This window comes from Carlito syrichta, unplaced genomic scaffold (genome assembly GCF_000164805.1).
Source record: "Carlito syrichta isolate Samal-C Ts95f unplaced genomic scaffold, Tarsius_syrichta-2.0.1 Scaffold308235, whole genome shotgun sequence".
NCBI classification, from domain to species: domain Eukaryota; kingdom Metazoa; phylum Chordata; class Mammalia; order Primates; family Tarsiidae; genus Carlito; species Carlito syrichta.
This window is the reverse complement of record NW_007252331.1, coordinates 306,180-450,358: the sequence shown is the minus strand read 5'-3', so window position 1 is coordinate 450,358 and position 144,179 is coordinate 306,180.

Below are 144,179 nucleotides of genomic sequence, written 5' to 3'. Positions count from 1 at the left end.
AGGAAGTAGTACTTCTTCCTCACTTCTCATATCAACACGTGGAGGATCTCCAGCTAGACTAACACTTCTGACTTTTCTCTCCACACACCATCTCTGCAAGAGAAGGGGTATGTTGTCTGACTGACGAATTTGGGAGAAGGCATTTAACATGCTCGGCTTGGCCTATTCTTTTATCCTCTTTTGAATCTCCCAGCTAAAGATGATACATTATGATCTACTTTTTAGAATTCTTATAAAAGGTTCTTTGACTCTACTCAGTATTGAATTCTGGAGACACAACTTAGGTTTGCATAAATCCTTTAGAGTTAGGATTTGTCTGCTTCCTATGTTTGCTGTGACAATCTTAATTCTTTGGACTTCTTAATGTGTGAGAAATATAAGAAACTTGATGTTGGTGAACCAATGTAATTTATGTAGTCCTGAAAGAACAGTAAAATATAATAGCAGAAAATATAACAGAAAGTAATTATTTTCCTTGGGTACAGAAATGCCTTCAACTCAATTAATGTACTGTTTTGGCTCATTTCACAACCTTCTTGGGGAAAAATCCAAAACCCTCACCAGTTGAACAAAGAAGGCATACAAAATAGGATACTTGATTCTGTGGGAACATCCTGATGATAATGCAAGTAGAATCCATTGCTTAATTATAGACTTAATGTTTAAGATGAACAAATAAAAGAAAAGAAAGTTGGATAGTGACATGAAGGGACAATTATTGTATACTCTTTATGTTTCGCTTTTATTATTTTTTTAATCAATATTTTTAATTATGATATTGTGGGGTACAGTTAAAGGTTAGATATACAAATATGCTTCGTTCAGGCACCCTTGTTGATAAGAGGTGTCTCCCCATCCCCAGACAGATATTTACTACCATTAATCTCATCTCCCTTCCCCTCCTCCCCCATAGATTCCCACCACTGTCAGTTATTTTCTTATAGTATTATGTTGGATATTCAAGGTCCACTATATGAGTGAGAACATGTGATACTCAGATCTTTGTTTCTGTGAGAGGTCACTCAGTATTATAGACTCTAGTTCCATCCAGGTTGCTGTGAAATTCATGATTTTGTTCTTTATGACTGTGTAGTATTCCATTGTGTATATGTACTACATTTTTAAATCCAGTCTTCTTTTGATGGACAGCATGGTTGCTTCAAGGTTCTTGCTATTGTGAACAATGCTGCAATAAACATACATGTGCAAGTATCTTTTCTATAGAGTGATTTGACTTCTTTAGGGAATATTCCTAGTAGGGGGATTGCGGGGTCATATGGGAGGTCAATATTTAGAGCTTTTAGGAATCGCCTCACTGTTTTCCACAGAGATGGCACTAGTTTGTACTCCCACCAACAGTGTAGAAGTATTCCCTTTTGGCCACACCATCTCCAGCAACTGTTATTTTTTGAGTTATTGATAATTGCCATTCTGACTGGAGTTAGGTGGTATCTCAGTGTGGTTTTGATTTGGATCTCCCTGATGATTAGTGAGGTTGAACATTTCTTCATGTGTCTGTTGGCTGCTCGAATGTCTTCCTTTGAGAGGTGTCTGTTCATATCTTTTGCCCATTTTATAATGGGGTTGTTTGCTTTTTTCTTTTCAGCACATTTGAGTTCCTTGTAGATCCAAGATGTTAAGCCTTTGTCAGACCTGGAGTTGGCAAATACTTTTTCCCAATCTGTATGCTGTCTCCCTGCTCTCTTGATGGTTTCTTTGGCTTTGCAGAAGCTTGTCAGTTTAATGAGGTCCCACTTGTCTATCTTCTTTCTTATGGCCTGTGAGTTTCAGGCTTTATTCAGGAATTGGATGCCAGTTTGAATTTCCATGAGAGTATTTCCTTCATTTTCTAAGGTTCTTATGGTTTGAGGTTTTACATTTAGGTCTCTGATCCATTTAGAGTTAACTTTTGTGTATGGGGATAGATGGGGTCCTGTTTCAATCTTCTGTATGTGGTCAGCCAGTTTTCCCAGCACCATTTACTGAATAGGTTCTCTTCTCCCAGTGGTAGGTGGTGGGGGCTTTATCGAAGATGAGTTGGTTGAGAAATTGAGGTTTTGCTTCTGGAATCTCAATTCTATTTCATTGGTCTATATGCCTGTTCCTGTACCAATACCAAGCTGTTTTGTTTATGGTAAAGTCTGAAGTCTGGTAATGTGATACCACCTGCTTTGTTTTCTTTTGCTGAAGATTGTTCTGGCTATTCTTGGTCATTTGTGTTTCCATATGAATTCCTGTGTTGTTTTTTCTAGGTCTGAGAAGAATGTTGCTGATAATTTGATGGGTATTGCATTAAATCTGTAGATTGTCTTAGGTAAGATGTACATCTTCACAATGTTGATTCTTCCAATCCATGAGCATGGGATACTTTCCCACTTGTTTGTGTCATCTTTGATTTCTTTGAGCAGTGTTTTGTAGTTTTCATTGTAAAGGTCTTTCACATTTCTGGTTAGGAAGATGCCAAGGTATTTCATTTTTTTTGTGGCTATTGTGAATGGAATTGTGGTTTTTATTTGGGTTTCTGTTTATTACGGGTGTAAAGAAATGTGATTGTCTTTTGCACATTGATTTATATTCTGAGACTTTGCCAAAGTCCTTCATCAGTGTAAGGAGGTTTTTGACAGATTCTCTTGGGTTTTCAAGGTACACGATCATGTCATCTGCAAAGAGAGATAGTTTGACTTCCTCTTTTCCTATTTGGATACCCCTGATTGCCTTCTCTTCTCTGATTGCTCTAACCAGGACTTCCAATACTATGTTGAACAGGAAGGGTGAGAGTGGTCATCCTTGTCTTGTTCCAGTTTTCAGGGGAAATGGTTCCAGTTTTTGTCTGTTTAGGAGTATGCTGGCTGTGGGTTTCTCGTAGATGGCTTTTACTACTTTGAGGTATGTTCCCCTTATGCCTAGATGTACGAGGGTTTTTATCAAGAAGGGGTGCTGGATTTTATCAAAACCTTTTTCTGCATCTAATGATATAATCATGTGGCTTTTGTTTTGACATCTGTTGATATATTTAATTACATTTATGGTTTTACAAATGTTGAACCTGCCTTGCATCCCAGGGATGAAGCCTACTTGATCATGAGGGATGATTTTTGAGATGTGTTGTTGAATCTGGTTCGCTAGGATCTTGTTGAGAATTTTAGCATCTGTGTTCATCAAAGATATTGGCCTGCAGTTCTCTTTCTTTGTTGGATCTTTACCTGGCTTGGGTATCAATGTGATGTTAGCTTTGTAAAATGATTTGGGGAGTGTTCCATCTTTCTCAATTGCCTCGAATACCTTCAGTAGGATTGGTATAAGCTCCTCCTTAAATGTCTTGTAGAATTCTGCTGGAAAGTCATCTGGTCCAGGGCTTTTTTTTGTAGGTAGTTTTCTTATTATGTAGTCAATTTCCTTGATTGTTATTGGTCTATTTAGGGTCTCAATTTCTTTTTGTTTCAACCTAGGCAGGTTGTGTGATGACAGAGAGTCCTCCATTTCTGAAAGGTTTTCAAGTTTGTTTCCATAAAAGTGTGCATAGTAGTCTTTAATGGTCTTTTGTATTTCTTCAATATCCGATGTGACTTCATCTTTTGTGTTTCTGATTGTGTTTATTTGGGCTTTTTCTCTCGTTTTCTTGGTCAGTCTAGCTAGGGGATCATCGATCTTGTTTATCCTTTCAAAGAACCAGCTTTTTGTATCATAGATTTTTTTAAATTATATTTTTGTCTTCTCTGTCGTGGATTTGGGCTTTTATTTCAGTGATCTGGATTCTTCTGCTGAAATTCGGGTTTTTGTGGTCTTGCTTTTCCAGCTTTCTTACATGTCTTATTAGGCTGTAAATTTGTGATCCTTCCATTTTCTCATGTGCGTTTGTAGGGATACAAATTCCCCTCTTACTACAGCTTTCATGGTGTCCCAGAGATTTTGGTAAGATGTTTCTTCATTTTCATTTGTTTCAAGGTATCTTTTAATCTCTGTTTTGATTTCATCATTGACCCAGGAGTTGTTTAGCATCATGCTGTTTAGTGTCCATGTCTTTGTGGTTTTTGGGGGGACCTTGTTGGTGTTAATGTTTATTTTTAATCCACTGTGGTCTGAGAAGGTGCATGGTAAAATTTCAGTCCTTTTAAATGTGCTTATGCTTGATTTATGGTCAAATATGTGGTCAGTCTTAGAGTGTGTTCCATGCAGTGATGAGTAGAATGTGTATTCTGTGGTCTGTGGATGGAGGATTCTGCAGGTATCAATTAAGTCCATTTGATCAAGAGTCACATTGAGGTTTCAGATCTCATTGCTGATTTTTTCTTCCTGATGATCTGTCTAGGGTTGTGAGTGGGGTATTAAAGTTCTCAGTTATGATGGTATTGGAATCGATATCTTTTTTTAGTTTAACTAGGAGCTGCTTTATGAAAGTTGGTGCTCCTAAGTTCGGTGCATATATGTTTAGGGTGGATATTGCTTGTTGATGGATTGAATCTTTTATCATTATGTAGTGGCCTTCTGTATCTTTTTAATTTTTTTTTTTTGAGTTGGAGTCTCACTCTGTCGCCCAGACTGGAGTGCAGTGGTCACTCCTGGCCAACGCAGCCTCGACCTGCTGGGCTCCGGCGATCCTTCCACCTCAGCCTTCCAAGTAGCCGGAATTATAGGCTTGCGCTACCACGCCTGGCTGATCTTTTTGATTTATTGTAGAGATGAGGTCTTGCTGCCCAGGCGGGTCTCGAACCCGCGGGCTCAGGCAATCCACTCACCTCAGCCTCCGAAAGGCGCGGGATTACAGGCTGAGCCACCAAGCCCGGCTGCTTTATAAATTTTTGATAGCTTAAAGGGTAGTTTGTCTGGGATTAAGATTGTGACTCCTCCTTTCTTTTGTGTTCCATTCGCCTGAAAATTTGTTTCCCATCCTCTTACTTTGAGTCTGTGAGTGTCCTTTCTAGTGAGGTGAGTCTCTTGAAGGGAATAGATTGTTGCCTGGTGATATTTTATCCATTTTGCCATTCTATGTCTTTTCAGTGGTGCATTTAGTCCATTCCCATTCAAACTAATTATTGAAATGTGAGAGTTGACCCCTATCATATTATTCTTACAGAGTTGTTGTTTTTCCTGTTTGTATGTTGTCTTTCTTTTGGTTTTAGAGTTGGACCATCTTTGTTTTTAATCTTTTGCCTGTACACTTGTGAAGAACATTGTTGTTATTTTTTCCTTTTCTTCTGTGTTCAATACTTTCTTAAGTGTTTCTTGTAGAGGTGGTCTGGTGACAGTGTAGGTTCTTAGGAATTGGATATCTGGGAAAGATTTCAATTCTCCCTTACTGATGAAGCTTAGCTTGGCTGGGTAGGTGATTCTTGGTTGAAATTGTTTCTCTTTTAGAACTTTGAAGATAGGGCTCTAAGCTCTCCTAGTCTGGGGGGTTTCTGTAGATAAATCTGCTGCTATTGTAATTGGTCTTCCCTGGGATGTAGTCTGACCTTTTTCTCTTGCAGCCTTTAGGATTTTTTCTTTTATACCTACTTTGTTTAGGTGAATTATTATATGTCTGGGAGTTGGTCTTCTCATTTGTTGTCTTGCAGGGGTTCTCTGAATATCTTGTGTTTGAATTTTTTCATCCTTGATGAGATGAGGGAAGTTTTCTGAATGATTTCATGAAATGTTTGATCCAGTGTGATCTCTGTTTCTCTCTCTGCCTCAAGAAGGTCAATTACTCTTAGGTTTGGTCTCTTGAAGTGATCATTCATCTCTTGAAGGTTTTGTTCTGTCTTTTTGAGCTTCTTTTCTATGCTTTTGACAGTTAGGGTTAGTTCTGTGTTTTGGTCTTCAAGCTCTGAGATTCTTCTGCTTGGCTAATTCTGCTTTCCATGCTTATTAGTTTGTTTTTCATTTCCATCACAATATTATTTACTGCTGTTATTTCTGACATCAGCCTCTTCCTATTTTCCTCTTGTCTTTCCTCAATTTTTAAAATTCTCTCTATTAATGTCTTGATGTCTTGTTTTGTTGCATGTGACCAGCCATTCTGGGGGGGGTCTTCATTGTTTGTGTTCTGGAGTCTGTTTTCTCAGTGTCTGATCTCCCAGGGGTCTGTATGAGACTTATGTTCTTCTTTTGGTTTTTCTTCATTTGTGCAGTTTTTTTTATTCCCTACTTTTTCCTTCCCTCCACATCACCGTCTTCTTTAATTCTGTTATTCAGGGGTAGATGGATTGCTTTTACTTCTGTTTGTTCAATCTCCTATTCTTCTTGATGTATGCCCTCTTTGTTCAATTCTGGCGTTGCACTGTAGGTTGGCGGTGGTCCTTTTTGCAGTTTTGAGATTTACTTAAGGGAGGGAGCTGTGATCAAAATCTATCTGCAGATCCTGGTATCTGCTGACAGGAGTATGGATAATCTGAAACCCACTTCCCATGGCCTGAAATCTGTCCATGCAGTGGGGCTATAGGTTTACTCCCTGAAATAAATGAGGTTAGCAGAGGGAAGAGAATGGAGCAGACAGTGGGGGGAAGTGGGGAGTGGAGAGAGAGAGGAGTAAGGGGGGAAATAGACGAGTGTACCAACAAATGGAGAGAGAGACCTAAACTGAAACAGATAAAAACAATAGACCACGGCTACAAACTAAGCAACTCCCATACAGAAAAAATTAAAACATACAACGATGCTAACATACAAGCTAACCAACCACCTTATTGGTGTGCTGTTTCTCTATACAAAGATATGGTTTACAGAGAGGAGAAAAGAGAAGAAAAGGAAGGGGAAAAAAAGGAACAAAATAGTAGGAATAGAATCAAGTCATTAAACTCACAGTACCAATTGAGCACACTCTGAGACTTTTTGTTTATGTCCAATGTCCTTTCAGCTCTGATTTCTAGCTGTCTTTCAAGCTGGTACATTAGTTCACAGTTATGGTCAGTTGCCCTTGGCCTGCTGTGAAGGACAGGTCAGATCACCTTCAGTTCACCACTCAAATCTGGCCTGTGTCTGTTTTTCAAGCTTGTTTTTCCTGTTTTGGTGTTGTTACCTTTAATCGCCGGCAGGTGGTGCTATCTCAGCTGCTTGCTCCAGAGGAGGTGGAGCCGGACAGGAGTCACACAGAAGCCAGAGATGGGAGCCTGCCTCAGGACACACGGGAGGAGACTCACGGCCTGCAGGACATCACAGTGGCAGCAGAGATGGCAGCGATCCCAGCAAATCTTGCCTGCAGGGGCTTCAAGGACTGAAGTCATGTATTGCCTTAGGCATGGGTGGCACGATGTGCTATGGTTGCCACAAAGGCTGTGGCGGCGCTGGCGGCTGCTGTGTCTGTGGCTGCAGTGGCTGTCCAGACTGCTGCGATGTCCCACTGGTGGCGACGGCCAAGCTCTGTGTGAAGAGCAGGCTGTTGACGTTGGGATCTGCAGCCCCTGGGGAGAGAGCCAGAGACCCTCTGCGTTCTCCTTTGCAGAGGGTCTCATAGACCAGGTTACCCCATCACCATCTTGCCAGAAGACCCTCCATGTTTTGCTTTTATTAAACTCAAATTCCTGGCATTTATTTATTTATTTATTTTCCTAAATTGTTTGGTTGATGACTTTGGAAGAAGTAATTGAACATGCCCTACTATGGCTCATTTCTTTTCTTTCTTCTCTTTCATATTTGGTCCATCTGTAGAAGGAGTCAAATTTGGTTTGTAATAATCCATATGGTGAGGTGGTTATCCTCATGGTGGAGGGTGGAACATGTCCAGTTTTGCCAGTAAGGAATTAGTAAGACTGTTGAACATAAGGCAGTGAGTGTGATAAAGGTCTTTTATGGGAAGATTTAAAGCTACATTGTCTGACTGGTTTACCATAAAAGCAGCTAATATTTTCATTTGTATTTCTATGTCTTTTATGCTTTGCATTTGCTTTTAATCTTGGGGGATGAGGAAAAGGGCAATGTATACTAGCTCCTCAAGCCTCCAATCATCATCCAGGAGATGATTAGGAAAAAGTTAGGCAGTTGGCATTCCGTTTTAATCCACACTATATTGCCTATCTTAATGGTGAATATAAACAAATTAAGCGCCGGGCTTGGTGGCTCAACCTGTAATCCCGCGCCTTTGGGAGGCTGAGGTGAGTAGATTGCCTGAGCCTGCGGGTTTGAGACCTACCTGGGCAGCGAGACCTCACCTCTACAATAAATAAAAAAATCAGTCGGGCGTGGTTGCGCATGCCTGTAATTCCAGCTACTTGGAAGGCTGAGGCGGAAGGATCACCGGAGCCCAGTAAGTCGAGGCTGCGGTGGCCGGGAGCGGCCACTGCACTCCAGTCTGGGCGACAGAGTGAGACTCCAACTCAAAACAAAAAAAACCAAAAAAAAACAAATTAAGCTATCTACCATATGATCAAGAATTCTTGTCCCTTTGAAATAGTTGTAAGAAAAAAAAAAATCACTGTAATTAAACTCTGTATTGAACTTCCACTGAGACAATTTCATTTTTCTTTGATTGAAGTTAAGTTTGTCTAGAAATTTCTTCTGATATTGATTGTAGGTATTATAGGAAGTGATGGTATATATTATACTATTGTTATTCCCATGTGCTTTCTGCCATTCTCCATTAGACCTTTCATTGCAGGGCCTTTCATTGCAAGAGGACTATATACCACATCCCATTGATGTCTAGCTTGACCATGTGACTTACTTTGGCTAGAAAAATGCAAGCAGATGTGAAATCATTTACATTTGAGCAGTCCAAAGAGCCATTTCACAAGTCCACCATTGATTTTCTTCCTGTCTCATGAAAATGCTTGTTTTAGACTCAAGTAGGCTGTTTCTTCAGCCTGTATTCCAGACAATGAAGGTGAGAATTAGAGGTTGGTCTTCACCAGCCCTTGAGACAGGGAGTTGTCTGTTACCATGACATAGCCTAGTACAAAGTAATTAACACAGAATCAAAAGTGCGCATTCACACATATATTTCTTCTCTTTGATCATTTATACCTATGTCCTTTATTGTCATTTGTAAAAAGAATGATCCATTGTCTTCCCCACTCATCTTATTTCTTCTTTAAATTTCTGATTTGCAACTCATTTGGGCTTGTTTGTTTGTCCTTATCACCCCCACTTCTTTAAAAAAAAAAAAAACCTCTGCCAGGGATCTAGTTTCTTCCAGAGTTATACACACACACACAAACACATTTTCCTCAAATTGACTCATTGAGTGGAGTTTATATCCAACCTGTTTTATTTTTGAAAATGTTCCCGAGAAACAGTTGACATTGAGAATTTTTTAAAATCTTGCTTATAAACATTCTTTGGTCTCAGCATTGTCATACCACAGCAGAGAAGGAGGACGTGCATAAGATTTATATAGCTGACAGAGATTTCTATGTACTGTGTGAACTACATTTATATTTTCAGCTTAAATCATTGAGTGATTATTTTCTGAAAGAATTTTGTCTTTCTTGGGGGAGGTTGAAAATCATGTCTACTCGATGATTTATTAAGTGAATAAGTAAGTGAAAATGAACAGACTGGTACTGATTTTTACCATAGGCAGCAAATTATGAATAATGATTCTTCCATGCTTGAACTCCCTTGCAGTGATTCTGCAAATAATTCTAGTTTTCTCAGGTTGTTTCGGCCAAATGGATTTGCATAGACAGAAGAAGCTAAAAGACAGCAGGTTAGGCTTGAAGCACTACATCAGAGGGCATGTTGGGATTTTTATTAGAAATATGGTCTTGTGTGCCATTAGGTGCTCTGCGTTTATCATTGCTATATGCTTGTGGCTTCATAAGTGAGGGGAAGACTAGAAAATATTTAGTATCATGTAGCAAATAAATAAATGTATGAGTTCAAAGAATTTTTAAGTGCATTTTAAAATCTCCAAACTGAATAGGGTTAAGGAATCTGTGGGATCTATTATTCCCTACCTTTATGGATATTCTTGACATATATTCCTTAAGAACAGAATAGTATTCTCATTTGTTTCAAGTTAGACTTTTAAATATATTAAATAAAACTATATGATATTTCCTTTTTGATAGATCAAAAACAGCTGAAATTTAGCAGTTTCATATTGTTCAAGCAAGTAACTTAAAATTTTTAATTCAATTGTACTCTATGACAAATATATGCTTTCAAATTTGTCACCAGATTCAATAAGCAGAATATATGCTTATAGATTTATAATTATAATTGACAACTTAAATTTCTATTATTTCATAAATATTTTATAGGAAAAATATTTTTGCTGCTAAATATCAAAACCTTTATATTATGTTTTATTTGTTGATATGCCATAATGTATTACTATATCTTAATTTTGAACACAATTTACTTTCCCAATTTTGTTGTTGTTGTTGTTGATGGTTGTGGTGGACTGAGTTTTGTTTGTTTTTGATTTAACAGGTTAGAGTAAATTGTTTATCTTTATAGGTTGTAGTAGAATGTTTATCTTTATAGGTGATAGTAAAATGTTCCCCAATGTATACTATAAGCACATATTATGTACATTAAATAGTTTTCTTTTACAAATATCTCCATGACTTCTTTATATTATGTCATTTTGTTTTCCCAAAGTAATAATTTAAAGTGATATTGCAATTAGTTTATCAATTAATTATAAAATTATAAACTAAATTGTAATTGTGCTTGCATTAGAACAGTATATTATCTCTATCTTCATAAATTAATGCCTATATAACACTATCTCATTTGTTACAGTTTGAATTTATGACATTTCTAGTGAGATCTAATGCTTTTAAAGCAAATTATCTGTAAATAGCTTGGGATCATTTATTCTATTACAGTCTTTAATCTTTTTCCAGATCTTATGGGTTTTGGCACAGACACATGCAGATATGTTTCGCAAATGTGGGAAGGGTATGGTGGCAAGAAAGGCAACATGCGTGAACAAGCACAAGCACCCCAAAGAGAAGAACACTGGAAATGAGGAAGGAATTTGCTAGACTAGGTCAAGTGTAACAGTACCTCAGAGATGCAGAGATACAAATAAAGTAGAGGATGTGTCTAGTCTCTTCTTGTTCATAAAACTCTCATTCCCTGGCCGCACCACTTCCTGAATTTGTAATTTGTATCTTTGAAAGGAGAAGTCTATGAGAGAAAGGAAAACAATAGTTCCATTCTGCTCTATGACTGTCTACTTAAAGATCTTAAGATGAGAAGAGACAGACAGTTACCCAGAACAAAAGGGATATTATTAGACCTCTGAGAATGACAAACCCAAGATGGGAATGCAAGAAAACACATGCCCCGCCACCATGAGGTACTCTAGGGCTTAAGGGCAGATCTGAATCTCCATGTATGCATTTCTAGCTAAATAGGTTGGTCCTCAGATTGAAAGAAGCGATAAGCAGCAACACGGTCAGGGGTGTGTGATGGAAAGAAAACATGGTATGGAGAATTAGTAATGGTACAGAAAGAGATGTGGTGAGAGTAGGGAAAAAGCAAAATAAGGTAGAAAAAAGAGAGTGGTTACCATGGAGGCATGACATAAACCTCAGCAAGGTTTTTGGTTTTGTCTGGGAGTCTGAAAGACTCCCAGACAAAAAAGGATATGCTGAAGTTCTGGTCTTTCTAGAATATTCTTTGTAAAAGTTGCTCATATACAAACACACATACACACACACACACACACACACACACACACACATATATATATATATATATATATATATATAAATAAAATTCTTATGTAGTCGGATTCCAAAGGACGATTGCTTTCTGGCATTTAGAGTGATATAAAAATCTCAAAAATCTCTTACATTTTGCCTTCTCATTTTAAAAATTTAAGAGTTCTTTAATTTCTTTAAAATAGGACTTTAAAGTCAGAGTGTCCCTCACTGACTGCATACTGCTGTAGCTCTCCCCAGGTAAACCACTATTCTAGATTCTGTGTTCATCAGCCTCACACTTTTATTAAAGATAGTTTATCATCTCCTCATGCACACTTCAATAGAATATGGTATGAATTCTTTGATTTGTCTCTCTGCAGCAATATTATGCTTCAGTTATTTATTCATGTGGTTACAAGTCACTGTGTTGTTATAGAGTACTTCACACTTTTACTGTCCTAAGAATATACCAACATTTATTTTACAATTTGTGACTGATGGATATTTAGCTATTTCAATTTTTCGTCTTTGTGAAAAAGGCAGACATGAACATTCTTATGCACGTCTCACACTGCATGTGGCCAAGAGTTTCTCCAGCATGTGTTCCTAGCGGTGGAATGAATTGGTGTATATGTGGTCAATTTCATTCAGTAATGTCAAACCATTTTCCAAAATGGTTGGGCCAGTGTACAGTTGGACAGCAATAAGTAGATGAGTTTGTTTTGCTTCAGAATTTCTCCAACATCTGGTACTGTTAGAATTGTTAATGTTTACCAATCAGATGACTAGGAAATGATACCTAATCTTCTTTATCACTAGCCATGTTTTAAATTTAAATATTTCTTATAGTTAAGGAGTTACAAACTATTTTCACATATTTATGGTTAATTCTTATCTCCTCTCCTTTTCATGATTTTTATTCATGTTTCTACGGAAAGGTGTGGATTTTTGTATTACTTTGAGGCAATCTATTAAATATAAAAATTTAATGATTTGTTTATTATACATGTGTAAATATCTTTCCCAATGTAAAACTTGCCTTTTACTCACTGAATGATAATAGAATTTCATACATTTATGATATTTTTCTTTTTCTTTTTTTGTTTGAGTTGGAGTCTAGCTCTGTGGCCCGATTGGAGTGCAGGGCTGCTCCTGGCCACCGCAGCCTCTACCTGCTGGGTTCCGGCGATCCTTCTGCCTCAGCCTTCCAAGTAGCTGGAACTACAGGCACGCTCTACCACACCCAGTCAATTTTTGATTTATTGTGGAGATGAGGTCTCGCCAAGTTGCCCAGATGGGTCACGAACCTGCAGTCTCAGGCAATCAACTCACCTCGGCCTCCCAAAGCGCGGGATTACAGACTGAGCCACTGCCCGGCCTCATGCCAGAATCTTTAGATGACATAGTATTCACATAGGAAAAAATCAATTGCTCTGCTCATGCAAACATCTAACCACTCTGAATGGTCACTTCTCAGTTGATGTTTCATAATATTATTTACAGTTGAGATCTATGTTGAAATGCATTTGTTTGTTTTGTTTATTTGTTTGTTTTTGAGACAGGGTCTCACTCTGAAGTGAAGTGGCTTGATTACTGCTCACTGCAGCCTCAAAATCCTGGACTAAAGCTATTCTCCTGCTTCAGCTTTCCAAGTAACTGATACTACAGACGCACGCTACCGCGCTGGGCTAATTTTTTGATTTATTGTAGAATAAGGTCTCACCAAGTTGCCCAGGCGGGTCTCAAACCCGTGGGCTCAGGCAATCCACTCACCTCAGCTTCCCAAAGCGTGGGATTATAGGCTGAGCCTCCACGCCCAGCTACTTGTCTTTACTTCAAGTAACATATATTAATTTTTACTGTTTTTTGAACTTCATTGCTGAAATCACACTACAGTCTTTTTGCGTGTATCTGGCTTTTTTTGTTCAATAGTGATGATGATGATGATGACAATGTTGGTGATAATGATACGTTGCATTTGATGTTATTTCATTCTAGTAATGTATTTATATGAATGGACTTTTTATTTCTAAATTTTGGTTACTATGAAAAATGATACTACGTACACACCTATACAAAATTTCTGGTATATATATTATGCATTCCTGTTGAATATAAAGCTACAAGAGAAAGAATGATAGCATAAGCATATGTTTAGCATATATATATAATGCTATATATAGACTATATATATAGTATATAGATATAGTATATAGTATATATATATAGTATATAGTGTATATATATAGTATATATAGTATATATATATATATATATATATATATATATATATATATAGTCTATTTTTTAAAGTGGCTAAAAAATTTATCCTGCATTGTGATGTATGAGAGGCTTCTTCTTTTTGCTTCTTGCTTCTTTTTGCTTCTTGTTTCTTTTTGCTTCTTTTTGCTTCATTTGGTTCTAACTCTTTTTCTTAGTATGGGTAGAACTTATTATTTTCTTTCTTTTTTTTTGATGGGAGTGTAATTGTATCTTATTATAGTTTTAATTTGTATCTCCCTGATATTTATATGAATGAGCACCTTTTCATGTCCCTATTGGCTATGTAATATATTCGTTTTTAAAATGCTTGGTTAAGTCTTTTTATGTTTTCTCTTTCTTTTTTAAAAAACAAAAATTTGACTACCAGTCATTTTCTTATTGACATATGAGTTCTCTATTCAACACAATCTAAGTATTCTCTTCCACTTATTGATTTTCCTTTTCACATTATTATTCAAAAACAGAAGTTCTTAATTTTAATTTATTTTATTCACATACTTTTCCTATAGCACTGTCTTCTTATGGGAATTTCATCAGAACTTTATTATACCTCTTTATTCTACACATCGTTTTTTCATATTTTAGTTTTGCTGGGTGGCATTGTACATACTTTCATCAAATGTTTTTTCCATTTTACCAATTTTTCATTTAGCTAGGTCTAATCTATTTCTCAATGGTTGCACTAAACTTTTAATATCTAGGAATTTCATTTATGAAAGATTCATTACTCTTTTTCAAATCAATTTTATCCTTTTTATAATTTTTTTCTAGCTTATAAGTTCATTTATAAAAAGTAAAACATTTTTACAAAATATATTGTTTGATGAGTTTAATATCTGAAGTATGTGTTAGACTAATATGCATGGATATCTTTTTATCTTCTGTGTTTTTACCATCTCTCTTTTTCAAATTCTAGATAGTTAGTTGATTTTGTTTTAGAACTTTATTTGTGGAAATTTTTTGAGAATCAAATAGAAATTGTGTTCCTCCAGAGAAATTTACTTTTAGTTTTTCCAGTCACTTAGTGTTACTATCACCTGGAACTTTATAAATGAAGTTTTGCCCTTGAATGTTTTGGATTCAAAGTATTTTTTTATTTTAAACCTACTGTTTTTTTTTAACTTCTGTGTGAAGATGCTGCTTCCTACATCTAGCCCCAAAGTCTAGACATAACATTTCCTTGCTGTTCCCATATGTGTAGTAGATATAGATTTTGTTTATACTTGTACTGAGGGTATATATCAGAATTCAGGTTTATGTGAGGTTTTTCTGACAGAGCCTTTATTTTGGATGGCCTAGACTTTATTTTCCATTCTGGATATTTGTGTAACTAAAGATTTCCAGGAAATCTCATAAATACTCAGGAAAAGTTATTTGGAGGTACTACTTACCTACTAAGATTCTGGCTTTTGCAATTTGTTTTGAATAATTAATTTTACTGCTTTAATAAGTGTGTTTAGTATTTTTAATTGCAATAAGAAAGGTCATTTAAGGTATTTGGTTTATCATACAGTTAGAAATAGAAATCTAGTTATCTTATAACCAAAAAAAATGTGCACATCAAAGTAGTTTTTGGGGACAATTAATGGAATTCTTTGCTTTATCTTATCCCTTACTGACAGACAGGAATGGTTTTGGAGTTTGTTTACTTTTCTTGTATTCAACTAATTTGTCTTATGTTATAATTTTTAAAGATAGATTTATTTTAGATTTTTAGGAATAAAATTATGTATTCATAGTATTTTTTTCTAATTTTGCCACTTAGAAGATTATTTCTGGAACCCATAAATATATGCTGATGTTCTTTTAAAATAAAGCAAGTGACTCAACTAAGAGAGCTCACAATGACAAAATATGGAACAATTTGAGCAATACAATAAATAAAATAGTACTGAATGGTGACCCAAAATGTGAAATAAATATTCACCAGAACATGTTAATATAAACAAATGATTAAATAAATTAATACATGGAGAAAAAAGGAGATATATCTTCCACAGAAATGAATTCCAAATAAATTACTCAGGTATACAACCTGCTAAGAAGGGGATTATAACTTCCCTCCCCTTGACCTTGTACTTTGCATAGTAATGTCTACCATAGAGAACAGTATGGAAATGGGAAAAAAGAGAGTAACATTGCAGTGGATAAACTTGACAAACTCTACTTCAGCCAACAGGTAGTCAAGGTCAACATCAATAGTCATAAATCATGTTGATCGTATGTACCATTGATGTACCATTGATGTGATGAAAATAATATTTTATTTCAGTTATGTTCCTTCTCAAAACCCATAATCTCAGTCTAATCATGAAACAAATACCAATAAAAGGCAATTTACAATATACCTGACAATTACTCCTTAAAACTGTCAAAGTCATCAAAAACAATAAAACTCTGAAACACTGTCAAAAATATGGGTGTCCTAGAGAAATATGACAGCTAAATATAATGTAGTAACCTGGGAGGGAATCTTAGAACAGAAAAAGGACATTAGAAAAAGGAAAAAAACCTAAGAAAATCAGAATAAACTGTGGACTTCAACTAATAATAATTTGTCAGTATTGGCAAACTAAATATACTGTGGACTTTAGTTAGTAATATGTTAATATTGGTTTACTAGTGGTAACAAATGAAATAAACTTAGGTAGGATGTTAACTGTGGCAGTGGGATATATGGGAACTATCTCTACTAGCTACTCAATTTTTCTATAACTTGAAAACTATTCTAAAAACCAAAGTCTATTGATAAAATTGATAAATAGAGCAGATGAAATATGTACAGTTAATGTGTTTTTGAGTAATTTTCTGTCAATTCATTTCTGAATAACTCTTTATTTAGATGTATTACCTTTCGATGTGTTTTACACCCTAAACAAAGCAATACCAGTAAATTATCACTGAATATCTGAAAGTTACTCTGAAACTATAGCATCAAAAATGGGAGGGTACTGCTCAATTTATAGTATGAATGAACATCTTTTTAAAAAAAGGAGCAAGGTAATTGAAGTAATTAATATCCATCATCATTTATTATTGCCTGTTATGGGAGTTAGTTCCCCAACTTAGCAGAAATGTGAACTTTTATAAATATTGAATGATAATTAATCAAAATGAAATACTTTGCTCCAAGATATAAACTTTATTTCTTTGGAAAATTAATTAAATTTAAAGTAGTATTTTTGTAGGTTTGGGTAACTATTCATTAATACCAGGGGACATTTACAATTGCACAACTTTCAGAATATTTAATAGAAATGCAAATTCATAGAGCTGGAAGGAAGATCATCTGCTTCAAGTATCTCATTTTCTCGCTTAAGGAGAGAGATCAAATAACCTGTCCAAGATTGTTGGTGCTTGTCACAGAACTTAGAATGAATTTTAGTTTTCTACTGCAGCTTAGAATCTGAAACCAAGAAATTTGAACTTGGATCCTGAATGTGTCTCTCATGAACTGAGTGAGAATAAGTTGATTCTTTAACTTTTATTTTTCTAAGTACTCATTTTTTTCACTATGAAATCAAGATAAGAATGATGATATAATAATTCTCTAAATATTTTATAATGCCGTTTAAGGTTTCCATGACATTATATGTGCTGGAGGGACATTTTAAAACTCTAAATCAAACTTGTTAATATTGTTCCTATTTTATTAAATGTTATCTGCTATATTTCACCTCTGATTTTCTTGTTCTAGATAGATAAATTAGTAACTAAGTCACGAGGCTCAATCTTACAAGATTTCTAATATTTATTCTACACATAATCAGGTCGAGATAGATTTAATATATTTCATCAATTTCTGTGCCTGTTCATCTTTTTCTTTGCTTCTACTGCTTTCTGGGTATTTTAGTTTGACTCAATAACTTCTGTAGTACTGAGGGTAGAAGAGAGCATGACTCTGAAGTATTAGACTGTCCTGACACCTTTGCTTATTATAGTTATTCTCTTTGCCAGTGGCTTCTGTCATCACAATTTCTCTTGTTTTTTTCTCTACTTCTTTAAACAACTTTTCAATTTTTCCTTCCTCTATGCCTCAGACAATAATGCTACTCCAAGTCTTATGTCTAGTATCCTTAGCTTCTCAATGCACATATCCTTCTTGATAGCTGCGTTTAATTATTATGGTCCTAAGTTTATAGTTTACAATAATGAACTTCAAATTTGTGTCTCTAGACCAGGTCACTATCTTGATTTTCAGACTTACAAAGCTAATCACCTATATGTATTTCTCCCAGACTATCTAAAAGGCGTATTTAATTAAAAATATCAAACAATAAAGTCTCATATGTTCTACAATTAATTTTCATAACTTTTCTTCCAACTTCCAACTTATATTAATCTATTGTACAATCATAAATCTTAACGTTATCAGAATTATCTCCCTCTCTTTACATTCTTATTTCTAATTGTGAAACACATTTTATTGAGATTATTTCCTAAATAACTACTAAATCTGTCTCCTCTGTATCTTCACCTTCTCTGTTTAAGATAAATTTTCCATGATCTCTCTTTCATACGTTTACAATAGTCTCTCAAGTCAGATGACTCGGATTTCAGGTAATTCTTCCATATAATTCATTCTTTTCCCCATGTTTCTAAATTATATGCTATGCCACTCTTTTGACTTAAATGTTCAGTGTCTCCCTATTTATAACATACAAATTAAAAACTAAATTTTCTAGAAAGCAATCATGGTACTTCATTATCTGTCCTCTTCTTTCTCCAGTTCCCACCTTCCATTATTAACTTCTCAGCTAAAAAAAGGCCTTCTTCTAAATGTCTGTCTAGAATGTCTTATATGTATTCTAAAGTGCTCAAGATCCAATCAAAAATGTTACTGTTAATAACTCCTTCAGACAAAGCATAGCAGTCTAGCAGTCTTGTACTCTTCTAATAGTTTCTCTGTCATGGTAATACATTTTACGTATTTTTTATACGTGGAAAGTTGTATTTTTATTAATGTTAGATTGTGACCAATTGTCATTGCTTGTCAAAACAGAATTAAGTGAAAGATCAGTTGATATTTGGTGAGAATTCTTGACCCAAATTCCTTTCCAATAAAGGTTTTCTAAATCTGATAATACATAGAAACATTCTATTCTGAAACATTTATATAAGGGCATTTATAAATTTTAAAAATATTGTCTCCTCAGGAAAACTTCTGGTCACTAGTGTTATATCACAAGAAAGTTGTTGTTAAGGTTGGATCTGCTAATGAACTCTGTAAACACATTCAGCATCTGGCAGACATTCCAAGGTGAAAGCCAAGCAGATGGCTAATTTAATATAATCTAAGTGACTTTGGTTCAGATAAAGCAATTGAATTAACAGCACTTTAACTCCACATATATCAGTTCCCAGCCATTCCTACCATTTCATTCCAATAGGCACTTCTTCAGTATGAAAATCAATGCTAATTGAAAGCTCATATGGTGATGTTTATATCTGTAAAATGTGTGGTTAAATAGCATATTAAAAACATGTGGGCATGGATATTAGGATTGGGAAATGGGCTTAATATAGAATAAATCACAATGTCCTTAGAGTTGTTTTATGGATTTTAAATCACAAATTGCATTTCCATTGTGCCTACTATATTTATCTCAATTTCATTCAGATCCTTTCCATTAGATTCATGGGGGTTTATCATTGAAGCATAGTGACTTTCAACCTGCTATCCTGTGGGGTAGGGATAATATGTTTCATATATCTGTGGAGAGAGAGAAAGAGACACACACAGAAAGAGAGAGAGAGAGAGAGAGAGAGAGAGAGAGAGAGACTGGTTTTTATTTTGCTATTCAAGAGTTTTTTTTATGTTCTTAACATCTTGTACTTGGCAAAGCGGATTTTAATCTTATTTCAGAAGGTGAGATTCCAGTGCAGCAAGAAATTATAAATAATTGGTTTCAAGTAATTTAACCAATAAGTAGCAGGAATAATTCAGAATTTGTGACTTTTAGGTGTAATGAAAGAACTTGGATATTGTAGCTAGGAGGAGCTGGATTCAAATTCTGGTTCTACAACTTACTAATTATGTAACATTACATGGTGAGTTTAATTTTTCTAGGTTGGGTGACTGAAGTCAAACGAATATGAACTTTGAAGGTAACCTGTCAGGGTACATATTTCAACATCACCACTTGCCAATTCTGTACCCTTGGGTGAGGCAGTTAAATCCCATCTGCTTTAATCTCCTTCCATGTGTAAGATAGAAATAGTACTAGTATCGGCCTCATAGGATTGTTGCTTTAAGATATTAGTATATGTCAAAAGCTTTGAACAGTTCTTGGAATGGAGTAAGTATTATAGGAATGTTAGAGAAATATTAGAAATATGAGATATGAAATTGTAAAACGATTAGAAGAAAACATAGAGGAAAAGCTCTGTGATATTGGTCTAGGCAATAATTTCTTGAATAGGACCCCAAAAACACAGACAACAAAATCTAACATAGACAAATGGGATTACATCAAATCAAAAAGCTCTTGAAAAGGAAACAGCAGAATGAAGGGGAAAAAACCCCACAAAATGAGAGAAAATATTTGCAAGTCATGATTTGATAAGGTGTTAATATTCAAAAAAATAGGGAACTTAAACAACTTATTAGTAAGAAACTAAATAAACTTAGTCAAAAGTGTGCAAAAGGACCCTAATAGGCATTTCTAAAAAGAAAACATACAAATGACCAGAAGGCATAGGAGAAAATATTCAACATCACTAATCATCAGGGAAGTACAAATTAAAACCACAATCTCATCACACATCTGCTAGAAGAATAAGATGAAACAAGCATTGGTGAGAATGTAGAGAAAAGGGAACCCTTGTACACCTTTAGTGATAATGCAAATTAGTACAGTCATTATGGACAACAGCATGGAGGTTTCTCAATAAATTAAAAATAGAATTACTATATGATCTAGCAATCTCCTTCTTGGTATGTATTCAAAGGAATTTAAGTAGGTATGTCTAAGCTATATCTGCACTCCTATGTTCACTGCATCATTATTCACAATGGTCAATATGTGATAACAAACCAAGTGTCCAAAAAGAGATGAGGGAAAAATTAAATGTGATATTTATAGAGAAATATAAAATGAATTTCTATTCAGCCATAAAAGGAAGAAAATTCTGTTATTGTGACAACATGGATAAACCTGGTAGATATTATGTTAAGTGAAACAAGTAAGACAAAGAAAGTAAAAAGTTGCATTATCTCACTTAAATGTGGAATCAAAAACAGTCATACTCAATAGAAGTAGAGAGTAGAATGGTGGTTACTAGAAGTTGGTGGGTAGAAGAGCAGGGTGGACAGGGAAAGGATATGTTGATCAAAGAGTATGGCATGTAATTTAGACAGAAGGAATAAGATGCAGTGATCTATTGTATAGAATAATGACTATAGTTAATAGTCACGCAATATATATTTTAAAATATAAAAGAGTAGATTTGAAATGTTTTCACTACAAAGAAATTATTCATATGTGAGATGATAAAGATGCTAATTATCTTGATTTAATTATCCCACAATGTAAACAAGTACCTAACATACTGTATCCCATAAATATATACATATGTGTATTAACAATTAAAAATTCAACAGAATAAAGGATGTGGTGGCTCGTGCTTTTAATATCAGCACTTTGGGAGATTGAGGCAGGAGAATCAGTTGAAGTTAAGAGTTTGGGACTAGCCTGGCAACATAGTAAGACTTCATCTCTACCCGCCTCCCATGCCCACGAAAAAGGGCTGGGTGTGGTATTGTGTACCTGTAGTTCCAGCTACTCTGGAGGTCAAGGTGGGAGGATTGCTTGAGTCCAGGAGGTAGCGACTACAGTGTGCCTGATCATACCACTACATTCCAACTTGGGCAACAAGTAAAACGTTACCTCTTGAAAAAATAAGTGACTGGATGTGGTGGCTCATGTCTGTAATCCCAGCACTTTGGGAGGCCAAGACAAGAGAATTGCCTGAGCCCAGGGGTTCGAGAACAGCCTGCACAACATGGTTAGACCTTGACTCTACAGTAAACCAAAAAAATTAGTAGGGCATGGTGACGTGCGCCTGTGGTTCCAGCTACTTGGAAGGCTGGTGCGGAAGGATCACCTGAGCCTAGCAGGTCGAGGCTGCGGTGGCCATGAGAGTGCCCTGCACTCCAGCCTGAGCGACAGAGTGAGACTCTCACTCAAATAAAAAATATATAAAGAAGAGCCTAAGCTGCATGAGAAAGGATGTTTATTGTTGTCTGTTTTACTATTCTGTTTACTACTTTACAAAGTTATACGTGTTTGTTGAATAAATAAAATATAAAATCCCTTTCTTTAAGGAACACATAGTCTAGTAAAGAAGTCTGTAATTACACAGATCAAAATCAAAGTATCTTTTTAGTGGATGCTAAATGGAGCTATACTTACAGTTGGCCCCTGCCCTCTAAGAGGGAATTGTGAGAAGCAAGCAAACATTAATGCAATATGTGTGATGACTTTATAATTAATGATGGTGCTGGAGGCGCAGACCTTCTTTTGTCTTTGGATAATTCACTGAGCAAATAAACAAATCTGCCTTACAGAGACTCATGAAACCTAATTGACATTGTGATCCCTCTTGGTGCCATGGCATAAGTGAGGCCATTTTGCACTAAGTTCAATGAGTACAACAAACACACAAAGCACACCTCTGTCCACATTGCACAGATTTTCCAGCTCAGCATGTCTCCTCTCATCACTTAAATTTCACAGCAAAATTAACAAAAGAATATGCTATAAGGAGATAAAAGAAAAGAGAGCCTACAAATATGATCTCACTTTTCAATTTAAAGGTAATTTTATTTTGGAAGACTTTGATATCCAGTGATATGCTGTATTCACCTTCCTAGTATTATAAATTTTCCAAGATGCAGCATTACATTATTCTTGATAATATATTGACCACATATACATACATGCATACACATACACACACACCACATACACACACAAAATAAGTATGCTTCAAACATAGGGTGAGAGTCTAGTGTAATACAACTTGTCTGTCCTACAAACCCCACTAGCCTTTAAGTTCTGAGGAGAAATATTTTCTAGTTTTGCTAGAGCAGTAGATTGTACTTTCAGATGGCAGAGGTTTCTACCTCCTTTTCCTTTTGGCTCTCTTAGAATCTTCACAGAAACACATGATAGTTTTCCTCTTCATATCCTCTGAGCTCTGATCTGTGCCTGTCAGTCCTGCTCTGGCTGTTTTGTCCCACCTGCAGTTCTCTCTCGCTGTGGATGTCTGTCTGTTCCCAGGAGAATGTTGCACTCTCTGGGCCCTGTCAGGTCACCCTCGTGACTGTCCCACTCCCACTTCTAAGACCTCTTGATTTATCTGCTTTATTTTTCACTTTTCTGTCTAATCAGGAAATATCTTCCACAAATCTCTTTCTTTGAAGAATGGATCTCAAGGAAAGTGGATGGGCCTCTAGAAGATGCTTTACCACACCACTCTCTCTCTTCCAAACTTCAGGTAACAGTTCCCTCAGGCTCTTGCTGCCATGTTTAAAATTTGAATCTAGCCAATTGCTTTATCTTTTTCTATATTTTTCCAGATGCTAGTTGAAAGCAAGCTTTACTTTTTCCCTTCACAATAACTCTAGACCTCCTGAAAATCAGAGAATGTGACAACACACTTCTGTGAATGTCTCTGGCTAGTTCTAGCATAACTATTGACTGGGAGACAAAATAATTCCAAGGGGCCATCCTCTAACTAATTCTATAGAACAATACACAAAGACATGTTGCAATCACAAATAAAGGATGATGAGGCACATTACTGCATGCTACACTGACTAATGAAGAAACATCCTATCAAGAGAAAAAAGTTGGAAAGAACAATTGCAAGACAAGAGGTTTGAACCACCCATATTAAGATTGTGCCTTGAAGTTGAATGCACAGAATAGCTCACCACAACTCCATTTGAGCATTTCCTTTCATAAGCGTCCATAATATGAAAGAAGTGTCAATATTATGTATGGGCAAATGAGTAAGAGAGCAGTGGTGTGGGTGAATTATGTAATAGAATCTACAGTTTTAACTCCTATATAAATCAAGTCAACAATGTATCATTGTTTGTAGCTGGACATGTCTTAAAAGCCCCAGCATTGTCTGGTCCCTACTTCCTCTCCAAGCTAACCTCTCTCAGTTCTAATCATATGAGCTTTCATTCCTTTGTTTAAACATGCAATGCTTTCCCAGTCCCATAGGCTTAATGCATAGTACTGCTTTTCAGATCTTAGCTGGGCCATTTATTTCTCAGAAAAGTGTTCCTAGACCCATGGTTAAATCATTTCCCTTAGTCAAATGCTCTCACGGTATTGCGCATCTCAACAGTTGTACATTTTGCCACTTTACATTTTGTTTACTTGATTAATATTTCCATCCACCATAGATTGTAAGATTCCACAAAATAAGGGACTTATCCATTGTGTTCCCTATTTATAGTTTCTGCCTTGACTTGAGTATCTGGCACATAATAAATCTTCTTTAATGTTTGTTAAATGAATTACTGACTTAGATTTTTTTCTTCCTATTTTTTTCTTCTTAATTTTTAAATATTTTTGAGTTTTGGCTCTATGGCCAGATACTTTTATGTCTTAGCACATATATTTTCTCATGTCATTCTTTTACGCTGATATTGTTCTGTTAGTCAGTGTGTCGGTAGCCTGAGAAGCTATAATTTTGGAAACTCCCTATTTGGGGAATGGTAGGAAACATGAATGAACAAAGGAAAGAATCAGGGATTTTGAGTAGATTTATGATGATCAGGAATGAGAAATAGTTATGTTGTGAGCAAAAGGGAGGTGGTCAGAGAAGAAGTCAGAAAATGTGTCTTGCTGAGAGTTTGTTATCTAGGAGGAGTGGATGTAAGTATTTTGGATTGAATAAACTTGTTCTTGGCCCAAAACCTAAAGTACCTGTCACTGCAGCTGGCCATGATGAATTAAGTGGAACCTACTCTAAACAGGCCACCCTGCATATTAAACTTCTCAAATGCACTAACAAAGCACTTTTGAAAGAATTCTAACTAGGTCAGCAATACATTTGCCATATATCACATGAATAGTTCTAATGTAATTCATAAATATCTAGGCTTATGGAAATTGATGTTTTCTGTAAATATTGGAATGTGAACAACTCTCACTGCCAGTCAAAGCAGAATTAAATTTGAAGCTGGGACATATCAAGGGAAATAATAGAGATTCAGAGATTATAGGGTGAGAGGGGTCAAGTGGTATGTATTATCTGCCATAAACAGAAACTTCAAGACCTATAGTGTTGTTTCGTACAGTCGGAGACAATCTTCTTTTCCTTTGAACTGTGTTGCCGAAGGAAACTTGGTGAGATTTTTCTGGAGTAAACGATGCTATTGCCTGCTTGAGCTTATTTGGAAAGATTCATCCTATTGTGCCCTCTTAGCTTTTCTTTCAAATCACAGTTCATTGCCTTCCCCAGGCCCTCTTGACTGCCTTGATTAACTTTTCCAGGATTTTATCACCACAATCTCTCTTTAGGACCTTCAATAACTTTAATAGAAAATTATCCAAATAATTTAACTGAATTGTTAGCAATAGTTTTCTCAGGGTGGTAATATTGTGCATTCACATATACATATATATATATTTGTTGAAATTTCTACAGTTAGTAGGTATTGACTTTATAATCTATTCAGCTAATACTGATTGAATACCTTCTCTGTACCTTCATTTTTCTAAATGCTTGCTATGCAGAGAAAACAATGATTAAAACAATCAGCCAAGCTTTCAAGTGGGAAGGCATCAGTAAGATTCATGCAGAACTCCTACCATTACATTCTACGCAGTATCTTCCAGAACTGAAAGAGCAGAGTCTGTGACAAGAGCCTCTGGCCTGAGACTTGGGAAAACAAAGAAAAAAACTGAGAGAAGAGGAAACTCTCCTTTTTTTTGTCAATATAAAGTTCTGAGTTTTTATTTTAGAGTCAAGTTAAAATTACTTCCTGAAGGTGAACTAATTTTCTTTCCTACGTTTTTGGAGTTTCCCTTTGGGTGAGGCATATAGTGACCTAATTTTCAACAAGATTTTGTAATCTACAGGGACGAAAATTAAAAGAAGAGATGTGTGCTCAGAAAGAAAAAAAATAACAAGAAGAAAAGGACAGTGAATCACCAAAGACTTTTGCCTCAGAGAAACAAGAAATATCTGTTAACTTCTCAGTATGTTGATTTTGCATACAAATGTTTATTAGGAAGTCGCTGATAGAAAAGTAGGTTGATACACACATTTGAATTTACTGCCTGAAATTACCTGTATATCTAATAGAGCAAGCATGCTGTTTTGAAATACTTAATTTAATTAAATATTTAATAAGTGTCATCTGTGTGCTCATGGATAGACAAAATGTCTGCCCTGCCCACAGAAACAATTTATTTTTTAAAAATATGTGACAGGTAACGAGGGCCTAGCATATAGATGTCAGCTACCACTCCCATGGCTTGCCGTAGGCACCTGTCACTTCAACAAGCTTTGAGAAGAGACCTGGATTTCCAGCCCAGGGCATCAGAAGGAGCACATGGCAGGAAAAAGGCTGTCAGGGATGATTCTCTTGCTGACCCTACTCTTGATGGACAGTTCTGTGATTTGAGCTGTCTAACTTAGTAGGAGTTTCGCTGTGGCTTATGCCACAGACCCTACCTATGGCTTATTTTGGCTCATCCTGGTCTTTGGTACAACCCTTCTTCTCATTCACCTGCTTATATTCAGTTCTAGAACTCTCTAGAACTGGTCTCTTGGCTTTTGCCATCCAATGTATAGGGCTTTTGCCCGTATTATTTGATCTGCCTGGAAAGACGTCATCTTACCCACTGTCTAATTCATGTTTATGTCTCAGCTTGTGTATCATTCCCCATGAGAAACCTTTCCTTTTTCTAAAGTCACACTATGTCCTCATTGTCTACCTACCCATTCTCTTGGTACATCTTCCACAAAGCACACATTTTACACTAACTAACCTTGCTCAATGTCAATCTTTCTTTCTGGTTTATAAACTCAGTAGACAGAAACATTTTCTGTCTTTCTGCATATTTGACAAGAAATAATAACAGAATGAATGAATCAAAGGCCTTGAATAACCTTTTGCTCTTGAATATTCCTTCATAACTCTGAGAAGGAAAGCAAACACAGACATTTTTGATTTACATCCTACTCAACAGGCAGAAATTCTGATGGTTGACCTCAAACTTATATTTGCAGTCCAGATCAAATGGTGGAATTTTTAATACATCTGTGGTATTTCTTTTTTCTAAGTGGGTTCATCTCCAGTTATATCATAGGAGTCAGAAGAAAAGCATTGTTCAGGAAATGTAATTGTTCATATATTCTTCTCCAGAAAACTACTTTAAAAAACTTTAAAAAACACAAAATCCTCAGATTTCTGGAGTAGGATTTTTGAGGTAAGAAACAAACAAAAAAAGGGTGCAGATGTCCATAAGGCTAGTCTGAGGAAACTTAGCAATGCCCCTGCTTCACATAATATCCAGAGTGAAGGGAGGTCCTTGGGAGTTCATAGGAAATCTTGAAGATACTAGCTAACTCCAGTAAGACTGACCATCGTTAATAAAAAAAACAACAGACTCTGGTGAGGATATGGAGAAAGGGAATGTTTCTACACTGTTGGTGGGAGTGCAAGCTAGTTCAACCTCTATGGAAAATAGTATGGCAACTCCTAAAAGAACTAGAAATGGACCTTCCATATGACCCAGCAATCTGCCTTCTTGGAATATACCTGGAAGAATTCATATCATTCTACAAAAAAGATACCTGCACACACATGTATATTGCAACATTATTTACAATAGCAAAAACATGGAATCAACCGTGCTGCCCATTGAAACTGGACTGGATTTAAAAAATGAGGTACATATACAAGATGGAATATTATGCGGCCATAAGGAAGGAAACAACTATGGACTTCTCAGTAACTTGGATGGATTTGGAGTCTATCATACTCAGTGACTTATCACAGAAAAAAAGACCTGAGTACCACATGTTCTAACTCATAAGTGGACCCTGAACACCTATTATAATACTACAGTAAAGGGATTGGCAGGATATTGCCAGGGGTGGAAGGGGACACAAAATCAATAAAGGTGCTTGATCCCAATCCACTGAGGGCCAATGGGAGACCCAAACTTCACCTGTACCCGCATCACTATGTACTCAATCCTGACTTGTATTTCATATCTTTAAAATAAAAAAACTAAAAAAGAAAACTGGACCACGAATCTTTGATGAAGACCACTATTCATCAATATGATGAACTAAAGCAAAGACAAAAATTCATAGATACCTGCAAGAGGACCCAAGACCCTAGTCCGGTCCTCTTAGGAGACAAGGGCATTGATAAAAAACTTAATCGGTAATTTTCAGTTAAGCATCTCAAACTTCCCCAAATTTTCTCTATCTAAGCAATCAGGAGTTAATTGAAAAACAATGAAATGTTGAAAGCTTTTTGAAAAGAATATAAAACAAGATTAACTATTGATTATCCATTACAAAACTATAATAATACTACCCTTCATAATATCCTGTGTGTGTGTGTGTATGTGTGGGGAGACAGGGTCTTACTACGTGGTGCAAGCGAGTTTGAAGCTCCTGGGCTCAAGCAATCAATCCCCTTAACTCAGACTCCCAAACTGGTGGGATTGTAGGCGTGAGCCACCATTCTCAGTTGTTTCATAATGTCCTATAGAAAATTCTTTGAACTTTTTGGAAGCTCTTTAATAGTTTAGTACCCTATTGTTATTGTCTTCTACCTGTTTTTCAAATGGGAAGACAAAAGTAAAGAACAATTTATTCTTTGTATTGTGACATTAACATAATATATCATGACATAAAAAATAACAGTCCAATAATCACATATTTACATTATTTTTATATAGAACATAATACAACTATGATGGATATTTTTGCTGTGCATATCAAAGTGATATTGAACAACAGTGCAAGAGACAAAATCATATAAATCAGATACAGTAATTTAAAAATATAGCAGGCTAGGGTTATTTATTATAAGGAAAAATATGTCCTTTATGACTCACTGCTTTCTGGGTCATTGCTGAGTGACAGTCCAGCATGGTATTGTGTATTTTGCATAATGACCCAGAGTCGCCTAATCAGTTTAAGTTCTTTTTATATCCTCAGGTTAGGGAGTCAGAGAATTGTGTCAGTTTTTTTAAGATTTCAAGCTTGGGATTAGATTTAAAAGTTTATTATGAATACTTTGTGCATACAATAAACAGTATTTTTTCAGTGGTAAAAATCAGGTGGTTTGACTCAGAAGCCCTTATATTAGTTGCCATACCCCTGGGGACTCACAGAGCCCAGAAAATACTTGTCAGAGTCTACTTAAATTGGTTGTACATTTGTTTTCTCAATTAAGATCTCAGCTCCTGAGAAGAATACAATATTCTTCCATATAACACAGCACCTAGCACATAGCAGGCATTCTGGTAAGCATTTCTTGTAGGAAGGATAATCACTCAGAATAGTCCATAATATTCTGTTTTGGCTATCTGGCTAGTTAAAAGCTAAAAGGCTCTGAACTTTGAGATACTTTGCATTTAGTCGGGGAGGAAAACACCCCTCTTTTTGTACCAAATATGCACATGTTTATGGTCAGATCCTTATATAGGTGAAGAGTTGATAATTACTCAGAAATCAGAACAATTAAGAAAAAAGTATTCAAAAGATAGAAAGAGTTCTTGAGTCTTTTCAATATCGTTCTCGATTTTGACGCCTGGCCAAGGACTTACATACTTATCTTATATTGTATATTCCCTTGTTTGACTTACTATTAACTATTATTTACAACTTTGCAGGGGTACATGTTAACCTTCAGAAAATAGATAACAAGGTGATTTTCAACCAATAGCAATGGAAATGAATTTTGTGTGCATGATGCTAATAAATTTTGACCAAAGATTACAGTTTGATTGTCCATTATGGACGTTAACAAGTTTTGTACCTGAACTACAAATCTTGTTTATCTCATAGTCACTTTGCATATCTCCATATCTCCAAAACTTTTTGGACCAGACCTGGCATCCTGGTGGTTTCATCATTAATGAGCTAAAAAAAAAAAGTATTTGGCAAGAACTTTCTTTATATTTGCATACAATTTGCTGCTTTAAAATTTGGAAAATTATACTCTGACAAAGTAAAACTTATATATGTTTAGTTTGCATAATCATGCTTAAAAAGTACTGAAAAAGCACAAAATAATTTAGATCCCCCAGAATACATTTTCATATTATATTTTATTTTTAAATTTGATGTAAAAAACCCCAAATGTGTGTGTGTGTGGCTGGATCTGGAAGGTTAATCTAGTTAAGCGTACAGGTTGGATTTTGCATACAATTTTTTTAAGGAAATCCAAAATGGGGCAAGTGATGAAAATAAGATTTTGACATTGATGATGCCAGCGGGAAAGTGATGAATTTGTCAATATGGAGTACATGAAATGAAAATACCAGCAGGTCAGGAAACATGCTAGCAAGAGAGAAGTGGGCACACACTGAGGTGTTGGATGGGAAACTGACATTTTTGAGACATTCTGCTTCCAGTATTACTGGAATTTTTAAAAATAATAACAACAGTATACTTCTATAGGCATTTTTCTATAAAATATTAGGTTTAAGCTCTACCTCAATATGAGTTATTTAGGAGAATTCAGGGACTATTTCAAAAATAGAAATGCCAGTTAAGAGATGACACAATTAAATTTGATTCAATGCAAAAGTGTATTTATATATATTTTACTATGTGCCAAACATTTAAAAAGGACACATCAGATTTAAAAATAAATAAATAAATAAGACATGAGTGTTTCCTCAAAGATGTGACAGTTATTGGGAATGCATGCCGTAGCAATATAAAATAGAGAAAGAAAGTGAGATATTAGAGAAAGTAGTAATACCAGGGGTTCTAGAGAAAGCAAACTATGAGACATAATAGTTTCTTGGATAACAAAGAGAATTGTGGCTATTCCTAAAGCCTTCTTGGTATTTGCCTTTAATTTTAGATTAGAAATATTCTTGTAAACAGAGAAGATAACAAAATGAGTAGATTCATATTATTTCAAGTGAATCGAGGTCTTGATCTGCTCTACAAAGCTCCTCTGTTCTATGGCACTCTTAATCACACGCACACAGCTTAGCTCAGACCCACCTCTGAGTATCTCTTGCTTGTCTTGATGCCTTAGGTAGGAAGATAAGGGAGAAGCCCATTCTGCACCCAGTGTCTTCTCTTGTCGTTTTCTCAACGCTATGGAAGAATAAGAAGGCAGATTATACAAGACTGGCTTTTGCTGCCTGCTTTATATCTCTGAAGTTGCTACATTTTTATTTACTGCATAAATATCCTTAGGAAAAGAATTGGTTAAAGGGCATGACAAAAAGAAAGTATAATTCCTTTAAAACTCATTACTAGCAACTTTTAAAGTGCTCTTTAATTTTTTTCCATAAATTCTTCCCACGTTTATTAGTATGCAAGCATGATTTTATCTGTAGTGTAGGTATAATTTTTATGTTTACTCATTCAATGATCTCTCATGTATATTCTCCTCATGATTATATATTCATAATTATTTTATATTGCTGCATAAGATTTAGACTCAATGTACCTCACTTAGATATTTCTCTAATTTTGGCATTTATTTAAATATCAGTTTGCTATTTTAAATAATTTTGCCATAAATATCTTTTTGAATGTCACTCTGCTTTCATCATACAAATGACTATAAGCCCTTAATCCCGAAACAAATATTTTTAACTTATTAACTACTCTAAAATCAGGGTATGTTTTAAAATCTATGTGTATATTTAATGCGGTTGTTACACAATATTAACACTCTGTATTAAGTTGATAGCAGGTCTTGGAATCATTATTTAGTTCGAATACAGAAAGTTAAGTATTGCCTTAGTATAAATTCCTAAAATTGATGAGCATAATAGTATAAGAGAATAAAATGCAATTAAAAATTAATTGCTGTCAACCTTTAAGATTCTAATACCAAAGAACAAAAAAAAAGGAAAAAATAAACTCCTTCTCTTCAAATTACAGAAGTGTATACACACACATTTAACCAAAATAAAAGAGTGAATGGCAAAATGCATAAATAACAGACCAAATATTAGAGGATAGAGGAGGCCTGCAGGGGAATCCTTCCAGACCCTGCCTGCCTCTTTTGTCCTTAGGAGTCATCTGTGTTTTCTCATTACGTCAACACAATAAATCCCAGTCATGAGTACAAATGTGTGCTGAGTCCTATGAGATTTTCTAGTGAATCTGTGACATCATCTTCATTTTCTCATTTGGACAACTTTAATGAGAAAATTTTGGCAAGTACTAGCAAATATTCATATTCCTTGTCTTGGCAATTCCATTCAAATTTGTACTTGCAGTGGTGAAATTTTTGAGAAGACGGAGAAGGGGAAATTAAAAACGTACTACTCAGCAGTGGGGGTGGGTTGCCTTAAGTACATATGGTAATCCTACAACCATAAGTTCTGTAACCATGGAGTCATTAAAAAAAAAAAGACCCATTTGTAAGATGAGAAAACATGTCAGAAATTAATTCTGTATCATCCCTTGTGATCGTGTGTGTATGTATCTGTAAAAGGTCTAATAAGATAATATGTACATAAGGACCTATCCAAAGTAATTATATCTGGGTAGCTGGATAGCATGAATGGGTAATGTAGAAGCAAGGGAATGGAGTTTGGGGAATGGAGGGGGCTTTTAACCTCGTCACATTTTCTACTGATCCATCTTATAACTATATATGTGTATTTATCTTTGTATGCATCTATATCTATATCTGTATTGTTATAATAGGTATTTAGACTATTTTAACCAGCATTTTCACTTTAAAAATTTATTTTCAGGAGGCATAGACATAGATAAAGATTTATATATAAAGTTTTATTGGTTATTTATAATAACCAAAATTTAGATATAACAACAAAATTGAGCACTATTGGAATGATTAAATAGTGTAACACCTTTGTATGATAAAACTTGAAGATATATAATGGATTAGTACTTACAATCTGATGCTCTATGAATACAAGTTCGGCAAGAGAAAGTGAGGGAGGGAAGAAAAGGCCAGGGAAAAGAGAGAGTGAGAAAGAGGAAAAAGAACAGAAATGGAGAAATGGAAGCAAAACTTCGCGTTAGTGACAGATTGGCAGTGATGAATACCCCTTAGAGATGTGGTTAAAGATGATTTCTCTTAATTTCTTCACTTTTATTTTTATTCTCAATAGTTTATGATGCCTACATATTATTTGGCATATGGAAAACATTACAGTGTTTTAAAAATCCATATAGTTAATTGCTATATGCAGGTGTCATGTAACCATGATTCGTGATACATTGTGCCAAATTTGTCTTTCAGAAGGGTTGCTTCATAATGTACACAGACTTGTGTTCTCATGTTGGCTTTCTGCAACCTACTCCATTGATTTCCATCATGTGTGTTGCTGTTATAATAGGTTTATGATTTCTAACTTAAATTTATGCTTCTCTGCTGAGTTGAACATTTTTCTATTTGTCCAGTTTCATCTATTCTGAACTGCCTGGTTCTGTCCTATGTCCAAAAGATTTTCTTATTCATTTAGCAATGTAGTACATATATTTTTCTAAATGTGTTTTCTATTTGATTTTAACCATGATATTTTTGAATATAAGTGCTACTAAATGTAATATAAAATCTCTGAACATCTCTAAGACATATATGTGTATATATGCACATATGTGTGCATACACGGAGAGAGAAATTATATGCAAACATAGACATCATATATAAAGATAAATTATGTATTATATATTACATATATAACGTATATTTTTCTGCTGAACTTTTGACTACTATTTAGTTATTTATTAATTTAAATTTTGTTTACCTGAAGCAATTTGTGTTTTCTATGGACAGATCAGAAAATAAAGGTATTAAACACTATCCTTAATTTCACAAATCAAAGTTAATCATTAGTCACTCTTTTCTGTATGTTTTCTAGTGTACTTCCTATGTTAACATGTAATCATACTATGTTTAATGATTTTTATTCTATTGTTGTTTATTTTGCTTAATAATCAACCGTGACCTTATTTACACATTATTATTTTCCTATTACCTCACTTGCAATTGTTAAGTAAAATTCAACAAATATGATTTTACATGATTGTTTAACAAATTCTGTATTTTTAAAAAATGTTACTTTCAGTTTTTTGTTATCAATTGTGATCAAATGACTTATTGTAAATTAATATTTTCACACATTTTAACTGACTCTAAGATAAGTTCCTAACTGCAGAGTTCTTGGATTAAATATGAATGAATATGATAATGATCTTTAATACATATAATGAGGCTGGGTGTGGTGGCTTACGCTTGCAATCTCAGCACTTTGGGAAGCAGAGGCAAGAGGATTGCTTGAGTCCAGGGGTTCGAGACCAGCCAGGGCAACTTGGCGAGACCTCACCTCTGCAATAAATCAAAAACTTAGCAAAGCCTGGTGGTACACACCTACGGTTCCAGCTACTTGGAAGGCTGAGGCAGAAGAATTGCCTGAACCCAGCAGGTTGAGGCGCAGTGACTTTGAACGTCCCACTGCACTCCAGTCTGGGCAACAGAGGGAGACTCCAACAAAAACAAAAACAAAAACAAAAACAAAATACATATAATGATGTGGTTTCTCAGAAAGGTTCTACACATTTTAACTTCTCACCCAATGTACAGAGTATGAGGCCTGTCTATATATTTGTCAAGGCTAGGTATTGAAATTATATTCTGTCTCTTAGGGAAAATCACTATCTTCTCATTAATTAATATAGCTATTATGTGTAGACTTTTCATATGTGTAGACTTTTTACATTGAAATGTTGATGTCAGTTATGACAGTTGTTCCAAGAATGTTCTGCTTTAAAAAATAATCTTTTAAATTAGTGTAATTTTCTTTTAGATGCAAGTACATAAATCAGTAAGGGATAAAACAAATACCTACCTGGCTGATCAGATAAAATTAAAAATCAAATTCAATATTGTATGTGTATAATACAAGTGTAATAAAGTGAGATTATACCTTTAACTTTGCATTGTTGAAACTTAGTGATTCTTATTTTTATTACAGCTTCCATTTTTTTTTTAAAGTTGTGCTCTCTGTTTATTCTGTCCTGATGTTGTTTACTAGATGCAATATAGCCTATTGAAAAGAAACAGTTTTAAATTATTTGGGCTCAGATTTTTTAAAAAAAATTATTCATTTATTTGGTGCTGATTTTGCTTATTTAGACTATCTTTCTGATCTCTCAAGAAGCCACCTAAAAAACATCTTTTTTTCTAAGAACTTTTTATTTAGTAAGCTGAAATTTAGTTATGTATTGAGACCCCAAAGTCTCGTAGCCTTCACACAATAAGGGATTATTTATCACTTACACTGATGTCTACTGTGGGTCTGCTACAACTCTATTCTGTTGCCATCATTCAGGGTTGAGGCTGACAGAATAAAGTCTAAGATATCACCAGTCTCCTTGCAGATGAAGAAAAAAAAATTGCATGGCAAGTCATGCATTGGATTTTAAAGCTTCTTCCTGGAGGTGAAACACATTATTCAATTCACAGTTCATTGAATAAAGAAGTTATACGGCTAGACCTGATGCTAAAGGAGTCAGAAAATGTAATTCTCTCCCTAGAATGGTTCAGCAAATATTTTGAACAATAATGCTATCATCATATCTGTTCAAGAAGTTTGCTAATATTTGGTTTTAGAATTATAAAATCATGCAAGTGGAAAAGCCCCTTATGTATGTATTAGTTTAAGAAATTTGACCCCAGTGAAGAACTGAGTGATTTAAAGCAGGAGTCTGAAAACTTTTTCTGTAAAGAGCTGAATAGCAAATATTCCCATCTTTCGGGTCATACAGTCTGTTGCAACATTTGCAACTTCTCAAATCTGCTAATATAGCCAGAAAACGGCCCTAGTTATTTAGAAACAAATGGTCATGATGGTGTTTCAATAAAACTATTTTTTTAAAAAAGTCACAGGCTGGATTTGTCTTGATAACAATTTGCCCTGGAGATATGTTAACTCTTACGTGGTTAGAGTAGAAATTTAAAACAGTTTACTGAAATCTGGAGTTTTGTCTGTTCTTATTGAGAGAACAGATAGCAAAATTTTGTTTATGGTGAGTTCTACTCTAGTATAAGGCAAATCATGTTTATTTTATTAGTTGTTGATTCTTTGAAATATATTCTGTAATGCAGAGGCATAATTTGAAAGATCATTTTCAATATAATTGTTTTCTTAAAACAGGATATAGAAAGAAAGGTTCTCTGAAACCTACTTGACTGATTGGAACATGCAGACAACTGAGAAGACATTGTAAGTGGCATGGATTAAGAAAATAATGAGGAACTCTGTTTTAATTCTTATAATAGAATTAAAGGAGGCAATTACTTGGAAGTAGTACCTATCTCACCATTGTCCTGGGAGAGATAAGTTACTACATTACTACTTAACATCTAAATAGACATAATCATAATCTAGCCACATGCTTTACATAACAGGTGACCAGGTCTACGTCTTTAGAACCTTCACAGGAGTTTCTATATGTAACATAAAAATATAAATGTCTAATATAGTTTAAATTAAAATGAAATTATTCTACTGAATTGAAACTTTCTGAAAATATTTAATAAAATTATATTGCTCAATTTTGTTTTAAGAATGAAAACTTACATTTTTCTTGCTAAAAATAAGGTAGATACAAAATACTTTCAGATATCTTTCCCCCCAAAATGCAGACTTAAATGCAAAGAAGAAATGTTAATTGATTCATTGAACTTTTGAAGCATCTATTTAACATTTTCAATAAAAAGAAGCCTACCTCTAGTCCCAGGTGGCAACTGTACTAAAGACATATATTATAATTACGCTTCTGTTTTCATTTCCTCCTAATAATGGAGACCGGGAAAGCCTGATTTTTACATCTGGATTCCAAGCTATCATTCAGACAAAGCTTCATTAAACCCTACCAAACACTAAAGGTCACTGTGGTTTTCATATGTTTGTATTGTAGCAACAAAATGTTGCAAGAATTCTATCAACAGTCAGCCAAATTTAGAAACACCTGAAGATAGCAAGAGTAAGATAAGAGTATTAGGTGATAAGTTCATTCATTCAACAAATGGAAACATAGATCAATAGAATATAGTCCTTACCCTCAAGAAAATAATGCTTCATAGAAGGCTAATGCTTAAATTGGCAATTAGAATATTTTATGTAAATGTAAAGTTGATTTCCATTAAATAGCTGGACAGAACTAATACAGAAAATCTTCCTTCCCATTTCAAACATATAGAAATTCCATTTAAAATATTACAACTAAAAATGTAAATATATACCTGAGCTCAAAATATAAACAAGAAAAAATCTCCAAGTAAACAGGGAACTTAATTTTGAAGCACTGAATTTCCAGAGACTCACAGGCATTATTATTGGCTGGACCTTGGATTCTAACACTGTAAGAGAAAGAAACCCTTTGTGCTGAGAATTAGAAATGAGCTACTGTATAAAACTAAGATTCATAGGTCTGATCCATTCATAAAATAGAAACTACATAAACTCTTAAAAGCTGAGGAAAATGGCTCAAAATCTTGCAGCTTGCCTGAGGTTATGCACAGAAAGAGTGACTCAAATGCAATCGTAATCTAAGGTTTTTCCCCTTCTGTGAAGTCTGAATTTACAATACACATTCCCAAGTGGTTCAGGGAAAAATCTTATTAGAGGTGAATATTTTCGAAGTGGTATCCTTGCAACCCAGGAAAAACATCACTTTGCCTTAGCCCCTGATGAAGATGAACTTATATTTTAAAAATTATTAACCATGCATGAAATGAAATATTGAGAGTCAGTGAGCATATGAAATAGAAGAGACCAGGAGATCTTAAACCTATTTAAAAGTGAGTTTAAAATAAGTGGATTTTAAAACATTTGGATAGATCAAGGAAATAATAAATATCTAAGAACAGTACAATATGATACAGAAAGAGACACTGTTGAATAACCACCAAACACATATTTCAAAAACAAAAACAAAATTATTGAAACAAAAATAATAAACTCTCTTTGGCTAATTTATTAGGAGACTGGATATAGTTAAAGAATGAGTATATTAATTGGAAGACAGAGGGTAGGAAATCATCTGGGGGGTTATACACAATGGAAATGATGTGAAAAAGAGGTTTTAGAAGATATGGGGAACAAAATGAAGTCAGAAAGCCTCAAATGAAAGAAGAAAGAGAATAGGGGATGGGTAATATAGTACCCAGAAAATTTCCATATTGGTCAATGTCTGAGTTTTCAGATTAGCTGAACACTCGAAGTCTTAAAAAGGGTGAATATGAGCATTCACGCCTGGTTGAATTATAGTAAAATCACATAGTATTAAGGACAAAAATAATGTTTCCTGAATAAAAGTTAAGATTATTTGCAAAGCAATATTAAATGGACCTACAACAAAATTTCAGCAACAATGACAAATCCAAAACACTAGAAAATATGTGGAGGGAGGACTCAAAAAAACCAAGAATTATGTTTTAGAGGACAAGCTCCTTATAATACACTCAGAATTTGTTTCTCCAGATCAAATATTCAATCAAAGTTTGTATGTGGAAGTTCTGAGAAGGTTGTGTCATGATTTGCAGAAGGAATGTCCCAAGTTGTGGCGAACAGTTGACTGTTTCTTCCACCATGATACATACCTGCCCATACTGTGCTGATAGTTCATTTTACTTATTTTTATTTTAAAGATGTGGGGCAATCAGGATTAGGTAGATAAGAGGTCATCACACAGGTAAAGTTTGGGTCTTCCTCTAGACTCCACTTCGCCTGGTTTGAGATCAGGTACCCTTATTGATGCTCCTTCCCCTTCCCTGGCAGTGTTCCGCTACTGCCAAACCTTTTCTTATAGTATTATGGTAAACGTTCAGGGTCCACTTATGAGTGAGACCATGTGATACTCAGCTTTTTGTTTCTGTGATAGATCACTGAATACGATAGACTCTAAATCCATCCAAGTTGGTTCAGCAGTTTTTGACCCAAAACAGAGTGACCCACATGTCCCACCTTTCCTAATCACTTGATTAAGGGGTGAGAGCTGTTGTATTTGTTTTTCTCCTGTGCTCAGTGGGAATTCCTAATGTATTTTACTATTGGATATGACACTATGTGCTAATATGATATAAATGATTTTATTAAGCTAAGATAGGTTTTTCAATTCTCAGTTTATACAGCATTTTTTGTTATAAAAGTATGGAATTGTATTAACATCTGTCGTATCTGGTGAGATAGTCATATTTTTGCCCTACTTATAAGAATATTAACAGTTTCCTATTAACCATTTTTATTCAACTTAAATTCATATTGGTTATAATAATATATTTTTCATATTGATTATTTTGTTCAGTAATTTATTTTGGATAGTTTGGTTTATGTTTTCAGGTGAGATTATTATTCTGCAATTTTCTTGAAAACTGCATTTTAATCTTGAAAAAATTCACGGTCCTCTCCAATTGACCTAAAAAAGTTCAGTTAAGTTCAATTAAGACAGGAGCCAGGTATGGTTTAATTCTCATTTGCTTGACACTTATCATTTATGATTTTCTCAGTGCCAGGTACATAGCAGAAATTCAGTAAATATTTGTTGAATAAATACTGCAATCTGATTTTTGTCAATAGCATTCTACTTAAACAGAGTTTAAAAAAAACCTTTATTCTCTTCAGTCTTTGCTTTTCTAGATACTTCACTGGCAAGATAATTGTCAAAGACATCATTCTGAATACAATCGCACTAAACTCTTCATGAGGTATGGTTACAAAGTATCCCTAAAAGGGATAATCTTTTACTGATTTTTTAACATAACAATAAAAATTGAAGATAATATAATATATTAAATGATTCTGGTTATGTTTGTTTTTGGAGATGGAAGTAATTAAATATTTATCTAATCTGTTGAGTTAAATTTTATTTTAAAATTTTTATTTTGAATTTTATTTAAAAATTACATTTTGTTGAAGAGCAAAATTTTATGTCTCTTTGATTCTAAGAAGGACTAGTAGGTAGTAATTGTCTTAATTCTCTGCAAATGACAATATCCCTGAACCAGTATTATACTCGTCATAGGGAATAAACATAAATAAATTGCTTACCTTTTACAGATATTTAATTACATGGCACCCTGACCTGGTTGGGGTATGGGGGGTGTGGGTGAGGGACTTGCTCTGAGGCTGTCTGGCTAGCGTGCACTTCCAGAAACCCTGGCTACTCAGACTTACGAGATAATTTTGGTCTAAATTGTCTGTGGAGCTGCTTACTAGAGAATGTTTATCAGGACCCTGGCCAGCAATTATGCTTGTCTAACAATAGCAGGACTTTTTTTATGTTGTTGTTGTTGGAAGTGGAAGGAGTATGTTTTTTTTTGTTGTTGTTGTGTGTCAGCCATGGGTGAGCTGCACAGTTTTTTTTTTTTAATCGATATTTTTTATTTTGGTTTTGTGGGGTACAGTTAAGGGTTAGGTGTACAATTACGTTTCATTCAGGCACCCTGTTGATAGGAGGTGTTTCCCCATCCCCAGACAGATATTTGCTACTGTTAATCCCATCCCCCCCATAGTTTCCCAGTGCCGTCAGTCATTTTCTTATAGTATTATATTGGATGTTCAAGGTCCATTATATGAGTGAGAACATGTGATACTCGGATCTTTGTTTCTGTGAGAGACCACTCAGCATTATAGACTCTAGTTCCATCCAGGTTGCTGCGAAATTCATGATTTTGTTCTTTTTTATGGCTGCGTAGTATTCCGTTGTGCATATGTACCACATTTTTTTAATCCAGTCTTCTTTTGATGGGCAGCATGGTTGTTTCCAGGTTCTTGCTATTGTGAACAATGCTGTGATAAACATATGTTTGCAGGTATCTTTTTTATAGAGTGATTTGAGTTCTTCAGGGTATATTCCCAGTAGGGGAATTGTGGGGTCATATGGGAGGTTGATATTTAGAGCTTTTAGGAGTCATCACACTGCTTTCCACAGAGAAGATAGACAAGTGGGACCTTATTAAACTGACAAGCTTCTGCAAGGCCAAAGAAACCATCAAGAGAGCAGGAAGACAGCCTACAGACTGGGAAAAAATATCTGCCAATAGCAGGACTTTGGTTCTCTTCTTGTATTCCAGATGGCTTTGTCCCTTTCCTCTCCCTATTCCTTCTCATCATAGTGCTGCCTTTCTCTAACTCTTGCAGATGTTTTGCCATAAAGTGAATATTTTTTGAACTAGAAAATAAAATTTCTTTAACCCTTAAAATCTCCAGCTGAAAACTGGAAGTGAAAATACTGAACTGGAAAGGTTGATGTAGAATAGTGTTCATTGTTGCAAAAAAAAAAAAAAGTCCTGTGATGCCTAGCATAAAGTAGGGCCAAAAAAGAAACAAATGCATACTAATTTTGTTCAATTTCCTATGGTTGTATCTTGCTTGCTTTAAACATTCTTGTCTTTCCATTTTAAAATTATTTTGTAATAAGTAAAGCAAAATGCATAGTTTATGACTATAAGCATTCCAGAAAATTTTATAAATATAGAATAAAAAGTGACAGCTTCCTGATTACCTTTCCTCCTCTTACCAAAAGATAACTGTTGCTAAAGACTTAATATGTATAATACAACTCATTAATGAATTTCATTATTATGCTTATATATACATGTATATCAGTTGTGTCATAATATATCATATAATTTATATTGTGATGGTTTTATTTCACTGATATAGTTTTGAAGATATCTCTTTACTTTGGTATGGACATATTATAATCAAGTTTCCTCTGTCTTTGAGCAATGTTTAAATTTTTCTCTTTTAATATTGAATAATATAGGATTTTTTCCCTCAAATTTGTTATATAAGTTTACACTTTTGCCAGTCATTTATGTTGATGCCCATTTCACTGTATACTTCTACCATTAAATTACTGATCCTTCTGTTCATGCTGGTAGGCAATTTATACTTTTATGTTTACTAATGAGGTTTAAACACATTCAAAGGCCATTTCAATGCCATTTTCTCTGAATGAGCTATACATTTTATTTTCATTTTTCCTATTGATTTTTTCCTAATATGTAAGATCTCTTAAGTGACTCTTCATTGATTTGCTTGTCAATATAAATATGGTGCAAATACTTTGTCCTGCCTGTACTTTACCTCCTTTCTTTTCATACAAACTTTGTTATTTAAATATAGGGGGTTTTCTTGCATCTGTTTGCTCACTTTTTCTTTTTTAAAATTTTTATTTATTTATGTTTTCCCATATAACGTCACTATTTATTTTTTTTAATCAATATTTTTTATTATGATATTGTGGGGTACAGTTAAGGGTTAGGTATACAAATATGCTTCATTCAGGCACCCTTGTTGATAAGAGGTGTCTCCCCGTCCCCAGACAGATATTTACTACCGTTAATCCCATCTCCCTTCTCCCTCATAGTTTCCGCCACTGTCAGTCATTTTCTTATAGTATTACATTGGATGTTCAAGGTCCACTATTTGAGTGAGAACATGTGACACTCAGATCTTTGTTTCTGTGAGAGGTCATTCAGTATTATAGACTCTAGTTCCATCCAGGTTGCTGCAAAATTCATGATTTTGTTCTTTTTTTATGGCTGCGTCCATTTTTTAAATCCAGTCCTCTTTTGATGGACAGCATGATCGGTTCCAGGTTCTTGCTATTGTGAACAGTGCTGCGATAAACATTTGTGTGCAGGTATCTTTTTGATAGAGTGATTTGAGTTCTTCAGGTTATATTCCCAGTAGGGGGATTGCAGGGTCATATGGGAGGTTGATATTTAGAGCTTTTAGGAATCGCCACACTTCATTTGTTTCTTAGATGAAATCTCTCTTTGTCTCTTTGTCTTTCTGAATTTTGTATTTGGAAGTCCTTCCCCAGAATAAGGTAGAACTAATTGCCCCCTATTTTATGCTCATATTTCTGGAACTTCCCCCTTCTAAATTTAGCTTTCTAATCCATTTTAATAAAGATTTAATAAAGTTAAGAAAACCCTAAACTATTTATTCAACAGTTATTTACTAAGGACTGTTTTAGACCTGAAGATACAAGTGTGAACAACAGCAAGGTTCCTTTTTTCACAGAGCTTAAATTCTAGTGGGGGAGATCAGACAATAAGCACATGACTATATAATAAAATATGATATAATAATGAGATAGTAAAAAGTGGACACAAGAAGACTAAATCAGAGACAAGGGGGTGGCCATTTTATGTATAGTTTTCAGAAAAGTGCTGTCTGAGGAAGCACCTTTTGTCTACGGGTCAGAGTGCACTGAATGAATGAGACATTTCAAAATCTGGTAGAAAATGGGTGGAGCTAGAGATTATCATCCTAAGTAAAATGATTCGGAAATAGAATACCAAACACCACATGTTCTCACGCCTATGTAGGAGCTGAACTCACAAGGACGGAAATAATAGACATGGGGAACACTAAGAAGGGGGGGGTGAGGGGAGGGGTGCTAGGGCTCAGAAACTACCTAGAGGACACAATGTTCACTATCTGGGGAACAGGCCACCTGAGACCCAATCCCCACCACTACACGATATGTCCATGTAACGAATATGCAGGTGTACCCTCTGAATCTAAAATTAAAAATTAAAAAAATAATCTGGTGGAAAGACACTGCAAGCAGAGCACCCTCAGGAGTCGAGGGAAGCTGGAGTTGCATGAGGAAGAGGCAGAGTGGTTGGTGATGAGAAATGGTCTAGACCAGTATTGAGGGTACTAAGACATTGAAAGGCTGACAGAACCTAAGTACGACTTCAAATTTTATTCTATGTGTGGTAAAAAGCTATTAGAAGGTTTTGAGCAAGAAATCTAAATGGTAACATTTGCATTTTAAAAGAATGATCTGCTGTTATGTATAGAGTATCCTGGTAGAATAGTGGAAGCAGGAAGATAAGGTTTTTGCTTTCCTCACAGTGACCAATTATTTCCAAAACTCATTAAATTGTCTTTTTCTAACTAAGTTAAAGATGTAAAGTTCTGTTTACATCTGAACTTCATTCTCTTGATACGCATCTGTTTCTTTTGCAAGTTACTGTGTAGTTTGAATTGGGTCATGTTTTTCCTCATGATTCTTTGCTGTAAACTTCTTTATCAATGTTATTATTTCTCTTCTCTATCAACCATAGAATCAGCATGAAGAGATATATTTTAAAATGTATTGGGATTTATTTCCTTATAAATATGGTAGAAATTGACAGATTTACAATATTGTATCTTTCTAACAAGAAATCTTTATTTAAGTCCTTTATAAATGTCTCTATAAATTTTGGCAGAGATCTAGCTTGCTTCTTGTTAATGTTGTTCCTGGGAATTAATAGTTTTTTGTAGCATTTGTGAATGGATTTTAAAATCACATTCTTAAAATTATTATTGGTTTAACTGTACAAAAGTTTACATTAACTTTGTATTCAGATGCTTAATTTAATTGTCATATTAGTTCTAATAGTTTGTTAGTTGATTTTCTAGAATCTTTTTGAAAATATTTATATTGGCTTTAATTTGCATTTTGAATTTTCTATTTCAATATTTGTATCTCCCATTTATTTTCTTCTTTAATGCATTTTCTAGGACACCCAATAAAATGTTTAACAAAGATTGACATTAAGTTGCCTTTGTTATTAATTTAGTGGTAATCATGCATTACGATTACAGTTTTTAGCCATTATTTAGAGAATACTAACTTTTAAAAATATAATCTTTATAACAACCTAATGATGCTTTACTCTGAGTATACCTACTTTTCACATGAGAAAACTGAGTACAGAATAAATAAGCAACTTGCGTGCAACACCATTAATATAGTGTGGAATCAAGGATTTAAGGAGACTAGCTCCAAACTATATGTGCCTGTTGAAAAATCTTTTCGGATTAAGAAATTTTCTTCTTGCTATACTAAGGAATTTATCAAGAATGAAAGTTGAATTTTACCAGCACTCTATGGAGATAATCATATGGTTGTTCACCTTTAATCTTTTAATATACTGAATTACATTAATAGATTTTCTGATGCTAATCCATTCATGCATTGCACTCCTGGAATATATACTTGGTAATGACATCCTGGTGTATTTGATTTGCTATTATTTTATCTATGATATTCTATCTAGAGTTATATGAGAAATTAATATATATTTTTTCATTTTACTAGCCAAGATGAATATTAGGATTATGATAAGCTTTTAAAATGAAGTAGGAGGATTTCTATGTTTTCTAATAATAAAATAATATTAATCTAAAACACAGCTCAAATTTTGAGAATATACTAAAAGCTTCCCATGAATAACTTCACTGAGTTCTCATAAAAAGGCTCTATGTAACAATGATATAGTTATCTACTTATTAACAAATAACATCATAACTTGGAAAGTGTTGCACAATTAGGAAATGGCACAATTCCAGAATCTTCATTCTTAAGTGTAACAGTGTTTCTTTAGTAATTGAAATGAACTATTATCTAGAAATTAACTGGACCTAATATTATTCTATGGGTAAATCTACAATTACTTATGTAGTTGCTTCTATGATTTTTGATCTGTGAAACTCTTGTTACTGTTTTTGAGACAATTTTGCTTATTATAGTCCCTAAAGGAATAATAGCATTTATCTATTTCCAATTATATTTCTTCACTTAAAGTTTTAATGTCTGCAATGTCTAGTTCCTCCTCATGCTTCCAAGTTATAGTTTAACTGATAAAGAAATTTAAACCTGACGTTTTTTTCTTACCATATTATACCTTCCAATACTGGCATCTACTGTCCTGATGATGAGTTAGACTATTGTCAATCTGACTGTTGGTTTTGAAGAACTATTTTTTTCTCCCTAGTAGTTTCTAAATACTTCTGCTTATCAGTATTTTTTTTTAATTTCAAATAATAGACATATGTGTGTGGGTTGAGGTAGGTATTTGGGTGTTTATATTGGATTAGTTATATAATTTATTCACTCACTTGTTCATTCAACAGGTATTTGTTGATCAATTGCTATGTTACAGGTATTTTTGAGGGGGTTGAGGTATAAAATAGTGAATGAATCAGAGAAAACCCCACGTCCTCATGGTGTTTATAGTTTACTTTGGTGTGTAGGACAGATGACAAATGAGTAAGTTATATAGCAAGTTATATAGAGACAGTTCTATGAATAAAAGTAAAGCAGAAAGAATAAGGTTAAAAACTCACATTTGGATTGGAAATTTTCATAAACATAGTTGGGAAGTCTTCACTGGGAAGGTCATATTTCAGAGAGTGAGCAATGTATGTTTTTTTTTGTATATATATATATATATATATATATATATATATAATAGAGAGAGAGAGAGAGAGAGCCATATATATATATAATAGCCAAATATATATATAATACACATTTTAAAAAAGAAAAAAAAACTATATTAAAATTGTAATATCAGTATAACTGATAACAAAAGATGAATACAAGTCACATTTGACTTCTGTAATTACATGAGGTGCTCAGAGTGGTGACCATCAGCGTCCAGATACTTCTGATTACAGCGAATTACTGAGAACTTGTTGCTGTGTGAGAACTCCTGCATCTTCCCTGTGTACATCCAGTACCATGTGTCTCAAACTTATCATGAATGCATGCAATTATTAGAAACGTTAGAGCTTCTGTTGTATATTCATGCTTCCCTTGTTGTTGTACTTCCACAACATTCTCAAATTTCAAATACCAATTCATAATGGTCTTGCACTCCTTGAACAACAACAGTGCTTCCACCATTTTATTCAACTGTCCTGTCTGTTGCATGGTGACCCTGGCATTCATTTGATTAATGCCATCTTTTGAGTGAATGTCATACTACAAATTGCTACCATAATTCAATTCAACTTCAAAAAGTAATATAACATATCTTAAAATGTGTATACATTTTTGGCACACCTGGTATATGGAAGAAATTTTCATGTAGAGACCAGCAAATGCAAAAGCTGTGTTATAGGAGAATACCTGGCTTGTTGGAATAAAAGCAAGGAGGCTGCCATGGTTGTATAGGTGTGAACAAGTGGGATAGAGGCAGGAGAGACATTGTAGGCTTAATGGAGAGAACTTTCTAGGCTTTTAAAGGGCCCTAGATTACAGTCTATAAGAGATGGTCAACTACTGGGGTTTTTATTAGAAGAGTTTCTTGAATGGATTTATGTTTCACAAGATTATTCTCATTGTTCTATTGTAAATAATTAATAAAAGGTCAGCAGAAGAAACAGGAAGATCAGTTATAAAGCTACAGGATTATTTTAGATTAAAGAAGATAAAAGTATGAAACAGGTAGTGACAGCAGAGGTTATAAGAAGTAGTATGGCTCTTCATATATTTTGAGGTAGGGCTAAGTGAATTTGCAGATGGATTCAATGTAGGTTAAAAGAGGAAAGGAAGAATTAAGGAAAATTTTGGCTTCAGCAACTAGAATTACTGAGATGCCAGAACAGGTCTAAAAATATTTAGAATAGCAGGTTTGAGAGGAAATAACAGGAGCTTGAGTGCTGACCTGTTGCAGTGGAGTTGTTTATCAGATCTCCACATGGAATAGGCAGTTGGAAATTTGAGTCTAGATTTCAAGAGGTATTTCTGAACTAGAGGTGTAATTCTGAGACTCTCCAGCTTTCACCCAGTATTTAAAGCCAAGTAATTGAGGAACTGTTCAATAGAGACTGGGTGTGAACAGATATTCGAGGAGAGAGGAAGATTAAAAAAAAAAAAAAAAGTTCAAGGATTTGAGTCCTGTGACCCTACAATACAAAGATGTAAAGGTTTTCAGTTTCCTTCAGCAACAGATGAGTCAGTAAGGAATAAAATTAGAAGACTGTAGTACATTGTAAATTAATTGAAAGTATTTCAAAATAAAAATTCAAATGCTACTATTTTGGTAGAGTTGTGGGGAAGAAGGTATAGTTGGGATTGGTTTAAGAAAGAATGGAAAGGACAGGTTTTGGAAATGGTGAAATAGACATGTAGATGATTGTTTCGAGGATTTTAGTGGAAAGGGGAGAAAAAATGTGAACTAGTGACTAGAGGAAAAAATGAAGACAACATTTTTTTTTTTTTCCTTTTTAGAAAGTAGAAATAAAACGATAAACTCAATGTGCAGTCATAATAACCTTGTATTGGTTATACAAAGGAGATACTTGAGAATTACTGATATCATCTTCTTAATCATTTCTCAAGGGATTATGAGTTAGCACACAAACGGAGGATTGATTTTAGTTGGAAGCATGGAGTTCATCTGTGGTAATAATAGGAAAGAAAGTAGTGTATGTGAATGTAGATATTGGTGAGTACACACATGCAAACTTGTGAAAATTCTCTTCTAATTATTTCAGGTGTCCCACAAAATAGGGAGTAAGGGCACAGTAAAAATAAGCATAGTGGAGAAGGTGTTGCAGGTTTACAAATAATAATAATAATTAATAACTAAAATAGTCATCTCTGAGATTGGGAGAGTCAAAGAACTAGAGAAATGTATTAGAATTACTATTCACATTAAGAGTTCTTATAGGTGAAGAAGAGATGAATATGGCAATAAAACATATGAAATCGGACCTGCATCTATAATGCACACACAGTAAATAGATGGCTTATAATTAAATAAAATTATTTCTAACCTCAATCCTAATCTAAGAAAGTCAACATATTGGTTGATATAAATGGAGGCACATTTTTTCTAGAAAGCACTCTATAAAATATATCACTAATTTCCAAAATATGCCTGTTCTTTCACTTGTTTTAAGAAATTTCCCCCAATGAAATAATCGATTATTCTTGAAAACTTTTAATCATATATTGTTATTTCTACTATTTCTGAACATTGGAAAAAAGTAAATGCTGAGAAAAAGAAACTGCACAAGTAAATTGTTTTGTGAAAGGCAATTATATTATATCAACCAGTAAAAGTCCATTAATTTAGATAAATATTTAATTAAAAATTTATAATACCCATAAATAAATTTATGACGCTAATTAGGTAGTGTCTTCTTAAATATAAATATTTTATATATGCATTTATATTGTAAAATTTTTGCATCAGTTTAAGACAAGTCATTAGTTTTTACCCTGATAAAGATTTTCTTAACCTTTTGTTTCCATTTGTTCATTTATATGAGTTTTGGGCAGGGAGTGGTGATCATTTGTAAACTGGTAATTAGTGTCATCTTTCTGGGCAACTAAACTCATTGAATGTTTCTGCCTAGATCTGTGACCTGAACTGATTTTCATTTTAGAAAGATTATTCAAGTACCACAAGTGGTATGACTTGGATAGAGATAGATTGCACATGTGGAGACCAACTAGAGTCCTTTTAGTAATTTATGAGAGAGGTAGTGAACATCAGGGAAGTAAGCAATGGGTTAGAGAAGAGGGAAGAAAGTGGAGCTTCCAGATGAGGTATATGAAGCAAAGGACCCTGATATTCACATAGAAAACCACATACCAAGAGTAACTTGCAGAGAAACATACAAAGGCAGGCATGAGCATAAAATAGAACCAATTTCTTCCCTAGTAAAAAAGCCAAGCTCTGCTTATACAGCAGCTTTATTATTACAATTTAAAATTATAGGATTATTTTTGTTCTCAGTTACTGTCTGTGTTTAATTATACACCACTGTAATGATAGGAAAATAGCAGCTATTTTGAGGATGCTGTACCTTTTCAGGCTCTGTGTCCCCTCTCCATGTGATACTGGAGTTAAAAAGAGGAACACAAAACAGAAGAGGCACAGGTGGTTGTGTTTATGGCCTTCAGGGAGATATGATTACTTCACTCGGTTGATTGCTACCTGAAGGAAGTCAGATTACAATTAAGACTGTCAGGTAAAGCACACAATTAAAGTTCATTGCCAATGCTGTCAACAAACTGGTATTAGCTGGGAAATGTACTCTGGCAAACAGATGTATCCTAGAAAATAGAAAAGGAGTGTTTTCTTCTAGAACAAATCTACTATATCAAATCTGACAACTTTCACTTGAGCTCTGGGTCCTGCACTAGAAAGAACTTCTCAGTTGATTTAAGCATTTGGCACATAACATGCAGGCTGGAAATGAGTTGACTCATTAACTTATTTTGCTTAGTAGAGAGGGTAGAGGTGAGAGAAAACATGCTTAGCTCAACACATTTTGTTCTTTGCCTTCCAGATTTGTTTAATAGCTAGAAACGTTGCAGTCTACTCCATATACTAAGGAGTGGAATCATAGTCTAGAACTGGAAATTCTTATTATAAAGCATAGCAAGAAGTCATACCTCTGTTTTCAATTGTCTTTTAGTCAATCAGATAGAGTGGCTACACCCAACACATGCGTTATTAATCTCTTTAAGTATCTACTTACATTTATATGACACTAATAAGAAAGAGTACCTACAAACAGCATTTCTGCTGTTTGATTTTACTCTATAAGTAACTGTATATATCTTTACCTCTTAATAAATTGAAGTATTCCCTTGACTCCTACATATTACAGCCATTATTGCTAATGGAAATTACACGTGGTGAATGAGAAGAAAGTATAGCTCCTATTCCTAGCTGCCATCTTGTGGTTTTCTATACTAATGTTAGTTTCCGTCTGGTCAGAAATGGAGGCAGTTGAGGTATGGGATGGCTGTCACACAGACAGCCCAATCTCGAAAAAAGTGTATGCTTTTGCTCTGTCTATTAAAAAAAGCTTCTTCTGGATACCACTAGCATCTCCTGGAAATCACTCAAGTAAGAAAAATAGAAAATAGAGAAACAGAAAATATCCTGGTTTGGGATGAAGAAGTGTTTTATGCAAGGGTCATTCTCTCATTTGATTCCTCAAGGCACATTACTCACTTGGGAAAATTAACTTCTCTGAGCACATCTCATTGACTTCATTTGTTGCATAGAGTGAGGCTTAAATGAGGGTACACTTATGAGGGAGGACCAAAACAAACAAAAAAACAGGAATATATTTATTTTAAAAGTGTGTATTTATTCTTACATGTTTAAACTTCAGTCACCTTCAAAGTACTCTCCATTTGATGCAATACAGCTATCGAGAAGCTTTTTCCACTGCTCAAAACAGTTTTTGAACTCATCAATTCTGATGCCTTTTAGTGTTTCTGTCATTTTTTGTTTCACCTCTTCCACATAGGCAAACTGTTTCTCTTTGAGGGCTTTTTTCATCCAGGCAAACAACATAGTTTTGCATAGTGTCCAGCACATAGTCTTGTGAACAAATGGCTAAGGATGATCTTTGACTTTAGGCTAAAAATTAGACTTCCCACTAGAGTGGACTTTGCAGAGCATTGCATACAAGACCAGTTAAATTCTGATTTGCAATGTGATGCTAAACTAAGATTCGGTTAGATACAATTTTGTAAAATAGCCTGTGCTCACTTTTCCCTGCTACCAGTGCTCCTGCCCCTCCCTACAGACATACACATTCTGGCCTTCTAGAGGTAACTGACAATGATGGTTTTATTAGACCTCTTGCCTCACAGACTTGCCAGTTAAACCTAGATAAAGAAATTATGTTGCTGAGAAAACTGGGAATTTAAAGATTCCAGCAATATGTGCTTTACTCAAAAAAAAAAAAATGGTGGAGAAGAAAATTGTGGACATTCAAGCTTACCTCAATTTGAGATTTGCTCTAGGTTTGGGGCTCTGATTAGTTCATTCACAAGTGGAATACCTCACCCCTACCTATACCAGTGCTTTGGATTAAGGAAAACATCAATGTAAATCTTGGTTCTTCTGCTGGCTTGTCATAAACTCTCTTTGTGTTTCTTCTTCTTTCTCACTCTTTCTTTTTCCATTCATGAAACAAGGATAGGAGTATCTACCTAATAGTCTTGCTCTGAGGATTAATTGGAACAATGTATGTGTGGCCACTTAATATAGTGCTTACATAGAATGAAATACAGTAAATACAGTAGTTAATTTTGTTCCTGTGGGTATACCACAGTACTATTGTTCATTTATTTATCACATTGTCCATTCAACAAATGCTCAGGCACCTTGTCTCAGGCACCTTGCAAGAGGATATGGGTACAGATACAAATAATATGCTGTCTCTGCCCTTAGTGAGCTAGTGATCTGGCAGGAATCACAGATAAGTATATCCCGTAATTATAGTTCAATAATTTAAGTGTCCCATTGGAGGAAAGGTAGATACTTTAACTGTCATGTTCCCATCATTTTGCACTTGCTGCTGGGAGGAAGCATTTTCCTGCATTTAGCACCATGCAGGGAACAGAGGAAGGAGTTGCTTTTCCCTGTGCCTGATCAGTCCAAGATGCCATGGAACCACAGCAGTTAGAGGGCTGGCAATGTATCCTCCAAATGTCTTCTGTTAGGCACAGGGTCAGGTTCTTATCTCGAAATCTAGTTTTGGTTATTATTATTATTTTTTCTCTTTTCTCTATTCCTCAACCAGTTGTGAAGAAGCATCAACCTTTAGCGGAATTTTTATCAATACTCTGACATCTATTTTGGGGCCAAGGAGAAACTGAAAATCCGGAGTATTCTAGAAATGCACATAAAGTTTTTTTTATCTCTATTGTCATATTTGAGCTAGCTATAATCCTCTTCAGAAAGAGAGGCCCAGAGAGCAAAGTTATTTGCCTTAGATAAGATAGCTAGTTTGGGGCAAACAACTGGGAGATCCTGGGCCTCCTGACTCCTGGTGGACAGTTCTTCTCTTTGCTAAATCTGTCAGATCTGACAGAAAAACACTGTAGGCAGAGGCACCAGAATCAGTGCCATAACTAGTAGTTGGATACTGTAATAACAATATCTAACTACCAAGTGCCTAGCTGGTTATTAGGTGCTGTCCACAGGCTTCACGTAGTATTATTCATCTGAACATTTTAACAGTACCTAGAGACTTTTATTCTTATATTACAAAGATAATAATAGTGATACTTAGTAGTTATCCAATATCACACACTGTGATAGCTGGTAGCTGGCAGAAGAAGGATTCAAACAGCCTGTCTGTCTCTCTTAATGTCTCCTCATACAGTCCTCCCTCTGTATCATTCTCTGAATGACCACTCTATGGCCAAATGCCCAAACTTGTGCTGAGCACTTCAGGGTCAAAAGCAACTGTGACCCCTGATTGCAAGATCTAATCATCACCTTAAGAGTGGGAGGGAATTACTGGCAAAGTCAGAGCACAGATTCATAAAACTATAAGTGGTCAAAAACATAAACCCTTCTGTTAAAAATAAGGAAATTACCTGGGAGCCCTGATTGATGAGCTGGCTAGAAACTGATTGCTTTTATTCTTCCGTACATTCACTCATTTTATACTTGAGTGTGTCTTGTGAAACAGGAACTGCCCAATGTCCTGGGAAAAAGATTGAGAGAAACAGATATGTCCTGGGACTGTGAATAAAGAAAGCTTTTCAGAAAAGAATAAGGTCTTTTGCAAATATGCAGGTCCTCTTGATATCTGCATCTTGCTTTTACCATTTTTTTTCTTCCTAAAATGTCCTTCTTCTCTTTCCTGAAAAACTCTTATTTATCATTCAAGGCCCAAATAAGATGTTACTCTGTCACTATCAGCTTTTCCTACTCTTATGGAAAAAAAAAATGACTTGCCATCTTCTCTATGTTCCATAATACTTCCTGTATGCAGATCTTACAGCATTGTGCTATAAAGATGCATTTGCAAGTTCTCCCTAGATCCTTGGCAGAAACCATATGTGGTCATTGTCATATCTTCAATGTAAAGAATAAAGCGTGAATCATAATTGAGATTTAGTAGTGCTTGGTCTTTGTATATTTGTCCTACCATGAATTATTTCTCATTACTCCTTTATATCTTGAGTTCTGACTGTAGATACCTTGATGTCAGAGTTAATGGTTGCTTCTTTGCAGTCTTCCTCACTATAAGTGCTCAGAACAGTGTTGGCAACATGACCCACCTGCCCTGTCTACGAGATGGATAAGGATGATGCATCTTTTCAAATTTAACTTCTCAAAATCATGACTCTTTAGAAAGTGATAGTACTGGCATGCTCCAGCTTAGTTCACAGCTTGTATTAGCATAGATCCCAGTAGGGTCCTATAATGCAGAGAGGATTCTAAGATCTATTCTTAGAGACCATCTGTCTGTGCCAACTTGCATATTCCCAGATAGGGCTGTGCCCTTGGAGAGCTCCTGACAGCTGTTCCTATCGTACTATCTCTAGGTGAGCCATTCTTGAAACACCCAAGGTTTGGTAGGAATGCAATATTCACTCATTTTTTCCATTTATATAAGAGTGATTGATTTATTGGGTACCTACTAAGTGCCTGGAATTATCCTAGGTGCTTGTGATATATCAGTGAGCCAAAACAACCAAAAATTCCTACCCATGTAAAGTTTACATTGTAGTGAGGGGAGAAACAATAATTTACATGCATAATGAATAAAGATATGCTATAGAAATATATGTAGATATTTAGAAAAATAAAAGAGTAAAAAGAAAGAAAGAATTTAGGGAGAGCTAGTGGAATGGGAAAAATAGAAATTTTAAGTCTAGTGGTCAGAATAGAACCCCATGTGATTATGTTTTAGGCAAGTGGATTTCTGAGCAAGCATATCCTAGGAAGAGGAAATATACAGTGAAATGCTCTAAAATATGAATACACACACATAAACAGTTTTTTAAATGATGCAACACTGTATAACTGTGTTCCTGTCCCGATTTCTGTCTCTGAGATCTCTTCAACTCTTTAAAAGATGAGTTAAATTAACAGGTTTAAAGTGGTAGAGCCTGTCATGGTGATATTAAATACTACACAGATGGATACCACACCTGGGGCAGGAAAGAGGCTTAGTCTTAGTCCTCATGATGGTTAGAGACTTGAACACTCTAGAACTCAGAAGCTATCCCAGTTATTAAAACACTCCAGCCACAGGAAAAGAGTTTTCTATGCAAGGATCAGTCCTGCCTACCTCCATCTATCCTGGGCAAAAGGCCTTTAGACCCCATAGGCATAAGGGATCAGGGAAGGCACAGGGCAGGTGCTTGGGCTGCTGGGTCCCTGAGCCTGATTTATGTCTTTTCACAGCCCATCAGGGCGCCTAACCTTAGTCAGGGGGAATAAGTTTTATAGGGGGAAGAAATACTGCCAGAGTTTTCCAAGAGGATTCACTTACAGTCAAACATTTCCTGCCTGTGTCTACTCTGCATGCCAAGTTTCTGAGTCCTGGTTGTAGTATGCAATGAACAGGTACAATCTCTGCCCATAGTGAGCTCAAATGATACTAGGGAAATAAACATTCATAGAAAAACAATCAACAACTGAGTTTCCAATGAGTATTTCTGTAAGTCAACGGTGTAAGAACTCAGAAAAGGAGACATCTGCATGGATCTGAGGCACCAACGAGGGTTTCTTGGAGGATGTGAGGAGTTGAATAACAAATAGAAGATGTGAGGCTGGTAAAGGAAGATGCTCTCAAGACAGATCAATCGACTGGCAGGGGAAAGCATCTGGGTTAATATTAGGGACCTGCAAGGGTCCCTATGAGCTCTCTTTAAAAACCTTCAAAGTGCTGAATAGGTTTTCTGATGCCATTTCATTTCTGCTATGGTGTTTGGTTGTGACCATAATCCTTATCAACAAGAACAGTGAGGTGAGGTCTGGTGGAGAGAGATCAGAATACATGTTCAGAGGACCTAAGTATGTTATAATGCCATCAGTTTAACATCAATGAATGTTTAATCATGACCTGGGCTTCAGTTTCGTTGCCTGTAAAATTAGGACAATTTTGAGAATTTTGAGAATCAGTTTAAATAACTGTCATTGATGCTTTGTAAAGTAGAATACAAGAAACACACGCCTACTAGTTATCACTGGCATCATCTTGATAATACTACATGAGTAGTTGTTTCCCAGAAGCTTCTAATCTATATTTGAGACAGGTGATAATCTGTTAAGCAAGCAAATGAACAAACAAAAATGTATACAGGGACTAATATCATCTGCTAGAATGAAGCTAGACTGAAATGATAACAGCTTATCTTTTTCAAACCATGAGAAGGCTTTTCGCCCATGACAGAGTTTCTAGGGACTTTTTGTGTTTTGCATTTTGTGTAGTTATATGTCAATCTATCCTCATGACATTACTTGAGACTCTGCTAATAGGAAAGTGGGTATCAGCTCACCTCTGAAAGTTCTAAGCATGGTAGAGTTAGAATTTCCATATAATTAGACATCAAAACAGAGACATTTTTGAGAGTGAAAGGAGGTACTAGTGACCAGGATTTTTCCAGGAAAACTGGGTGTTTGATCACCTAAAAGACAATGATCATTTTTGTCACCCAAAGGGCAATGCTTTTGCTCTTATGGATACAGAAATCTCAGAAGTTTTAAGATGCAGAACAAAATTTCAGATGACTGTGGTTATAGGATTGATTTCATGGGTCGTATCTACCAATATTCTGACTTTGATGGGGCCACCTGTGGGCAGAGGTGGGGAAGGTATGTGGCATCTTCCAAGGTTAGGGCTGTAATTAAATATCTCTGTTCTTATTCTTCACGACTAGTTAAATACCCAAGGATTCTAAGATCACCCTTTGGGTGATTAATAGTTCAAGTCGTTACTATATCTGGGTGATGATAATTATATGTACTTGGTGCTGTGTAAAGACTCCTTTGTTGACATCTAAACTTTCCTTGAATCTTGTGAATGACCCCATGTGTATTTGCCTATACATTTCTTTATGGAATCTTTGTGCAAGGTAAAAAAGAAAGTTATACTAGTTTCCATTTTATAAGAGGAGAGTCTGGGGTTTCAAGTTCAAACAGAAGTTTAGACTCTTGTTAGCAGTTATGACTTTCAAATGCCATTTGCCTTGGAGACTTCCTAGTCTGCAACAAACAACTCAGTTTTTGTGAACCTATTACACATTGGGCATACCCAGCTTTTGATATTTAATTTTTTTTAAGTCATGAACTCTCCTGGACAATTGGCCTTCAAAAGTTATAGAGATTATCTATAAATGGTTCTCACTAACACACCCTGCCTACTCCTCCAGTTCTGCAAGTTTTAAAAAAATTAATATTATTTTAAATTGACAAATCATAAGTGTATACATTTACAGGATAGAATGTGATGTTTTGATATATGTAAACCATGTGGAATGGTTGAATCAAGCTAATTAACATACCCATCACTTTGCTTATCATTTTTTGTGGTGAGACATTTGAAATTTAGTTTCTTAATTATTCTGAAATATGCAATACATTATTACTGACTATAACACTCAGTTATGCAATATATTTCAAAGCTTATTCCTCAATTCTATTTGAGACTTTGTACCCTTTGACCCACAACTCCCCATTCCCTCCTTACCCCAACCTCCAGTCTCTGGTAGCCGTCATTCTACTCTCTATTTCTATGAGTTCAACTTTTTTGGATTCCACATACAAGTGAGATCACACAGTATTTGTCTTTTTGTGCCTGGCTTTTGTAGTTGCTGAATGAATGCATCTTGAGGTACCTATGGTAAAGATTGCTTTAGTCTCATCATTATGCCACTACTACAAGCTTCAAAGTCTCTTTGAAAAGAAGGTTCTGTATGGCTAAAAACCATCAAGACTTTTCTACAGAACAGAAGATATAGAAGTAGACAGGAAGAGTTGTCCATGTTTAAACTGTCACTGAATCACCAATTAGCTAAAATTCATAATGTATAGATTCTCATGTTAAAAGAAAATCCTGGTTCTCAGGAGGCACTTGATCAAGGTCTGTTGGATAACTTAATGAATAACCTCTGTGTCAAGAGAAGAGGAATGAAGTACTATGCAGTTTAACGCCATCTTTACTGCTCCTAACTAGCAGGGGTGAGCTCTCTCATTATTGGAAAATACTATACTAGCCAGGATGAAGAGTTATTAGAGATCATGGGAGAAGGTGAAACTAAGTAACATACGAGGCTTCCTCTGGACATGAAAATATGTAACTTATTTTTATTTTTTGGCTTTTAAAACTATTTATTCTAAATATAGCCAAAGTCACCTTAACCAAATATTTTATCTTTGCAAACATTTCTTAAGTCATCTAAATCATACATCTGCCTCCTCAACCTGAAAGGTAACCACTTAACAATAATAAAGGGGATAGGGTATGGAAGAAAAGGACATTTTTAGTGGTAGCAAGATAGATTTAACTTTCCACTCTCTTTCTCTCTCTTTTTTCTTTTTGAGATGTCTTTGTCTTTTGTCACAAAAATATTTTTGGAATTATAGGATAACATTTCAAATAGTCTATTGCAGATAAATTTACTTGTATGTTGATTAAAAACATAGAAAAACTAAATTAAATAGCAAAATTTAATATACAGGATGAGAGGAAAGATACATTAATCATCTCTATTTACCCTTATTAAAATCTATTGTGACTAACCCCAAAGTCTGAGGGCTTGTTTTTGTAAAAGAAAAATTCTGACACAATTACTAGAATGAGAATGGAGCATCATGATGTAACGTCTGGACTTTCAAAAACATTCTTCTTTAGGGACTCTAGAGCTAAGACTGGAGAAAATTAGTATGTATCAGCTTCTCTAAAAGTTTACAGACTTTCATACTTACTGTTGTACTTTCATATTATTGCTAACATTGTCACTTTAATTGCATACCAACATATAATCCAATGTTTTTCTTCCTGCTACACACTGGTCGATCACTGGACTCAAAGCCTCTTCCTTATTTGATAGAATTAAAGCTCATGTCAAAATGTACAAAAACGTGATCACATGAAAAGTAACATCTGAAGGCAATTTCTCTTATAAATAATTATTTTCACAGACTCAATCTGTCAAAAACTAGAACTTTGGGCTCATTGTCAAATTATAAACATGTCAGTGATTCAAAGCTCTGGGTACAATGGTGATACAGGGGCTTGGAGAAGGGAAGAAAGGTCAGGTAGTAGAACAGAATGGCATTTCCTTTTTATCAGGGCCAAGTCTGTGTCATTTCTTTCACCCAAACTGTCACCCATAATTCATAAAATTCTGTCCCAATACCAAAGGTAAAACTGGGCAGGACACTCATTCAGGAAAATATTCAATGGGATGATAGACCTAATATTACAGAAAACTCCAAGCGAATGCCTCTTACAAATAATTTCAGCAATATCATAACACAACGACTGTGAACTAAAACTCACGGGACAATTCCAAACTTTAGGATTAGGGCAAGAATTATGCAACAGTTTTTGTGATTATTTACTACAAATAGTATGTGTTAGTAAATGTAACAGAACTAACATAGTCCTTCATCTTATAAAATGACATGCTTTTTGCAGCTTCAGCATACCAGTTAAAGTCAAATTGTCTTTCTTAATAATTGCACTAAAGATATAGTCAGACAGATAATACCACTCGCTCCATTGGTGGGCTGCTCTAGTTGTTATGACCTTCCTAACAATGAGTACGAAGACCCTTTCCAATCTGGAAGAAGGACAAACTGTGTGCATTTTCGGTAATCTTCCTTTCTGCCTAATGTCCCTGAGATGTTCTATGATCATGGCTGTAATGAACTCTCTTAGTCAATTTCAGGATTAGTTCAGAAATCAGATACTCCAGAAGATTCAACGGCTTTCCCAATATGATATTGATCAGCGGTCATCAACCTTTTTGGCATCCAGGGGTCAGTTTTGTGGAAGACAATTTTTCCATCGACAGTGTTTGGGGGCGATCATCAAGCATTAGATTGTCATAAATCTAGATCCTTTGCACACTCAGAGCAGGAAATCTAGATCCCTCGCCTGCTCAGTTCACAATACAGTTCGCACTCCTATGAGAATCTAATGCAGCTGCTCATCTGACAGAAGGCAGAGCTCTTCTGGCCCACCACTCCCCTCCTGTTGCACAACTCTGTTTTTAACAGGCCACAGACCAGTACAGGTCCACAGCCCAGGATTTGGAGATCCCTGATATAGATGATTCTTTTCTCGGTTTCTGTCATACTTCCAGATTCCTTTTCTATGGGACTCACCAGCCTGGGTGCTAACCCTGATTTTATACTTCTGAACGTTCAATTAGACTGGAATGTCCTCAGGAATATGTATGACTGTGTCTAAAATATATACAATAAAGACTCAATGTAACCTTTTTAAAATAATCAAAAAGTATTTGATGAGGCAACCCAAACCCTTCCCTCTGATAATATGCACACTTGGGTTTAATTTTAGCAGAATCACATTTAAAAAATCTGAATTTATTTCCTGGCACCCAACATACTCTCTTCTGGTTCCATGATGGCAACATAGTGTGATAAGAAAGGACACAGATTTCTGGAGTTAGCTACTTAGATTATAACCTTCTATGTTGCTAAGTAGGAATCCATTTCTCCAGCTTTTTCCTATAATTTAAAAAATTGCAGAAAGTCTTGCATTTTTGCTCTCTGTATCTTCTTTTGATCATACATATCTTAAAATGTCTTTATTGTAACTCTAGTAGCCCTGGGGAGATTGAGAGATAAACAGAAGTGGTAAAATAAAAGTTGTTACTTAGGCTTATTAATTTTTAATATATTTTTCCTGGTGTAGATGCAAGAATTAACAAGTTAAAATATACAATATGGTGTTGGCAACTAGTAAATGCTCAAGATAACTTAGAGTTATCATCATCGTCATCATTATTATTATTGATATAGACCTTCTATCTTGTGTTCTCTGTGACTCTGCAGGTGGTAGTTCTATTGCATGATTATGCTTACTTCTAAATTGCAACTTACCCCTGAAACTTGTTTTTTGCATACCAACACAATCCAATGTGTTTTGGTTTTAGATTTTCTTAGTTTTAATTTTATTTTTTATTGATACATAAAGATTTACATATTTTTAAGACACATGGATAATTTTAAGTCAGGGTAACTGGGATATCCATCAATGTAAATATGTGTATTTTCTTTATGGCAGAAACATTTAAATTATTCTCTTCTAGCTATTTTGAAATTGACAATATATTATTGTAAAAGACAGTCATGATAGTGATCTATCAAACACTAGGTTTTATTTTTCAATTGGACTATATATTTAGACCCATCAATTGACCTCTCTTTATTTTTGAAACACTCTACAGACACCAGGAAAGTCTTGTCCCTCAATAACAACTCTCCAGACTCCTGGAACCAGTGTACTGTTACTTGTTTGTTTTGGAGTAGTTATCTCCCTCCCCAAGATAACAATGCAGTATAAAGGAAAGTAAAAGCAAATAAATAGCAATTAAGCTCACAATGCAAACGCTACACAAAACATGTACAAATGGCAGTAAAAATCCAGAGAAGATAGTGACTAACCATATGGAAAATTTATCCCAGGAGGGATAATAACTTCTTAAATTGTGGGAAATTGTCTTTCTACAAGATTCTTTTTTATTTTTCATATCACAGTCTAATCGTTTTCTAAGCACTCTCATTTCTTTTTCTGACATGCTACCTCTTACTGTCCTCTTCTCTCCACTGTCATTATCCTTTTCCTTTCTTTTTTTAAATCTTAAAGATGTGGGGTACAATTCAAGATTAGGTATACAAGTAGTCATCGTACAGGTAAAGTTTGGGCCTCCCAACGGTCCCCACTTCACCTGGTTTGAGATCAGGTACCCTCATTGATGTTGTGTCCCCTGGCACTATCCTGCTACTACCAATCCCTTTCTTATAGTATTATGGTACATGTTAAGGCTCTGCTTATGAGTGAGAACATGCAGTACTCAGTTCTTGTTTCTATGCTAGAGCACTGAGTATTATAGAATCTAAATCCATCCAAGTTGCTGGCAAGTCCATGTTTGTCCTTCTTTGTGGCTGTGTAATATTCCATCAAGTATAAGTACCACATTTTTTTATCCAGTCCACTTTTGATGAGTAGCATAGTTGATTCCATATTTTTCCTATGGTGGACAGAACTTCAATAAACATGTGTGTGTAGTTACCTTTTCGGTAGAATGATTTGAGTTCCTCTTGGTATATTCCCAGAAGGGGGATAACTGGGCTATATGGAAGGTCAATTTCTAATTCTTTTAGAAATCACCACACTGTTATCCACAAAGGGTGAATAGTTTGCGTTGCACTCAGCAATATAAAAGTGTTCCTTTTTCTCCATATCCTCGCAAGCATTTGTTGTTGTTTGTTTTATTAATGAGGGTCATTCTTACTGGAGTTAGGAGGTATCTCAGTGTGGTTTTGATTTGCATTTCTCTGATGATTATGAGACAGGAGATAGCTAGAGAAAGACTAGGCCAACAGACAGGTGGGTCCTCTGGTAACAACTCCCCACTAGGCCTCTCAGACTCAGCATTGGTAAACAAGCTTCCTGCCAGTCTCTCAAGCTAGAACTTAAGTACTCACTCTGGAATCGAAAAACAACAAATCAGCTCACTATTAGGACCCTACCTCCTGTTGATTGGTCCTTAGTAGTGACCAATCAGAACAGCTACAGCTCACAGCTAGTGCTAGCCAATTGACTTGGAATTAGGGCTATATAAGCACCAGGCTTTCGGCCCCAGACAGGCAGCCCGTTTGAGTTCCCTACCTCTGTGGGAATGTCTCTGTTCTCTCAATAAATTCTGCTTTCTCATTCTTCCTGGGCATGAGACAACAACCTCAACCCTGAAGAGCTGCGATATGAAGAGCTGCAGAAGATCATCGGAGTTGAAGAGCCATGCACCCACGGAGCCAGCTGAACCAGGAGAGCTGCTGAAAGAAGGCAAGACTTCGAAGTTGAGACACCTAAGGGTCTAGGCTTGCCAACCCACTGAACTAGCAATACTCTGTGCTTAGCTTGTCAACCCATTAGAGCCTACACTCCAGGGGCTAGGCTTGCCAGCCCACTGAATCGAAACACTTTCAGGGCTTGGCTTACCAGCCCATTAGAGCTGACACTTCCAGGGCTAGGCTTACCAGCCCCTTGGAGATGTTCTCTGGGGCTTGACTGACTGACCCCTTGAGTTGGCACTCTCCAAGCCCAGGCTGACCTGAAAAATCCACATCAATTAGTGAAGCTGAGCACTTTTTCATGTGTCTGCTGGCTGCCTGTATATCTTTCTTGAGAAGTGTCTATTCATGTCTTTTGTCCACTTTTTAATGGAGCTGTTTGTTTTTTTTTCCTTTCAGCACATTTGAGTTCCTTATAGATCCTGAATGTTAGGCCTTTGTCAGATATACAGTTGACAAATATTTTTTTGCCCATTCTATGGGCTGTTTCCTTTCTCTCTTGATGGTTTCTTTTGGTATGTGGAAACTTATCAGTTTAATAAAGTCTCACTTGTCTATCTTACCTCTTATGGCATGGACATCTGGTTTTGATCAGGAATTGAATGTCTATTCCGATGTATATAAGGATGCCCCCTGTGTTTTCTAAGGATGTCCCCTGTGTCTTCTAATATTCTTAACATTTGAGGCTTTACATTTAGGTATTTGATCCATTTGGAGTTGACTTTTGTGTATGGTAGTTAAAGGTGATAGGTAGGGGTACTGTTTCAATTTTCTGCATGTGGTCAGTCAGTTTTCCCAGCACCATTGACTAAATAGGTTCTCCTCTCCTAAGTGGTTATTTATGGACACTTGGTCAAAGATGAATTGGATGAGAAACTGTGGCTTTGTTTCTGGAATCTCTATCCTGTTTCATTGGTCTATATGCCTGTTCTTGTAACACCACTAGCCTGTTTTGATTATTGTAGCCTTATAGAAAATTTTAAAGTGTGGAAGTGTGATACTTCCTGCTTTGTTTTTTTTTTTGCTGAGGATTGTTTGAGCCCTTTGTGGTAATTTATGTTTCCAGATGAATTTCTGTATTGGCATTTCCAGGTCTGAGAAGAATGATATTGATAATTTAATGGGTATTGTGTTGAATCTGTAGATTGCCTTTGGTAAGGTGGACATCTTAATGATATTGGTTCTTCCTCTCTATGGGCATGGAATTTTTTCCACTGGTTTGTGTCTTCTTGGATTTGTTTGTGCAGTGTTTTGTAGTTTTTATTGTAAAGGACTTTCACATCTCTGTTTAGAAAGATGCTGAGGTTTTTTTTTTTTTTTTTGCTATTGTGAATGGGATTGTGCTTTTTATTTGATTCTCTGCCTGATTGTTGATGGTGTATAAGAAGGCAACTGTCTTTTGCACCTTTATTTTGTACCCCAAGACTTTTCCAAAGTCCTTTATCAGTACAAGTAGCTTTTTGACAGATTCACTAGAATTTTTGAACTATAGGATTATATTATTTGCAAAGAGGGATAAGTTAACTTCCTGTTTTCCTATTTGGAGATCCTTGATTTCCTTCTCTTGTTTAATTGCTTTAGCTAGAACTTCCAACACAATGTTGAACAAGAGGGATGAGAGTTGTCAGTCTTGTCTTGTTCCAGTTTTCGGGGGAAATGTTTCCAGTTTCAGTCCATTTAGCAATATGCTAGTTGTGGGTTTATTGTAGATGGAACTTACTATTTTGCGGTATATTCCTTCTATGCCTAGGTGTTCAAGGGTTTTTATCAAGAAGGGATGCTGGATTTTATCAAAAGTTTTTTCTGCATCTAGTGATATAATCATGAGGTTCTTGTTTTTACATCTGTTGATGTATTTAATAACATTTATGATCTTGCAGATATTGAACTAGTCCTGCATTCTGGGCATGAAGCCTACTTGGTCATTGTGGATGATTTTTAAGATGTGAGGTTGGATCCAATTTGCTAGAATCTTGCTGAGAATTTTTGCTTCTATGTTCATCAGGGATATTGGCCTGTAGTTCTTTTGTTGTTGTTGTTGGATCTTTACCTGGTTTGGGTATCAGTGTGATGTTAGCTTCATAAAATGATTTGAGGAGATTTCCATCTTTCTCAATTGCCTGGAATACTTTCAATGGGGTTGATCAGCTCCGTCTTGTATGTTTTGTAGAATTCTGTTGGAAAGTCGTCTGGTCCAGGGTTTTTTTTGTAGGTAGTTTGCTTATGACGGAGTCAATTTCCTGGGTTGTTATTGGTCTATTTAGTGTCTCAAAGTCTTCTTGTTTTAACCTTGGGAAGTTGTGTGATATCAGAAAGTTCTCCATTTCATTTAGGTTATCAAGTTTGTTTCCATAAAAGTGTGTGTGACAATCTCTGATAATCTTTTGTATTTCTTCACAATCAGTTGTGATTTGCCCTTTTACACTTCTGATTGGGATTATTTGGGCTTTTTCTTGGTCATTCTGGCTTGGGGGTCCAACAATCTTCTTTATTCTTTCAAAGAATCAGCTTTTTGTTTTGTTGATTTTTTTTGTGTGTGATACTTTTGTCTTCTATGTCCTATATTTGGGCTTTCACTTTGGTGATCTGGATTCTTTTGCTAAAGTTGGGGTTTTGCTGGTCTTGTCTTTCCCACTCCTTTAGGTGACTTCTTAAGCTGTTAACTTGTGATCTTTCCATTTTCTTGATGTGTGTTCATAGAGACATACATTCCCCTCTTAGAACTGATTTCATGGCATCACAGAGGTTTTTTAAAGATGTTTCTTCATTTTCATTTGTTTCCAGGAATCTTTTAATTTCTGTTTTGATTTCTGAGTTGATCCAGTAGTCATTCTACATCATGCTGTTTAGTGTCCATGTCTTTGTGAGTTTTGGGGCAATTTTGCTGGAGTTAACATTTATTTTATTCCACTGTCATCTGAAAAGGTGCATATCAGTATTTCAATCTTGTGAAATTTATTTATGTTTGATTTATGACCAAGGGTGTGATCAATCTTGGAATATTTTCCATGTGGTGATGAATAGAATGTACATGTTGTGGTTGTTAGGTGAGAGTTCTGTAGGTGTATCTGTTAAGTCCATTTGGTCATTTGTCAAGTTGAGGTTCCGAATCTTTTTGTTGAATTATTACCTTGGTGATCTATCTAGGGTTGTTAGTGGGGTATTTAAGTTCCCAGCTATAATAGTGTTAGAGTCCATTTTTTTTTAGTTTACTTAGTAGTTGCTTTATCAACGCTGATGCTACTGTGTTGGGTGCATATATGTTTAGGATGGATATTTCTTTTTGATGGATTGAATCTTTTATTATTATGTGGTGTCCTTCTGTATTATTTTAGTTTGTGATAGCTTAAAGGTTGTTTTGTCTGATAGTAAGATTTCAACCTCTGCCTTCTTTTGTGATCCATTCACCTGGAAATTTATTTTACTTCCACTAACTTTGAGTCTGTGTGCATCTCTTGTGGTGAGATGAGTTTCCTAGATGCAGCAAATGATTGGGTCTTAATTTTTTTAATCCATTTTTTTGACATTCTGTGTCTTCAGTGGTTTATTTAGTCCAGGCTGATTATTGTAATGTGATTGCTTTTTCCCATCATGAGCTTCTTACAAAGTTTTTTATTTACTTTCTTTCTTTTAATTATTGGGTTTATGTATGTGCATATTTTTCAGTTTGCAGTCACAATGTATTCTGTGTTCTCCTGTTCTCTTGTGTCTAATTCTATTTTAAGTGTCTCCTGTAGAGTTGGCCTGGAAGTTGCATAATCTCTTAGGGCTTGGATGTCTGAGAAGTATTTTACTTCTCTATCCCTGATGAAACTGAACTTGGCTGAGTAAAAAATTGTTGATTAAAATTGTTTATCTTTGAGGACTTTGAAAATTGGACTCCAGGCCATTGTCAGACCTTTGCTGCCATTGTCTTGCTAAGCTATGGAGTGGTCATGTGCTCATTGCGCTTTGGCCAGGTCATGTTTTCTTAAGCTTTGGATCCCCCTCCCCTACCTTGGGGAGGTGAATCATCTCTCTCTCTCTCTAATTTACTTTCTAAATAAATTGTATTTTCTAATCTAAAAAAAAGAAAGAAAGAAAATTGGACTCCAGTTTCTTTTAGCTTGTACTGTTTCTGCTGATAGGTCTGCTGCTATTCTGATCCATCTTCCCTGGTAGGCAGTCTGACCTTTCTCTCTTGCTGCCTTTAGGTGTTTTTTAATTTTACCTACTTTGTATAGGTGAATTACTATGTTGGTCTTTTCATTTGATGTCTTGCAAGAATTCTCTGTATCTTTTGGGTTTGGATGGTCATATCTCTAATAAGATGGAGAAAGTTTTCTAGAGTAGCCTCCTATAATACTTGCTCCAAGGTGCTCTTCATTTCCCTTCCTTATTCTGGGATACCAATCAGGTGTAGGTTTGGCCTCTTGATATAATCACACGTCTGTTGGAGGCTTTGTTTTTTTGTTTCTATGTTTTTTACAGATTAGATTAATTCCATGCTTTGGTCTTCAAGTTCTGAAATTCTTTCTTCTGCTTGGTTAATTCTGCTTTCCATGTCTGTCATCATGTTATTTGCTTCATGAAGGTTTTTTATGGCCAAATTCTCTGTTACAGATTCTTTTAGTGTTGCATCTTATATTTTTTGGGTCTTATGCACTTTTTCTAATCCATTCTCTAATCCCTGCTGTACTGGGGGGCCAGCTGTTGGTGACTTCCCTTGCTTGAGGTCTGATTTTTCAGATATTTTCTCTTTGGTACACTGGGGTTTACCTGTGTCCTTCCATTGATTTTTTCCTCATTTGTGACAGAGTTTTTTTTTTTCTTTTTATTTCCATTATTCAGTGGCAGTGGCAGGGGCTTTCACTTCTGATGTTTGCTTAACCCTCTATTATTCCCTGATCAGGGCTCTGGATTTGTTCTATTTTGAAACAGGGCTAAGAGTGGGAAACTTTGCTGCCTCTTGTAGTTTTGAGAGTTGAATAAGGTGGAGGATGGGGAGCTGGGATTCAGAAACTGCCTGCACATCTCATTGTTCATTGACTGGGGTATGGGTTCTCTGAGATTCACTCTCCACCTTTATATGATGATACCATGGGTATGTGTGTGTAACCTTGAATCCAAGATAAAGTAACAGCAATAAGGAGAACAGATAAATGTAGAATGAAATAGGACAGACAAAAAAAAAAAAAACCAGAAAATCAAAAGCTGAAACCAAAGCAAAAAACAATTAAACATATACACACACACTGAAAGATGAACACTCAATCATTCAATACACACATAAACAGAAAACAAAAAATGAAGTAAGAAACAAGGAAAACCAAGAATAAAATTTAAAAATAAATAAAAGGTGAGGGGAGTGCAAATCGAACTGTCACATACATCCTTGCAAACAAAAAAAGAAACAAAAAAAAAATTAAAGCAAAAACCTGCTCTCTTGTGGCAGGTTCTATAATTGTTCCTCTCAGTTGCTCACAAGTAAGCCCCTGTGTTGTTTCCTGTGGAGCTCCAGTCTCATTTGCAATCTCCCCAGTACCCTGTCCTGGGAAGGAGGATAGGCTGTGGGGGAAGGTGGGGCTTCAGTCCTCCCCTCCCACTCTCGTATGGTCAAGGGTATTCTCTCTGGTGGGGAGGTGCAGGATTGTAGTGGAAGGGTACACCCCAGTCCAACTTATCCTGGTAGAGTTCGCCTATCATGGCTGATGTCCAGGCTTCACCTGGGTTTGGCCCTTTCAGTCATGCCTCAGCCATGTGGGTCTGATATTCACAGCATTGCTGGGGAGGAAGGGGTTGGGTCAGCCCTGGACTCACTGCTGATCTCTTCAGGGGTCTTCTTCATTCTTTTCTGGTCATACCCTTTGTCCCATGGTTGAATCAGGGTCGGAAGTGGGACACCTGAGACTCAGCCCTCATCCTGTCCCTCCAAAGTTTGTCCTTTTTTGATATTCCCTCTGGGTCACAATCAGTCCCTGAGTAGTTAACCCACTGGTCACAGTGATCGAGTCTGTTGCACTGCAGTGAGCAAATGAGAGCACTTCTCTGTTCAGTTTTCAAGATGGTGTCAGGATGCCTGTTTTGTCTTTTCCAGTGGTGCTCTGCCTCTGGCTCCCTCACTGCACTCTCTCTGCAGTCCTTGTTGTTAGTGTCTGGCCAGGCAATGTGATGGTGAGGTAGAGTCTGGAGCTGGCAGTCACTCCTAGCAGCTTCTTTCTGGGAAGGGCTTTGCTGATTTTAAAAAATTGTACTCAGCTTCTGTATCCCAGAAAGAACTAGAGTCCAAGCAGAGCAGCTGTGACACCAGCCACTTCACCACAAAAGCCCTGACCACTTGCTCCTGAGTCCCCACTCAGTCAGCCACTCACATGCCCACTTACTCACAGACATGTATGCAAAATTGTCCATACACTCACTCATTCACATGGGGACTCACATAGTCCATCTGGCTCCACTACCATCTTCCTCCACCCCTTTCTTCGTTATTACTATCCATATCCTGGGACTCACCTTCATCATATTCCTAGAGCATGATGCTATTCTCAAAATAGAATTGCTTGTCATTATTATTCCCTATTCTAATATATCCCACATACCCCTGTGAGGTTAAGCAACCTTCAAAACTATTTTGATCATAACATTCTATGATCAGAGAGGTAGAATTTCTCTCTAGACGGTTAACATGAAAGTTAGAGACTTCTGGTGTGTTTCGAATATATTCCCATTTGAAATCCTCTCATTTGCTGCTAAATATCTATTTCTGTATTAATTTGTTAATTCATTTATTAAGTTAATTAGCAGCCACTTAGTCAATATCCATTTAATGGTTGGCATCTACTCATGGAACAAGCTTTCTAACAGGAACTTAGGCATTGGAATCCATGGCTCACTCTCTCTGTCTCTGTCTCTACTTCTCTCTCTTTTTGGTGGGTCTGCTTTTTTTTCCCATCCAGTTATGCACCATTCTAGACACATGACATCCGGACCTAGGTGTTCCCTGAGTCTCTTCTAGCTGGCACCAAAGCAGTAAGCAGGTGGGTGTGTGAAATATGAGGCGCCAAAAGATTCATTTCTTTATTTTCTCCTACCTGCTACAGCCTTTATAAAATCCAGTCCTATAGGTTATTGATTTTCACAAAAAGAAGAAAAACGAGTGGGAGTGGAGAATTATGATGTTATGTCCTAAATGAATTTTTCACAGAAAAAGAAGAAGAACAAAACAACAACTATTCTCCGTCTTGGGCAGTTGGTCAGAAATGAGGTTTGGGGCATGGAATGGGAAAGGCAGCAGTGCGTCTGTCCCCAGGGGAGAGCAAGCATTGATCTCTTGGGCGATTGCCCTGACTACCTCTGAAACTGAGAATTAGGTTCAATATGTTAGTGCTAACGTTTAAGTCCTTTGAAATCTCCAGGGGCAGACTCTGCTTTTTCTTCCTCTACTTCCTTCATGCTTAGGTGAAAACTGATTTAACTCTTTACTTTTCAGTCTTTCTCTTTTTTTATGTAGAAAACTAGGCCTCAGAAAATCTATGAAAGCTGTGATGAGATATTTTAACTATTATACACAAGCAATAGGTTGAAGAGGAAGAAAAGCTAATGTCAGATCTCTACCCCTGTAAGATTTTACTTTCTATTTAAGATAGCAATAATAGACTCATCTTTCTTTTTGCTCATCAGCTAGGAAGAGCACTCATCTGAGTAGCAAGGCATGGCTAAGGCAAGACATGAGTCAGAATCACTTAGCTTTTAAACATGTGCCTGTGCAGATGCAACTTTAGATCTGCAGTCAGACTGTCCATGAGTGAGCCCTGCGGTTCTGTATTTAAACAACAGCAAGAACAAGAACAACAAGAGATCCTTGTTATAGCTTACATTAGCTACTAGGTACAATATAAAAGAACATGGCAAACAAAGTAGGTGTGTGGCACGAAATACCAAGGAGCAAATGCCTACAGATTAAACATTTGGAGCTGATACACTACATTTCATGAATCTGGCCCTACAGGTATAACAATATACAATGTAAGATACAACTATAGACTTATAGCAAGTTTAGATTTTCCAAAAAAGCTTACCTGACACTCTGTTGATTACAGTTATGAGATCTAAGGTCAGGGGAAGGGTGAGGAAGAGGTGGAAAACAGTCCTGTGGAAAAACAGTTCAACAGTAGGGGAAGGAGGCTTAAGGAGGAAGCATGCCTACCAGCTATTTCTATCTTCCAAAACATAACCTGTTCGCTTAGAAGAAAATCTGGTGAAGAAGTTAGAGATTCTGTTAGTTGAAGAACTTTGACTTGCACTATACCAAGCTTTTGAATGCTGAAAACTGGGATAATATATGCCCATGAGGCAAAAGATAAATTAGAGCTGGCCTGAGGGTGTTTGAAACAGCAAGGTCATGTAGAGGCTGATGACTGTGCCGAATTGTTCCCCTTCAGCCTTCCGCACAGGAGGTACCAGAAATAGCCAGTATCTTTCAAGATGAGAAATAATTGGAAATAAGACAAGAGGAAACCTATAAATGAAAAACAGTAAGCCATATTTTGGTCAAGTCAATTGAGTCCAAAAGCAAAACAAAACAAAAAGGAAGAATCACAAGTCATTTACAAGGCAATGAGTAGAATAAGAATCTTAGATTATAAAGAACAAAGGGTCAAAGGACTAGATTCTTAGTCTCAATATCTTGAGAGTAGAAGAGGAATTGACTTAATCATCCATCATTTATTCAACTGCTATTAATTTAATACATATTATGTGCCAATCTCTGTTCTAGGATTTAAGAATACATTCATTCGCAATGGAAACAGGATCCCAACTCTCATGGATCTTAGATGCTAATAAAATAAAGAAGCAACATAAGAAATGAACAAAGAAAAAAATGTTATGGAGTCAGAATGACCTGGTTTCAAATCACAGCTGTGCCACTTACCTTCTCCCTTGTTTTTAATCTTACTTTATTTCATTCTTTGCAAAATTGAGACAGGAATGCTGACCTTGAAAGGTTTTGATGAGGATAAGAGGACATTTGTACTGTTGAATAGTATCTGGACTATAGTAAGTATTCTATAAAAATTTGTGGAATAAAAATTTGGCAATACAAAAAAAATCTGTTAAAAGGGAGAGAATAGAATTCAAAGCATAGAGGAAGCATTTATCCTTTAAGGAATAGAGGGATGATTGACATGCATGGAGACATATATACATAGATTCATATATATGTGTATATATACATGTATATATACACACATATATTGATTGATACATACACACCCATGTATGTATTAATATATCTAAATGTCACACAGAGAAGGAAGATAACAAGTAAATTGAATTGGAAAGTTTGGAGTAGAAGAGATGAGAGTCGTGTCAAATATTTTCAGTTTTTTTATATAACCTAGAAGACAACAGGGCAAAAGTCAAAACATTTGAGGAGAGTGGAAATATTTAAGAGGAAGGTGATAATGTAAAACAATTAAGTAGAGGATAACTAGTGTGGGCCTTCCTTATACAGTCTGAGAACTCTGATTTCATCATCACATGGAAACAGTTGTAACTTTCAGAGACATCAAAGTAAGAAGTTGTGGGTACTTATATCTAAACAAGGAACTTTGTATTATGTGATGAGTATTATGTGCACAAAGAGAAGTCAGAATTCATGTGGGCATGGCCAGGTTCTCTCTGTATGAAGGCATTGGAGGCCAGTTTACAATCACGGAGAAATCTGAGTAAGTTATAAGATCTCAGAAGATAGTGCTTGGCCACTTTAATGTGAAGAACAGTTTTTGTACTTCCAGAGATCTTTCCAGTGAGACTTGTGTATTCTTCTGTAGATACCACCAAGATAGACACAGCAGTGTTGGTTTCTCTAATTATTCTTTTACTAAGCTTTCATGGAGACCGGTACTTCTTTTAGCTTTATATTTTTTCCTAGATATGTTCATATATTCAATAACTTGTAGTAGAATACGACTGGAAGAAGTGGAGACCAAAGTGAGGCCCAAACTTTACACAATGACCATTTTGCATACATAACCCTGAATTGTACACCACAACTATAAAATGAAAAAGTAGCATTGTATATCTCTATTTCATTTATTACATATTGTTTGTTACTTAACTTATGACTAAATATTAGAAGAGCAAGTATTTCTTTTTTTTTTTTTTCCCAAAGTATTGAAATGGCATAATCTCATTTTCCTTGGAATCTAAGGAAAAAACAAATTTTTAAGAAGCCCCTTCAAAGGAAATTTCCAGGCCTAAAGAAGTTGCATTATTAGTAACTTAAAAAAAAAAAAGTGGTTATAAAATCTTCTAAATAGTTTGTAATGACCTCGTATCTTTGGAAGTCCCAAGGTTCTGACATAAGCAAAGGTAAAGCCAATGTTGAGTTAAGACTTCATTTATTTGTGCAACAAATATGACTGAGTATATAAGAAAATGCCAGAAACTTTGTGAAGTATTTGAGTGAAGCAGTGTACAAGAAAGCCCCTGCCCTCAAATAGCTCACAATCAAGTTGGAGCAAATAAGCAACGATATGAGCACAGTAAGTGTTGTAACAGAATGCAAGTCTCTCACCTGTAGGTGGGGATCTTCTGTTTTCAGAACCTGATATACTCTCTGAGGCAAAGTACTCATCCCTCAAACGAAGTAGAGTCCTTTATGATTTGTTCTCTAGTAATAATTCTAAGGTTTCCTGATAGCATCATTAATATTTTTCATTCAGGATTTGCGTGTAGGATTGTTGGTTACCCAGATGCACCAGTTTCTGAGTCAGTGCTATTTCTTTCACTTATAAAGCTTATTCTTCTTTTAATTTTCAGGTTATAATGTAATAGTTATCTGTGTGGGTATCACCAGTGAAGCTAAGGGTGTAATTGGAAGTAACTAGTGATATACGTGTTAACTGGATATGAAATTAATCTACAGAATTCTGGTTATCAGTAATTGTCCCATCACCCAACACAGCAATCCCCTTAGGCACTCCTATAACAGAACTCAATTCAGAGTAGCTTCTTCATTGCAACTTGAGGAAGTCCTCCTATGGGTCCTGGCTTCCTTAGAGAGTTGTGCTACAATTAAAAAAAAATTACCTTCAAATTCCAGGGAAGAGACTCTCTATTTGAAAACTTATGTCCCAGGAGGTGGCTAATAAGTATGCATATAATTAAAAGAGAACCAGTTTACAACCAGATTCTTCCCAGGCCTTAGCTCTTAATAACATATTCTGTTTGCATCATGATGACTCATACAATGGGATTTGTCTACAAAATGACATCCAGGACTATTTCTTTCTTTCTTTTCTTTCATTTTTTAAAATAAAATCTTCACATACAAGTCTGACTTTCCTGCTTTCCTTCCTGTATGAAGTGCATCCTTCTGTATCTACCTTGATTCCATGCCTGAAGAGTATAAGAAAACCTTGTCTACATGTTGAGACATCAAACGCCACAAGTTACTGCTAGAAAACTGTTAATTAAGAAAAACTAAATGTATTAAGATTTACTGCACTAAGGGAGAATATCATCTTAATTTTTTAGACCTTAATAAGAAATTTATTTTTAGAAGGGTCAATTGACTGAGTTAATTTGCTCAGCCCTAGTAATAATGTGTTATGATTTAAGATTCTGTGATTGTTTTAAAGATGCATTAGGTGATATATTTAATCTATTATATAGATTTAATTCCATAGTATGATAAGAAATACATATAGATAGTAAAATGTTTACTATGGCATAATAATTTAACATATTAATCATCTCACATTGTTATCCTTTTTATGTTTTTGTGACAAATATAGCTAAAATCTAATTCATTTATTATGTCTCTGATATACAAAAAAACTTTATTACCTTTAGTCCTCCTTTTGTGCAATAGGTCTCTTCATCCTACATATCTGCTACTTTGTTTTCTCTGGCCTACATCTTCTCATTTCTTAGCCAATCCCCAGCCCTGGTAAACCACTATTTTATTTTCTATCTTTGTATATTTGAATTTTTTCAGATTCCACATACAACTGAGATCATGCAACACTTTTCTTTCTGTGTCTGGCTTGTTCCATGAAGCGTAATATCCTCCAGACTCATCCATGTTGTGGTAAATGGCAAGCTCTCATTCTTTATTAAGACTGAATAATATTCCATTATGTACAAGGGGAAACCACAAAAACCCCATAATTTATTTTTTAAAATTGTGTATTTATTCTTACATATTTAAACTTCAGTCACTTTCAAAGTGCTCTTCTTTTGAGACACTTTTTTTATTTGAGACACCTATTGAGACACTTTTTCCACTGCTCAAAACAGTTTTCAAACTCATCAATTTTGATGTCTTTTAGTGCTCCTGCCATTTTTTTGGTCTCACCTTTTCCACATCGGCAAAACATTTCCCTTTGAGGAAATTTTTCATCCCGGGAAACAAAAAAAAAGTCACTCAGAACAAGATTGAGTGAAGAGGGAGGACATGGGGGTCATGCTGTTTTTGGTAAAAAAAACAAAACCAAAAAACTGCTGCGCACTCAATGCAGCGTGAGCAGGTGCACTTGTAAATCAGCCATCATGAAATGTGCAAACGCATTGAAAAAAATCTTCAAAAAAAAATTCACTGAAGCTGAACACAGCCATTCACAACAATGCCAGCTGGCACACTGATGCTGATGACTATATATGTTCATTCAGTTTCTTTATCCATTCATCTGTCAATGGATGGACATTTAGGTTCTTTCCATATCTTGCCTATTTCGAGTAATGATATAGTAAACATGGGCGTGCACATATATTCACAAGGTGGTGATTTTATTTTCTTTGAATATAAGTCTGAAAGAGGATTGCTGCGTCATATGGTAGAGTCTAGCACCATCTTGACTGAGATTCCACAATGCTTGCACTGAGGAAATCAAAATTTGAGTATTTGTAGACCTTTGAGTTCTGTGTTCGGGTGGTTTAAGGCAGATATTTCTCTCATGAAGTACTTGAGAAGGCAAGGTTAGCACAGAAAACTTTTGATGGAACTATAAAGGTTGCACATACTTCACCAGTTCAGGAGGAAAGAAAATCTTTCAGTAAAGTGTGAAGATAAATGCTAATACAACTCGCTAGGACTGAGAATAGATACGGTGTGTTTAATGGAGAGGCTGGAGTATAGCAACTGGGAGTGATAGCTCCAGGAAAGGCATGGAGGTTAAAACTATGTTGACACATTCATGAATTCCAAGGTAATTTATCTGTATGGAGCAGAGGTTAAATTTTGGAGAGCTATGTTAAATGAAGTTGAGTCACTGATAAATCATATAATACAAAGTCTCAAATTCTAAATAGGTTAGTTTGGATTGGTAAGATTACCTACAAGGAATTGGAAATTTATGTCAATTGAAATTTGTCTCATCTAGAAAGCTCTGAGTCTAGCATGATGGTGATGAATGGGAAAGTTCAAGGGAAAAATCTGTATCCAGTATAAGGAAACTGTAGAAATTACTGACAAGTTCAGAGCATAAGAGTAATATGATATGAATAATATTTTGAAAGTTGATTAGTATGGCAGCAGAATGGATTAATGAGTCAATACTCATAAGGTATTTAAAAGAGTACCTGTTACACAGCATGAGTAATAGTAACAACAATAAAATAATAATAGTAATATTAATTATTTTTGGAAGGAGGACAGGAAGAAGGAAGAGCAGTTAGTAGGCCATTGTGTTAATGTATATATAAGGTAATGATGTTTTCCCTAGGCCATAAACAACAGGAAAAAGTCAATCAAGTGCCAAGACAAGATAAATTAGCAAGTCAGAGAAAACCTTTTCTTTGCCCACCATTGCATTTATTGTTAGCCTTAGGCCTTACTATTCAATATGTGACATAGTAGTAGTCTCATATTGAATGGTCTCACACAAGAACTTGTTATACAAGTTCTCTCTCTCAGGCCCCACTCAGAATTGCAAAATCAAAATCTGCATTTTAATAATTTCTCCACATGATTCTGTGTCTCTAATTAACAAACGATCTATTTTCAAATTCAAATGTAGTCTGGAGAAAATGTATTTTTCTTTACAGAAAGTTGATTGGCTTCATTCCTTTGAGATATTGAATGTACAGAGCCCAAACCCTTGACATTTCCTAAGCAATTTCAGAAAAGGTAATATATACACCCTTCTACTCTTCTATTAATAAGAACATTTAAAAACTAATTATAAGTCTAATATTCTTCAAAACCTTACCTTCTTATATTTATTTACTCATTTATTAAATATATTTTTTAAATTATTCAAAAGAGTTTTCTTGTAAATAATTTGTTCAGTACATTTTTAGTCTCTGGACTTTTTGAGAATTTGATAAAAAATCTATACAATTTCTTGGCAGAAAAATGCACATAAACACATGTTGGCAAATTTTTTGCACAACTTATTTCTGCATTGGAAATGCATTTCCTTCATATATATCAACCATAAAAATTTTCACAAATATTATGTTTCTTTTTTAATGCAAGAATAAATGCCTTCTTCCTCAAATGGAGTGGATAAACCCAAACTGTACAAAATGAACAGAATATAAACTATTTTGTGGCTCAGAAGTAAATTTCAATGAGATGCCAACTTTGACACCCAGCTGATCCTGACTTTTTGTTTTGATACCAACAAATGCTGGAAACTCTGACTCATGAAGATAAGGATAAGCAAAGTATCTGAGTTCTCATGGATCACATTGCAGATGGAAGTAGGCTTCCTTCAAGGAACAAGATAATTCTTTAAAACCCTTAAGGTTGAATTCATGTGCCAGTATTTTCCTACTCTGTTCTGAAGTCAGTTAGGTAATTTAGGGTTGGTCTGCACCATTGTTGTTATCTATATCAAAATGAGAGAAGTCATGAATTTTTTACTCATAAATCTAAACATTTGAAGTTATTTAACTGTAATTGCTGGAAGTTCTTTTTAGGTAATGGTGACTTCTGATTGCTGAGTAATTAAAGGGGAAAAAAACCACATCTCTACTCTTGCCTATAATGAATAGAAGTGCTTTCTCAAATATTTGAAAGTTTTCCTTCCATAGTAAAAATTTAAGTTGTCTAAGATCATAATTTTGTCTTATTTGTTGCTTTCTGCTCTGCTTCACTGCTATAACCATTACAATGATTTCCTGATTATATACTGACATTTTTGCTTTATCCATAAGGTCAAACACACCTCAAGATATTAATTCTCTCTCTCTCTCTCAAAAAAAAAAAAAAAAGACAAATGTACTTAAAGTTCATTCAAGTGTTTTAAGAATTCTTCTGGTAGGCCAAATAATTTCAGCACAGTAATAATATTCACAGTCTAATATAATTTATTGAAAGTTGTCTTAAATGCTGATGATTTAAGATCTGAGGCTGGTAAAGATTATGGTTTGTGAGGCAACAAGCCACAATTTCTTTTTTTTTTTTTTTGAGTTGGAGTCTCACTCTGTCACCCAGACTGGAGTGCAGTGGCCACTCCCGGCCACCGCAGCCTCGACTTGCTGGGCTCCGGTGATCCTTCTGCCTCAGCCTTCCAAATAGCTGGAATTACAGGCATGCGCTACCACGCCCGGCTCATTTTTTGATTTATTGTAGAGAGGAGGTCTCGCTGCCCAGGCGGGTCTTGAAACCGCGGGCTCAGGCAATCCACTCACCTAGGCCTCCCAAAGGCGCGGGATTACAGGCTGAGCCACCGAGCCTGGAGCCACAATTTCTTTAAATCACACAATGTGACTCTAGAAAGCAATGAATAGCAATAAATACTCTTCACTAAAGTACCAAACCCATATGTTTTACATAGAAATCATTGCATTTTCTGAAAATGTATGACCCTTTGGGGTATCTTGGTTTAATTTAGAAAAATTCACTTGGAGGGGGAACTACAATGTCCCATAGTATCCAACAGGCTACTAGAGGGAGTTAGGAAACGCCCTTTCTTGCGTGATTCGGAGATAAACATTTCCTTAAGAATTTGTGACTGCCTACATCCTACTATCTCCTGTCTCCCCTCAATTCCCTGGATTTGCAAACTCCACTCAGTTACATACATGAAAAAAAGGCTTTTAATGCTATTTTATTTGGTTCCCTTATTTCATACTTTAATAATTCAAAATTGGCCTTAAGATTTGAAGAAACAAATTGCCTAAGGTTTACATATGGGTAAGACTGGATCTCGTCAAGATAATATAGGAGGAATAGTAAAATAAATTGGTAAAACCAAAGAAAGAGCAAGGAAGGTCACATGGCCTTATCTGTTCTTTACTACCTTGAGAAATTCAGGCAAAGAAAAGGAAAGGGCTACGGAAACACAAGCAAACAAAAAGAAAAGCTACTCTGCTCAGTTGAACATTTGAGTATCCTTAAAATAGCAGCTGCTACAAACTTATTTCTCTAGGCAGTAATAAGATCTTCTATTCAACAGTTTTCCTTGTCAAAGAAACATTTTACTCCTTGTCAGTTACTGTTAATCTCCAAAGCAGTTCACTAAATAGAAAGTTATCCATTATTTATTGAGTTTATTTTATTTATTGTATTTAATTGTGTGATTTTTTGAATGATTATCCTTTGTCAGATGCTGTGCTAAGCATGGGACATACATTATCTCATTTAATGCTTATAATGATTCTTAACATAGTTTATATAATATTTTCATTTCATAAATGAAGAAAATGGAGCTCAGAAAAAATAGGTAATATACAGGCCAGGGTAAGATTTTGTTCTAGATTTATTTTACTTCATATTCTTTATTCCTTTCTGCTACACTTCACTGCCTCCCGTGGAATCATCTGTATGCATATGTCAGACTAAAACCAGGAGCTAGCTACCTTTATCAGAGAAACCTGCATTTCCATTCAATGAAAAGTATTTTTTTAGCAAAATTTCTATAGTTGCTCTAAAATATCTGGTGTCTCTAAGATTTCTTCAGACTACTGAAGTATTGTTTAAAACTCAAATAAATTTGCAGTCACTCATGTTGGAGTTGCCCATATGAGAAACAGCTAGATGATATATCACTTTCTTTGATTTAAAATATTTGTACTTGTGATTTCCAGCTGAGCTTACATGGTTTGATTTTCCTTGACACAGTCTTTTATGATGTGTGATTCCTCCCTCCTGGTTGACAGTCAAGAAACCTCTCATCCGGCCTTACTTTAAGCTGCTGTGGAGATGTGATATTTTTGAGGTCCTCCAAAACACTTTCCTCAACGTGAACATCATGAATGTCAATTTATCAAGGTTTCTGGATTGAGACAGTATTGGATGAAAAATAATAATTTTATGTTCATAGTTACTAAGCACTTTATGGCTATTTAAAAGAAGCAGTGTTAAAAACCAAAGTATCAGTATCCTTCACGCTTCACAAACCAGCCTAGGCTCTATGTTAGCATCATCCCTGTGTGACTGATTATCCAAATAATTCCCTATTATTCTTCAACAAGGCAGAAATCAGATAACCTGGTAGTAATTTTAGAGAATGATTCTACTCAGACAAAGGTAAATTTGTCTCACTACCTATAGAATAAATATTTCATTAAGGAATCAAGTCTTCTGTAAAATTGAGATAATCCAGAAAAAAATGATGTCTACCAGAAGAGGCATCCTTCTGTATTTAGTTACAAACCTGTCCAACAAGGAGACTCAACTAATACAATTTTCCTGAGGTACACTTTTAACATGTTTACTTTCTACAATCAAATCACAGAAACTTCCTTTGATAAAGAAGGTGTTCGTGTTTATTTGTCAAAGTGTTCTTTCTGTCAAAATTATTTTACTACTTTAATTTTCCATCGCTTCAATAAGTTCCTCATGCCCCCTAGGGAAAATCTAGCCAAGCTTGTTAGTTGACGTCAGAACTTCAATACAAACGCTCCCTTTTGTCCACAGGAGAAATAATGGACCCTGGAGCACCACAGCTAGGTCCACACATTAAATCTGTTTACCAAAGACGGTCATTATTCTGTAATTCTCTCTGCTAATTTTGTGTGGGAACAAAGCCTCTTGGCTCCCTGATGCTAATGAGCTTAGGGCATTTCCCTTGTTTCGGGTCCAAGGCAGGGATTTTTCTTATTTTTCTTTCCTGTCACCTTCAGGTGAGCTAATCAGCTCTAAGCAGTCATTGCATTTGAGGCCTGTGAGTTTCCAGCTTCCCTTCTTAGTGTTTCCATCTTTAGCCAGGGCCCTTTTCTTTCCTAAGTCATTTTTGGCTCGTATTTCCTTTGTATTTGGCCTTCCGTGTGGATGCCTGATAGCTTTCCTCCTGGAAACGCTCTGCAGGGATTTCTCTTTGTTTTCTGAACATGACTTTTAATTACACTTGGATTATTTGGCCATCAGCTGCAATGTAAAGCCTGAGTTAGTGCCATCTGATAGCATTAGAGAAGGGGGTGGCTATTGGCCAGAAAGGTAGTCTTTGCTCCTCGGTCTGAAATGGGCCATCTTTAAAAGGACAGGGTGAGCCGGGCTCCGTGGCTCAGCCTGTAATCCCGCGCCTTTGGGAGGCTAAGGGGAGTGGATGCTGAGCCCGCGGGTTCGAGACCCGCTGGGCAGCGAGACTCATCTCTACAATAAATCAACAAATCAGCCTGGCGTGGTAGCGCGCGCCTGTAATTCCGGCTACTTGGAAGGCTGAGGCGGAAGGATCCCAGCAGGTCGAGGCTGCGGTGGCCAGAAGCGGCCACTGCACTCCAGTCTGGGCGACAGAGTGAGACTCCAACTCAAAAAATAAATAAATAAATAAAAGGACAAGGCGATGGAGATGGAAATGGATCACTCCCACATCTGATCCAGCTCTGCCCATAGCATAAGATTTCCATTCACTTGGCTTGACAGGAACAGACTTTAAACTATTAACATTATTTTGTTTTGTTTTCGCCCCTCACTGTTCCATCTCTATTTTTAAACATTATAATGGAAAATGTGTACATGTGATTGTAAATGGCAGTTTGAATTCATGATACTTTTTTCTGGTGAATATGGAAGTTTATATGCTTTATTCGTTTATTGAGTTTCATTGACATCTTGGTATGATGTGACCTTAAAAAGTTGCCCAAGTTGTCTTGGTAACTATTTTGTTGAATAGTTACACTAAGTCTTATCTCAATCATCTTAGAAGATTCTTTGAATTTTTGTGTAGTCCTAAGAGTTCTTATATACTAGCACCTTAGCTTGATACCAACAGATATTCAGAAGATATTTATTAATTGGTCAATGATAAAGATCATTGAGAGCAACACATGAATAAGAATGATTCTAATATACTCAATTTTAAAATATAGTGTCACAGTCTTTAGAAGATACTTATTTAAAAAATAATGCATTAGTCTGCGAATGTTTTTAACAAATTTTTTACTTCATTTTTTTTTAACTAGGCAAAATTCAAGAGTGGTCTTATTCATTAGTAGAGAATTACAGAGGAAATTATCAAACTATCAAAACTTGCCATTTCATGATTACATGTAGCTTTCAGAATTATAGTCTAAACATATTTTTATTTGACAAGACATATTTTGCTTTCTTTTGAAATACCTCTGTGTCACTTAGAACCAAGTCTTAATGCATTTCTTACTCATTTTATAGAAACATTTATTTCTAGTTCCTATTACAATAAACTGTATAAGAAGAAGAAAATATATGCAAATGTGGCTGGATTTTTAAAAGTCCCTCAGCATGCATTTTGTAAATGTAACATAAATTTTTATTCAATTAATTGTATAAGATGACAATTTATTTCTCTGGTATTTCAAAAGATATCTCACAGTCCCTTAGGAAATCCATACTCACCAAACAAAAGCAGTACAATGTCACAATCCTGGAATAGATCGCACACATAACAAGGAGAAGTAAAGGCAAACACATTTCTTTGATTTCCCTGTAGACCGTAGACATTTCTGGTCATGGCATTTAAAAGGAGCAACCCAATGGAAAATGTTTGTCTTGCAAAACTCAAATATCTAATACTAACATTTACCTGGACCTGGATTCACCTTTGTAAGCTGTAACTGACTGATCTTATAAACTTGGAAAGTACCAAACAAGTGCATGCGACTTCTGCCTAAACAGCACTTTCCTCCCTATCTCTCTAGGTAGTCTGTGCCAAGAACTCTTGTTACGTGAAGTCTAACATGCCAGAGAAGCCAAGAGGATTGTCCACCTTAGTGCTAATATTTTGACTAGAAAAGAAAAGGTCCCTTGTAGTAAATAAACAAATAGTAGTCATATCACTGTCAGTATAGAATACAAACTGAGTTACAAGGTTGTCATTATAACCCTCCTATATGCAAAAAGCCAGGCTAGCCTTCTTTGTTAGTTCACTCCACAAACTGGTATTGAATACCCACCACATACTAAAAGCTGGTAACAGAAAAATGGATAAAATACATTCTCTTCTGTCAAGCTTTTTACTGTTGGGGGGGAAACAAACAAAAATATTCTTGAAACATTGTGAAAATAAATAGCTGTATGTTTAGCAAATATAGGAAAATGCAGTGCAGACTGCTGTCAATATCAATCAGAACAAATTTTCTAATCATATCCTAGGGAAAATCATGCTCATTTTAATTTCAAAGGATAAGGAGAAATAAGTCATGTGCAGTTTGTATATATGTAGCTGAGGAGGGGAAGGTCACAGAGACCGAGAGAAGATCAGAAGCAAAGATACAAAACTTAAAAAGCTCATGCTGCATTTAGCAACAAACAAGCAAATTCGTGTTGCTGGAACCTCAACTATAAAACGAGTGCTGAGAGATGCTGCTAGACAGATAGGACAAGTCACGGAGAGCTGTGTAAACTACTATAAACGTTATCCTGAAGGTTATTTAGAGTAAGGAAAGGTCTTCAGTGAGGGGAATGAATAATCAGATTTGTTTTTTAGGAATAATTCTTTAGTGGTTATGTGGAGAGTGTTTTGGCTGGTGGAACAAGATCAGAGCTGGTAAGAACTCTTAGAGACAGTTGCCAAAATCCAAGTGTGATGAAGATAGTGAGCCTAAACTCCAGAAAACTTAAGAGATGAAGAGACAAAATGGAGAGCCATAAGGGAAGTAAAACCAATGAAAAATGCACTTAGATGACGGCATAAGGGAGAAATCAGAATGAAGTTCTAAGTGTCCCTGTCTAGCCTGAGGACAGAATAGATATTAGTGATACAGGTGCAATGTGTTAGGTGCCTCACTTTTAAATCTCTACCCAAATAACTCATATATAGTAGATAAAATACTTTATTAAAAGGTGGCTGTTGGGTTAGGACTTCAAGAATAAACACTGTGTTAATTGACGGAGACCACAAAGTATTTAGACTGATGTAATTAGACCAGATTAGTGGGAGATTGGAATCTCTGTGCAGTCATAGTGAGAGAGCACAGGAGTGGTGACCTTAAATGAAAATTCGTGGAAAAACTGCTATTAATAGTTTTTAGTCTGTAGGTAAGAAAGTGATTGTTATTTTTGTTTCGATCATTTTTTTTCCTGATCAGCAGGAGAAACACAATGGAAGAGAAGTACCTTAGGAAAACTGATCTTGAAATGTTTGAGAGACTGGAGGGCTGAGGAGAATGAAGACAAGAAGTTTAGTTAGAAAACTTTTGTGAGGCGGGCTCGGTGGCTCAGTCTGTAATCCCGCATTTGGGAGGCTGAGGTGAGTGGATTGCCTGAGCCTGTGGGTTCGAGAACCGCCTGGGCAGACGAGACCGCATCTCTACAATAAATCAAAAAATTAGCCAGGCGTGGTAGCGCGCGCCTATAGTTCCAGCTACTTGGAAGGCTGAGGCGGAAGGATCGCTGGAGCCCAGCAGGTCAAGGCTGCGGTGGCCAGGAGCGGCCACTGCACTCCAGAATGGGCAACAGAGTGAGACTCCAACTCAAAAAAAAGAAAAGAAAAAGAAAACTATTGTGAAGTAATAAAAATACGAGACAAGACAATGGGATAAGGGGGCCTAAACATAGGGGCTGTGACAGAACTAGCATTGAGGGGTAGGCAGAACTAGTGTTAAGAAACTGTTTGTTTAGTGGTTGAAATGAACCTCTCTCCTCTCTTTCTCTCTCTCTCTTTCTGTCTGTGTGTGATTTCTTCTATAACATTCAAGCTATATTTGGGTGGGGTTGTGAAGGATAGCAATTTCATCATAAGGCCCAAGGGTAAACAAAATGTTGACTGCATTACAATAACAGACACACTGATTATTCCTTTACAATGATATTGGCTACCCAGGTTTGTAAGATACTTGAAAACTCTTAACCTGGAAGACTCAGAGATGTCTAAAGCACCTTTCTATACCAGTGTTATATTTTATATTCTATTTATTTTACTTGTGGAAACAATAGCATGATACCAATAAAGGGGTTTTTAAAAAGAAAAGCAGTTCTTCCAAAATCTTATTTTATAAAAAGTATTATTTTTATTTTTTTCGTTTTTTTGTTCCAGACATATTTTTTACAAATTCCTATACCTATTGTACATACAGGCTATTTTTCTACTTTCTCACTTATGTATGCATTCTACATAGTTTTGGTATTGCTGCAGCCCTCATGATTACCATTTCCATTGTCTGCATACTATTCAATATATCAATATCATAATGCTCATCACCATTCTCTCAATGATAATTATGTTAGCTGCATTCTAAAATGCCTGCATCGTAGGCAATGTATTAGCAGACATATTTATACGTGTGTAGTCCTTTCTTTCTTTTAGAACCTATAGTCATTAGAAATTAAATGCAAGATATAAATACAAGTCACATATGTAACATTAAATTTCCTTTAGTATTCTGATGTTAACAGCTATGTTTAAAAATAAAAAGACAGGTGAAGTTAACTCCAATGGCATATTTTATGTGATCCAATATAGTAAAGATATTTCATTTCCAAAATAAAAATTAATAAATTTATATTTTGTATTCTTTTTATATATTGTCTAAAATTCAGTATATATTTTATACTTACAGCACATCTCAGTAGACTAGCCAAATTTTAAGTGCTCTGTAAGGCTTGTGGCTACTGTTTTGGACAGCAGTTTCAGTATATTTCCTAAAAACAAATTCCTCATAGCCATGGGATTACTAGTTTGAAGTTGAACAAATTTAAGGCTTTGCTTCATTAGATATTCACTCGCTCAAGTAAGTGTATTGCCTTATGCTGTATTTTTCGTTTAGCTAGCTATTTATTCAATACTTACTATATACTGATCCTGAGCCAGATGTTACAGAAAGTGTCTTATGAGACAAAATTTTGCCATTCAAATCTAATATAAAATAATACTGGAAGGAAGTTTGAGGTGCAATTACCTTGTTTCAGAATCAAATGAAACCAAGTTTTATATCATAAAAATAAGTACCTTTATTCATTTAAAATTCACATTTCTTAACAAAATGGTTTAAGAAATATATCTATAGTTGTTTAAACTACTTTTATATAAACTCATCTTCTAAAATGTTAATTGATAGTACCCCATGACCACAATCAAAAAAAGAAAAGAAAACTGTGTCTATATAAACATAATAAGAGAAAACTCTTGAGTGTGGCCAATCTGGATAATTCCATTCCACTCTTAACAAAACCTGTGTCTCCCTCTTGCTTCTACAGATGACTAATGTCTGTGATTCCCTCAGCAGCAAATATCACTTTGCTCAGGTAGATATATTCAAACCTCACATATCTGGGTTTGTTCCACTCCACAGGGGTGAATTGCCAATTCTATCATAGCAGCTTCTGCTTGAATTTTCGGCTGTAATTGTTCACATTCTTGCAGTACTTACGCTACGAGGGCAATAGCATCAACAAACAGAAGGATTTGCAGTTTCTCTCCATCTACTGGGAAGCCGCCTTCCTAATCAATTCTCCTCAGCAAATGCTCCAGGACAGTGGAAAATTCCTTGGGTGAGAGATAATACCACCCAAGGGAAAATGCATTTATAATTGATGTGGTAAAAAGCTGTCAGACAGACATGGGTTTTCTCAACCATTTTTGTAAACACTGTTAGCATCCCTGACTACAACAGCAGAAGTCTACAATCTCTCTACCTCTGGGTAGAAAATTGTATGTAGCAAGGAAATGACCATGTACTAGATCTTGTGGTTATGTCTACTAGAGTCTCCCAAAACTAAACAATCATTATAGTAACTCTTAGTTTATGTCTCCCTAACCATATTAAAAAAAATAATTTTAATAAAGTGTTTGTCTTACTACTGAGCATGTTGCCAAGAAAGGGATAAAGAGGGGGAAATTATATGAGAGAAATTCCATCAAAAGTTGGGGCTGCCCTCTCTTAAACAGGCTTAGAAATCGTGAGAAAAAGTACATGATTTCCCCATATTTTGGGGGCTATAAAAGATTTCAGAGGTCTGTGTATCACATAAAGCCAGGCATAATTCCCAATTGGCAAAGTTTAGTAGAGGAAACAAACTTAATTATTTCAGCTATCAGGTGTGATGGTATCAACTATATACATGGAATTATACCTTTATTCTTACCTCACTTGTGGTTGTTTACAGGAAACTATAAAAAATGCATTTTATTGCAATTGTATAATCTCAAAAGTGAAGAAAAATGACCTATGTACTGCAGTACTGGGAAAAGCTTAGATAGAATTCACAATGGTTTTTACCTTTCCCAGGGCATCAGATTTTGAATGATTGTGTAATTCTACATCTGTGAGTATAATAATAATTAACACAAATGCACTTACTCATACACACACAATATTCAAGGTTATAATTGAAGCTGAATATTGGCTCTTTACCCATGTTTTGATTTTGAGAAGACAATTTAGTCAGTCTGATTCTTCTCTCTTCACCTGAAATATGGGTCTAATTTTATCTACTTCTCAAGGGTGTGGAGAAATTTAACAATGATATGCAGGTAAAGTCCTTTATATAGAGCAGGCATTTAGTACACAGTGGCATTGAAACAATACTGTGTTCGTGGTAAATTACAGAAAGACTCACTGTAGCTTATTCACAGTGGTTTATTGTTATTTAATTACAGGATTTGAATGAGGTGTCTCATCAACCATCCTGAGTAACTTCATGGGAGTTTCCTTCCCAAAATTTACTGCTGGATTAAAATTCAGCCTGTTGGTTTTAGTTTGAACAAAGGATTGGCTGGAGTCTTTGAAGTATTAAGTTGAGATTTTGACCTTCTACTGTAACTCTGTTACTCACTTGTCTCTTATTTTTAATTGTGTGCTATTTTTACTTTTTCTTAAATTAATGCCTATCTTTTAAATGCAAAACAGAGAGTATAGAACCCTGAAGATTATTTGAAAATCATGGCCAAAAGCGATACTTTCCTTTTCATAGTTAACTCGCTTGCGTTCTTTCTGAAATAGATCTGATGATCTTCCTCTCCTGGCAAAGGAAAGAGCCTTTACTCCTGACTTCAGGTGGCAAGAAGAATGAGAGGTTTATGTCAGAGTTAAAAAGCAGTTGTTTGGCTAAATTTGGAGATCCACAGACCCAGAGACAGCATAGTGTATTAGTAAGAGCACAGATGGTGGAACCACACAGTTAGGATTTGAACCCAACCCTGCTACTCACTAGCTGCATGATTTTGAGTAACTAACATTGATGTGCCTCAGTTTCTTTATTTGAAATGTCTGGGGTACAGAAAATAAGATATATTCAAAAGACGCAATTTAAGAGAGCTAAATAAAAGAAATACAAGTTGTGAGCAGGCTTAAGGAAAATTAATCAGGAGTAGCAAAGTACTCTGACAATAAACACATTTTATCCCTCCTTGGTTTAAAGGGGCAAGAAGAAAGCGATAAATAGAATCTTAGGAGAGTTATGGGAGGAGGAGAATTGCCATGGAAGTTGTAGATGTTGGTAGACACAATTTTCCAGTGTCAAATCACAGGCTGGTAGGAAGAAAGTTGATGAAGTAAAGCATTGACTTTTCTTTCTTCCCACTTTCTAGTACATTATTGATATCTCCGACTTGTGAACCAGAGGGCCAGCAGCCTGCTTGGTGAGGCCAGGCTCTTGGGGCCTGAAGCAGGTAAAGAATGGGGGAGACTGGATGTGGAATGGCTAAGGAAGAATATTCAGCACAGAAATAGTACCTACCTGATGCAGCTCTTTATGAAAATTAAATCAGTTAATATTTTTTTTTTTAAATTATTTATTTTTATTTTTTATTTTAAATATGTGGGGTACAACCTAGGGCTAGGTTTACAAATGGTCATTGTGTAGGTAAAGTTTGAGCCTCAGTTTGGTCCTCACTTCACCTGGTTTGAGATCAGGTACCCCCCTCCCCTGGCAGTTTCTGACTACTGCCAATCCCTTTCTTATAGTATTATGATAATTTTTCGGGGTCCACTTATGAGTGAAAACATGTGGTACTCAATTCTTTGTTTCTGTGATAGATCACTCAGTATTATAGACTCTAAGCCCATCCAAGTTGCTGCAAAGGACAACATCTTGTCCTTCTTTATGACTGTATAGTATTCCACTGCGTATATGTACCACATTTTAAAAATCAAGTTCTCTTTTGATGGGCAGCATAGTTGGTTCCATGTTTTTGCTGTTGTGAATAATGCTGCAATAAACATGTGTGTGCAGGTATCTTTTTTGTAAAATGATTTGAGTTCCTCAAGGTATATTTCCAGAAGGGGGATTGCAGGGTCATATGGAAGGTCAAATTTTAGGTCTTTTAGGAATCACCAAACTGTTTTTTACAGAGGTGTTACTCGTTTACATTCCCACCAACAAACCTTTTCCTCGCATCCTCTCCAGCATCTGTTGTTTTCTGAGTTATTGATGATGACCATCCTAACTGGAGTTAGGTGCTTTCTCAGTGTGGTTTTACTTTGTATTTCTTTGATGATAAGTGAGGCTGAGCATTTTTTCATGTATCTGTTGACTGCTTGTATGTCTTCTTTTGAGAAGTGTCTATTCATGTCTTTTGCCCACTTTTTAATGGGGCTGTTTGCTTTTTCTTTTTGGCACATTTGAGTTCCTTGTAGATCATGGATGCTAGGCTTTTGTCAGATATAAGTTGGCAAATATTTTTTTCCCATTCTGTGGGTTGTCTCCCCATTCTCTTGATAGTTTCTTTTGCTTTGTAGAAGCTTTTCAGTTTGATGAGGTCCTACTTATCTATATTATCTCTTATGGCATGGGCAGTTGGGATTTTGATAAGGAATTGGTTGCCAGTTCCAATATAGTTAATATTTTCAAAGTGCTGGGAACGGTACCTAGCATACAGTAAGCATTATGTAAGTTTTTTTTTTTTTTTTTTTTTTTTTTTACAAAAACGTTTACTATTTTAATAATGGTCACCTCCATAAGTTTTTAGACTCAAAGACAGCTCAAGATTCTACAAGAACATGATTGTCCCATCTTTATAGTGACTTGTAATATTTGTAATGAGATTTAGAGACAAGAAGATAAAGTCTCTGAGACACCGAGATATGTCAATAGATCTTAGGAAGAAATAAGATGCCTGTTAGAGCAATCATTTCATCCAGTACTACATGGGCTATTTAAGCTTGATTATTATTTTTTTAATAGCAGGTACTCACCTTCACAGATAAAACTACAGTAAGAATGAGAAGAAAAAAAAGAGAAGAGACATGCAGAGATTGCCAGGCTTGATGCCTCGGGTTATAAGGAGAGCAAGATCCTAATGGAGACAGATCAACTTTGATTAACATGACATTAATAAGAAGTATGTGTGCAAGCTTGGATCTGCACTAATTAATCAGTTTCAATTAAGCATGTACTTTATTCAGGCAATATGCTGCATGGGTGAAACATATAGACCTCAGACATAGTCCCAGACTTTCTACAAGGTGGGAGAGGGCCAACCTCAAAGCTTAGGAAACACGACAGCAGTGGCCATAGCTCAGAGAGCACATGACCACACGAGAGTTTAGTAAAGCAATGGCCTAGTCTCAGACTTTCCAGTGTTATTTTGGTGGGTAGAAAACACAGATTGAAAACTAACCATATGGGTAGACATAAGGCAGGTGCAACTAACCTCCACATTAGTGTTAATGTTAATAGGTGCTACATGATTTCGGTAGCTTCAGTGTCACCTCAGAGCAATGGATTTGAAAAAGTCTTCATAGAAGACATAGATTTGGGCAGAGTTTTGGGTTGAGGATAGTTTTATAGGCAGAAAAGAGATGGGAAGGAATTTTACGATGGTAGTGGAGTTGACAGGTAGTGGACTATCATTTGTAGAGTCTGGAAAATACATACAAAGGAGCATATATACTAGTCTGGCAAAAAACATTGGGAGAGAAGACACAAACTGGGTCTGACATAGTAACACAAACCCAGAAAAAGGCACAAGGACAGGAGTTTTTTCATTTCCTATTTTCTATTCAACTAAAGTCATAGCTTGAGGAGCTGATTTCCATTTGGCTTTCAGATGTGGATACAAACACATTATTTCTGGACTACCTATGTTTGAATCAATGACTAGCACAGACAAATCTATGCATGCTAACTGGCTCATATATGCTATGTATTTTCTGATTTGTTGTTCGGAATGTATTGATCCCTCTCAACCTTCTATCTACTCTCTGATAGACAAAGAAGTCAATGTAACTATATTAGAATTGATCTTGTATTACAAAAGCTGACCTTGAGCCGATACTAATGGATTAGGGATATAGAACCGAGGCTGGACATGAGTGCCTGTCAGTCCTGCATTGGGAATAGCATCGTTTGGAGTAATGAAGTGCAAGGCAAAAGAAGCCTGCAATCTTGTAGTCAATCAGCTCAGTTAATACAGACAGCACTTAGAGCCCATGAAGTCAATAGGCATGGGTGAGTGCTTGTGACTTGCTTCTCATTTTCTGGGAGTTGAAACTATTCCGATTAATAATATGAAATGGCAAAGCAAAACCACTCAGTGCCATTCTTTCTGTGGAGGATTATCTCAGTCTTCCACCCTCACTGTGCTTAGAAGTTGTAGAAGAAAGAATCGTTCATAATGAGATTAGATACTGCCATGAAAGAAATTTTCACAAGACAAAGAGACCAAGAGAAAAATGAGTGGGGTGGAGGGACACAGACATCATAAAATAGAAAATTGAATGGAATGTAAAAATAGGAAAATATGCTTGGTGTCATTAACAGCCAGAGAAATGCAAAATTAACTTACATTGTGTTACCAGTTTACACCCACAAAATGAATAAAATTAAAGTCTGAAAGTACCAAGTGCTGGCAAGGTTTTGAAGTAATGAGAACCATCATATACTGCTAGAGGAGTGTAAATTAGTACAGCGGCTTTGAAAGCAGTATGTCATTACCACACACAGTTAAAGATGGGTGAATTCTATGACCTATAAATTTAATTTTTAGGTATATACTCACGAGAAAGTAGTACATATCTATCACAAACTATGTACAAAAATGTACATAGTAGCCAGCTTCTTTTCAGAGAAAAGTGCTAGAATCAATTGAAAATTGTCCATTAGTAATAAAATCAATCAATAAATATTAGTGCATTCATATGCCACAATACTGTATAATAGTGATGCTAAATGGGCATTAGCTACATCAATCAAAATAGATGAATCTCAAACATACCATGCCCATTGAAAACAAAAAGTCACAAATCAACTTACATAATGTGTTTCCATTTAAATAAAAATTATAGTACACTAGACTAAGCAATAACATCGTTTTTGGATAATTAATATATGACACAATTGTTTTTTGAAAAGCAGTGGAATGATGAATACAAAATTATGAGTTTTAGGAGAAAAAAGAGGGTTACATTCAGAAGTGAGCACACTTGGAGTAGCTTAGGTATTGCTAAGGTTATATTTCTAATGTTGGGTCGTAGGTACATGGTGTTTCTTTTACATTAAAATGCAAACACATTCTCTTTCTCTCACATATACATATACACACATGTACATATTAATATATATATGTAATGCAGATAAAATTACATGTACATATACTCACTTTTCAATGTATAATATATTTAATAATAAAATAAATTTAAAAGAATGCCACTGACATTCTTTACTATAATCTGAAAAATGACCAATTTGGATGGGGTTTTTATTCGACTGAGGGGGTATATTTGCACTCATTCCTTTGGATATGAGTTGTTCAGTTTCCACATAGAACAAATTGGAAAACAAGTTTTGCCTCCAGTTGTTTTTCCATTTGTCTTCTTCCCATCACTAAAATCTTCTTGAACTTTCCATTCTCACTGTCTCTTGAACTCATTGCATTCAAACTTTTCTATTCATTTTTACACTCACTTTTTTCCCCCTAATATCATTGACTTCCATTTAAAAGCTCAGTCGCTATCTCAGTCCTTCTCTAATGTGACATATCAGCTGTCGCTGATGCAATTTATCACATCATCTTTCTTAAAGCATTTTGCCTGGTCTCTGGGACATCTCTCAGCAATACTTCTAAATTTTTGGTCTACATTTGTAGCTTCCTTGGCTGATTTTTCTTCACTTTTGCAACATGTTAATTTTGGAGTGCCCCAGGTTTGGTCATGTAATCGCTTCGCTTCTCTATCTACCCTTACTTTAGATACATTCTCTATCAGTCTCATTGTTTTAGATAAGCATCTTCATGCTGAAGGCTCTAACATTTTTCTCTCCAGCCAAGACCTTTCAGGAACTACAGATTTATAATCAAGTACCTACTCAGTGTATCCACTTAGATGTCTCACAGTTACCTTAAACATATCATTTTCATCACAAGGATTCAATTCCATCCACTCTTTTTGAGCTTGTCTCCAACAGGATTTGAAGATCAACTGTTTAAGCCAAAAATGCTTGATATAATCTTTGATTAATCTTTCTCACTCCCTCAGCATTCAACCCATCCTGTGCATCTTAACCTCAAAATCTATCCCTCAGATTAATGTTTCACCATATTCATAGCTACCACCACAGTTCAACCTTCTACAACCTCTTTCCTCAACTATGACAATAGACTCTTGTTTCTCCTATTTCCATATTTGCCTTCTTCAGTCTTTTTTTCCACAGAGCAGCTAGCATGTACTATACTCTGTGAAAAACAAATCAAATGTTATGTTATCAAATGAGTCATTGGCATAAAACTTTTCTAATGTTTCCAATTATATTTTGATGCAAACTCAGGGGCCTTCACATGAACTCAATACCCTACGTTGGGGCTTCTGTTAACTCATTTACCACTGTCTACCTCCTCATTCTGCTCCAACTTCCTTAACTTTTTTTCATTTCTTGGATTGTAGCAAGTGTGATCCTATTAAGATCTTTGTACCTGCAAATTTTTCTGTCTATGACAATGTTCCCCCAGATATTTTTAGGGTCATCTTCCTCTCTTCAGTCTGGATTCTTCCTAAATGCTATGCAGGTTTCCCTTGACCACCTTATTTAACAAAATGACTCTCTCTATCCTCCCATTCTGCTTAATTTTTCTTCAACTAACATACCCATTTCTTGACAAAACACTAAATACCTTCATTTTTGTTTGTTTGTTTCTTATTATCTGTTTCTCCTAGAATCTAAAATTCATCCAAAGACGATTTTTGTTCATTGCTGTGTGATTGGCACTCAATAAATACTTATTGGATGAAGAAATCTATGGATAAAGTGATTATATAGTTTAAAATTTGCTTTCCATATTTGATATCATCTTTTTCCTCTGCGCTTTTTTCCAGAGGAAACTCATCACTTGTTCATACTTTCTAGCTAAATGTATGTATATTCTTGATAAATATTATTGGATGACTCTCTGGTAAAACAATTCTAATAAATTAACATTTAAGTGCTATTTTCTGTTGTTAAAATTATATTAAATGTTTCTTTTGTTTAATCTTTAAGCATCTGTGTTCTTAAATGTGACCTAAGTTAATAATTGAGATTTGGTCAGTAGAGATTGAATAGTTTCTGGTTAATCACTTGCCACTTAATTAGTTACTCAGCTCCATCTCATCACCACTATAAAAGTGTGTGATATGCACAGTAAAATGCAGAGTGAGCTTGGGCTCCACAATGACCTATATATATCTCCCCAGATTACTCGTCCTGTCAGCCTTTTTAACTACAATTATTTTGAAGACTGAGGATTTGATAGAGGATAGATGTAAACCATTTTTAAAATTAGTTTTTTGATAGCTCCATTCTAAATGAGCTACAATCCTGTTGAAGTTGCAAGTCATACCCATTGCTGACTCATACCATTGCTGACTCTGAATCATTTATTCTTATAGAGATGTGGTGAATAAGCTAACTCAAGAAGGGTAAGGTGTCACAAAGTAAGGTAGGTTTTCAACATGTTCATTTGACAAGAACTATTGAAACACTACATATTATAAATTACAAATAGTTAACCTCACACTTGATTAACTGAACAGCCTCTGGATAAAGCAACATTTCTAAAAAACCCTGAGACTGATCTTTCTTTCATTGAATTACTGCCTCCAATATTGGAGTGCTTGACGCTGTGGATGATGACTTAATCTCTCCTCAATTTTTCTGGTCCTTCCCTTTATTCTAGTAAACAAGATCCTTCACAATCTCAGAAAATGATTCTTTAAGATTTTGCTTGGCCGGGCACCGTGGTTCAACCTATAATTCTAGCACTTTGGGAGACCAAGACGAGGGGATTGCCCGAGCCGGGGGGTCCAAGATAAGCCTGGGTAACTTAGTGAGACCTTGTTTCTACAATACATAAAAAAATTAGCCAGGGTGGTGGTGCACACCTGTAGTTCCAGCTACTTGGAATGCTGAGGTGGAAGGATCGCTAGAGCCCAGCAGGTTGACGCTGGGATGACCGTGAGCGTGCCACAGAACTCTAGCCTGGGCAAAGAGTGAGACTCCAACTCAAAAAAACAAAAACAAAAAACAATTTTACTCTTCTCTCCTCCACAGGTCCTCTATTCTCACTTAAGTGATCTAACTGTCTTCTTTATAAAGATTGTTCCATCACACTATGAAGTCTTCACTAATGATATCCCCAATTGATCTGTCTGCATCTTCCTTCCCCTTTTCATACACACACACACACACACACACACACACACACACACACACACACACACACAAGCACACATTTATTTCAAGTTCTACTTAATTAAAACTTCTTGCATAGATCCTTGCCTGTCTGCCAACACGCACGAGCATGTCATGCGTTTCATATATTTTACAGTTGATCAAACATATTATTTCTTTTATGTTAATTTTCTTTTTTGTTTTTAATTATTATTGCTTTTTTATTAATTATTATTTATTTGCCAAGATAAGAAGCATTACTGTAGGATAGCACATTTCTCATAAATAAATTTTCTGGCAATTAAAGCTTACCACGTTGATCAACAAAACATATTCACTTTTTAATACTTTGGATGGAATTCTTTTTTTTATAATCAATATTTTTTATTATGACATTGAGGGGTACAGTTAAGAGTTAGGTATACAAATATGCTTTGTTCAGGCACCCTTGTTGACAAGAGGTGACTCCCCATCCCCAGACAGATATTTACTAGCATTAATCCCATCTCCCTTCCCCTCACCCTCCATATTTTCCCACCACTGCCAGCCATTTTCTTATAATATTATGTTGGATGTTCAAGGTCCACTATATGAGTGAGAACATGTGATACTCAGATCTTTGTTTCTGTGAGAGGTCACTTAGTATTATAGACTCTAGTTCCATTCAGGTTGCTGTGAAATTCATGATTTTGTTCTTTTTTATGGCTGCATAGTATTCCATCATGTATATGTACCACATTTTTTTTAATCCAGTCCTCTTTTGATGGACAGCAAGGTTACTTCCAGGAATAGCCATACTGTTTTCCACAGAGGTTGCACTAGTTTGCACTCCCACCAACAGTGTAGAAGTGTTCCCATTTCACCACACTCTCTCCAGCAACTGTTATTTTTTGAGTTATTGATGATTGCCATTCTGACTGGATTTAGGTGGTATCTCAGTATGGTTTTGATTTGGATCTCCCTGATGATTAGTGAGGGTGAACATTTCTTCATGAATCTGTTGGCTGCTTGGATGTCTTCCTTTGAGAAGTGTCTGTTCATATCTTTTGCCCATTTTATAATGGGGTTGTTTGTTTTTTTCTTTTCAGCACATTTGAGTTCCTTGTAGATCCAAGATGTTAAGCCTTTATCAGACCTGGAGTTGGCAAATACTTTTTCCCAGTCTGTAGGCTGTCTCCCTGCTCTCTTGATGGTTTCTTTGGCTTTGCAGAAGCTTGTCAGTTTAACGAGGTCCCACTTGTCTATCTTCTCTCTTATGGCCTGTGGGTTTTGGGTTTTGTTCAGGAATTGGATGCCAGTTCAAGTTTCCATGACAGTATTTCCTTCATTTTCTAAGGTTCTTTTTTTTTAAGGTTTTCATTTAGGTCTCTGATCCATTTGGAGTTAATTTTTGTGTATGGGGATAGATAGGGTCCTGTTTCAATCTTCTGCATGGTGATCAGCCAGTTTTCCTGGCACCCTTTACTGAATAGGTTCTCTTCTCCCCAGTGGTAGGTGGTGGAGGTTTTGTCGAAGATGAGTTGGTTGAGAAATTGAGGTTTTGCTTCTGGAATCTCAATTCTATTCCATTGGTCTATATGCCTGTTCCTGTACCAGTACCAAGCTGTTTTGATTATTGTGGCTTTATAGTAAAGTTTGAAGTCTGGTAATGTGATACCACCTGCTTTTTTTGTTGTTGTTGTTGAGGATTGTTTTGAGTATTCTTGGTAGTTTGTGTTTTCATATGAATTCCTGGATTGCTTTTTCTAGGTCTGAGAAGAAGGTTGCTGGTAATTTGATGGGTATTGCATTAAATCTGTAGATTGCCTTAGGTAGGATGGACATCTTCACAATGTTGATTCTTCCAATCCATGGTATGGGATATTTTTCCACTTGTTTGTGTCATCTTTGATTTCTTTGAGCAGTGTTTTACAATTTGTATTGTAAAGGTCTTTCACATCTCTGGTTAGGAAGAAGCCAAGGTATTTCATTTTTTTTGTGGCTGTTGTGAACGGAATTGTGGTTTTTATTTGGGTTTCTGTTTGTTTATTATTGGTGTAAAGAAATGAGATTGTCTTTTGCACATTTATTTTATATCCTAAGACTTTGCCAAAGGCCTTTATTGGTGTAAGGAGGTTTTTGACAGATTCTCTTGGGTTTTCAAGGTACACAATCATGTCATCTGCAAAGAGAGATAAATTGACTTCCTCTTTTTCTATTTGGATACCTCTGATTGCTTTCTCTTCTCTGATTGCTCTAGACAGGACTTCAAATATTATATTGAACAGGAGGGGTGAAAGAGGGCATCCTTGTCTTGCTTCAGTTTTCAGGGGAAATGGTTCCTATTTTTGTCCATTTAGGAGTATGCTGGCTGCGGGTTTCTCGTAGATGGCTTTTACTATTTTGAGGTATGTACCCCGTATGCCTAGATGTTCAAGGGTTTTTATCAAGAAGGGGTGCTGGATTTTATGAAAAGCTTTTTCTGCACCTAATGATATAATCATGTGGTTTTTGTTTTGACATCTGTTGATGTATTTAATTACATTTATGGTTTTACGAATGTTGAACCAGTCTTGCATCACAAGGATGAAGCCTACTTAGTCATGATGGATGAATTTTGAGATGTGTTGTTAAATCCGGTTCACTAGGATCTTGTTGAGAATTTTAGCATCATGTTCATTAAAGATATTGGCCTGTAGTTCTCTTTCTTTGTTGGATCCTTACCTGGCTTGGGTATCAATGTGATGTTAGTTTCATAAAATGATTTGGGGAGAGTTCCATCTTTATCAATAGCCTGGAATACCTTCAGCAGGATTGGTATCAGCTCCTCTTTAAATGTCTTGTAGAATTCTGCTGGAAAGTCATCTGGTCCAGGGTTTTTTTTTGTAGGTAGTTTTCTTATTACATAGTCAATTTCATTGATTGTTATTGGTCTATTTAGGGTCTCAATTTCTTCTTGTTTCAACCTAGGCAGGTTGTGTGATGACAGAAAGTCCTCTATTTCCTTAAGGTTTTCAAGTTTGTTTCCATACAAGTGTACATAGTAGTCTCGGATGATCTTTTTATTTCTTCAGGGTCAGATGTGACTTCATCTTTTGTGTTTCTGATTTGTTTATTTGGGATTTTTCTCTCTTTTTCTTGTTCAGTCTAGCTAGGGGACCATCAATCTTGTTTATCCTTTTGAAGAAACAGCTTTTTGTTTCATTGATTTTTTGTATGATCTTTTTGTCTTCTCTGTCCTGAATTTGGGTTTTATGTTGGTGATCTGGATTCTTCTGCTGAAATTAGGGTTTTTGTGGTCTTGGTTTTCCAGATTCCTTAAGGTGGCTTGTTAGGCTGTTAATTTGTGATCCTTCCATATTTTTCATGTGTGTCTGTAGGGATATAAATTCCCCTCTTACTACAGCTTTCATGGCGTCTCAGTGATTTTGGTAAGATGTTTCTTCATTTTCATTTGTTTCTAGGTATCTTTTAGTTTCTGTTTTGATTTCATCATTGACCCAGGAGTTGTTTAGCATCATGCTGTTTAGTGTCCATATCTTTGTGGGTTTTGGGGGGACCTTGTTGGTGTTAATTTTTATTTTTATTCCACTGTGGTTCGAGAAGGTGCATGGTAAAATTTCAGTCCTTTTAAATTTGTTTATGCTTGATTTATGGCCAAGTATGTGGTTGATCTTAGAGTACGTTCCATGCAGTGATGAGTAGAATGTATATTCTGTGGTCTTTGGATGGAAGGTTCTGTAGGTATCAATTAGGTTCATTTGATCAAGAGTCACATTGGGGTTTCAGATCTCGTTGCTGTTTTTTTGTCCTGATGATGTGTCTAGGGTTGTGAGTGGGGTATTGAAGTCTCCAGCTATGATGGTATTGGAGTTGATATCTTTTTAGTTTACCCAGGAACTGCTTTATTAACGTTGGTGCTCCTATGTTGTGTGCATATATGTTTAGGTTGGATATTTCTTGTTGACGAATTGAACCTTTTATCATTATGTAGTGGCCTTCTGTATCTTTTTAAATTTTTGATAGTTCAAAGGACATTTTGTCTGAGATTAAGATCGCGGCTCCTCCTTTCTTTTATGTTGCATTTGCCTGATAATTTGTTTCCTATCCTCTTACTTTGAGTCTGTGAGTGTCCTTTCTAGTGAGGTGAGTCTTTTGAAGGCAATAGATTGTTGCCTGGTGATATTTTATCCATTTTGCCATTCTATGTCTTTTCAGTGGTGCATTTAGTCCATTCCTATTCAATTTAATTATTGAAATGTGAGAGTTGATCCCTATCATAATGTTCTTACAGAGTTGCTGTTGTTCTTCCTGTTTGTGTGTTGTCTTTCTTTTGTTTTAGAGTTGGATTATGTGTGTTTTTAATCTTTTGCCTGTACTCTTGTGAAGAACATTGTTGTTCTTTTTTCCTTTTCATCTGTTTTCAATACTTTCTTAAGTGTTTCTTATAGAGTTGGTCTGGTGGCAGCATAGGTTCTTAGGGATTGGATATCTGGGAAAGATTTCAATTCTCCCTCACTGATGAAGCTTAGCTTGGCTGAGTAGGCTATTCTCAGTTTAAATTGTTTATCTTTTAGAACTTTGAAGACAGGGCTCCAAGCTCTCCTAGCATGGAGGGCTTCTGTAGATAAATCTGCTGCTATTCTAATTGGTCTTCCCTGGTAGGTAGTGTGACCTTTTTCTCTTGCTGCCTTTAGGATTTTTTCCTTTTACCTACTTTGTTTAGATGAATTATTATATGTCTGGGAGTTGGTCTTCTCATTTGTTGTCTTGCAGGGGTTCTCTGAATCTCTTGTGTTTGAATTTTTTCATCCTTGATGAGATGAGGGAAGTTTTCTTGAAGGATTTCATGAAATGTTTGTTCTAGTGTGGCCTCTGTTTTTCTCTCTGCCTCAGGAAGGCCAATTACTCTTAGGTTCAGTCTCTTGAAGTGATCATTCATCTCTTGAAGGTTTTGTTCTGTCTTTTTGAGCTTCTTTTCTATGCTTTTGACAGTTTGGGTTAGTTCTGTGTTTTGGTCTTCAAGCTCTGAGATTCTTTCTTCTGGTTGGCTAATTCTGTTTTCCATGCTTATTAGTTTGTTATTTATTTCCATCACTGTATTCTTTACTTCTGTTATTACTGACATCAGCTCCTTTGTATTTTCCTCTTGTATTTCCTCCATTTTAAAAATTCTCTCCATTAATGACTTGATGTCTGGGATTGTTGCATGTGACCAGTCATTCTGGGGGCTCTTCATTGTTTGTGTTCTGGAGTCTGTTTCCACAGTGTCTGACCTCCCAGGGGTCTGTGCAAAACCTACATTCTTCTTTTGGTTTTTATTCATTTGTGTGTTTTTTTTCCCTCCCTACATTTTCCTTCCCTCCATGTCACCGTCTTCTTTAATTCTGTTATTCAGGGGTAGTGGAGTTGCTTTACCTTCTGTTTGTTCAGTCTCCTATTCTTCTTATGTGTGCCCTCTTACTTTGTTCAATTTTGGGGTTGCACTGTAGGTTAGGTGTGATCCTTTTTGCAGTTTTGAGATTTACTTAAGGGGGGAGCTGTGATTCAAAATGTATCTGCAGGTCCTGATATCCGCTGACAGGTATATGGATAATCTGAAACCCACTTCCCACTGCCTTGGAATCTGTCTGTGCAGTGGGGCTGTAGGTTTACTCCCTGAAATAAAATGAGTTTAGCGGAGAGAAGAGAATGGAGCAGACAGTGGGAGAAGTGGGGGGTGGAGAGAGAGAGGAGTAAGGGGGGAAACAGACGAGTGTACCAACAAATGGAGAGAGAGACCTAAACTGAAACAGATAAAAACAATAGACCACAGCTACAGACTAACCAACTCCCATACAAAAAAAAAAAAACTTAAACATACAATGATGCTAACATACAAGCTAACCAACCACCTTATTGGTGTACTGTTCCTCTATACGAATAAATGGTTATAGAGAGGAGAAAAAAGAAGAAAAAGAAGAGGAAAAAAAGGAACAAAACAGTAGGAATAGGATCAAGTCATTAAACTAACAGAAGCGATCAAGTACACTCTGAGACTTTTCATTTAAGTCCAATGTCCTTTCAGCTCTGATTTCTACCTATCTTCTCAAGCTGGTAAATTTGTTCATAGTTAGGGTCAGTTACCCCTGGCCTGCTGTGAAGGACAGTTCAGATCACAACTCAGTTCACCCCTCAAATCTGGCCTGTGTTTATTTTGCAAGCTTGTTTGTCCCGTTTCGGTGTTGTTACCTTGAATTGCCAGCAGGTGGTGCTATCTTGCAGCCCCAGACAGGGTGGAGCTGGACAGGAGTCCGGCAGAGGCTGGAGATGAGAGCCTGCCTCAGGGCACTCGGGAGGAGACCCACAGCTGGCAGGACATCATGGTGGCAGCAGAGGTGACAGTGATCCCAGCAGATCTTGCCTGCAGGGGCTTCGAGGACTGAAGTCCTGGATTGCTTCAGGCATGGGTGGTGTGATGCAGTATGGTCGCCATGGAGGCCACAGCGGCACCAGTGGCTGCTGTGTCTGCAGCTGCAGTGGCTGTCCAGACTTTCACGATGCCCCAGCAGTGGCAACGGCTGAGCTCCATGTGAAGTGCAGTCTGCCGACGTTGGGATCCACAGCCCCCAGGGAGAGAGCCAGAGACCCTCTGCGTTCTCCTTTGTGGAGGGTCTCATAGACCACCGTGTTTATTTTCTTTATACCCACAAATGTGTGGTGTTCTCGTGTGTATCATATTCCAATAAGGCATTTGAAGTTCATTGTTAGCAGGAACTATCTTTTAATTCCACAAAGTGTTCATAAAATTGAACTTTATGGGTTTTTAAATATCTTTCAACTTTGCAACCCTGTTTTGTGACATAAGTGCTTGCTGTTTACATTAAACTTGTAAGGTGAGTTATCTATCTCAAGTTTATTGCCCCCCTCACTTTTATAGTATTTTGGGGGACAAGAAAGAGGCCCTGTTTCTTGCTGCATATGATTTATGCTGACCTTGAGTCATCTAAGTTGGGGCTCCATTAATTGAGGAAGCTCCCAGTTGTCTCTGTGACAACAGAAGATGATTAGTACTACTCACCATTCTGAGCATGTATGCCAAAATATTTAAAAGGATGAAAGTAGGAAGCCTGGTTTGATAAGCTATTTAGAGGTCTTTAAAAAAATGGACAAGAGGAAGCAACCCCTGCAAAAGATTGCTACAGGAAAAATGGAATCAATGGATTATCCAATAAGACAGAGAATCTGCCAACCCTCCAGCTCTGATGAATGACACAGCCCCCAAAATACATCTGCTTCTCTCTCATCTCAACACTCTGGATTTACAAAGCATTTTTTCATGATCTCAAATTCTCTCACAGTAGCCCCATGAGTAAGAAAAAGCAGAAATTGTCCCAGTTTTTATATATCTCTATCAGACACTGTTTTCTGTTTCAAACATCTCTTTTCTCATTAGAAATGAGGCCTTTTTCCTCCTTTGAAACCTTTCCTTGTGAAGTCCTGCAAGCTAGAGTGTGCCCATTGTGGCTTTTGAAAGCAGTCCCCTGATTGGCTTGCCTCTCAGACCCTCTCCTGCTGTGTGCTTCTTTTCAGCACCAAATAAGTGGCAGACAATTAGAGATGGGACTGGAGATGTGTAAATTGTACTGTCGCCTCAACAAATTAGTAATTTTGTGATAATACATTGTCCTTGTAACATGGTTAGAGTTACCACAGTTACCTGCTTCTATTTGTGCTAAAAGGCCATGGGTAAGATTGATGAAGATCCTGTGTGGTGATTCATTCTCCTTCCCGACACTCTCCCTGCAACCTTCCTTTCCCAGGAACTGAGACATTAACCAGGCTCTGGGAGTTGGAACACAGTCTCCACCTGTGCCCCTCAAACTCACTGATGCCGTTCCTCCTGCCACGGCCCGGAAGACATCGCCTTGCTTGTATTTAACAGGTGCAGGAAAGAAAGGGTGTGATATAATAAAGGAAATAAATTCCCAATACCTCTCAATCTAGTCTTCTTTTATTCAGTGGGCAGGTCCTTAATAGGAATTGATTTAGGGTTCAAAAATCTTAGTTACTGCATTAAATTGAAAGCTTACAAATATTAACTGAAGATTTTTTGGTATTTTACTTCCTTAATAAATAAATATGGCAATGATTCCTTCACAGAGTTGCTGTTTTCAGGCCATGGGGCTTCTGGGTCCAGACTCTTCCACAGGAGGAATTTGTCCACTTTAGAAAGCTCCTTTTATTGATGGATGTGTTGCCTGTTCACTTGCCACAGTCCACTCTGGTTGCTTGTCAGAGTTCCAAGAGAACAGAAGTGGAACCATTTGCTCTAGAAAGTCCCAGTTAAACTATACAGAGTACTCTTCTTATAATTTAGTAATGAGACAGTTTTATGGGTAGCATTAGTCATGATGACATCAACACATGTTTGTTACCTGGGTATGGTTTCATATATCCTTGTGGTAATGGTTTATCCCATAATTATGGTAAATTAACCACAAACTGACTTTACCACAATTTCTACAGAAAAGAAAAGGTTAGGAATAGTCAAGAAAATTTTAAACACGTAGAGAGAGTGAATCATGCCTTTTTAAATAATTGTAGTTATAAAAACAGTGTGGTAATGGTGGTGTAGAGGCAAAAGAAAGTCAAGACAATGATCCATGCATATATTGAAAAATGGAATATGATCAGCGTGGAGAAGAAGGGAAGGAAGACTAAGAACTAAGTAGGTTTGGGAAGGAATACCCAATTCCACGTGCCCAATTTTAAACTCATAGCTGACATCAAATATAAGAAAGATAAATTTATAAGTGCTAGAAATGAAGAAGCTTAAATTCATGGAGATTAGACATTGGTACCAAGAAGACTATGGATTCTTACTTATAGATGTATGCCTATCCTATCCTGGTATGGGAATTAAGTCTTTAGGCTAAATATGAAGGAGTTACTTGGAACTTGGCTTAGTTCATAAATTCTAGCACTTCTGAAATTATAGAATAAAGAAACATTGCCCATTGACTTTTGAACACACTATAAAAACAGGTCAGATACCCTTGGCCAAAAGTGCAAAATGAGTCCCTTGTATAAAAACAAATGAAGTTCTCCTCCAGGATTTAAATCTGTAACTGATCCAGGGTAATGAATCTACAACCCAGGACAAATACAGGATTCTCAAGCAAGATGTGTTTCATAAAAAGAAGGCTGAAATTGTAAGCACATGAGAAATTCCACTGCTCTGCACTGAAATAATAGATTTGATGAATATGAGAATTTATATTCTAAGGCTATAGATAAAATAACAGCATTAGAGGGAAAATAAAATGAGATAAAGAAAAAGATAGAGTCTATTAAAAAAGAAGAGGATGTTATAAGAAAAGAAAAGCATACTTTAAAAAATCAGGCAATAATAAGTATAGCCATTGAAATGAAAATAAATAACAACTAAAAATGGGTTAATGGGAAAATGTTCCAACCAAGAAAAAACTAGTGAACTAGATAAGAAATCGGGAAAATCATTTAAAAAGTGACTTAAGATTGAAGAGATGGAATAAATTCAAAAGAAGTTAAAAGATACAAAGGATAATCTAGGAAGTTCCAAAATACTTCTAATAGTTAACAATAGTAATGAAAAGAGAATTGGGGCCAGCTGCAGTGAGTCGCCCTATAATCCCAGCATGTTGGGAAGCCAAGGCAGGAGGATTGCTTGAACCCAGGAGTTCAAGACCATCCTAAGCAACATAGTGAGACTTCTTCTCTACAAAAATAAAAATTAAAAAAGATTAGCCAGCCATGGTGGCATGTAACTGTAGTCCCAGCTACTCAGGAAGCTGAAGCAGAAGGATTGCCTGTTGTCAGGAGATTGAGGTTGCAGTGATCCATGAATGTGTCTCTGCCACTGTGCTTTAGCTTGGCAACAGAATAAGACACCCCCACTGAAAGAGAGAGAGAGTGAGAGAGAGAGACAGAGAGAGAGAGAGAATGAACCTGAAGAAATATTTTTAAAGAAAATGGCAAAGCGATTTTACTTATTTACAAAAATACAAATCAATGAGGTAAGGATAAGCTACTTAATAAATAGTGTAGAAAAAATGGTCTCATATCACACACAGCATGGAAACATTGTATGCATAATGAAAATAATCTGGAATCAGCCTAATGGTGAAGCATTAGGATAATAATTGTTAATTACTAAATTTGACATATTTTCACACGTGTATATATATTATACATTACAGCATTTGAAAGGGATAGATTCCTTCCTTCTTTCCTTTTTTCCTTCCTTCCTCCTTTCCATTTGCCCTTCCTTCATTCTTTCCTTTTTTCTTTCTTTTCTCTTTCTTTTCTTTCCCCCTTCTCCCCTTCTACCTTCCTCCTCTCTCCCCCGCTTTTGTTCTCCCCTTCCTTCCTTCCTTCCTTCCTTCCTTCCTTCCTTCCTTCCTTCCTTTTTTCCTTCCTCCCCCTTCCCTCTCTTCTGTTCTTCCTTTTTTTTCCTTCCTTCCTTTTTTCTTCCTTCTTCTCTCCCTCCTTCCCCCACTTCCCTTCCTTCCTCCCTCTCTTCTTCCTTCTGTTCTCCATTTTTTGTTTCTTCCTATCTTTGTCATTCAATTAAAAATACATATATTAAGAAAAGAATGTAAGTTATAAAACATAAAATATAATACTACGTATGCATATTTGAAGCACCTTCCAAAAGATGTAAATATGTAAGTTAATGGTGTGTGTGTGTGTGTGTGTGTGTGCGCGCGTGTGTGGCCATGGGGATGGGGATGGTGTGGGGGATTGATAAGTAAGTGATAGTGCTTAGGGAAGGTAGGTGAAAAGATCTGGTGGGAAAGCAGCACGCTCCTATAGACTTTTCCTTCAGCTGCTTCTTCTGTTCAGGCCATGAATGTTTTCCTAGTTGTAAACAAAGCTGGGAATTGTTAGTCTGATAACAGTCAATTGCTAACTGGCATTTACATTGTTCATGGAAGGAGTATAGCAGAGGGAAGTTTGATGATACTGCATTCTTGGTAAATAGAGGCCAACATAACACGGAAAAAATAAGTCCTTTTTGCTGCAGTGATTGGAGGGGAGAAAGTGGGGGGGGCAATTGTGTCTTTCTGGGTAGATATGAGGCAAAATGCCCAGTGTTCTAGAGACCAGTTTTACTGACTTTCTCAACTTTAACAGAACCATTCATTTTCCTCTTAAATAAGAACCATTGTCATTTTCTGTGTTGCAGGATAATTAACACAGTGAAAAAGAGCTGTTGAAATGTTGAGTGTCATTACCTAGGTGACTCATTTTTAAGAGCATCTTCGGAAATGATTTGCAAAGTTTGTGAGTCACAGTGGGGAAAGTTTCCAGAGTTAAAGCCTTAAATTTCTAACTATGCCAAACTCAGGGTATAGGGCACAAATTAAAATTTCAGGATAAGTTTGAAGCTCAGTCAATTTTTCAAAAAACATTAAACTACTTGTGAAGTAGTGCTAAATCTACAAGGTACTCTCTCAAATCTACTGTTACCCAAACTAATAAAGCAGCTTCAGAGCTCACCACTAAGTAAACAGCTTTCTATCCCTTGTGCTGTTTCTCAATAGGTATGATGTTACTTGTTTGGTCATAAGAAAGAAAATTGAGACATTGATCTTCTGCGATTAAGTATTAACTATGGAATTTAGCGTTTACTTATTTCATGTTATATAGTGTTAACTACGGAAGATGAAAATCAGTGGCTCTCACCTTCAATAAATCAACTTTGCATGTACAGAAGAAACTATTTCACCTAAAACAGTAAAAGACAATAGAGACATAGTTTAATCAAGTGTTGACTTTTGAGATACTGACAAAGAATGTTGCTCTAGTTTTGATATATGCTAAAGATGTTAGGGAAAGCTTTGTTAGAGATGAAAAAATGCCTAAGATATTGGTATGCAGACTAAAAGAGATAGAACATTTTTAAAGGAGAAACCCATGACAACATCATAATATTACAGTTTTATTTTATCTTTATTTTCTTTATTTTTTCCATTCATTTTTGTAAGGCTCTGTAGAGGATATGTAGTTGGATCATAAATAGTGTTCAAAGCTCATATGGTTGATGTTAAAATTTTTAAATGTGAAAATGGCTTCGGGCTGGATCTAATTGAGCAGTCGCTGTAAAACATACTAAACAACAGAGAATTTATGCAGACAAGGATTTTAAAAGTTTATTTGTATGATCTCTTTGGAGTGGAGGCATTAACAACTTAGAATGGCATTTTGGTTTTTTGAAAAATCAACATAAATATGGGCAGTTGGATTAGAGGATTAATGGTGCCCTCATTGCCTGATCTGCCTTTTTTTTTTTTTTTTAAATATCTTTCAGACAGCATATTGTCCATAAGGATTTCTGATTATCTTTCCCGTTATGCTTAACAAGGACTTTGAAGAACTATGAAATTGGAATCAGTAGGTGTTAAAAAAGTTTATTAAATGCTGATGGGAATCTGTCTAATTCTGGAGATTTTCCAGTTCTAAGGAAATTGACTTATTTGCAGTATTTCCATTCCATTGTTAACTGATTGTGTTTGTATCTTTTAAGTATGTCACCTAATAGGAAAAAAAGAACCTGAAAGACAAGTTATAACAAAGAATTGTTCCTGCCTTTCTCTGTTGCTATCTTATTCCTTTGCATGTGTGCAAAGGAATTTATACCAGAGGACTGGACTTCTTTATAGGTTTTTGGATTAGTCATTAACACCTTCTTGTGAGGACAAGATGCATGGCATCCCATGGGGAGGATAAAGAGTTTGAGATTTTATTGCAGGAATTGCATTCCAGCTTCCATTTTTTTTCTATAGGTCACTCATATGCAAGTAATTCTTGAGCAAACCATTCCCCATCTGTTCAGATCTTGTTATAACAAAATCAGCCTTGACAGATTATGGCCCATAAAACAGAATAAACTTTGCTCAGCTGAATGTGTGAAGTAAGGAGAGAAAGGATACACAGGGCCCTTTGGCTACAGAAAGCCACAACCAGGGTAGAAATATTCTCCATCAGGAAGTGTGAAAGATATGAGAGGGTTATGAGGAGAGAAATGGAGGGCTGCCCATTTGGTAAAACCGTCTACTGGACGCTGATCAATGTAAGCAAGCAACTTAGAGCTTTGTCCCGAGATGCATGTCCCCGAGTACAGTCCTCTGCTGTCTTACCTAATAAATGTCTGCGCAGAACCCAAGTTACTCACAGGGTGAAGCACATTCTAGGGAACACAGAATATGCAATGCAGTTGCCATCACTAGAAGTGGCATACAGAAAAATCCTGTCATCGCAAGTTAAATAATTTGTCTAATATATCCCACAAAAAAGACCATTTCGTTCATCACTGTTCTAAAAATCTTATAAACTGCCTCTTTGAAAGGCTGTTTTCAACTTTAAGGTAACCATGAGTTCGGTTTTGCAGGATTATTCTGGGGAAACAGGATTTGTTTATAATACTTTGCTCTGAATGTTTGCCCTTGCAATGAAAGGAACAGCATATGTTATGGAAGTCAAACTGAAGCTGGCATTTCCAGCACTCATGTTATTGAAGAAATCATTGTGGAGGTCACCCATGGACCCTTTTCCAGGGATATGCTGTAATATCTGGTTGGGATGGTGTGACCTAACTCTGTCCTTCTCTTTCCTGAGATAGTGGGCCTCCTTTGCTTGCTTAGGCAAGAAATGCTGCAAATCTATTTTTTTTCTTCTTTTTTTTAAGTTGAGCAGGCTTATGTTGTTGCATGGACCTTCTATTGGATAAACTGAAGGACCTTCTTCCCTCACCCTCAAACCTTCCCAAACTTGTCAACAGGTTTACTCTTTAGTGTTTTGCAAAACCAGTCAGATCAGCAATTAGTCAATTCAGAGAACAAAGGAGTAAAATAAAACAAAACGACAACGGTCAATGAAGTGCTATGTTCTGTTTTCTTCTACTGAGCTTTCTTCAACTCATGGGCAGATTTAGAGTGAGGGAAAGACTCATTACTTGTATGTTTTTCCATCTATTTTGTGTGTACTTTGTGGTCACCACATACGCCATTGAAAAAAATCTAGGATATTTACTTTGAGAGGTGTATTATGCCTGGGCAATAAGACCGAGCTTCAAGATGTCCTCTGAAAGAGGGTAGACTACCATATGTGTAAACTGTTCCAGAGGCAACAATGGGGAAGATGTATATTTGAAATGGTAGTAGTAGTTGAAATTTCCAAAAATGTTGAAAGATCACAGTAAAGTCCAACAAACTCTAAGATCAACATTTTAAAAAATTGTTTTATTTTTGGATTTGAGGTCCACTCTGTCACGCAGGCTGGAGTACAGTGGCATGAGCAGGGCTCACTGCAGGCTTGACCTCCTGGGCTCAGCCTCCCAAGTAGCTAGAACTATAGGTGTAAGCCACCACATCAGGCTAATTTTTATTTTATTTTTTTGTAGAGATGAGTTCTCACTATGTTGAAATAAGCAGTTGAAAGTCTTTGTCAACTGAAATCACTATTTTGCCTATCTGTATGTCTTTTTACATTATTTGTCTTTCCCCTTGATTTTCACACATTTTCTTGCTTCTTCATATATATCATAACTTTTTGTGGTAAAAGAATCATAGAGGCTGTGAGTGATGCTACATTCCCCCAGAGAATGTCTATCTTTGCTAGTCAGAGAATGTGATCAATAAATCACTACAAGCAAGGGTCAGAATGTTCTGTTTTGAGCTCCAGTCTCAGTAAGACTCTGTCCACTTCTGAGTCATCTCTGTTTCTTGAATGTGGCACCCTTGGGATTTGATCTAGTTTTGGAAGATGGAGACATTCCCTTCTACCTTATAGAGGTTTTATTTTAGTTCTTTAGTTTCTTGTCCAAAGTCTTCAGGAGTAACTAGTCATATTTTGAGTTCTTCTGGTTTAACTTTATTTTCAAAACACTATAAGACCATAAGAGATTTTTTACTGTGTGTTAGAAATTTCTGATCTAGCCCCCCATACTTGCATGCCACCTGGAACTTAGCAAATACCCTGCAGAGAAACCAGCAGTGTGTTTGGAGGCCCTGTACATTTCAACCTATTTTAGCAACCTGTGTAATCTTAAAAAAAATAAAACAAAATTTTTTTCTTGAGTAGAGACCTCAGCCTTGGCCAAGTTTGATTGTTGGCCTACATAAAGAATGAAAAAATATTTTCAAGGGAAAACCGTCACCTGTGAATATCAGCTCACCAAAAATCCCAGCTCATTTCTCCCCGAAATTTTAATTCATCTAGTACTCACAACTTTCATAGTTCTCTCATATCTTTTAAAACAGGTTATTTTTAAGTTATCTCTTCTTCTTAGGTGGTCTACTGCATTCTACCTAGAGAGAATAACTGAAAAGAATCTATACTTAGATATGTCATGACAAAACAACAGCAGATCAAGAATGCTATGTTCAGGATGGAGATGAAAGAAGGTCTTGGGGCCTAGTGTCTTGCCCTGCAGCCTAGGTGAGGCACATTCAAATAATGAGTGGATGGACAGCCAATCCCTTAATGAGCCATAAAAAGTTAGCTGGCATAATGATGGAATGGGAAAATCACTAGATACAAGAATTATGAATTTTAGAAAATAATATTCATAAAGACTCAGGCAAGAAAACATTAGGAAAAATTCCCAAGAAATACTAGGATCCAAAAATTGACTGGATTTTAGGCATCTTCGTATTATGAGAGAAGCCAGAATACAAAAAATGACTTATGTCTAGATAATCTGAACTATCTGCAGGTGATTGAAGCAGGGGGCAGGTATTTGCACAGGTGTTCAAGGCACAATTCATGTTTCTAGTAGTGCTGCATAGATCAAAGTGAAATCAGAATATAACCTGACTTAATCTTGTAGTTTTTTTTAGCTCTTGAGCTGAAACTGGGCAAAGCCAAATTCTCTTGTCCAAGGGTACAATTATTCTCAGAGACTGAGACACAGAGTAAAAACCTGGACATGCACATGAGGCTTTCCTTTTCTCCCAAATTCTGCCTTGATATAGTTTCCTACAACTTACCCTTGATCAGTCCTCTTTTGACCCTTATCTGTCACTTGTCTTATTACTTACTAGTGTTTTTTAAAGTGCTACAACTTAGAAAGAAGCCGACTTTCAATAGAATTTTCCTTGGTCAAAAACTTTCTCTGACAAAGAGAAAAGACGGTAAAGATCAAAATAAATGGAAATCAATACAAAGAAGACATTGAAATTCTGGCCCATTTGCCACTGTCAGCTGCACAGGGCAGACAGCCTGGTAGCAAAGAGGAAGTAAGACTGTAAAAGGTACAATAAAATGTATCAAGTCAGGGGTCCTCATTGGAGTTGAATGATCACTGCTGTGGCAGTTTGACCTTTCTCAATGCTTCCCTCTGCTGGGTATGATGTGACCTGCAGGATGTCTCTCCAATGTGGATTTAGATGCCCTACTGCTCTCCTGGCCCAGCAGTGATGGGGAATGAGAAGGAAATCTTCCCTTTCAGATGGCTTTCTTTTTGGTGCAGACAGATCAGAGCTCCCAGAACCATCCAGAGAGAAAGAAAGGCAAAACTCCAAGAAAATAACGTGACAGTCTTTGGAAAACTGTGGATAGGATCACATAACTGAAAACCAAGTGTAACTGAATTTGCTTCCAGAGCGAATAAGGGGGATAACAGAGCTGTCAAGGAGTTCCATTATCCAAGCCCCTTGAGGAGGGCAGGTGATCAGTCCATATAAGGCAGAACTTTTGGGAAGAGGGTGCCCAGATGTTTCCTGGCTTAAAGCTAGGAAAGGTTTATGATGCTGGATCATTGGAGGTACAACTCAGTAGCTGCTGTGCTATTAATAAGGTTTACCATTTCTAGTATCAGAAATGGTTTCCAAATGGTGAATATTTTTCTTGAGTAAAACAACCTGATCTGATTGAACTCATGGTCTCCTGGTAAACTGTCCCTGTGAAACTGGAAGTTCTTATACTAAACCTAGAAGTATACTGACAGACTGTGCCCTCCCATGGAGAAGAAAGGAAGCTTTGGTGTCTCTTCTTCTTTTTATAAGGTTATTGATCTCATTACGGGGGCTCCACCCTCATGACCTCATCCGAACTAATTACCTCCCAAAGTCCTCACTTCCTAACATCATCACATTGGGGATTTAGGGCTAAAACATATGAATTTTGAGGGAGCACATTTAGTCCATAACACCTGTCTTTTACATTGATGGAAATTTTTTTTACAATTATTTAAATACAGTTGACCTTTAAACAACATGAGGGTTAGAGGTAGTGACTCCCCTGCAGTCAAAAATTCATGTATACCTTTCAAATTCCCAAAACTTAACTACTAATAGCACATTATTAGTAAGTTAATTTACTATTACTGACCGGAAGCTTTGCCAATAACATAAACAGTTGATTAATACATATTTTGTATGTTATATGTATTATATAAAGTATATATAATATTACAATACAGTAAGCTGAAAAAAGTTTTTTAAAAAATCACAAGGAAGAGAACATATATTTACCATACATTAAATGGAAGTGGATCATCATAAAAATCTTTATCCTCATTGTCTTCAAGTTGAGCAGGCTGAGGAGGAAGAAGGGTTAGTCTTGCTATCCCAGGGCTGGCAGAGGTTGAAGAAATTCCAGGTAAAAGTGGACCCATGCAGTTCCAACCTGCGCTGTTCAGCGATCAACTGTAATAGAGTATTTCATACTGAACACAAATTTTCTTTTTTTTTTTTAATGTACAGGTTGTGGAAATATTGGGCTCACATTTTGCATGTCAATTAGATATAGGTTGCCCAGCTTAAATGGAGCATGTGCTTTACATTGTTTTCTTCTTATATCCAACTTACTTCCGCTCTATACATTTATATTCCTGGCTGGATCTAGTCAGGCATTAAGCTTTTAAGCCAGGCACACAATAGTATTTGAAGTTTATAGGTATCAGAGAGTCTGTCTAGATAATTTCGTGAACTCTCTGGAGGAAAACTGAATTTCTGAGGGTCTAAGCATCATTGTCACTAATCAAGAAATTACTCACTTTTCCTTTTGTTTTGTTTATTTTATTTATTTACTATGTTTATGTACTTTCTCTATAGTTCACCTTAATAAAAAATGAGTACCTAGCAATTTTCTAATTCATAAAATGAAGACAAATTATAATTTATAAGGTTTTGGTAACATACATATAAGTTTTAGAATAGTCACGGTAATTTCATCAGTATTTAATAATGTTATTTTTGTCTTATTAAACTTTGTTACAGTAAAAAAAAAAAAACAAAAAAACAACTATCCAAAACTCAGTGAATTGAAACAACCATTTATTTAACTCACAATTATTTGGGTTGGTTAGTTAGCTTTTCTAATTTCAGGTAGCTCAATTTTTCTTTTCCAGGAACTCTCATGTCTCTCTAGTGGGCCATTGATTGGTGACTGGATGTGAGAGGACCGTAATAGAGTATACCATAGACTTAGGTTAAGAGCATGCTATAACCCAATAAATATGTAATCGGCTCGTGGACAATAGCACAGCCATTTTGGTTTTCTGTCTTAAAACATAACCTGTAACTGTTTAAAGTTTCAGTTATGAACAAAACTGCAAAGCTCCAGTTACAAGCTTCAACCCCTTCCCTTGTCTCACTTTCCCCTTAGCAACAACCAATCAGGTGCCAGGGAGAATCACCTAAAGTTTCCAAATGTCTCTGCAACTTCACCAGCTAGTGGGCCAAGGTCAGCCTGAGTCAAGTTAACCAATCCTCCATGACTGAGCTGACAAGCAGAGGTTACTACCCAATTAAATGGTAACAAGACTGGAAAGCCCCCCCAAACTCCTCCTCCTTTTGTGTAAAAGCATAAAAGGCATCTGCTTAAGGAAGTGAGGGCCTCTGGGTGTACTCCGTTGTGTTGGTTGTCAACAGAGGTCCAGGCTCAAGCTTGCAAATAAAGACCCTCTTGAACTTTCATCAGAATTGGCTCTTGGTGGTCTCTCAGATTGAACTTTTGGCTACTACAGATGATCTAGGAGGGCCTCACATGTCTGTTTATTAGTAGGCTGCTTGCCAGGGTAATGGGATGACTAGGAAATACTTCTCTCATCATTAAGAAGGCTAGGTCAGACAGTTTTGCATGCAGTTTGTGATTTTCAAGAGCAGCAAGAGAAAGCAAGCCTCTCTATAAAAAAGTTTTCCAATCTTTGATGGCATATGCTTGCTATTGTCCCGTAGACCAAAGAACATCACAAAGCAAACAAAGACTCAATGAGTAGAGAAACCCACTCCATCTCTGGATGGGAGGAGCTTCAGAGGCACTTTGTAAAGCATCATATGAACAGGAATGGAGAGAATTTGTGGCAAACTTTGCAATCTACCATACTTGTTCTTGTAGTGGTTTTTTATTAGTAGAATTTAAATAAGAGTGTCTGAACATCTGGCCATTTGATTTCCCTGTGCTGTACCCTATTTGTCTCTCAATTAACAGAAGAACAAAGCTAAAATTCTTTATAAGGTAGCTCCCTTTGTCCTCAAGGAATACATTTCAAGACCCTCAGTGGATGCTTTTGTGCTTTGGGCCATTATTAAGTAAAATAAGGATTACTGGAACACACGCTCTGTGCTATTGGGACAGTAGATCTGATAACCAAGAAGGCTACTAAGAGACTAAGAACAGGTAGTGCATACAGCATGGAGATGCTGGGCAAAAGGATAATTCATGTCTGGGGTGGACAGAGCAAAATGGTGTGAGATTTCATCATGCTACTCAGAACAGGGTGCAATTTAAAATGCATGAATTGTTTAGTTATGGGATCTTCTATTTAATATGTTCAGTGACAAGGACATGAAACCATAGAAAGTGAAACTTCAGATAAAGGAGCACTACTGTTCTAACATCCAGAGCCTTCTGAGTCAGACTTTATGTACCTATCCAGCTTCACCTCCTCTTCACCACATAGTACATGAATTTCATTCATTCTGAATTGCTTGCCATTCTACAAATATGCTATCCTTTCAAAATTGTGGACCTTTTATATAGTGCCTGCTACCCAGTGACCAGCTAAGAAACTCCTAATAAAATCTAAAAATTCTGCTTACACTTTACTTCCTCCATAAAGGATTTCCTGATCCTTTTTTTTCCTCTCCCGAAGGTAAGTTTCACCTGGCATAACAAAACCTCTATTACATTACACTGAATGTGCCAACCTAGCTACATGCACCACCCACAAATCAGAGTACAACTGTGGGTGGGCCAATGTCCTCTCCATCTTTGAGTTAACACTTGGCAAAAAAACTAGTATGTTCTCAGAAAAATGCTTGACAAATGAAGGAACCACTAACAGGATGACATACAAATAACATGTCCTTAAATATCCTCTAGAGACTGGGTTAAGGAAACCACCATTATAGATGCTATAGTAGGTAAGAGAGTCCTAAATATCCAGGTCTTATTTGTGTGACCAGAAATTCTTGACTTCAGATAACTCCCTCTTTATCGTTCTGAATGTGTTTCATCACAGAGGAAACCTTCTCTCCTTTCACTCTCAGTGTGAATAAATGCTCTGCCAAAAGTGGGCCATTCCCTGCTATGAATTGATAGGACAGGGTCAAGCATTTTCCAGATCTTGAAACTAAGTTTTGTGCAAAAGTGCATAAATGCTGTTAGTAATGTATCTGGAGAATAGGATGTTGCCAGTGTGTGCCAGGGGACAGACTGCTTTGTGAGAACGATTTATGATCTGTCAGGTGGGAAGTTTTATGGTGCTGTGCGAAAAGACAAAGAAATTTTAGGAGCTGCTAAAAGCAACACAAAATATGCTTTCAAACTTAATGAGGAGAGGCGATAGAATCGGGTTGGCATGTGAGGCTGGCTCTATGTGATAGAGAGAAGCTGAAATGTTCTTAGTGTTATATATTTTGACTTAGCTAAATTTGTTTTGGGCAGAAAGGATATTTATGTCCCTGTACAATGAGTAGCAATTTCAACGTCTATCAATATAATAAGAGTTGTATTTGAAAATTGTGCCCCATGAACAGTTTCTATGTGAGTATGTCATATTTTTTTTTCACAGAAAAGCCTTATTTCTAGGAAAAGTGATATATCCATTTCTCATTGTCTTGGCTAAAGTAAGTAACCTTACACAAGCAGAATCATTTTTATTTAGCTGATTAGAAGAAATTCTCAGAGCAATGGTCTCAACCAGTGTAAAGTGTTCATATTGGTAATACTTCCAAGCTTTTTAAAAATCCACAGTTGCCAGGCTCGGTGGCTCAGCCTGTAATCCCGTGCCTTTGGGAGGCTGAGGTGAGTGGATTGTCTGAGCCTGCGGGTTTGAGACCCGCCTGGGCAACGAGACCTCATCTCTACAATAAATCAAAAATCAGTCGCGCATGGTAGCGCATGCCTGTAATTCCGGCTACTTGGAAGGCTGAGGCGGAAGGATCTCCGGAGCCCAGCAGGTCGAGCCTGCAGTGGCTGGGAGCGGCCACTGCACTCCAGTCTGGGTGACAGAGTGAAACTCCAACTCAAAAAAAAAATAAAAAATAAAAAAAAATCCACAGTCTGTTGATCTAACCACCAACCAATAAACAAGTTTCTAGAATAGAATATACTTTAGAATTATAGTGAGGGTAACCAAAATTAACTCAACAGTCTTAAAATTTAGAAAAGCCCTGTTAGAAAATTTAATTCTAATCCAACTCTACTGAATGTGGGAAACAGAGGACAAAGTAGTAGATAGGTTAAGAGTCAAATGTCCTAAATATATGTCAAACATAAGAAATAAATTTTTCCATAGTCTATGCCTATCATTTGGTCTTATTAAATGTTGACTAAACCATATTTCCAGTTATTTTAGTCAAGCTTCACAGAATACTGTCAACTTCTCTATAAACTACTGAAAGAAATGACTGATTCACTTCAATATCATTGTAATGTTAAAGGCCCCAAATTCACCACACTAAAAAATTGATACCATACCATAAGTATACTATAAGTATGCAGAAAAGTTACTATTGATTGATTTAGAAGCAATGAAATCAATAACATAAAACTTTATTTATTCTCTTTTTCAGACCAAAAAGAATAGGCATGCATAATGTTTTCCAAATATTGATGCCATACATATTTTTCTACAAATATAAATGTGGATAGTTGCATCCATCTATTCACACATCCATTTAAAAAATGCATACCTGTGTGCTTAAGTGTTCTAAAGTGATGAGTGTCAGTATTTGGAAAGTGCTTACAATTTTAGTGGAAGAGGACCTGATGTTAAAAGTTGTTAAATGAAAGTTTAGGGGTACTGATCATCCCCTAAGTGTAAACAGTGTTGTCCTATGTTGATCTAAATGCTCCAGATGGAAGTGCCCTCAACTTTTTGGATTAATGGGTCACAAACTCCAGTCTGCATAAGAATAAGAATCAGTTATCATGTATGTATATATAAAATATATATTTAATATATGTTTGTATATATGAGTATATATATTTGATCTCTACATATTTTGATTCAGTAGTTCTGCAGGGTAGTAGAGGATATAAAAGTCTATTTTTTCACATGATTACAGGTGAAACGGAAAGCTAATCTGTAAGTATTGAGAATTATTACTCTAGACTTTAAATGGTTTTTGCTAACTTAAGAAGGCATACTGCATTTCGGTTTGTGGATCAGATATTTCTCTGTGACTGGAAAACGGGTTTGAACTGAGTAGGGCAATGGCAATGGCATCTGTGCCGAGATAATAGGTATAGCCAATGCAGAGTATAGGGGTCAAGGGCAGTCTTAGGAGCTAAACTGCCTGAGATTCAGCTCTAATTCCATCACAAATTAGGGTCTGTGACACTGGCAAATTAATAGCCTGTGCTTCATATTTCTTCTAGGTACATTAGAGGTAATAATAGTACCTGCCTTAAGAGATTGTTTTGTTGATTAAATAAATAAAAACAGAGAGAGAGAGGAACTTAGAAAAGTGTTTGCAGAATAGTAAATTCATAGAATATACTATTAATGTATAAGCATACATCAACAAAATTGAGCTACAAATGCAGGCAGAAATACTATAAAAGTTTAGTTGATTTTGGGACTTGGAGGTAATAAATTTACTCGAGAAGGATGGGTGTAAAAAGCCTTCAGGAAACCTTTCCTATGGTGGGGTTTTGATGGCCTGAGAAGGAACTAGAACATATCAGGGAGAGTCACTGAACAAAGTCATAAAGGAGTCACCTTTATGCAATTTGAGTATTTGATCTTTTTCTCTTTTCCCTTTGAAAATCCATTGGTAGACACCTGCTCTTTAGAGGATATATTCAAGGGGGATGCCCCTTGAATGCCTGGCAATTATTCTCTTGTGGACATTGTCTGTGGAAAGTTGAAGTAATTGAAAGATGGAGCTATAGTGTATTTTTTTCAGGCTGTGATCCTGAGTCTGACATCTAGCTCTGGCTATATCACACAGTAGAAGAAAGGGATTATGAGCTCAGATTCAACAAAAGCAATATAGATGTGTTTCTCCTGGCTAAGGAGAATTACTTCTCTAAGATCATATGGGGATATTCTTTGAAAAATGTATTGGCAGATACACAAGAATTTGCACTTTAAAAAGAGAGAATAGATTAGTTATAACACATTTTCACTGAAATAATATATATTATAAAGGAAAAATTTTATAAATGTGCTGCAGAAGTAGTAAAAATAAAATTGTTCATTGCTAATAACAAGAGATTGCAACAGATAATATTCTGAGTGTGTCAGGTTTTTTGGGAAAAATATTCTCTGTACAGCCATCTATGAAGATTATACTAGATATTTGATTTGTATCTCATTTGGTTCATAAAACAAAATATCATGACCAGGTTCCTTTATCTTTAAAAAATAGTTGAAAACTTAATTTGTATTGATGTGCTCTAATGGATATGAAAGTCTTCTACTTTTGAGAAACTAGATTGTTTCTCATGTGTCTCCATAATAAATAATTATCTGTATACAAAGTTGTTTTCTAGAAAGGCTGCTGAAATTTATATATTGAACAACAGTACAAGAGAACATCCATTTTCCTGTACCCTTGTTATCACTGAGTATTAATGATTTTTTTAAAGTATGTAAATTAGCTAGTTAAAGAAAAATACTCCTTATTACTATTTTGTTCTGAATTTATCATTTACCAGTGAAGCAAGTGTAGTTTTAACCAATGGAGGATATAGAATTTGGAAATGAAAATGTAGTGCCAACTTTATGATTTGCCTTCCGATCTTGACTTCTATCCCTGCTGGTTGGGCTTAAAAATGAGCTTGTCGCCATCTGTCTGTCTGCCCCATTTCTGTTTCTCGGAGTCATGCATGGGCGCAATCACATAGGCACCCCTTGATTCCACACATAATCAAGAGGAAAATTTAAAACCCCAGGTAAAAAGCTTTTCATAGAACAGGAATTGCATCCTCGATCTTTACATGATAGAAACAGCCTTCAATTTTCTCCATGGAGATCTGTTTTATGTGTTATTTTAGTTTGCTTCTAACCCTGTTTTCCACTGCAAAAAGGCAATTTCTATTACTGGACTCTTGATTCGATGTGCAGTTAAATGCTACATCACAGCTGAGTTTTGATATTTCACAGTGGATGGAAAAAGTATTAACAAAGTTTGTGTTTTCCTCCACATATAATAACCACTAATTCATGGGAGTTAGGGGTTTCAGTGGTCTGACTCTGTACTTCCATAACAGTAGATTTACTATCTTTTTCATCATGATTTCACCCAAATATAGTGTTTTTTTTTTAAAACCCTCTGGTTTGCCTGTTTGACAGAAATGTCAGTTTCTTAGTCATTTAACTCAAGTGCTTTAAACTTCTGATCCCCTTGGACAGTGGAAGGCCAAAAAATTCAAGGACTACAGTCAGTCTTTGGTATAGTCTGTTCTCATAATGCTTCACATTTCACCATATATAGAAACTACCATTATCTGTTTTCTGTGTCAGATAATTCAGATATTTCTTAGCCAAAAAAAAAAAAAATCTTCTAGAAGAGCCAGTAAAATCCAACTGATACTTGCAAATTTGATTTAAAGATGGCAGTGGAAGGAAATCAACTTCTAACAACTGTCAGGATTCCTTTCTGGTCAAGGAGGTTTATTTGTGTGTTCAAGTATATGAGTACAAGTGACCTTAAATATTATTATATATTCTGAGTGAGGCAAATCAGTGAATGTGTTACCAGTGGAGGTCTGGTGAACTCCAAATATGTGCTCCTGCTATGAAGCTGGATGGATGGAGGAGTTACTGTCATTTTTACAGGAAGCGATTTTATTGTAGTTATTATTTTTGTTCTTTTTTAGTGTTTTCTAATTGAATTCTCTCTATGCATCTTTATTCCTCAAAAATTCACTGTAAATTTCTTAAAGGCAGCATGGGGTCTGACATATTTGTACTGTATACACGGGTTCACCAATTATTGTATGGTATTGGCAAAATTATTTGCTTATTTTTTTAATCTTAATGCTTTCATGTGTTAAAGAAAAACGTATCATAAGGTTGTTGTGGGAATTATATATGTACATATGTACAAATGCCTACAAGACTACTTGGAGCATAGTAAACATCAATATATGGTAGCTATTTTAAAACAGTTTTCTGTTGAACCTCCACAGCATTAAAATTGGGTTGGCCACAGGATCAGCATTTTAAAATTCTTTGGGGTTAGGAGTTGAACTAGAGCAGAGCATTTTAATATATCTTATTGATTTATTTATTCTTTCAAATACTACAGCCTTCACATTTAGAAAATTTATCTGAAATACATCATAAAAATAGAGATTATAGGAGGAAGGAAAACAAGCCACATCATTTTGGCACACAGTAGGCACTAAATAAATATGTGCTGAGTGGATGAACATATGCATATATGCCAAGCCACTCAACTCAGTAGAGGGAATTATGTATTTTAATCTTGAGTCTCGAGTACAGCTCAGAGGCAGAATGGAATGGAAGTTTCAGTTTACCTGACAGGCAGTTGAAGTTTTATTCTGCTAAATGCAGAAGATATAATGAACTATAAACTTGCTTTACTGAACAATTAATCTCTCAAAAGGAGAACCTTAAAGAACTTCAATATTCTCTCCCTGTCTGGAAAAAAAGAAGTGGTTTATATATTGAAAGCCAAAGTATCTTGCAAAAGAAAGAGACCATGATGCCAAAAGTTTAAGATAGCTGAGGAAAGAGGAACTGGATTAGAGAGATTTAGATGTTGAAAACCCAGATTTTAAAAATATTCAGGATTTCATAATGTGAGTTTTTAAGTGGAGAGGTGATTCTGTCTTCCATGGGAAATCTCAGGAATGAATTTTGAGTTCATAACGGTAAATGATTCTAATGAGCAGCACTAATGGAGATTCCCCAAGATCCCTACAAAGATGCTAAGGAGCTCATAGACAATTTGGAAGGGGTACACATGGGGAAGGAGGAATAACAGATAACAAAGACAAATGTAATATGATGATGGAGACATAAGAACGATGACAGGGATGTTAAGACCCCCCCAAGAAACCGAAAATTACCAATGATGCTAAACCTCACTTGTCCTAAGCAAAATACCTAGGTACTTTGTCTAGAAAAGGAGAATGACATAGAAAAGGAAGTCAAGTCACTTGGGAACGACGTGTTAATTCCTTTTTCTCTCCTGAGTAGCAGAAACTTGTTAAGAGTTATCTATATTTCCTGACATTTGAGCTATTTCTTAATACACTCTGATCAGGCTTCTGTTCATATACCTGCATTGCCAAGGTCTCATTTACAAATATTAATCCTAAGGACATTTTCCAGTTCTCACCTTACTTTCCCTTGCAACAACATTTTTAATAGTTCTCTGCTTTCTTTGTAGTCTTCTATGCCAATTCTTCCCTCTCTAACACACCTTAAAATGTTTGCATTTCTCAAACATTGCTCTGTCCTAGGCCCTCTTTGTTCCCATTTTATATTTTCTCTTACAGCCAACTTTTCATATCAAGCTTGTTATACCAACTGTTCTACATCCTCATTTCAATATAGATCTTCCTCTTGAGTTCAAATCTGCAACTCAGACTTTCCTTGGAGCTGCTTACTTGACAGCTCTACTCAAATTCAACTTAAATTCCGCAGATCCAAAACTGAACTTCCCGTGATATTTATTCTGGCTAAATCCCGTTTTCTTTTCTACACTTACAACCATCTACTCAGTTATGAAACTAGAGATGTCTCAGTTTACGTATAGCCACTTATAGCGGTCATCACTATATATTCCTGATATTCCCTCCTCAATATGTCTTAAATATGGTCAACTCCCCATGTCACTGATTACTCTGTTCCCAAACCATCACGTATCACCTGAACTGGAGCAAGAGCCTCCTAACTCCTGTCTCTTCATTGTCTTGGCCCTCTCAGAAATGATCTTCATATTGCAGCCAAGGCAGATTATGGCTTTTTAGTTTATAATCTGCAATGACTTCCCATTGCAATTAGGCTGGCTTTCAAACTTCTTAACAGAACCTGCAAGGTGTGTCTGGGCCTTGACTATCTCTCTTGCTTCATCTGCCACAATTTTCTGCTTTGCTTCCGGGGTTTCCATCACAATAATGTTCCATCAGCTCTCTAGTCATAGTTACGTTTTATTTTCATAAAAGTTATTCAGATACATTTTTTTCTGAAGCTGGTGTTTTACCAATCGACTTTATAATTCCAATGACATACATATCTTTTTACTATTTATATTTTCATTAAATTTCTATTAATAAAAATAAGAGTCCATCTTATATCATTCTACATACATGCGTCTCATCTTTCTATCTTACAATATGAATGTATCACAGGTTTTAGATAAATTGATGTTAGCATTTTTACTATTTGCACATGAAATAATATTGTTGCTGAGCCATGTAGCATATTATGATTATATATTTTTTCATTATAATTTTTTGACTTTCTTAGGGTTAATAATTATTTTACTTTTTATTTATTCATCCCTAAACTTTCAGATAACTATATGTATATATTTGACATATTTAAACATATAAGATAATTTATTAATTTAGATTTATTAAATGCAATGAATTAATTTATCTTGGAAGGCCTCGTATGTTGGCTCATACCTGTAATCTTAGCACTTTGGGAGGTCAAGGTGCGAGGATGGCTTGGACCTAGGAGTTTGAGACCAGCTTGGACAACATAAGGAGACCTCTCATCTTTACAAAAAAAAATTTAAAAATAATAGCTGGGCATGGTGGCTCACCCCACAATCCCAGTGACTTGGGAGACTGAGGTGAAAGTATCACCTGATCTTAGGAGGTCGAGACTGTGGTGAGCAGTGGTCATGCCACTATGCTCCAGCCTGAATGACAGAGTGAGATCCAGACACAAAAAATAATAATAATTTATCTTGGAGGAGTTTCCCATCTTCCTGCTTCAGTTTGACTAGTTGTTTTATGTATTTGCTACCTAGCTCTTGTCCTGAGATGTCCTGAGATGCTCCCTTTAGCAATATCTTGGAAATTTATGAGTTTCTCTCTTGGACCTTTTCAATGTGTCCATCTATCTTGATTTACTCATCATTTTTTGTTTTGTATTCTTTTCCTGAGAAAAATATCTGATAACATTTTTTTGGAAAACATCCATGATAAATCATGGGGTATTTCAGAAACGGGATTTACTAGATCACTAATTAAAGGGTTTGGGAAGAGTTCAAGGAATGGGCCCTGCTTTCCGTTGGATGCTGTCAGGAAGTAGGGGCGATTATATGGAGTTTCTTAATCATTGCTTTCTAGAAAGTAGAAGAAATGATGCATTACTAAACTGTTGTTAGTAAAGAAGCAGCACTTACACAAATTAGTTAGGAATGGGGATATTTGTGTATTTTGGTGCTTGAGACAATGTTCTTGTTTCTGTCTGTGTTCATCATGGAGTAGTCTTATTTTTGACTTGCTACATCATAGTCAAGGAGTAGGCTTTCTGGTGTTAATTTTGTGTGTGAAATTCTAGTTGGACAGGAGAACAAGACCTAGGCAGCCCCCAGTGCCAGGTCAGCTTCTGTCAACCCCAAAGCCCAGCTGAGAGTGTCAGGTTAGCACTTAGCTGCCTATCTCTTTTTCACCTTTAATTTCCTAGCTCATTTTTTATAAAATGTGCATCATTTGGTTGTAGAACAAGGTAGACTAATCCTTTGATGATCTTTTATTTTGTTTTGTTTTGTCTTTTCGATTTTCCATTTTTGTCTTTTTCTGTTTTCTTTCTGGAAGATTTCCTAAATTTAACTTGCATCTTTTCCAGTAAATTTAATCTTCAAGAGTTCTTTGTGATTCTCCAGACATTTCTTTTCATGGCATTCTGTTCTTGTTCGTGCATTGAATACCTTATTTTATTGCTGTGAAGATAAGAGAACATAAAGATGGTTGTGGTTTGTTTTTGTTATTGTTTTAGTTTTTTATCTCTCTGCATTGTCTTTCCTCATACATCCCTTTTCTCTGTTAATTTATGTTCCCCCATTCTGTTGATTCTTGCTTCTTTTTTCATATTTAGCACTGAAACACTAAAAACTCTGAGTGTGTGAGTGCTTTTCTTTTCTCATATTTACTATGGTCGGGCTATTTCATTGGAGGACCCATAATCATTGCTGTTTGTGATTTTATATATATTTAGTTAAGTGTTTAATTTTGTCAGAATCTAGACATCATATCGGACTAAGAATGTAAATCTGGCTGCCAGGGATTAAGAGGAAGTAAGGCAGGTAAGGAAGCTTGAGTTTTCAAACTCAGTCCACTTTTGATTATTCCTCCTTTTCAATACAGCATCCTAGCTCTAAGATAGTCTTGATATCTCATGCTGGGAGACGGTAGGGGCAGCTCCCATTTTTACATGACCAGTGAAGTGGAAGAATTTCTTGGAGAATCTAACTTTCAGTCAATTCTTCTCAGCCTTACTTGGAACTCATTTTCAGAAATTACCAAATCTCTAATGTGTCTTATTCCTGGAATTCTCTGTCATGTATTCACATTTTCTTGATTCTTGTTATTCTTGTTGCTAGCTTATATGTTTATCCTCTGGGTCTGTTAAGTGAGTTACTACTTGTTCACCTATTTTTTACCTTCTAATTTTTTTTTTTGTTGTTCCCCAATTTTTCTTTTTCTTTGTCACTGAAGATTTAGGAGTCATTGAAAGTAATCAAATGAGTTCAAATCTTCATGTTTAACTGGAAATCTAGGTTTTACCCTTTAGAAATAAGAAGAAATTAAATTTTGAAAGATGTCCATGGGAAAACCACTATATTCTGGAATCTATAATTGGATGTTAAAAAGAAAACGTTTAAATGGTTAGAAAGGGAAATAACATATGGTTTTATTAAGAATAAGTCATATTGATCTTTCCTAATTTCCTATCTTAATAAGTTAACTAACCTGGCAGATCAATGAAATACATTAAGTAAAGTAAAATAAATCATAGAAAGGGTATTTGAAAATATGCTTGTTGACATGATGCCAGGAAATAGTATGTGGAATAGATAGAACCAGGGACTTTGGATTTACACATACTATAGGGTTTCATCATAGCTATGCCAATTTTGTGACCTTGGGTGAGTTACTTAAACTTTTATGCACTAGTTTGTCTTGCTGCATCATGGTCAAATGGTAGCCATTCTGATGTTAATTTTTTTGTGTGAAATTCTGTAGTTGGACAAGAGAACAAGTCCTAGCCTGCTCCAAGTGCCAGGTCAGCTTCCGGGAACCCCAAAGCCAGCTAAGAGTGTCAGGTTAGCTAAGATTCATAATGCCTGTCTATGAAAGTAATTGGAAGTTTTATTAGGGTAATGTATGTACACTGCTGTGCATGGTCATCACCTCAGCCTCATATCCACCCTCATCTATGTTGCCCTTTGCATCACAGTGGAGAAGCTGGTGTGATGTCTCCCAAAATATTTTTCCAATATGCTTTTAAATGAGATTCTGCCAGTGAATAGGACTAGTCTGAGAGTTCAATGAAGAAGTAAAGGCATCTTCAGGAAGACTGCAAACAAATAACAGATGTGAGATACAGGTCCCTTTCTAGTCAGCTACCTCAACCCCCCACTTCATTCCTGCAACCAATTGAGATCAACAACCACAGCCTCCCTGGACAAGCTCCTTCAAGTTCCATGCTTCCTACTATAGGCAATAGAACATCCTCCAGGAACTGACCTGTGATGTCCTGGGCTTTGTGAAAGCTCATATTAGCTTCTCTGATCTTCACTCACTCATCTCTTCCAATTTTTCTTTTTTTTTAACTTCTAGCACACTGTGTGAACATGATTCCTATTTGTTCATACTGATAAACATGTGGGCAGTTTATCAGTGGGCAGTGGTATGGGAAAAAAAGATGGATTATAAGTTGACCATTTTGAGGCTGGGTATATGCGGGTTTATTTTGCAATTCTGTCTGCTTCTGCATTTGTTTAACGTAAACTATAAAATAAGTTAAAATAAAGATAATTTTATATAAATAAACAAAAATATTTCTTACTTCGATTATAGAATGGATTCTGTTTTCTTGGAAGATATAGGTGCAAAGCACAAGGCCCAGCAAAAGGCAGGGCCCCAACCTATAGCTAACAGAAGTAGAATTTGATTTCATAGTGTTAGATAATGTTACACCTGATTGGATTAGTCTAACCAAAGTATGTGTATTGAAATGCATTTTTATCTAGAAGGGTTTCTGGTGATATTCAGCTAGTCATTATCCTTGGACTACATATTTTTATATAATCAGATGACCTAAAGTTGTATACTAGATGCAAAATCTGAAAATATCATTATATACTAAGGTGATAATACAAATCATGTACAAATACTCAGCTTGCTGGAGTGTAAACGTGACATAGAACTTAGCTCAAAAAAAAAAAGGAGTGGTGGAATTCACAGATTATAAATATTCTATCTTGGCTGAATTGTAGAATGTTTTAATTTAATAAAGATTTTTAAAGTTTGTTAGTATTTTAATAAGTCTGCCATCTCTTTCTTTGTGTTTGCCCTGGATATGTGTCTTACTTGAGCAAGTGACCTTGTATTGTCGAGCTCCTGTATTTCCCCCAGCACTTAGCACAGAGCCAACCATGTAAAATATCTTCACAAAGACTTATTAAATTAATTTTCTTAAATCCCTTCTGGACTGCCCATTTGCCTTCATTAATTATGTTAGACCTAGAGGAGATGACCTCTACTTGCTGCCATGGTTGAATTACATCTTAGACTTGTAGATTCTTTGAACAATAAAATTTTTCAGGGTGAAAGATAAACTAGTAGAGTTAGAACATATTCATTTTATGGCTGAGGAAATGAACAGTCTTTCGTGATTTTTTTCCATCTCCCTTCCTAAGCCCATATATTCACTCTTGTCCCCGCATACACTTTCTCTTACAATCATTTCAAGCTGCAAAATAATGAATTTGGAGTGAGAATGGAGATATGCCTTCCTTTTTGTCTTTTCAGCTTTGTTTTGGTAAACCACAAACAAATATCAAAGTCTTAACTATTATAATGCAAAATACAAATATGCATGTAAAACTGTTTTTTAAATGATAGATTTTCGTTTTTTAATTACACCAAGTATTTCTTTAGAGATTTAAGAGATTTTAAGCTTTATGAGCATTAATACCTTTGTGATTGTGATTTGTTTGTCCCTAATTAAAAGAATCAGAAAAATAGTTGGCGGAGAATATTGATGCACCAGGAAAACTTATGAAGAATACAGCTACTTATTTTTTCCTTTTGTTTCAATGATCAGAAACCTAGCACACGGCATAAATGAGGCAAATCTGTTATGATGGGATAATTGTGGCTGTATCTTCTGTTATATCATTCATTAACAACAGGATAAATATGAATCCTGGATTTTGCTAATCTGATGGTCTTGGCTCTGTTTTTGGTAAACAGTATAAATTATTTCCAGAAGTGCTGTGGAGGAAAATGTGAGATATTGTTGGAGAATCCAACACACTCATAAAACTTACAAAATGTCTGTGTCTGGCCCAGGAGACACTAACTACCCATGTGTCTTCATGAGCCCAGGGGAAGGCATCAGACAGACTCTCTCCCTTTCCATATTCTCACCCCAAGTTCTGGTTGCACCTGGATGAAAGGGAGTCTGCCAGCATTTCTTCAGTAGGCTTCTGACTGTCAAAACAAAAGGAAGCCTCATGGGGATGCTCAGGCTTGGCTGCTGAGGAGAAAACACTGTGTTAAATGTTTTACATATATTATCCTATTATACCCTACAAAGCCTTTTGAGTAGGGTCTCCATTAAGCAAATGATAAATGTGAATCTCAGAGATGATTAGATTTTTAATCACGTATATATTTTCAATAGAAAAGTTGGGGTTGGAGCCCCTATTTCTTAGCGCCAGATCGGGTACTGTGATATACTGCTTTCCAGAGCTGCTCTGTGGGTGACATTAGCCCTGAGACCCTCCTTATTCTATTACATTCCTTTGATGCCTGTCTTAGTTCGGTCAGGCTGCTAGGACAAAATACCATAGAGGGGGTGGCTTAAAGAAGAGATTTGTATTTCTCACAGTTCTGAAGGCTAAGAATTCTAAGATTAGTGTGCCTGCACAGTTGGGTTCTGGTGAAGGTGCTATTCCTGTTTGGAAAAAGGCCATTTTCTTGCTGTGTTTTCACGTGGTGGAGAGCAGAGAGATAAATCTTTTATGTCTCTTTTTATAAGGTCATTAGTCCCATTCATGAGGGTTCCTTCCTCATGCCCTAATCATTTTCTTTGGGATGCCCTTCCTCCTAATATGATCACATTGAAGATTAGAATTCCATATAGAAATTTTGGTAAGACAGAGTCGCTCCACAGCCATGCCTGAGATTAACTGGTGAATGATTTAAGGTTTTCAAAGTGATGGAAATAAAATATTTCTAGTCCTCTCTGTTTGTTACATAATAATGTTGACATTTAATTAAAATATTATTAATTTTAGAGCATAAGCTTCATGGAAGTAGGATTATTTGTCTGTTTAGTTCACTGTTGTATCTTAAGTTCCTGAAACAGTGACTGACAAAAATAATGTGCTAAAAAAGTAGCTACTGAATGAGTGAATCTCCCAGGTTTCAATGCCAACTTTGGACTATCCACCATTATTGCTGTTTTGTTGCAGAAAAGATAAGTTGCACCTTGGAGGAATAAATGAACCTTTTAGAATTTACAGAGAGAAAAATAATAGCAGTTCCTGCAAACCACAACTAAACAGATGTAAAGACTCCAGCTTTCAGAGTGGTTCGTCACTCTTTATAAACTATAGGCATTTCTGTTTCCAATCCACTAAAAGCATTTGTTTTTCTTCAGACTTAGTTTTAGTCCATTAATCAAACCCCTACCAGCAGTGGTTGGTGCATACATGATAGGAGGAAAAGAATGTCTTGGTATAAACAACCAGAATGGTAACTCTGCCTAAAGAAACAGATGCTTTTCAGAGAGATTGTTTGTTTGCTTGTTCCTAATTAATGTTTCCCTTAAGGATGAAATTTGGAGAGATACCTGACTTCCGCAGGATTCCAGTAACTAATTTGCTTATATATGTATGTCTTAAACCAATAGAGGAGGAAGTGATAGAGAGAAAGGTATAAGGGGAGAGGAAAAAGAACTATGTAATATACAAGTAAAATAAAGAGGATAGAGTACAGAAAAGGGGAAGGATAGGAATGGATAAAAATGGAGATTTTACTTCAAAGGAGATGAGTGCTGAATGCTGACTATTAGGATATGGTCAAAAATAATACGTAAGTTGAGAAAAACAATGTTGTAGACTAATGAGTTAGAATATACTTAATAATAATAATTCACATAAAAATGAAAAGCTCTCTACCATCATTTGGTCACAGTTGACCCCCTTGCAGTTATAGTGAATAAAAGGAAATAAGACAAAGAAAATATCCATATCTTAACTGTTTCAACTCTCTCTCTGACTTTTATTTTTCACAGTAGTCCTTATTCATATGTGTAGAAAAGAGAGTATCAGTAATTGCGTGGTATGACTGCAGCAGAGGAAAGTTTGCAGATTTTCCTTCTAACTATAACAGCTAGGCTTTGCAATAAAATAGGTAGTTTGATCATTTATATAATCATGACTTTTAAGGGAGCAATTCAATCCCCAATTACAGAACTGATGTACGTAAACAGATATGATGCTCCCTTTACACTCTTATTGAGAAGTTACTTTTTAATTGCTTTGCTTATAATTTCAACTTCAAAGCCAGTAATAGCTTTGGAATTAAGAGCTCATAGCCTATTTGATACACTGATATTTAATTAATGAGTTCATAACTCCGGTGGCACATTGCCTTTCTGACAGCTCCGCCAGGTTGTTAGTTTCCATATTGCTAACTGGTATCTGCTAACCATTCCTAGAAAGGTCATTTGGCTTGTGGAATCCTTTCAGCTGGATGGTGAAAAAGAATGGGCTCAATCAGAGACAAAGATGCTCCTTCCTCTTCCCTGCTCTGTAGATTAGCTAGATGTGTTAGGCCACTGGGGATAATTCTAATTTCGTATTGTTTTTTCTCTCAACTTTTAGGATTCGTCTACACTAATGTCATCGATGGTCCACTAACTATTCTGAATAATGATCACATTTATAGGTTTGGAGATGGAGGTGTATGAATGAGCCCACATATTTTCCTCCTTCTTTCCAGAAGCCTTTTCAAACCCATCCTATAGCTCACTATGATCCTTCTTCCTTCCCATGACACCCCCTAGCCACTTTGCAAGATTTGGCAAACTGTGGCTCTTGAATTAAGAATGTGTCTTACATTTTTAAAGCTTGTTAAAGAAAAAAGAAAGAAAAGTAAAGAAGGAAGAGGAGGAGGAGAAAATGAAATTTTCCAAGCTCTTTGCAAGAAAAACTTACTGACCCCTGAAGGATAATTAACACTGTGATAAGCGTCTATAATTGAAATCCTATTACTGGGCATAACTTGGCCAATTTTCTTCTCTAACTCACAGAGCATGTTTTCTACAGGCGTTGATGACAAGGATGAGACCTTTTTACAACAGGCCACCACTACTAATAGGCTATTTCTGTGGAAGAAGCCAGCAGCCACTCACAGTTATGTGGGATTCATGATCTCTCCTTTTAGGTGAATTAGTACTACTAAGCATTCTTACCTCTTACAGGGTTTCCAGATTTAAATTAAAAAGTCTCTGATGTTGAGACTCCTTCTTCAAAATACTTGCTATTCCCTGATATCCTTAGTTATGATTCCGGACACTGAGATCATCAATGAAATCAGTTTTGTTGAACTTAAAATTTTGATCCTTCAGAAGAACTTTTTCAGAGATGACTCTGGGAACATTCACATAGAGCGGTATAATGCTCCCAGGTTACCCACCAGGGTTTTGTTGGCAGCCAGCTGAAAGCCAGGGCCAGAGAGAGCATGATACAGGATAAGAACTGAGAAAGGATAAAGGGCCACACGTTAGTCTGAATCAGCCAATTCCCCTTATGAGGATTAATTCATTCAGATCCTTTTCAGGAATAAGTATTCACAGGAGAAAGAAAAGAAAAATATTAAAAGAACAGAGGAAAGAAAGCAAACCTAAATATGTCGACCTAGGGTTTAGTTGAGAGCCTGACCCTGCCAGAACTTTATAGATTGCTATAAAGTTAGAAGTAATTAATGATAATTGAAATAACTGTGAGTTATTAGTAATATTTGGATTATTAAGATAAAGATAATTATAACAAAATTGGGCACTACAAATAGTGATTGCATTAAATTATTTTAATTTTAATGATTGCTTTAAAAGTGTGCTAAAATTGATTTTCTATAAATGGATTAATAATAATAATTATAATAATTATAGCTATCATTTACTGAAAGATTGCCACACATTGAAGCTGTGCTGTGTTCTTCATATATAGTATTCTTATTAGTTAAAAATATTTTGGTGATTTGAATTAATGATAAAAAGGACACTACATGAGTTCTGAGGGGTGTATGCCAAGAGAGTCACCTCATACTCTGAGGACTTTCCATGGACTTCGGCACAGGAAATTCATTTCCACAAGCATATATAGGAGACCCGTACAGCACACATAAACTTGAGAATAGCCCTTGCTTAAAACTACTCATCAAAATGACAGCAATAGCTATCTGCTTTGCCCTGTGTCTGGCATGTTTGAGTTCATGATGAGCTTCTGAAAAGGTCAAGTGCTTGTGCAAAGGTAGACAGGTATGTGTAATTAGATATAGAAGTTAACGATAAATAAACATGCTTAAAGTCAGAATTCTACTTTATTTATTGATTACCCTTGAACTCGTCTCGAAAGATACTGCATCAAAAAAGTCAACAAATACCAATAATAGCTACTATTTATTGAGAGTTTAGAATAGAATAGACAAGCATTTTGCATATGTTAGAGCAGGGGTCCTCAAACTTTTAAAACAGGGGACCAGTTCACTGTCCCTCAGAACGTTGGAAGGGCGGACTATAGTTTAAAAAACCATTTGCATTAGCACTGAGCGCTATTTGTGTTATCACTGTGATGCAACCCCCCTAGAAACCACCCCCAACCAACTAACCAACTTCAAAAACAAAGGCTCTCTAACTTCAAAAAAAAAAAAAGGCACCCCTTATCTGCAAAAAAAAAAAAAAAAAAAAAAATGTAGACCTCCTAACTTCAGGGAAAAAAAGGTCCCCCTTAACAACAACAACAACAAAAAGGCCCTACTAACTGCAAAATTAAAAAAAAAAATAGACCTCCTAACTTCAAAAAAAAAAAAATCCTAACTTGTTCTTACCTCAGTCCTCAGGTAGCAGCAGGCTCTGCACAGGTAAGCTCTTGACTCCTTCAATTACACCGGAGACTGAGAGGAGGAGTCGAGAGACAGAGAGGACGAAGGGAGGAAGGGAGTCGGAGAGTGCGATGCACATTCCACACATGCTAGGCAGGACAGGCAACAGAGGCAAAAACACCCGGTGGGCCGGATAAATGTCCTCGGTGGGCCGCATGTGGCCCGCGGGCCTTGAGGACCCCTGTGTTAGAGCATTTGAGTAAGTTGTTAAGTTGATCCTCACGTACTTGTAAGAAGACTGAGGCAGCAAGAAGGTTCTTGATTTCCCCAGTGCCACATGGACACAATATATAGTGTAGTTGAAATTTAGTTGCATAAGTATTTATACAGTCTCTTAGTCCTTAATTGTTTATTTTATATGCAGTGTTCCCATTGGTCACTCACAACTCCATTTAGTGGTTTAACTCTACCGTGTACGTGTGTGTATGTGTGTGTGTGTGTTTGTGTATGTGTGTGTGTGCCATTACTTTGTGAGCCCAAGAAAATAAGGGCAGCCCCTCTCACAGCGCCAGGGTGTGTTATGCATTTAATTAGCACAAGCTTTGATGATGTTGATAACCTGTAGTATTTTCCTCATTGTTTGCTCTAAGATATTTATCAACATGGATGAGGATCCTTCCCTTTTGTGCCATAAGAAAACTGACCCTAAGGTGTGTTGGAAAGGAAAAACTATTCAGCTGATTTCAGTTTCTCCCTTTGCTTTTGTTTTACTTTGGTGTGTGAACACTGCCAGCTGCTCTAGAATTTTGAAATTCTCAATTCCCTCTTGTCTATTGAGTAAAAATCCTCCCCCTCTGTTTAGTTTGTGAGCTAACGTCTTTTTCATATCATAAGGCTGATAAAAACCTAATGGATATAAGAAGCAATGTTTATGTAACTGTATAACCATTGTTAATTTTTTGATTCCACTCAGATTTTGTTCAACGCACCACGGTATATGAATTGGGTAAAACTATCAAAATCACCATATACATTAACATAAAGTCTGACCATTAAAACAAAACAAAACAAAAGATTATTTTTCAAGCCTTCTGTAGGCAATTTTCAAAATCAGCCTTTTTTTTTCCTCCTCCCAGACACATTTTAATGCATCCAATCTCCTATTTTGTTACAAAATCAGGTCAAGATGGCCCAATGTGTGGATACATTGATTTGAACACAGTTACATTTAAGCCCAAATGAGGTGCCAAGCAAAGATCACTGAAAATTTCCATTACTCTTAATGATCTTTTGGAATTGATAGTACTTTTTTTTTTTTTTTGGTTTATGGGATGGTAGCTTGCAGTTGGCAAAGCAAAGCAGAGGAACACCCAAAGTTAAATGTGTGAATAAAATACAAGAACAACATAGTAATGACTAATAAGATGTAAATGCCAAGAATTTTCTTGTCTTTAAATTAGACATCTGTGCCCTATTTTTACATGCTCATCACCATAAGCGCTTTAGCATGTTTCCCCCAATCTGTCATCACAGACATATTCCGACGGCCCCGAAGCTTTAACACCTTCACTGCTACAGAAATGCCCTGGCAGCCACTCCTGTGGAACATCTGCTGAAAGCAAAAGATGTGCGACACAGGCCCCGCCCTCGGGTGTTTTGTTAGAGAAGTTGGCATAGTGCCCACTTCTCTGAGGAAGGAAAGAACTATGTTTCTGGGTCATGTCTGCGGGAAAATTGGCTTGGGGGACACCATATCTCCCCGACAGGCCTCCTTGTCATATGGATTTACCAGTTCAGAACTTGGCCTGGTGTCTGCACAGGAGGAGGAAAGCAGATGAAGGGCTATCTCAAAACTGAGCTGCCTCAAGCCCACACATGTTTGCACAGCTTGCAAAGTGGCAAGACTGTGGGCAGGTCTGATCTGCAGAGAAACAATTGGTCTGAAGTGCTTCGAATCTGACCAGGGAAGATGCTGACGCTAGGCCTAATAGGCTATAGAAAACTTCTGGGGAAAGATCTGCATTTCTCTGATGATGAGTGAGGCTGAGCACTTTTTCATGTGTCTGTTGGCTGCCCATATATCTTCTTTTGAGAAGTGTCTATTCATGTCTTTTGCCCACTTTTTAAAGGGGCTGTTTGTTTTTTTCCTTTCGGCGCATTTGAGTTCCTTGTAGATCATAGATGTTAGGCCTTTGTCAGATAAACAGTTGGCAAATATTTTTCCCCATTCTGTGGGCAGCCATAAAGGACAGTATATAAACTTTGCAGCAACTTGGATGGATTTGGAGTAGATCATACTCAGTGATTTATCACAGAAACAAAGAACAGAGTTCCATATGTTCTCACTCATAAACAGAACTTGAACAATTATAATGCTATAAGAAAGCAATTGGCAGTAGTGGGAAACTGTCAGGGGAAGGTGGTGGGATTGGCAGTTAAGGGAAAATGCTAGGGGAGGGAGGGGCATATCTCATCAACAAGGTTACCTGCATGATCAATGTTTATACACCTAACCCTGAAATGTACCCCACATCTTTATAATAAAAATTAAAATAAATTAAATTAAAAAGTTAAATTTTAAAAAAAAGATCATAGCCTGGGTTTTAGGAAGTTGCTTTGCCCATTGAGGAGAGCCTTATTCAAAGGCAATGTGTTTTTGGAGGCCACAAAAATCTCTGATGTTTCCTAAACTACCGGTTCACCTGCTGATACTTCAGAACCTATCCCTTCACATCCCTTTCAGAAAAATGTTTGCCTTTTAATAGTTAGACATGAACTTAAAAGCAAAACCCCTCAGCATGGAAAAAGAGATGCCAACCCTATGCTAAAGTAGAAATATCTGATAAATTGTTCTAGAGAACAGAATGAGGAAACAGACTGGCTGAAAGGATGGGTGAGGAGAGGGAGGTTGGCGACAGCAGCCTCAGAAAAGACAAAACAAAGGATGCAGAGTCCAAACTGACTGGCTGTGTCACTAAGACCCCCAAAACAACTGCTTGTCCTAGTAGAAATGTATCTGTTCCTTTGTTGAGCATTTTATATAATAACCACTGACTTCTTAATCAACAAATCTGTGAAATTATTTCCATTCTATCAATAAAGAAACTGGGGCTCAGAAAAGATCTGCAACTGACCCAAAGTTTGCTGAGAGAGACACATGAATTCTGTTGGAAAATAAATGGAATTCATAGTCAATCAGACCTCTTATGTGAATTCTAGTTTCAAAAGTTACTAGTTATGTGACCTTGAGCAAGTTACTTCATTTCCCTGTACATCCGTTTCTGCCCAGAAACTAAACTATAGGGGTGAAAATAGCCCTAAATTAGAAGTGACAGAAACAGGACTTAAACTCAGGTCTCCTATGACTATTTGTTTTATTTGCTGTCATGTGTTATTTTATTATCTTTACAAAGGATGATTGCACAGAAACAAGCAATATTTTGCTATTTCCACTTTTTTTTAGGGCACAATCATGGCGAATGACCATGTCATAATAAACCCAGGAAAAATTATTAATATTGACTATCGCTCTCTTTTCAGGAGATAAAAGCAATTTCTGGAAATAAAGCTCAGCATAGCTTAACAGAGCAGTCATGTCCATGCAACCAAGGTTTAGCATGGTGATCTTTGCTTCCTGGAGTACCTTATTTACTCACCCTTTTAGGAAGCCTTTCCTCAAACACCCGATCCATTGGTGCCAGCTTCTTCTAAGTCCCTATAGCATTTAATATCTTTGACACAAATCACTCATTCACTTATATAAAGAAACTAGAATTTTGTTGTGCATCGGGCACCTTTTGCAGCATTGAAAAGAAGAACAGCAAACAAAATAGAAAAATTCTGTGCATTCATGAAGCATGCATTCTAATTTGTCTGGAATGGGAGCAGAAAAAATAAACACATAATAAGGAAATAGATTGTGTATTCATTTCCTGTGGCTGTGGTAACAAATTGCCACATACTGCATGGTTGAAAACCACACCAAAAAATTTTCTCATAATTCCAGAGGCAAGAAGTTGGAATCAGTATTATTAAGTCAAAGTCAAGGTGTCAGCAAGGCCACACTTACTTGTGCTCTCTAAGGAAGAGTCAGTTCTTTGCCTCTTCCAGTCTCTGATGGCTGCCAGCATTCCATGGTTTGTGGTCACATCAATCTCTTCCTTCTCTTCTGTGTGAATGTATCTAATCTTCCTCTGCCTCTTTCTTCCAGGACACCTGTGATTGCAACTGGACCCAATTTCAATAATCTCATCTCAAAAATTCTTAATAAATGACCTCTTCAGAGATCTTTTAAATCTAAATAAAGTAACATTTACCAGTTCTTTTAAATTGGCGAAAAGTCAATTCTGGGGTTTAGGAACCAGAATTTTGGAAGCTATTATCCAGTCTACTCCATATAGTGTGTTAAATGGTACTATGTATTCTATAAAGGGAATTTAAAAAGCTATGAAAGATAAGGAATACCAGCACGGAGTTATGGACTGTTATTTTCTATATTTCCTTATTTTCTATAAGGTAAATATAGAAGACTTTACTCATCTGATGAACTTGAAGCAGAGACTGGAAGGAAATAAAATCATTTGGAGAAAGAGGGTTTTAGGCAGTGGAAACAGCACATGCTAAGGTCCTGAGGAACCTGTGTGATTGCAGTAGAGTAGACAACAGTTATAGGAGATGAGGTCAAATGGGAGGCCTCATTGATTAGTGTACAGTCTTTTATTATGAGTGAAATGGGAACCACTCTGATATAAGAGGAAAACAGAGCAAAGAAATCAAATGTAAGTTTTATAAGCTTCATTTTGCTTTTCTGAGAATATATTGAAGGAGCAAGAATTGAATGAGGTGACTGGTTGGAAGGATTTCCTAATAAAACTGTGAGACATAAAGGTGGCTTAGAACAAGATAGAGTGGTTAAAGTGTTGGCAACAGTCCTGATTCTGAATATATTTTAAAGGTAGATTAAACAGGATTTGCAGGTATGTTGTATATATGGCATAGGTGAAAGAGGGGGCATGAAAGATTACCATGCTTTTAGCCTGAACAACAAGAAGGATGAAGCTAACATGAAACTTAGATGAGGCAGATTGGAGGAGGGAACAGTCAACTGGGTAGAGGCAAGAGACTCTTCAGTTTTGATATTCTTTTTTTATCTCAACAAAGTTGAGATATTGTGTCGACAGCTGGATAGAAGAATGCAGAATGCAGAAAAGAGGCCTGAACTGAAAGAAACAAATGTAAGAGTTGACACCATGCAGATGGTGTTTAAAGCCCCGAGGCTGGCTGAACTCGCTTAGGGACTGACAGTCATGTGGTGATGCATTTGTTCTGCAGCCGTTCTTGGACTTCTGGCAATGCTGAAGGTGTATTAAACCATTTTCTCTGCCCTCAAGATGTTCATATTCTGAAAAAAGGGTAAATTTGTGAAAATATATATGCTTACTATATTAGGCTAAATTCTAAAATAGTAATAAACTGCTTTTATTAAGTTAAGGTGGGAAGATCTGGGTATGTGTATCAAGTAAACTTCATATAGATCTGGATGCTGGAGAAAGTGGAAAGATTAGGATATCAAGAAAAATAATAACTTTACAGAATCATGATTAGAGGACTGTGGTTAATCTAGGGATTCTTAGCACTGGCTGCACACTAGAGGCCTCGAAAACATTGTTTAAAACAAACAGCAACGACAAAATTATTCCTTTATCCTTCACCTCAGATCATTTAAACCAGAATATCTAGAGGTTATACTCAAGCAATGGAACATTTTAAAGAGCTTTAGTTAATTCTAATGGGTAGCCATGATTGAGACACATGAGAATAAAACATTGTTTCTTGAAGTATAAGCCCTGGACTACCTACATTACTAATTCCTATAAAATTCGATAAATATGCCATCTCTGCAGTCCCATTCAACTTTAAGACCTGAATTTTGCAAAGCATTCCATGTGAACCTTTTACACAAAGATACTGGGTAAACACTGCTATACCTGTTGGGGAAAGTGAATACAACTTTGGTAGTGAGGACTAGGCAAGAAAATGTCATGCTAAAGACAAAGAATACAATCTTGGGGAAAACAGAAAATTAGACGGTTTTTACAAAATAATATACACACACAAAAAAACAGTACCAATTTTGATAAAGATTTAAAGACATTAGTAATCAGAGGTTTAGTGTCTAGTTAAAAAGTCATTGCAATAATCGAGGTAAGAGATTGTAAGACCTGAATCCAGATGTGCCTTGGGATCATACACAAGGGATTAGCCTGTGTAGGTCCACAGGATATAACACATCTGAATCGTGGCCAAATGCACATCCAACCAGAATATGGGAGGTATGACAACTTAGCTCTTCATGCCAACAAATCACCATGGAATTAGCTCTCACACTTCTGCCAGGAATTGAAAATTTCTCTCTTGAGCATAGAAACCTGCTGGAGAATTCTGCATTGTTTTGAGGGAAAATTAAGGGAACTACTTTCTTTATTCTTTTTAGTTAATTCTATTTGGTTATTATAAGTGAGGGATAAACTTGTTAGCTCATATGGGATATAATCTTTGAATAGCAAGATTTTACAAATTTAATACAGAGTGTCAAATGTTTATAACAAAAAGTGATCGCCAAATTGAAACTCAATATTGGTGAATTAGGATCATCTCATATAATTGTTATTACAGACCAATAAGTCAAATGAATTAGTTTCACTCTGTCTTTGAAAATAGGATTAAAGTAGACCATTTTAGTTTTCTTTTTAATTTTACTTTAAGACAAATCATATTTTTCTCACCTTTTCAACTGAAGGTGAGAAATTCTATAATGTAAAGTGTATGCTTTCTATAGAGCATAAACACAAACAAAAAATGTGAAACATATTGGCAAATCTAATCTTATATAGAATGCTAGTTTTTTAATAGGTAATGAATGGCTGGGGTGGATCACCTTCATATCTAGTCAACTGAATAAATATTTATGAGTTATCAGTAATAAAAGTGGTTGAGTTCCATGAGTGATAGTAAGAGGCTAATTATTTGTCTGGTGGTTGACAAGATGGGATAAGTCCACTGCAGTCGGTCTATCTCACTGATCACAGTAAAAAATTCTGGACAAAATATAAAAAAGCATCTATCTAAGGACTCCAGGTATATGTATACTAGACTACAGGAAATTGTTCCACATCTCATTAAGCTCTGTTATTTTTTCTTAGCAATTTTGTTTCCTCTGTTTTCATCTGAATATTTTTTATTGCCATTTATTCACATTGATGAATTATTTTATTCTGTAGTATTTAACTTGCTGTTAATCTCATTCAGTATAATTTTCACTTCAAACATTGTAGTTTTGATGCTAAAAGTATGATTTCAATGTTTGTCTTTTATTTCTGCAATGTGTTCAAAATTTCCCCCACCACCATAAACATAAGTAATGCAGTTATGATAACAATTTGTATATCCTTGTTTACTAATTCTATCTTTTATGTCATTTCTGAGTCTTTAAAATTATTTTATCTTATAATTATAAACTGACAGATGATTGTTGTATGTATTTATCTGTCACAAAATGATATTATGATTTATAAATATAATGTGGAATGTTTAAATCAAACTAATTAACATGTCCATCACCTCAAATATCTATTTTTTGTGATGAGAACATTTTGCATTTACTCCTTAGCAATTTTGAAATGTACAATATATTATTGACTATATTCACCATGTTGTACAATATATCACAAGAAAAAATAAATTTCTCTTGTCTAATTGAGCTTTGTATTATTTGACCATCATCTCCCCATAATCCTCAGTCTCCTAGCCTGTGGTGACATCATTCTACTCTCCAACTTCTGTGAGTTCCATTGTTTTAGATTCCACATATAAGTGAGAACATGCAGTATATGTCTTTCTTTCTATGTCTGGTTTATTTTGCTTATTGTAATGTTCTCCAATTACACGCACTTCGTCACAAATGAAAATATCTTTTTTTAAAGGCTGAAATGTATTTCATTGTGTATATATACCATAATTTCTTTATTCATTCATTTGTTGATGGACACTCAAAGTGCTTCCACATCTTGGCTATTGTGAATAATGCTGCAATGAAAACTGGAGTCCAGACATATCTTTGACATTACTGATTTCAAATATTTAGGGTAGATATTCAGAAGTGGAATTGCTATACTACATGATAATTCTATTTTTAGTTTTTAATGAACCTTCATACTGTTTCCCATGTAGTGTATTAAAATGCATTCCCACCAATCTGAATTTTTTTTATTGATCTGTTGTATTTTCCTGCTTTTTTGCATGATGGTCAGCTGGGCAAACATGACCATTGATTGGATGGCAGGCATTGTGGGTGTTGGAGTGCAGATATTTTTGTATTCACATAAATATTCCTCACTTGTGTTCTGGGGTGCATTTCAGTTACATGGATACTACTGGAATCTTTTGGGCTTTGCATAAGTTTTGTAATGACATGACCAGAGTTGCCTTTTGTGGAGGGCTTATTTTGGTCTACTATTTAGGCAATATTCCTCTGAGTCTCTATTTAATGTTTAGAGAATTATGTAGTTTTTCCACTCTATAATTCTATAATGGTAAAAAGACAACCTATTTCTGATCCTGTGTAACTCCTGCAGATCGTTTCTTTTAATCATTTTGAGTGTTGTATCTTTTTTTCCCAGCCTCAGGTAGCTTCTTCACTGGCATGTGCTGATAAGTACTCTGCTAGTACTTGAGGGGACCTCTGCACTTTTTCAGAGTACTCTTTATGTGTACATGTGCCTGTGTATGTGACTCTGTAGAACTCTCATCTTCAGGACTCTGTCCTGAAACTCTGACTCACTTCTTTAAGTTTCATCTTCGTCTTCTCAACTCAGGGAAACTCCACTCTGTTGTTGGGTTCCCTAGCTTGTGTTGCAACCTGCAAACACTCTCTGGTAGTAAGCTGCAGTAATCATAGTGCTCAGCTTGTTTGTTTCTCTCTCTCAGAAATCTCAGTATTAAATTTAAAACCAATGTAGTTTTTAAAAAGGGCCTCAAACCTGTCCTTTTCAATATATGAAAAATATTTAAAATATACATGATATATTTAACTGTGGCATCTTAAAGTGCAGAACTTATAGAAGGAAACATGAAAGAAAATCTTGTGAACTCGAATTAGGCAAAGTGTTCTTAGATATAAGGTCAAAAGTATGATTCACCAAAGAAAAAATAGAGAAGTTGGACTTCATCAAATTAAAACATTTTGGTCTGTGAAAATTACTTTCAAGAGATTGAAAACTTTGTATATCTAACCCTGAATTGTATCCCACATCTTTAAAATTAAAAATTTTAAAAAGAAAAAAAATACAAGGGATTGTTTTGAAGGTAATATTTGCCACCAACATATTTGACAATGACTTGCATTCAGGAAATATAAAGCACTCTCAAAACTAAATAATAGGAAAAGAAAAAAATCTGAACAGATGCTTCACAAAAGAAGATGAAAAGCTCACAAATGATCACAAATAATGAAGTTCAACATCATTAATATTTAGGAAAATGCAAATTAAAACCACAAAGAGATACTTTTACATACCTATTAGAATGACTAAAGTAAAAAAGAAACAAAACAAGCAAGCAAACAAACAAAAGCAACTGATAATACAAAGTATTGCAAGGTATACAGAACAAGAATAACTCTCATTCATTGCTGATGAGAATGCAAGCTGATAAAACCACTTTGGAATATATAGTTGTTGTATATTTAGTTTTTGATTCACCAACACTATTCCTACATAAATATCAAAAGAAATAAAACTTATGTCCACACAAAACCTATATATGACTATTCATTTTCAGCTACATTTTTAATGTTCCCTCCCAAATGTCCTTCAACTGGCGAATGAATAAATATATTGTGGTATATCCAGACAACTTAATATTCCAAAGCATTGCAGAGGAATGAGCTATTTATATATGAAACAATATAGATAAATCTTAAATAGATTACTCTAAGAGACATTCACAAGACCAAAAAGATTATATATGCTATATGATTATACTTTTATGTCAATCTTCAAAGCCTAAACTATAGTGATGAAAAGATAAGTGGGATTTCAGAATATGGAGGTAGAGATTGGCTGAATATTAAAGGGCTTCCGACTGGATTTTTTGGGTGGTAAAACTGTTCTGTATTTTGTAGTAGTGCTTATACATTTTTTAAGTATCATAAAATTGCATGCAAAAAGTAGTGAAATTTAATGTATGTAAATTAAAATTTTAAGTCTGTCTATTTTATTTCATGCAAGAAATATACTTCCAAAAAATTTGACTTCCAAGTAGTTTATTGGTTTACAAAAATTAATTGATCAAGTTTAAATCCTAATCACCAGTTCTCCAAATTGCTGCTTTACTCTTAATGGTTTGAGTATTAACAGAATGTTTTCTCAAAACTGGTCTTGAATTTCCCCTCACTTCCCTCAGAATGGTGAGATTGAGTGCTTAAAAAAATTGCAAACACAGTGAGCAACTATTGGCCTGGGAGCCAGCATGGGTAGACTCTAAAAAGATTGCAGTTTAGAGGAAGAGACGGGCCAAGAGAATCTCCATGGAAGCTTAACCAAGACGTTCTTGATTGCTAGTCTATACTTAGCAACCCTTTGCTTCTTTCCTGAGAAAAGTTTAATATTCTTTCTCTCTGATCTTTTATATTCTTTCATAATCTCATCTACCCTGAATTCTTGCCTCCTTAAGCTACATGTAGCCCACAATGTAGTTCTCTGAAACCCAAACTTCAAACTTAGTCCTA